This window comes from Delphinus delphis, chromosome 20 (genome assembly GCF_949987515.2).
Source record: "Delphinus delphis chromosome 20, mDelDel1.2, whole genome shotgun sequence".
Taxonomy (NCBI): domain Eukaryota; kingdom Metazoa; phylum Chordata; class Mammalia; order Artiodactyla; family Delphinidae; genus Delphinus; species Delphinus delphis.
The window spans coordinates 16,132,822-16,255,148 of record NC_082702.1 but is presented as its reverse complement, the minus strand read 5'-3'; the positions used below and the strand labels follow the sequence as shown (position 1 = coordinate 16,255,148).

The window sequence follows — 122,327 nt, the reverse complement described above, 5'->3', positions numbered from 1 at the left end:
CTTTCTCAGAACAGGAAGTGCTGGCAGCCACGTTTGCCCCCTGGCTGGATGGCCACAGGAGTATGTGGAAGATGTCTCTAGTATTTCCCAAACTTCAATCATCACGCATGCTCTTCACAAGTTTTGCTGTATTTTCATCCTGCCTGTACTATTATTATTCACTTTTTAAAAAATCAGCTCCCTTTTTAACTTAAATACATTTATTTTAAAAGGCACAATCGTATGTGGAGACCTAGTACTGCTTGATGTAGATAGAAGATAGCCATAGAGATAAATCCAATGAAGACAAGCAAGGAGAAAGACAGACTGCATTCGAGCTGGATACTGAGTTGCTGGCTGAGGGCTCTGAGCTGGAGGCCAGAGTCTGCTCTGTTGGAGGAGAGCATCAGGTGTCAGGGCTGTGATTGTTTCCTTACCGCCCAAAGACACCACAGAGTTTGGGAGGCCCAAAAGCACCCTCACTTCTGATGCCAACTATAAGACTGAGTGTGCCCAAGACCACCCTTGGGTTTGATAATTCACTAAAAGGACTCACAGAACTCACTGAAAGTCATTATTCTCACAGTTATGGTCTATTACAGTGAAATACAGTGTTTTACAGTTCCCTACAGTGAAGGGAACCAGATTAGGATTAACCAAGAAAAGAGACACATAGGGCAGAGTCTAGGAGTGTTCCAGACATGAAACCCCCAGTTGTCCTCTCCTAGTGGAGCTGTGGACAGTGCTATCTTCTGGCAACAATGTGTGACAGTGCACATGGAGTACTGCCAACCAGGGCAGCTCCCACAAGCTTTGGTGTCCAAAGTTTTTATTGGAGCTCAGTCACAAAGACATGACTGACCACCCACGTGGTCACCTTACTTTCCAGCCCCTCTGGGGCTGATACCTGTGACCCAAAGGCCCTACCATAAATCCCATTGTTAAAAACTATCTAGGCTGGCCCAAGTCCTCCAGGTAAAGAAAGACACTCTTTTCAGGCAGGACATTCCAGGGGCTTCGAGATTACCTTCCAGGAGCTGAGCACAAAAGCCAGCCATCTCTTTACTAAACAGAGTCTTCCTCCCTCATATCATTTGATGGATTAAATGATATTCAAAAAGCAATTTACTCTCGTGATGCAATTCAATGTGAGTTAATATTGTTTGGGGCCTAAAACCATTTCGCATGCCACCACTGGAGCAAAGCCTGAACTTGAGGAATCACCAACACACGAGCATGCCTGACAGCCTCCAAGGCAGAACTAGGGCAGTGCTGACCCACTTCATCATAACTGGGGAACTGGTGCTGGGCGTCCACTCCCCCCTCATTCCATCTTCCCATGGGGTAGAGATGAAAAAGCTGATACTGTTTTTCAAAGATGCCCTTGATATGGAGTTCTGGATGCAGATTCAACTCTGCTAATTAGAGGCCCTCGTATGAAATTGGAAAGCCAGAGAGATCATCCTCTGCTCTACTGGCTGCTTTCTGCTGACAAGTAGGGTTGCCGAGGTGATGAGTTTGGGACCGCACGGTTCCAGTGTCCAGTCGCTAGCTTCGTGGGCATTAAGAGGCAGTTATGCGCACACACACACACAAACAATATCTAAATGGCCAATAAACACATGAAAAGATGCTCAACATCACTAGTTATGAGCAAAAAGTAAATGAAAACGAGAATGAGACACCACCACACACAGAATGGCTAGAATTAGAAAGACTACCAATACCAAATGCTGCAGAGGATGTGGAGCAAGTGGAACCTTCATACGTTGCTGTAAATTGGAGTGTAAATCAGTACAGTCACTTTCGAAAGCTATCCGTTCTTTAAAAGGGTAAATGTACACTTAACCTATGATCCAGCAGTTCAGTTCTTAAATATCTATCCAAGAGAAAGGAAACCAGATGTCCAGAAAAGACTTGTACTACACAAGTGTTTATAGCAGCAGTATTTGTAATAGCGAAGGACAGGAAACGATCTAAATATCCATCAGCATAGGTGAGTGGATACAAACTGTGGCATACTTGTGCGATGGAATACTACTCAGCGTTAAAAAGAAGAATGACTGGTACACACGACAGCATGAATGAATCTCAGAAGCATTATCCCGAGTGAAAGGAACCAGGTACAAGAGAGCACACACTGTATAATTCCACTTATATGAAATTCTGGAATAAGCAAAGCTAATTGATGGTGATAGAAGTCAGGATAATAGTTGCCTCTACTACTATCATGTTGCCTTTACTATGAGAGCAAGAGGTTGATGGAGAAGGGACATGAGGGAACTTTCTTGAAGGATTGAAATGTTCTGTGCCCTGACAGTGATGCAGATTAATTGAATGTATATATTGGCCAGAGCTGACTGAACTGTACACTTAAGGTTTGTGTACTTTACTACATGTGAATTATACCTCAACACAAAACACAGCAGACTGGAAACCAAAAGGGCAGTTATGTCCTGGGCTGTGATGACTTCCGGGTCCTGGATCAGAGATAGAGCTACAAGATTCTGAAGATGCCATGTACAATGGGTCCTCTTGATTGGGGTGGAGGGAGAAGCTCCCCAGGTGGGTCAGTTTGGTCATTGTGAAATGAGAAAAAAAAATACATATATATTTATATTTGGTTTTGCTCCCAGTTCCTGGCACACACTTCCTAAAACCCTTGTAATTTCCTAAACGATAGGAAATTACATTAGGAGCATCTTTCATTCTAATACTTGGTCTCTGATCCCAGTTCCTGATGTGGAGCTCCGAAATCCCTTGGAATTTCCTGGCTGATAGGAGTGTCTTTTGTTCTAATGAAGCAATGCCTGGTGGGCTCCTGGATGGGGGCTGGTCACCAGAAAGACCAAGGCACGGTTAGAAGCTTGGAATTTTCAGCCCCACTCCTTACCTTCCGGGAAGGAGAGAGGGGCTGGAAATTGAGTTAATGGTTGACCATGCCTACATGATGAAGTAACCTCTATAAAAATCCCAAAATTATGGGGTTCAGAGAACTTCCACGTTGGTGAGCACATCTACATACCAGGAGGGTGATGCACCCCAACTCCAGGGGGACAGAGGCTCTTATGCTCAGGACCCTTCCAGATCTTGCCTTATGAACTTCTTCATCTGGCTGTTTACCTGTATCCTTTATCACATCCTTTACTATATGATAAACTGGTCAGTGTAGTGTTTCCCTGAGTTCTGTGAGCTATTCTGGGAAACAATCGAATCCAAGGTTTGGGGGGAGTCATGGGAACCTCCAATTGTAACCAAGTTGGACACAAGTTGTGGATGACCTGGGGCCCTGCTAGTGATTGGCATCTGAAGTGGGGGGCAGTCTTGTGGGACTGAGCCCTTAACCTGTGGTGTCTGCACTAATTCTGGTTAGTGTCAGAACTGAATTGAACTGTAGGACATCCAGCTGGTGTCACAGAGAACTGCTTGGTGTGGGAAACCCCCCCCGCCACACATCTGGTATCAGAAGTGTTGTGAGCGTGGCAGTAGTGAGAGGGTAAAGCAGAAATGCACAGGAGGAGGGATGAGTTTCTCCTTACAATCATGTTCTGGGAATCATCTACAAAGTCTTAACCTAGAGCCCATTCCACTAGCCTTTTTTTTTCTTTTCTTTTCTTTCTTTGCCACTAGCCTTAGTCAAAGAGCTTGTCAGTCCCTAATTCCCTGTATCAAGCCAGCCCATTTTTGCTTAAATATGACAGTAATAAACAATAAAATCTAAGTGGCTTACAACAACAAATATTGGTTTCTCACTCACACTGCATGTCCATGGGTTAGCCAAGAGCTATGATGTAACCTAAGATGATGGAGAAGCTATTACGGAAATATTCCTGCTTATTATTGACAGAAAGAAAAGAGAATAAGATGAAACACATATTGACTCTTGTAGCCTCTGCCAGGAAGGGACACTTATTATTTCTGCTGAGATTTCATTGGCCAAAGGAAATCACATGGCTACAGTTGAGTTCAAGAGAGCAGGAAACTACAACCTTCTTATGGGGAGGGAACTGTGATATAGTTCGTGAACAGTAATATAGCTTGCCGCAAAGGAAGTTAATTATCTCACATAGCAAGAATTGCGGAAGCAGAAACCGTATTCAACTGCAAGAGACATAAGCCAGAAACAACAGTGATGTAAGCAAGGTGATTTATTTCTCTCTCACATAACAGAACTCTGAAGCATGTAGTCCAAGGCTGGGGAAGGGGTCCCTTGATGTCATGAGAGACCAGGCTCCTACTGACTTACTGATCTGCCATCCTTAGAATGTGGCTGTAATCCTCAAGGTCACAAAATGGCTGCAGGAGCCTCAGCCATCATGCCACATTCCAGGGGAAAAAGCAAGAGCAAAAGAAAAAGGCAGGGTTAACCACTTGGCAACTACATTTCCCAGAGTCCTCCCCTTCCCCGTGTGCTTCTGGTTAGGGTGGGCCACGAAAGACATTCTAGTGGGAGGGTTGCTGGATGGATATTAGAGCAGCAGCCATTTTCTGGCTCACATTGGTTGTCACTTATTTGCCCACTCACCACTGATGAGTCAGCTCCTTTTAAAGAGACTTTTCAGGATCCCTTCCCAAAGACTTCTACTTACTTCTGATTGGCCACTGCTATCTGCAAAAAGAAACTGGGAAATGTAGTCTTTTGGCTGAGTCTGCAACACTCTGAATACCGCCGGGGAAAGTGATAGCCTGGAGGAATTTGTGGATATGGTGAGGAGGATGCTGAGCTTCTCCCAAGTCAAGGGATGGGAGCTCAAGCAATTTTAATTCAAATACAAGAAGAGAAGGTAATTCTTAAGACTGGAGTCTGCCGAGACCTCCAGGGGACAGCAACACTGGATCTCAGACTTGGAAAAGACACTCAGAAACCTCTCCACTAGTGCCCCAGGGCTCCCCAAAGGCTGTTATCTGCTGCCCAAACCCCTTCTAGCACGACACCTTTTTCTGCTGCGTAGTGTCTGAACTGAAGCCTCTTCCTCCACTCTTACATCAGGGGTGAGATTTCTTGCCAATAGCTAATGCAGTGGTTCTTCCCATGCAGCCAGGCTCCTGAGTACGATACTGACAAGGTTCTTGTTCTGGAAGAATTAAGGCCAAATCACAGTAACTGGAAGAAATCTGCTTTGCTCATATGAGGCTAGATTGTGCTTTTCTCGGGGCGTCGGGAGCGTCCTCCAAATGCTTACTTCAGGCAGGGGTGCTGCTTCTGAAGGGGCTGGTGAGTGAATGAACTCCGGCTCCTGCTGGTGGGAGATTAAACAGGATTTGAAACGCCCTCTGAGTGGCTTTGTGATGTGTCCACTTGGTGAGGTTAACCTACATTTCCCAGAGTCCTCCCCTTCCCCGTGTGCTTCCGGGTAGGGTGGGCCACGAGAGATGTTCTAGTGGGAGGGTTTCTGGGTGGAGATTAGAGCAACAGCCGTTTTGTGGCTCACACCAGTTGTCACTTATCTGCCCACTCGTCTCGTTGGCGTCAGGCAACAACCGGGCCAGCAAATGCTCCAGCTTCCCCTGGATCCATCTTCAGCTTCTCCAACTCCTGGGCCAGGTGCGTGCTTAGCCCTGTGATCGGGACCCTCAACTCCACTGGACACCCGCACCATCAAGGTCAAAGGTGACAAGAATGACGGGGTTCACTTCCTACACTGTTGGTGGGAATGTACATGGGTGCAGCCTCTATGGAAAACAGTATGGAGGTTCCTCAAAAAACTAAAAATAGAGCTGCCGTATGATCCAGCCATCCCACTCCTGGGCATATACCTGAACAATACTATCATTTGAAAAGATACATGCACCCCAATGTTCAGAGCAGCACTATTTACAATAGCCAAGACATGGAAGCAGCCTAAATGCCCATCGACAGATGAATGGATAAACAAGATGTGGTATATATACAATGGAGTGTTACTCAACCATAAAGAAAAATGAAATAATGCCATTTGCAGCAACATGGATGGACCTAGAGATTATCATACTAAGTGAAATAAGTCAGACAGAGAAAGACAGCATGTGATATCACTTATATGTGGAATCTAAAATAGGACTCAAATGAACTTATCTACAAAACAGAAATAGACTCACAGACATAGAGAACAGACTTGTGGTTGCCAAAGGGGAGGGGTTGGGGGAGGGAAGGTCGGGAGTTTGGGATTAGCAGATGCAAACTGTTATATATAGACTGGATAAACAACAAAGTCCTACTGTATAGCACAGGGAACTATAGTCAATATCCTGTGATAAACCATGATGGAAAAGAATATGAAAAAGAATATATATGTATTACCGAGTCACTTTGCTGTACAGCAGAAATTAACGCAACTTTGTAAATCAACTATACTTTAATAAAATAAATTTAAAAAAAATAAAGAATGATGGGGTTCAGTCCACCCTCGTGGCTTCCAGATTGTTCTTGCTCTCCCTGGCTTTACATCCGTCTGCCCTTCCTGACTTCTGGCCTGTGGATTTCAAGTTTCAGCATCAAGTACAGAGACAACAGCCTTACAGAGACAGCTTACCCAGCTCCCACAATGGGGAAAGGGCAAATCCCTGTAACACATCGTGTGTGTGTGTGTATCAGTGGTTCTGCTTTGCTGATATAGAATTGGGTCTAAGAGTGGGCAGACTCTTAGAAGAACAGACTCTTAAGGATGAGTTTTGGTTTTTTCTGGAATTGGTTCTCTGATCTAATCAGATTTGAAGTCATTAATGACCCTGTTTCCAGAGGTAAAGGGGACACTGAAAATCCATAGCATGAAGTGGCAGAACAGTTACTCAGATCGTGACCTGTAGCTTCCTGAATCAGTTCTATAGGAGGGAAGGTTCTGGGTGACCAAGCATTTACTTCCATGAAACATTTCAGTAAAACGAAGGAGCGTGCTGGATCGGTTGATTGTTTCTAACTGTGCTGGAAAACATGGGGGAGAGAAAATGATGAGCTCAGAGCTTCAAATTCCCAGTCAAGACCTGTATAAGAGACTCGAAAGCTTCTGTGACTACACTGAAACTTATTTCTCATGGTCACCGGGCCAAGAGTTCTGAAGACCAAGCTCAAAGTCCGATCCTGTGAGTGGCTGAATTACAACACAAACTGAACTTCCAACCTCATGGGGTCTTTTTTGTTAAAGTTAGGGCATTGATTGGGAAGGACTAGGATCCTGAAAATTGGGATTAGGATGTATGACGAGATTCTAATAAGGCTGGGTACCTCAAACCCCTGAATTTTGCCATCTTCTTTGCCCAAAGCAGCAGTCTGCACCCCTGCTATAGTGGCCTCAGTTTCCCTGCAAGGCACTGCTGATCCTCGTCAGAACCTACTCCCTTTTCTCGCTTCCAACACCTCTAACTAGACTCAAGTCTCAACAGAAACCAAAGGCTGAGGTACAAAACATGACCCATGGGCTTCCCTGGTGGCGCAGGGGTTGAGAGTCTGCCTGCCGATGCAGGGGACACGGGTTCGTGCCCCGGTCCGGGAAGATCCCACATGCCATGGAGCGGTTGGACCCGTGAGTCATGGCCGCTGGACCTGCGCGTCCGGAGCCTGTGCTCCGCAACGGAAGAGGCCACAACAGTTAGAGGCCCGCGTACTGCAAAAAAAAAAAAAAAAAAAAACATGACCCATGAGGAGGTGCGATGTAATACCAAAACAATTGCCAGTTTCTGTTTGCCAATTTATATCAAGAGAAAACTGGGGCATATGTATGGAAATGGGTCTTAAGAGTGATGAATCAAGGTGGAAGAATACAAAGTGGGTCAGGTCAAGTTTATTGACATTGGTCCACTAAACAGAGATTCTGGATTCAGTGGTTGAGGTAGAGGGGCTAAGGGATGGCTCTGACGGTTTACTTGGTTATTTGACTGATGTATGTTCCCAAAGGTGGCCTATCCTGGGTGGAAATGTCAGAAGTTCCTTGGTAACCTGCCGAGCATGAGTCAGCAAACCTTTTCTGTAAAAGGCCAGATAGTACACATTTTAGGTTTCACAGGCCAGTGTCCGTTGTGACTATTCAATTCTCCCGTCATAGCCGGAAGGCAGCCAAAGACCATCTGTAAATGGAGGAGCGTGGCTGTGTTCCAATACAAGTTTATTTACGATCGCTGAAATCCGCAGTTCATATCATTTTTTTAAGTGGCACAGAATATTCTTCTTTTGATTTCAATTTCCATTAAAAATGTACAAACCCTTTTTAGCCTGTGGGTCATACCAAAACAGCCCTGAGGGCTGCTGGGCTGCAGTTTGCTGACCCCTCCTTCACCAGGAGGGTCAGGGGGAGGCAATTTTCACTGTAGCTATCAGAAATAGATTCATGAGGGAGAGCCTGAGCATCCTGGAAGAGCTCTGTGATGGTGCTTCTCTGTAGGTCAGAAATTCTAGCGGAAATGGCTACGATTAATTGGGATCTCTAAATGCAATAGGCATGCAGGAACCCAGAGGCGGCAGGGATCCTGGTGGCACTCATATGCCAGAGATAAGATGGGCATAGTTACCATAGTGGATAGTGAAGCCAAAACAGTAACGAGCATAGTGTGACTCGCAGATCTTTAGCATTCACTAGTTTATCATGGCAGTAGATGGGAAGCCTACTGAAGTCTTGCTTGAACTGAATAAGTGAATGAGCTCTGGGTCTGGCGAATGGAAGCCTGACCAGAATGCTCAAAACAGAGAGTCATGGACCCTCAATCACTTCCCATGCTTGAGCCCTTGATTAAAGGAGAGGCCAGGTTCCTTGAGGAAGGACCCTGTTACACTGCCAAAAAAGTATGCTGTTAATCTTCCTCCCAGACTTCTCCAAAGAGACTTGTGGCCATTCACCCCGTGATTGTGCAAGGGGGAAAGGGAAATAGTCAGACTTTCCAACGATTACTGGACACAGCGTCTGAACTGACTCTAATTCCTGGAATTCCAAAACATCCCTGAGGTTCACTAGTCAGAGTAGGGCTATGGAGGTCAGGTGATCAATGGAGTTTGGGGGAAGTTCTGTCTCACAAAAGGCCTAATCGGTCCCTGAATACACCTTCTGGATATTTCTTTTTTCTTTTTTTTTTTGTGGTACGCGGGCCTCTCACTGCCGCGGCCTCTCCCGTTGCGGAGCACAGGCTCCGGATGCGGAGGCTCAGCGGCCATGGCTCACGGGCCCAGCCGCTCCGCAGCATGTGGGATCCTCCCGGACCGGGGCACGAACCCATGTCCCCTGCATCGGCGGGCGGACTCTCAACCCCTGTGCCACCAGGGAAGCCCCTGGATATTTCTTCAATGCTGAAATGCATCATTGAAATAGACATCTTGAGCAACTAGAAGAATCCCAACATTGGTTCCCTGACCCATGGATGAGGGATTTTATCATAGGAAAAGGCAAGTAGGAGCCACTAGAACTCTCAATACCACATTGTTGGAGGGATTGCAGAGATTGGCGTCACCATCAAGGACTTGAAAGATGCAGGGGTAGTGATTCCTATTGCAACCCCGTTCAAATTGCCTATTTGGCCAGTGAAGAAGATAAATGGATCATTGAAGAATGACAGTGACTCATCATAAACTTAATCAGGTGGTGACTCCAATTGCAGCTGCTGTTCCAAAGGGGGTTTTGTTGCTGGAGCCATTAACACATCTCCTGGGACCTGGTATGTAGTTATCGATCTGGAAAATGCTTTTTAATCTATATCTGTTAGTAAAGGACATCAGAAGAAGTTTCTTTTCAGCTGGCAAAGCCAGCAATACACCTTCCCTGTCCCCCCTCAGAGGTATATCAGTGCTTCAGCCCTGTGTCATCATATGGTCTGGATTAACCTTACCTTCCTTTTCCACAGGACCTCATGCTGCTCCCTTACGTGGATGATATTATGAGGATTGGATCTGATGAGGGAGAAGTAGCAACCCCGTTAGCCACATTTGTAAGACACTCGCATGCCAGAGGATGGGAAGCCAATCCCACCCACAAAAATTCAGGGGCCTGTCACCTCACTGAAAGTTCTTGGGGTCCAGTGATTTGAGGCATGTTGATGGGGAAGGAAGAGTCGCTGCACCCAGCCCCTCCTAACATTCAGAGAGAGGCACAGACCTGCGGAGCCCCTTTGGATTTTGGAAACAACACATACCTCGTGCGCTGTGATTCATTCACTGAGCGACCTGAAAAGCTGCCAGTTTTGAGCGGGATCCAGAACAAGAGAAAGTTCTGCCACAGATTCAGGCTGATACGGTGGTGCTTGATGTGTCAGTGGTAGATAGGGATGCCGTTGGAGACTACGGCAGCTCCCAGCTGGGGAATCACTGTGTAGACCTCCAGGATTTGGAAGAAAGTTATGTCATTCTTTGAAAATAATTACTCTGCTTTTGAGAAACAGTGTTTGGCTTTCTACTGGGCTTTGGTAGAGACTGAACACTTGACCACGGGCACCAAGATACCATGCAATCTGAGCTACCCATCATTAACTGTGTGTTGTCTGACCCAACAAGCCATAACATTGGGCACCCACAGCAGAACTCCGTGGAAGTGGTTTATGCAAGACTGGGCTCTAGCAGGTCCTGAAGCACACGTATGTGGAAGTTGCTCGGATGTCCAGATCCCTTATTCGTGATTCATTGTCTTCTGTCTCTCAGACAAGACCGATGGCTCATGGGGAGTTCCCTGTGACCAGCTGATTGAGGAAGAAAAAGCTCAGACCTGGTTTACATATAGTTCTGCAGGACACGCAGGTACCACCCACAACTGGACAGCCATATCACTATAGCCCCATTCTGGGACATCCCCGAAGGACTGGGGTAAAGGGAAATTTTCCCAGTGGACAGAAATTTGAGCAGTGCATCTGGTTGTCCATTTTGATTGGAAGGAGAGACGTCCAGAAACATGGCTGTACATCAATTCACATGTTGGGACTAACGGTTCTCGGCTAGATGGTCAGAGACTGCTACAGAGTCTGGTGAAGAGGTATGTGGATAGATCTCTACAGAGTGGGAAGATATTTGTGTCCCGTGTGAATGCTCAACGAAGAGTGACCTCAGAAAATAAAATTTTAGGAATAACCCACACTGTGGGTTACTTTAGGGTAACCCACTCTGTGGACACCAGTCAGCCACTTTCTCCAGTGACTCCTGTATTTGCCCAATAAGTTCATAAACAGTGTGGCCAAGGTGGCAGCGATGGAGGTTGTACACAGGCTCAGCAACAAGAACTTCCACTCGCCAAGGCTGATCTGGCTCCTGCCACTGATACGTGCCCCATCTGCCAGCAGCAGAGACCATCACTGAATCCCTGCTACGGCACCATTCATTCCTCAAGAGAATCAACCAGGTGGACCATGGCTGATTGATTACATTGAACTCCTTCCTTCATGGAAAGAGCAACATTTTTCTGTTTTTTTTTTTTTTTTTTGGTAACAGGTTTATTGTAATATAATTCACTTGTCATACAATTCACATCTTTAAAGTATATAAGTCAAGAATTTTTAGTATAACACTACTATATATAAAATAGATAACCACCAAGGACCTACTGGATAGCACAGGGAACTATACTCAATATTTAATAATAACCTATAAGGGAAAAGAATCTGAAAAGAATATGTGTATATATATATATATATATGTGTGTGTGTGTATATATATATGTACATAAATAAATAAATACATATATATATATCTGAATCACTGTGTTGTACACCTGAAACTAACATGACATTGGAAATCAACTATACTTCAATAAAATTTTTAAAAAAACCACAAAATAATAATTTTTAGTGTATTCACAGGTATGTACAACCACCACCACACTCAATTTTAGAGCATTTTCATCACCCCAAAAAGAAACTTCAGGAGCATTCTTGGAAGATGATGGAGTACGAAACAGCAGGAATGTCTGTCTCCCCGTCTAGACAACATTGTACTGGCAGGATCTGTCTGATGGAACTAATTTGGAACTCTGGCTCACAACTACCAGGGGAAGTCTTGGATGGTAAATTGCGGTTAATTTTAGGTAAAAGCATGACTTTGTTGCTCTATTTGGAGATCAAGTATGGTTTAAGGAGATGTGTATGTGCAAGTTGACAAGGGGAGTACTGTGGTGGCTTTGTAATGGTGGCTTTGTACTCACTTAGATTGAACTACATTTCCCCAAATTCCCTTTTTGGGATGCTTCCAATTATGTTGAGCTACAGGAGAGATTCTTCTTTTTCTTTCTAAAATTAATTTATTTTATTTATTTATTTTTGGCTGTGTTGGGTCTTCGTTGTTGCATGTGGGCTTTCTCTAGTTGCGGCGAGCGGGGGCTACTCTTTGTTGTGGTGCGCGGGCTTCTCATTGCGGTAGCTTCTCTTGTTGCGGAGCACGGTTCAGTAGTTGTGGCGCACGGGCTTAGTTGCTCCGCGGCATGTGGGATCTTCCCAGACCGGGGCTCCAACCCGTGTGCCCTGCATTGGCAGGCGGATTCTTAACCAAGAGAGATTCAGGGATGGGGGAAGTAGCAGCCATTTAGTAGCTCATAATGCTTTCTCTTTTCTGCTGGCTCACTTCATTAGTCCTGCCATTGCTCCACCTCCGCCCCCTCCCCCCACCAATCCTTCTTCAGCTTCTCCACTTCCTGGACCAGGTGTGTTTAGCCCCATGGTGAAGCGCCCTGGCTCCTGCAGGACACCCACGCCACCAAGGTCGTCAGAGGCAACAAGAACTGACAGTCCAACCTCATGGAGTCCAGCTTGGGCTCTGTGTTCCAGCTTATTATTAACTCTCATCGATCTTACATCCATCTTCCCTTCCTGACTGCCTGCCCTGTGGACTTCAAGTTAGAACATCAGACTCAGAGACAGCACCCTGACAGAGACTGTTTCACCAGCTCCCCAGATTACATAAGATCAAATCCAGGGACAAGTCCCTTCATAGCTATTTACCTATCTATAGATATAGCCTAGTGGTTCTGCTTCTCTGGTTGAATCCTGATATACTCACCAAATTCTTATTATTTCAGAACCAGAACCTGGAACTTGGGCATGACCCATTGGGAGTAGGAGAGCTGGCCAGAGGAGAGCTTCTATTAGCATCTGACGGAAGCCTTGATCCAAAAGGAAAAAAAAAAAAAAAGGAGGTTGAAGTCTCAGAAGTCTCACAGGGAAGAGAGGAGGAACACCAGATTCAAAGTCTGGAAAGAGGGGACTGTAGGAGGAAGATTGAGAAAAGAGGGAGCAAAAAAGAGAATCTTTCACTCCCGACACCTTCCTTTCCAAGAGGCAAGCCTGGGTGGCTCACTTTCCTTATATGGTTCAAGGAAGCAAGAAAGGTGGATAAATTCACACCCTGAGCCCTCCAAGCAGATATCTATTTGACTGTAGGGGATATCTTTTGCTTCCCCCTGCCCAGTAACCATTCTCTCCTCTTTGGGTAAGAGAACCCATATTTTCCTTTGGGGAACACTGGCCCACATGTTCAGCTCCTAGAGTTTGGGGTGTGACCCCCTTTCCTAGATCCAGGAATGGGCATATGCACCGTGCCTAATAAATTGTACCCCTGGCCACTGTCATTGTTTCTGCGATGGGTGCATTGTTAAGCTGGGCCAATGAGACAACTCTGGAACCTTTGCTGTTATTTTGTCTTGGTTCCTCAGCTGATAGGATCTGATCCTGGAGTTGCTGGGGGCCTTTGTTTCCCTCAGCAGGGAGGAATCAGCCTGAGAATGAGGTCAGCATAGAGGCAGATTGAGCAGGTAAAAGGGACAGAGACACACTTCTAATGTGGTCCTCTGAGCGCCTGGATCCAACTATGCCTGAAGTCAAACACATCTGGACTTTTTAGTGTACCAATAAGTTCCATCTCCCTTGTTGTTGTTTTTCTTTTGTTTAACTCTGTTTGAAAGTAGGGTTCTGATGTTTGTAGTAGAGTCCAAACTAATAAAGTGACCCCTCAGTAAAAGAACTTGTGTGTACCTGCCTCGCATATAAGATGTTTGATTTGAGGGAAAAGTAGGGAGGCTGGAGATACCACCAACAATGGCAGCTAACTTTATTGAGCACTTATTATGTGCCAGGTGCCCTTTAAATACTACGTGTATTATCTCTTATAATCCCAGAACAGCCCTATGAGGCGGCTACCAAGATGGCCTGCATGTTTCAGATGTGGCACAGAGAACTTAGGCAGCCACCTCAAGGTTACACAGTAAGTAAGAAGCAACAGAGGGAAAGGGATGCCAACAACGTCTTGACCACAGTGACTGAGAGGACTCCTCAGGTGTGGAAATAGGGAAAGGTCACATCCCCCGATTCCCCCGGTACAGGTTAGCCAAGAACAACGTCTTGCAAGGCAGAACTGAAGGAGTCCTGCCTCTGGCTGGTCAAGGAAAACCTTTTACATTTTGGGTGAAAAGCTGCCCCCTTATAATTGCCATCTGGCAGTCCTCATTCTGCCCTCTATGGTCACAGGTAAGTTGGCTCCTAGTCTCCCACACCAAGACCGGCTGATGCGGGAAGTAGTTTTCTCTCCATCATCAACCCCTGGTTTCTTCACTGCTATTCTGGCTGCCCTCAATGGATATCGCAGGTGTGGGCTGATGAGCTACGACACTTAACCACCTCCCGACATCACCTCAAAGCTCACCTTAGGCTACAAGAAAAACCATAAAAGCTCCTCACTTCATTACTCTTAAGGAAACTCAGTTTCAGCCTTTCTCCATTGTGCCAGCAAAGTGTTGAGCTCTCCAGGGCTGCTGTTTGCTCATGATGGTCACTTCTGACCTTCCAGAGGTTTATTTTAAAACGCAAGTCTTCCTCATTAACAAAAGGCGCATCAGGAAGACGTGGAAACGTCTCCCCTGCCCTGAAGCAGCGTGCAATCCGCATCATAAATCTAGTTCACGGAATCTGATGGAAGAAGGTATAAAACAGGGCATTTACAAGAACATCTTCCATGCAACATGGGAGTCACCTTGTGTGATTTCCTCTTGGGGTAAATACCAAATGCCCTACCCTGCCACCAGCCCAGCTTGGCCTGGCAGCCCACACCTCCAGACTCATCTCTCCATATCTCTCACTGTCCCACGTGCTCTCTGCTCCAGCCAGATTGCTGAGTCACCATTCTCTCTCTTGACACAGGACTTTCACACATGCTATTCCTGCTCCCTGAAATACTTTTCCTTGCATTCTTTGTCTAGTTAAATCCTGCCATGCTTCAAGCCTCTGATCAAATTTCATGTCTCCAGGGAAGCTTTCTTGGAGCCCCCTTTTATATTATATGCTCTCATGGATTCCTATAGCAACCATAGCATTTATCAAGTTTATTTTATTTTTGTGGTTATTTCCGTAAACTATGCTCCTCACCCCACCCTCTTTAGAACGTAAGCTCTGTCCAGGCAGGGACCAGGTCTTGGTCACTGCTGACCACCAATGTGCTCATGAATGTTTAACAACAGCCTCTGGGGCAAGGTGGGACAAGGTGGGGTGGCGGCGGGGTTGTGAGTGCTGATTGATAGCATTTGCTGATTTCCATGGTGTAAATCTCCCACCATGGACAATTTCAAGCCACCAATGTGATTTCAACCAAAATTCCTGAAAAATTTAACAATAAGCTCTTGCCACCTGGTAGAAGCGGGCTCCAGCACACCGCTGCAGTCGACACCCCAGCACCCAGCACAGATTTTTTGAATGAGTAAATGAATTAATGAAAGCAGTCCCACAGAATTAGCTTCCCCTATCTGTGCCTATCCATGCACGCTCTCCATCGGTGTGATTTTTTAAAAAGCAAACTACAGTGTTTTCATCAAGTACAATGTATTCAGTATAAAATGAACTTATATACAAAATAGAAACAGACCAACAGGCACAGAAAACAAACTTATGGTTACCAAAGGGGAAAGGTGGAGACGGATAAATTAGGAGTTTGGGATTAACATATATACACTACTATATATAAAATAGATAACCAACAAGGACCTACTCTATAGCACAGGGAACTCGACCCAATATTTTGTAATAACCTATAAGAATCTGAAAAAAATAAATATATATGTATGTATAGCTGAATCACTTTGCTGTACACCTGAAACTAACACAACATTGTAAATCAACTATATTTCAATACAAAAATAAAATAAAGTACAAAAAATGTATTCAGTATAACGGAATATGCTTTGGGTCCAACCCTCCCACTTTTTCCTGGTGTTAAATCATCCTTTCTTTCTTTTTTTTTTTTTTTTGTGGTACGCGGGCCATCTCACTGCCGTGGCCTCTCCCGTTGCGGAGCACAGGCTCCGGACGCGCAGGCTCAGCGGCCATGGCTCACGGGCCCAGCTGCTCCGCGGCATGTGGGATCCTCCCAGACCGGGGCACGAACCCATGTCCCCTGAGTCAGCAGGCGGACTCTCAACCACTGTGCCACCAGGGAAGCCCTCATCCTTTCTTGCGTGTAGTTAGAGCTTTGCAAACTACAAAGTGGGTAGTGTCTCAATAGTGGCTCACAAGACCCATTTAGAAGGTCACGACAAGCATTTTTAAAAAATGAAATCAAGGAGAAGAGAAGAGAAATTTTAAAGTATCAGTGTTTGTCTCAGGCTGTCAAGGAAGTGCTGTTTTCGGAAACTTGTTGTAATCCTGTGTTCCTCCTGAGTTATGACGTAATGTGAGTTTCTTAGAGTCAAGAAAGTTTGAAAGTCACTGTGGTTGATAGCAATTTTTTAAATTAATAACTTTGTTTTTTAGAGCAATTTTTAGGTTCACAGCAAAATTGAATAGAAAGTACAGGAAGTTCTCATATACTCCATCTCCCCACACAGGTACAACCTCCCCATTCATTATCAGCATCTCCCACCAGAGGGGTCTTTTTGTTACAATCGATGAATCTACACGGACACATCATAATCACCCAAAGTCCATGGTTTACATTACGGTTCACCCTTGGTGTTGTCCATTTTGTGGGTTTGGGCAAATGTATAATGACGTGTATCCATTATTGTAGTATCATTCAAAATAGTTTCACTGCCCTAAAAATCCTCTGTGCTGTGTCTATTCATCCCTCCCTCACTCCTCACCCCTGACTGATCTTTTTACTGTCTCTGTCATGTACCTTTTCCAAATGTCATAGAGTTGGGATCATACAGTATGTAACCTTTTCAGATTGGCTTCTTTCACTTAGAAATATGCACTTAAGTTTCTTCCTTGCCATTTCATGGCTTGACAGCTCATTTCCTTTTAGTGCTGCATAATATTCCATTGTCTGCCTGTCCCACAGTTTGTTAATCCATTCATCTACTGAAGGTCATCTGCGTTGCTTCCAAGTTTTGGCAGTTATGAATAAAGCTGCTATAAACATCTGCGTACAGGATTTTGTGTGGACATGAGTTTTCAGCTTCTTTGGGTAAATACCAGGGAGTAAAGTTGCTGGATTGTGTGGTAGAGTATGTTTAGTTTTATAAGATATTGACAAGCTGTCTTAAAAAATGGCTGTTCCATTTTGCATTCCCACCAGCAATGAGTGAGAGTTCCTGTGGCTCCACATCCTCACCTGTATTTGGTGATGTCAGTGTTTTGGATTTTGGCCATTCTGAGAGGTGTGTAGTAGTGTCTCACTGTTGCTTTAATTTGCATTTCCTTAATGACATGTGACACGGAGCATCTTTTCATATGCTTATTTGCCGTCTGTATATCTTCTTTGGTGAGGTGTCTGTTCAGGTCTTTTGCCCATTTCAAAATCAGAGAGCAATGCATTTTCGTTTGGTAGTTTTGTTTGTTTTCCATGTCTTTACTTGCAAATGTTTTTCAAAAGTAAGGCCACTATATCAGACTTCACATTTTTGTTGCCTGCGTTAACAGTTTGTGAAAAAACAAACAAACAAACCACCAACGTCTTAAAAAAAAAAAAACTGGCCTTCGCAAGTCCTTGTCTCCCATCCCCCAGGGACCTCAGGGTTAAGACCACTAAGCCCTGAGAGACTGAGAGAGAGAGAGAGAGAACGTCTTGGAAGCCATGGAACTTCCTGTTCCGCTCCCCCACCTCACCCCTACTACCCCTGGCGGTGAGCGAGAGCCTTTTCAATTCAGCGGCCCTCACCTGCCGACAGCATGGGCAGGCCAGGGGCTGATACTTGCTGCCCCCATCCTCCCTACATGCAGGGGACTGCCCCTAGCTGGCCCTTGAAAGCTGAAAGGGGAGGAGGGTTGGAGGTGAAGGCCATTACTGAAGTCACATGTCCCGCCAAGAAACATTTCTCCAGATTATAGGTGGCTGAACAAATTACATTATCCATCACTTCCCATTTACTGCCTGAAACGCTGCACTAACTTTTATCTGCATGAGCTCATTAACCTGCACAGCGATGTGTGCGTGCGTGCGTGCGTGTGTGTACGTGTGTGTGTGTGTGGTGGGGAGTGGAGGAGCGTGGTGATGCTGCAGTGAGCTCTACTTTTACAATGAGAGACATGGTCCCAGTGGGACTTCCCTGGTGGTTCAGCAGTTAGGACTCCGCGCTTCCACTGCAGGGGGTGCGGGTTCGATCCCTGGTCAGGGAACTAAGATCCTGTATGTCGCGTGGTGCAGCCGAAAGGTTAAAAGAAAAAAAAAAAAAGATATGGTCCCAGTGTGAGGAGGTCACTTGAACAGGGTCACACGGCCGGGAAGCTCCAGTCATGGCTGGAATGTGTGCCCGACTCCCTCCCAAAGACTTCAAAACAAGCCTGGGCTGGTAACAATACTATTGCTGAGGCTGACCTTATGGGGCACCTACTATGAGCCAGGCTGCATGTGCTCTGTGCGCCTTAGATAGGTTGTCAGAGGTCGTGTCTATCGCTATGCCCATTTTACAGAGGAGGAAACTGAGGTACAGAGAAGGCACTAGCACACTGGGAAGAACAGGCAGGGAGCACAGGGGTGTTAGTCACCGGCACTGAGGGGCTCTGAGCTGCTGGATCCTGAGCCCTTTGAACACCTACTCTGTGCCAGGGTTTGTGCTGGGCACTGGCGTGACAGCTGGGACTGCAACAGGCTCACAAAAGTTTCCAAGAAAGGAGGTAAAGCAGGGTGGTGTGATTGGGAAGGGGCTGCTGGGGGCGGGGGGGGGAGCGGTGATTCAGTTGGGGTGGTCCAGATGGACGGCTCTTAGGAGGGCACACTGGCTGAGACCTGAGGTCTAAGAAGGAGATAGCCTCCCAAAGCTCTTGGGGAAGGGTGTTCCAGGCAGTGGGACAGCAAGCACAAAGGACTGCAGGTGGGAGCAAACTTGGTCTGTTTGAGGAACAAAAAAGAGGAAGTGAGAATGCTGTGGGAGAGGGAGAGAGGGAGGAGAGGGGAAGCTCTGCACTGGGAGAGGGTTTCAGGGTAGCCCCAGGAGTCTCGGGAGTGGAGACAGGGATGTGGGACGTCATCTCCAAGGTAGAGTCCACTGTCCACCCCTCCTCTTGGCTCCTGGAGTGTCTAAACACCCCTTCACCTCCTCCTCTCAGGCAACGTCTGCACACCCCACTTCCCCTCAAGGTCTATCCCGCTCCAACCCCAGCTCCCTCATTACTACGAGGGCCCATAGGTTCCTTCTGAGCAGGAAGCCGTGCTCTCATATACAGTCCCCATCTGTAGGCATCCATCCATCCATCCACCCATTAATTCATGTACTTATCCACCAAACGTTGATTTGCCTCAGGTCTTTTGCCCTTTTAGGTCTCTTCCCCTGGAACACTGTCTTTTATCCCTCAGGGCTCTGCTTCCAACATCGCCTTTTCCAACATGCCATCCCTGACTACCTCCAGCTAATTTAGCCCCTTATTGGCCTGTTGGCAACTTGACTGCTCTTCATGACAAAATAGGATGGGTCGGTACCCCCAAGGGCTGGCTCTCTCTACATAAGAGATATATTAGCCTCGTGGGCATTAATTTCCCCTCCTCATTTTCTTTTGGGAACCATCCTTTCCTTCTCTTTGTGTGATCTGGATGGGGCCAACCTTGTTCCCCAGCTTCAGAAATGAGTACATCATCCAAGTAAAGCCAATGAGAGACAGCTGCAGGACTTTTGCCAGAAGTGCTCAGAAAACTGAGTTCTTGCTCTGCCATGGTTACTTATCTGGTAGGCTGTAAGGCTGCAGGTGCTGGGGGAGGAAAGGACCTGCTTGAAAATGAAATCAATATTGAAGAAAGCGGAGGTGAGAGAGGGAGAGAGGCACAGTCCTGAGTGTGAGCACCTGGATTCAGCCATACCTGAAACCCAATTCCTCCCGGAGTTCTCCATTCTAAGAATCAATAAGTTCTTTTTGTGCTTAATCTCGTTTGGATTTCAGTCACCTGCAATAGAAAATCTGGTTGATAATAAAGGCTCAAAGATATGCAGACAGTCTAGCTTAGGTGCTTTCCCCTTGAGGGATGTGGGCAGGTGCTTCCTTCACTCTTAAGCCACTCCCTCTTTAGAAGCTCCTATTTTATGAGGCTTGAGTGTTTGAGGTTCGTTCAACCTGAGAGAGAAAAGAAGAATCAAAGTGACAGGCCAGAGGTGGGGTGACTCCAGAAGCGAGCATGAAACCAGCAGGAGGAACTAGGAATCTTCATTATTAATAAGCAAATCCATTGTCCTTCCTTCTTTTTTTAAAAAAAATTATTTATTTTTGGCTGCATTGAGTCTTTGTTGCTGCGCGCGGGCTTTCTCTAGTTGCGGCGAGCGGGGGCTACTCTTCGTTGCAGTGCGTGGGCTTCTCATTGCAGTGGCTTCTCTTGTTGCGGAGCATGGGCTCTAGGCACGCGGGCTTCAGTAGTTGTGACGCACGGGCTCTAGAGCGCAGGCTTCAGTAGTTGTGACGCACGGGCTTAGTTGCTCCGTGGCATGTGGGATCTTCCTGGACCAGTGCTCGACCCCATGTCCCCTGCATTGGCAGGCGGATTCTTAACCACTGTGCCACCAGGGCAGTCCCTTCCTTCTTCTTTGTAGAGAGAGCCCTGATTTTATTTGCTTGTTTATTAGCCCTGTCCATGTGTTCAGAAAAAGTGGTCTAAGCCGGTCACAGCTCTCCAGCCTTTCTGTTAGTGATTAGTTCTGAAACGGGCTGTGACACACTGTTGGCCAAGATAATGTGAGGGGAAGTCAGCTGGGGAGTGGGTGGCGGGAGGTTTCTGGGGTAAACTTTTTTCTTTAAAAAGTAGTGCACGGGAAACAAACTTCCCTCTTCTGCCTCGCACAGAAAGTGGGGCAATGTGAGGAGGCATTAATTGCCTTGGAATTCGATTCTTTCAGACTCTTAGTCTAAAGCAAAATCATAAGAGAGTCTATGTTTCGTTTTCCCCTCCACCCATGTGAGAGAAGAGTGGGTGGTAATAACATTCTTCTGGTTTAACAAAGAAAAAGCTCATAAATATTTCTTTTTCAGAATCTACATGCCGATTTAAGTATTATTCCCAGGACAATAAATTATTAAGTAGGACAAGAAATCAGAATTACAGATTTTGGAAAGTTAAAATTTTCTTTCATGGGATGTTCTAATCACCTCTGAAGCCCCTATAGCCTACAAAGAATATTTGTACGAGGGATTTAATGATGCTGAGGAGTGTCTGATTTTCTGAAGCTGCAAGGAAAGATACTTTTTCCACTTATCTTTCTGTAATTTTTTTTCACTGGCACTTAGAAGAGCCAACAGCCTCAAAGCCAAGGTCAAGAATTCCCGTGGTTGGTACCAAGAGCAAAATCAGAGAGGCTAAATGCTGAAAATATGGGGGGAAAGTGGGTGGGGTAGGATTTTAGCAAAAAGAAGTGTAAAGTTGTAATGTTTTGTATCTTTAGGAAATGAAGGCTGGAACAGTGGCAGCCATATTGCCACCTTGAGGGATGACACTGCCAACATGCCAGGGAATCTTAGTCCATGAGGATACCATTCAACTGAGGCACTGACCTCTGTAGAGCCTCCCTACCTTGGTGGAACTAGTTGTTTTGTCAAATAATAAAGGCTTTTATTTTTAAGGTGTTTGGAATTTGTTCTTCCCTTACTTCAGCCAATAACATCTGATGCAGAACATCCAGGATAAGTGATGCACACGAGATGGCACAGGAACTTTAACAGTATAGCTCATTCAGTGCTCAGACCACCGCCTTCAGCAGAATGGTCCTGGCTGTCAACACTGAAAGACCCTCATCCTCTCCAGTCCCAGGCACTGCTGGCATCATGGTGTTGACTATGGTCCCATATTCTGTAGAAGGGAACAGTGAATTTTTTTCAGCTCTAGCTGCTAACCCACAAAATTGAATTAAGATCACTCCCAGAACATACATGTATCAACCTTGATAATTTAATGGTAAATGTATAAAAATATTAGAACCATGATTGCTTTGGGGGCTGGAAACTTTATGGGAACTTTAAAAGGGAACTTTATGGGATGATGGAAGCGTTCTTTACCTTAATAGGGGTTTGTACTGCACAGTATATAAACTAGTCAAAACTCTGCAAACATGTTTAAAATGTGTGCATGTCACTGTATGCAAATTTTACCTCACTTTTGAACTGTAAACATTGAACTCCAGTTAGTGACATGAATGCTAAAGTGTTTAAGGGTTAAGAGTACTGATGTCCGGGGACTTCCCTGGTGGTTCAGTGTTCCACTGCAGGGGGCACAGTTTCCATCTCTGGTGGGGAAACTAAGATCCCACATGCGTGGTGGGCCAAAAAAAAGAGTACTGGTGTCTGCTTTCAAATGCTTCATTATAACTTATTTAAAAATCCATCAAAGAAACCATATGGATTGATGAATCAATAGAGGGAAAGACAGGTATACGATAAGGCAAATACGGAGAAATGTTAACAATTGTAGAATCTATATGAGCCGTATATGCATGTTATGGTAAAATGCATTTAACTTTTCAAAACTTTTTTTGAAAGTTTTCATAATTAAATGTTGGGGAAAAAGTAAAAGCCTGGGCAATTAGTTCCACTGCTGTGGCAGATACCTAAAGTAACGGCGGCTCAAACCAGGCCGAATTCTGGATCTTTCTTGGCGACAGCCCGGTTGGCCCTTTTGTCCTGCTGCAGTGTCACCCACGGATGCTGTCCTCAACGGCTAATGACGGCCATGCCCACATTCCAGGTCAAGGGGGAGAAAAGTTAAGAAGAAACGGAGATCTTTGTTACTGAGAGTTAGAAAGATAACTAATAGAGAAACCAGAAATGATGAAGATGATTATAACAACAGCCAAGGCCCTGTTCTAAGGATGTCACGTGAATGACTTCATTTGCTCCTCAAGCGAACTTACGAGGTACAGTTATGATTCTCATCTACGGATGTGGAAACTGAAGCCCCGGGAGGTTGAGTGGTATCATTACATCAGAAGAGGGTGGTAGGAATCAAATCCTCATCTTCCAGGGCAGGAAGTCGACAGAGAATGGCATTGTGGGTAACACTGATGAATCAAAAGCCAGAGGCGTAAACATCTTGTTAAGAGACGTGGAAACTATGACAGAGGAGGAACAGCAGAAGCCGAGACTACCGCTCGCTCGCCTCTGGAGGGAGGAAGCGGTGGAGGGGGAAGCCCCGGGGCGGGGGCGGGGTAGCGGGCGGGGACAGGGCACTGCCACAGCGGCCGTCGGGAAATGAGGCCCGGAAGCTATGATTCTCAGAATCTGGCAGCCTCCGCTCATGCGATCCCAAGTGTCTGCACCTCTCGTTCGTGTGAGCGTCCACACGCCACGGACGGTATCTGGGAAGAGGGGGTGAGAAAACGAGAGCTGATGATGGAGTTTTGGAGGTCCGCATTGGAGGCTGGACAGCTTGACAGCCGGGAAGGCCCAGCCTGGAAGCATGTGGCCAGGAGTAGTCCACGTGGGCAAACCCACAGGGCTTCGTCCGGTGTCCTGCCCAAGCTCTCCAAAGCCAGGGTTGAATAACAATGGCGTCAGCTACCACAGCAAACACTGATGAAGTGCGTGTTGGGCCAGGCACTGTTCTAAGCACTGTACACATATCAGTGCATCTGATCCTTCCAACAATAAGGATGGGGGGGGAAACTGAGGCACGGAGCAGCACTTCCCCGCACCCCCCTGAAGAGCAATCACACTGGGGGCCACCAATGATCACTGCAGAGTAAGAATAAACCAAACGTCAGCTTCCTTCAAAGCTGGACGGTTTCTTGATTCATTTCTGGTGCCTCCTTGAGTATCAGCCACGGTGACGGGATCACGGGCTGGGGCAAGTGCTGAGAGCGTCAGCGGCAGGAGGGTGGCAAATCCTAAATGCACCAGGCGACGCAGCCTGGGGGAGCCACTTGGCATTCTAGCTGATGTGGGTGGATTACTCGCCTGATCTGTGAAATGGGGCTACGAATAGCATTTATTAGAGTCCGCTGAGGCTGGTGAGTTTCTGTCTGTGGAGGGCTGAGGGCACACCTGATCTCTCTCTCTAATGCTACCTACTGTATTATGATGATTGCCTTGATAAAAGGACATAAAGAAGAAAGAGGAAAACATTTTAATCTCGAAGAGGAAGGGAGAGTGTGGGGAGGAAGGGGTGGGTGAGGAAAGAAACAAGTGTCAGGTGCTACAGTGTTTCAAAGATTCCCAGGGACAACTGAGGAAAGAGTTTTGTCCTCAGAGGACTTGTTGGCAGGGTCCCGACCAGGCAGCCAAGGCGGTTTTCTGGGTGGGTTGAGTCCTTCTAGATTCCATTTCCAGCCCTGCCACGTCCCACCTATGAAGGATGAGAGAGGCTCGGTTTCCCCAGGACCACAGGTGGTCACGAGAATATGAGAGCCCGCGTGGCCAAGTGCCCTCGCTGTCTTTGCTAAGGGGCGGGTGGCCTCACCTGGATTCTGCTCCTGGGATGTTCCTACACTTACCCGGTTCTCAGTCGGCAAAATCAAAAGGCTATAAATAGTTTCTCATAAATGCATTCAATATGACTTGGCATCTTGGCCAGCCTCCCTGTCAGGGCAGTCGGTGGGCAAGGGTTGTTTTGCAGAGGTCTAACGGGTGTCAAAGTCGTGGGCTCCAGCCCCCAGCTGCCCCGTGACACCAGGTGTTGTCCCTCCCACCCCACGCCCACCTCGGGACTGCCTCACACGGCCTCTCTTGGCCACTGCCTGTTTGTCCGGACTCAGCCCTCTGGCCCAGCCTGCATTAGGTCAGTCTGTTCACACGTGGGTTCTGGGAAGGCTGTGCCAGGCGGCGGGTGGAGGGGAGAGGAGGGAGGGGCAGACCCAGCTGGTGAGCGCTGGGCTGTCCTGGGGCCTCCCTCCATCTCACTACATCAAGTTCTCAGAGGCTGACCTCATCCCTGGCTCAGGAGTGGGACCCTAAAGGCAGCAGATACAGATTCTGGATCCTACTCTCTGGATTCAAGTTTCAGTTGCCCCACACGTGACCTTAGGGTTCTCTATCTTCTTAGTGCCTCAATTTCCCCATCTGTAAAATGGAAATAATAACAGTGCCTACCCCATACGGTTGCTGGAAGGATTACATGGATATTATTATTATTATTATATTCTGATGTTCCAGACAGTGTCGGAGTATCTGCTTGAATAGCGTTTGCTGTTATTACTACTTTCCCACCAGACTAGGTAAGTAGATAAGAGCAAAAACTCTGGAGCCAACCTGGTTGGGTTCAGCTCCCAGCCCCACCACTTATTACCTATGTATCCTTAGACATGGATCTTAACCTCTCTGTGCCTCAGTTCCTTCATCAGTAAAATGGGGATGATGATTATGCCTAATAGGGTGTTGTGAGGAGTGATAAGTTAATACTTGCTAAGTGCTTAGAACAGCACCTGGCACACAGCGAGTGCTCCATTGTTGCTATTGTTACAGGAGGTCTGCTCTCTTTCCATCGAGGTTGCTAAGCTGCTGTGATGTGATTCTGGAGTGGTCCTCATCTATTCTTTGGAAGCATTGCTTGAGGATTAAGGCAGCACAGAAAAAGGTGGAATAGAGAGATGAAGGAAGATAATATTGGAGTATGTCTTTGGAGCACCTGGATCTAACTGTGCCTGAAGCAGGACCTACCTGCTAGACTTCTTATTCCAAGAACCAATAAGTTCCTTCTTAGCTTAAACCACTTTGCTTGGATTTCTGTTACTTGCAGTTAAATGTGTTCTAATACAGAAAGCTATTGAAGGGCTCAAATAACAGATAGGGCAGATATTAGAGGAGGTGGAGGAGCTAAAGAAAGGACAGAAGTGATACACCTTGACAAGGGAAGGCTATGTGGAAGCAGTCATCCTGGGTTAGAATCCCAGCTGTGTTACTTACTGCCCTTGGTAAAGTGATTACATAATGGTCGTAATACTTCACTCCTTTATATATACATACTTACAATGTGACTTTGTCACTCTTCCCATCAGGAGATGTAGTCTATTCCCCCACCCCTTGAATCTGGCCTGACCTTGTAACTTGTTTTGGCCAATAGAACATGGTGAAAGTAATGCTGTGCTAGTTCTAAGGTTAGGCTTCAAAAAGCCTTCCAGCTCCCGCTTGCTCTCTTGGACTCTTGCCATGACCTTATGAACATGTCCGGGCTAACCTGCTGGAAGATAAGAGACTGGAGGTTCCCCAACCAAATGCCATTTATCCCCCCTGAAGCAGAGCCATCTACCAACCAAGAGCTGACCACAGATGCATGAATGAGTCCAGCCAAGACCCGAAGAACTACCCAGCTGAGCCCAGCCTATACTACCAACCTACAGACTGAAGAGAGAAATAAATAATTGTTGTATTAAGCTACTGAGTTTTGGGTGGTTTCTTATGTAGCAGTAGATAACTGATATCTTGCCCAGGGGCCTCCCCCAAACCTGACCTTCAGGTCACATGGCACGCCAAGGCCACCCTGTCCCAGTCCCTGGTCATGTGCTAGTTCTGAGCCTGGACCTCAAGAGGCCCTGTGGCTTCCATTCACTTTCTTGGACCCCTGCCACCACCTTGTAGACAAGCCTGGGTTGGCCTGCTGGAGAATGAGACCACGTGGAGGACAGTCCAGTTTCCCCAGCTAATGGCACCTGGTCCAGCCTACAGACAGCCACCTCCCAAACATGTGAGAAAGCTCAACCAAGATCAGCAGAGCCAACCCCAGCCCACTGATGATCAGAGAAGCACGAACGCTCGATCCCATCTGAGACCAGAAGTACTACCCAGTTGGTGTGTAGACTTGTAAGCAATAATGAATGCTTACTGTTTTCAATCTCTGATTTGGGGTATGTTTTGTTTTGCAGCTGTAACTGATACACGAACTTTGTATCCGTGGGCAAGTGAATTCACCTCTCTGGCCCTTGGTTTCCTCCCGTGAAAAATAGAGCTACCACTACACGCCTATCAAAATGGCCAAAATCCAGAACATTGAACCGTTATGTAAACTATGGATTTTGGGTGATTATGATGTGTCAATGTAGGTTCATCATTTGTAACATGGACCCCTCTGGTGGGAGATGCTGATAATGGGGGAGGCCATGCATGTGTGGGGCAGGGGTATATGGGAAATCTCTGTACTTTCCCCTCAGTTTTGCTGTGAACCTAAAACTGCTCTAAAAATTGTCTTTTCAAAATTATAATATGGAAAGGAAAAGGTAGAAGAAGATGGCTAAAGATGGAATATGGGGCATGTTGTGTCTTACACTGCACTTGGAGGTGTGGGGAAGAGGTGGCATTTCTCCTGCTAGGTGACGAAAGCTTCTCATTGGCCAGTTGGCTACATGGAGAGTGGCTGCTACTCCCTGCTCCAACCTGTGGGCTGCCCCCACCCCTACCTGCAAGGAGCTCTACCTTGTCAGAATTACCTTTTTCAATGAATGTTAGATCATGTCCCTCCACTTCTCAAAAGCCTCCCATGGCTCCCATCTCACTTCAAATAAAGTCCAAAGCCCTCACCTTGGCCCACAGGGCCCTACACGATCTGGCCCCTGGCTACCTCCTTGGTAGTCCTCCATCCACTGCAGACACCCACCTAGAGCCCTTATAAATGCTACCTCTGCCTGGAATTGCTTATGGTAGGCTAAATAGTGGCCCCCCAAAGAGGGTCGCTCCTGATCCCCAGAACCTGTGAATGTGTTGCCTGACATGGTGGGAGGGACTTTGCAGGTGTGACTAAGGTAAGGATCTTGAGATGGGGAGATTAATTTGGATTTTTGGGTGGGCCCAATATAATCACAAGGGTCCTTCCAAGAGGGAAGCAGGAGAGTCAGAGAGAGAGAGACATCTGAAAATACAGTGTTGCTGGCTTTAAGCAAAAGGATTCTCTGCTTCAAGCCTCTGGAGGAATCCAGTTGCTGACACCTTGATTTTAGCCAAATAAGACCCATTTTGGACTACTGACCTTCAGAACTGTAAGATTATAAATGTGTGTTGTTTTAAGCCGTTAAGTCTGTGGTAATTCATTACAGCAGCTATAGGACACTAATACACCCTTCCTCCAGATCCCTACTTGCCCAGTTTTTTGTTATTCGGGCTCATCTGAAATGTCATCTCTTCAGAGAAGCTGTCCTTGGCTACTCCAGCTAGCAAATATTTGTTGAATGAATAATCAAAAATGGAAATATACACTTGACCCCAATCAAGGTTGAAGCAAGCCCTCACAAACTAACAGCCATGGGCTGAATTCAGCCTGCAGATATGTCTCATTTGGCTGGCACTATGTTTGAAAACAGTTTTGAGCCAACATTCATAAATTGGATAGTTTCACTCAAACATCTCGATCTCTAGAATCACACGGAACTTTCAGAAGTACCAGGCCCGTCAATCTGGGGTAAGATCCCTTACATCGCAGCAGCCTCCCAAGGCCTTTTCCCTGACTTACGTTTCCTGCGTGGCTCATGGGGGCCACTGAGTTAGCAACGTTGGTGTCTCAGTTAAGGATTCCCTAAAAGCAAATATGAAAATAGAACATATCAATGAGGAGATAGAAGATCCTATAAAGAACAACCAGATGGAAATGTTAGGACTAAAATATACAATAACCAAAGGAAAAGGCTCGCTGGATGGACTGAACAGCAGAATGGCTATGACAGAGGAAGAAGCCTGTGAACTTGAAGACAGATCAGTAAATATTCTCCAACCTGAAGAGCAGAAAAGATTGGAGGAAAATTAACCAAGTCTCAGGGACCTGTGAGACAACAGCAGCTCTAAATTCATGTCTTTGGAGTCCCAGGAGAGGGGAGGGAACGTGGGGCTGAAAAAATATTTGAAGAATATTTTCTCGGGAAGCAGAGGTAAGAGACAGTGAGGTGGGGCAGGGGATAAGCTGATAAAAGGTGCCCTAATGAGCTGGTTGTCGCTGTGCACACTGGGATCACTGGGGACCCTCCTAGAGAAGGTGTGGAATGTGCCTCTGAGTTGTACCGTCAAGGGCTGGGGAAGCTGGATGCCTACCCTCCCACTCCCACCCTTCATGAATATGCATTTCTCCTGGGAGCACTGTCATGAATATGGATTTCTCCTGGGAGCCTGGCTACCAGCCTGCGCCACCCCTGGCTCAGCAGGCTTCTCAGGGGAGTTAGGAAGTCACTGGCGCCTCCAGGAGCCATCCGTGTGACAGCTGAAGCTTCAGGGGACTTCATGGTGGACTGGGGCGTATGGCTGGGTGTTACCAGTTGCCTATCACTGCATAAAAAATTGTCATACGTTTAGTAGCTTAAACAGCACACATTCACGATCCCCTAGTTTCCGTGGGTCAGGAGTCCGGACGTGGCTTGGCCGAGTCCTCTACCCAGGGTTTACAAGGCTGCAGTCCAGGTGTCGGTCAGCCCGTGTTCTCATCCAGAGGCTCAACTGGAGAAGAATCTGCTTCCAAACTCATTCGAGTTGTCGGCAGAATTCATTCCCTTGCGACTGTGTGACAGAGGCTGTCACCCTCAAAGGGCGAACACTTGCATCTCCCGGAGGCTGCCCACAGCTCCCTGCCAAGCGGGTTTCCTCGACACAGCTGCCTACTTCATCGGGCCAACAAGACTCTCCTGCTCTAGCGGGCTGAGACAGAGTCTTAGGTAACGTAACCCAGTAGGAGGAGCGACACCCAACACCTTCATAATATTCCACTGGTTAGAAGCAAGTCACAGGTACCATCTACATGGAAGGCGTGGGTAGTCACACAGAGGCACGGACACCAGGAGCTGGGAATCACTGGGGTCACCTTAGGGTCTGCCCTGCACAGTAGGGCACTGACAGCCTTGGTGTGGGTTGGGCGGCCTTCAGTGCTGTGCAGACAGGCCTGGGCATTGGATCCACTTCCAGCTGCTACCCGATGGGCTGCTGTGGTTACAGGGCCCTGGGGGTTTCCTGGGAGCAGGGCTGGGGGCCGCCCAGAGGTCTCCTTTCACTCTTCCATTGCTGGCCCTTTCCCAACTTCACTATGTGACCTCGGGCAGCTTGCTTGAGCCCTCTGTACCTTAGTGTTCTCAGCTACAAAAAGAAGTTCATAGTAACCCCAGCCTCGTGGGTGGCTCTGAGGACATAACGTTTGCAAAGGGTGTGGGTTCTGACCAGGCTAGGAGATCCCCAAATGTTTGCTATTATTGTCATTATTCTCTGCTTCTGCTTCCCAATGGACCCCCTTTAGTTCTCCATGAACATTTCCCCTTTCTGCAGGAATCTTTGCATCTCTGGGCACCACATGAAGCCTTAGGTGTTTTGGCAATGGTGTCTGGGATGTGAGGGGTGAGCGCTTCCCTCTCCTCGGGGGCAGAAGTTCTGGAAGTTTCAGATCTGCCTTGTTGTTGCTTCACAATGGAATAGCAGGGCCATGAATTTTACAAGGCATTAATATTTTACGTCTGACACTTGCACCCTGCTAAACCGTGTATAACATTTTTGGGAAGAGCTGGGACTGGTGATACCCACAGGTCAGCTTCCACCTGCATCTCAGGCCACATGCGTCTGTACTGCACCTTCTCTCTTGCAGATAGAGCCAACGGGGCATGGGTTTTTCCAGGGGCTCCTCGATGTAGCAGTACCCCAGGCGTTTGCGCTCACCTGGCTCCCCACAGCGGTTACAGTCCTGCCTGGGATCCCAGTGGGTGAAGATGAGCTCCTTGCCACCCAGACTCAGGGTCTCATTCCGCAGGGGCTTTTGGCCCAGGCCTTTGTGCGTAATGTGTAGGGTAGTGACATCTTGGAAATCAATCTCATACTCTACCACGAGGGCACTGTCATTGTCCTCACAGTGATAGAGGCCTGTCTGGGAGGGCTGAGGGTTGGTCAATTGGAGGCTGCCCCCAGGCAGTTTCTTTATGTTAGGCACTGAGGAGAGCAACAAGAGATCCTCCCCCAGAATGGAAGAGAAGTACCAGCGTGCCTTGAGATGGTCACAGTGCAGGACAACATCATTGCCTGAGAGTAGGGCCTGCTGGCAGAGACTCTTGTAGGCACAGCTGACTGATATCTGGGCCCACGAAGTGGGGAGAGAAAGGCTAAGCAGCCACAAGGTGGCCAACATGGCCACCTACAGACTACAGAAGGAGGCTGGCAACCATTGGGGCATTGTGAAGTCACCCACAGAAGTCGGCATCAGCCCTGGGCAGTGGAATGGACCTTGATCCACTGCACTTCCGGGAGTCCAATTCAGTTCATGTCATCAAATAGCTTGGTGTAGGCTGTAGAGTCAAAGACTCAAATGTCCGCAAGAGATGGGCAGGAAACACAATGAGTGAACCTATGTCAGAACGAGCGAACTAAAAAGTCAAATTATTTGCCCTCCACATACCCAATATACAATGATGGAATGGGTCAAAATGCCCAATTGGAAAGAGGAATAAGGCAAGACACGCAGAAATCACTGGTCTGTATCATTTCTAAAATCTAGTGAAAAGATACTGTAAGGACTTCCTATCTTATGGATGGGGAGGGTTCCTTAATTAGTACCAAATCAACTCCTTAAGGGTGGGGAGCTTCCCAAATCTTTGCTCGCTGTAGCTTATGTCTTCACTCTTCAGGGACTTACCCCCTTTTCCATTATCTTCCTTGGCTACATCTCAGGTGACATTGGAAGATGTGCCCTCCTTGGCACATGAGCAGTTTTCTCAGCCTGCTTTCTGTCTCCTAAAGTGTGGGACCTAAGGATTCTTGTAAGTCTCCAGTTAACTCCATGTACAAACCCCCCACATCCACAGTTCTGTTCAAGATGTTCCTCATTTCTCTCTCCCCCTCGCTCTCCCTCTCTCTCATTGCAGGTACCTTAGAATCTATCAGGCATCCATGGAAAGCCATATTCTAAGCCATTTTGTCTACCTCAGACTATCTTAAGTGTTTCCTGGGAGTACCTTAATTTATTCAGAGATCTTAACAATGGTTAATAATGATTTGATTGGTGCTAATCCTTGATTTTATCCTTGACAAAATCTGAGTTCTAACTGGACTTTGACTCTCAAAGGTCTTCCTGATTTGGGGCCATCTTTGGCCAATATTCACTCCTAGTGTCCTGTGTTCCAACTGCTTCCCCTAAAGCTGCAAGTTCGTTAAGTATGTTATCTGCCTCCCAAAGTATTTCAGGCAATAATCTCCATCCTTCTGGCTTCAAATAATTTTCTTTTTCCCTTTGCTCTGTATCTAAGCCAATGCCATGTGTTGTTGTTTTTTTTTTTATTACAGCAGCACCCCACTCCTGATACTAATTTCTGTATCACTCAAGGTAGGCTATTTGCTATTACAATAAACTTCATCCAAATCTCAATGACTTACAATAACACAAGTTTACTTCCCATTCATGCTCCATGTCCCTTGTGGGTTGGCATTACAATCACTCAGGGATACAGGATGACTGAGCAACTGCCATTCCAAACATTTCCAGTTTTATGCCAAAGGAGGAGGAAAGCTCTGTAGGATTTCATGTCTGTAATTAAATGCTCTGGTCTTAAATGACACATGTCATTTGCTCACAAACCATTGGCCAGAAATGGTTACATGGCACTAGCAGTTCACCAACCCAACAAAGGAAATGGAATTCTAATATGTCCAGGAAACATTTAGAAAATGGCAGTCAGTAATAATTACTGCAGCTAATGTCTCCTACAAGCAGTATTCTTTTATATCATAAAGTTAAAACCATTCCCCAAATCCTCCCATCAGATCTCTCCTAAAGTTCCATTGGCCAGAATTAGGTCCCATGTTCAGATCAAAATCAATCTCTGAAAGTAAGGAAAATTTCCATGATTGGCTTAAGCCAATCAGAATTTGTTCTCCAGGACTGGGGAAGTATAACCTTCTCTGACCATAGAAGTCATTGAAGACTCCAAAAAAAATCAGGGCTTTGTATGCAGGAGAGATGTAGAAGAGAATGCTTATTTGGTATAACCAACCATGTTTGTCACAGCATCCACGGTTAGGAAATATCAGTTGTACCAGGACTGTGGTAAGCACTATGTGAGCTACACGACCTTTAGGCAAGTTGCTGAGACTTGTTAAACCTCACTTCCCCATCTGTAAAATGGGATATTAGAACTTTCCATCACAAACTATGGTGTTATTAAGCTTTCAAGAGATTACTGATGTCAAATTCTTGGAACGGTCCAGGTTTGGATTAACACAGTGGTTAGTTAGTGGGAATGTGGCCAAGTGGCTTCAGTCCCAGGTTCTGGGATCAGTTTCATTTCTAGATCCACCTTTTATTAGAATAATCCATGCCCAGCAACTTCACCTTGTGCCTGGCATATCCAATTATTCCATAAATAAGTATTGTTTACTCATCTTTCAACAGGCACTAAGGATCCAGGCTAAGTCCCTGCCCTCTTGGAGCTTCCACTCTAGTGGGGGATGTATTAACTGGGATAAGTTAGGTTATGCTGTGTAACAAAAGAATTCTGGGATCTCAGTGTCTTAACACATTTTTTTTTCTCATCTTACATGTCTACTGTGGGTTGGTGGAGAGCTCTGCTCTACACAGTCCCTTCAAATACCATGGCCAGTGGAGGCTGCACCACGTGCAGCATCATTAGCTGCTATGGAATAAGGAAGGATAGTCAAATGCTTTGACCTGGGAGGGATCTACATTACTTTTGTTTGCAGGCCATTAACCCTGCCAACACCTTGATCTTGGACTTCCAGCCTCCAGAACTGTGAAGAAACAAATTTCCGTTGTTTAAGTCATCCAGTCATTTGTTATGGCTGCATTTATTATGGCAGCCCTAGCAAACTAATACAGTGACTATTTTAAATGGGATGGAGAGAGAAGGGCTCTCTAAAAAAAGTGACATTTGAGCAGACTACGTAAGATGAGCCAGAGGAAGCAAAGTCTGGACTAAGCACACAGCACATGCAAAGGCCTTGAGATGGGTACACACTTGGCAGGTGCCAGTGCACTTCAGCCAAAGACTAGGAACACACTTGTGGTTCAACAAAGTTGGATTTGTTGACTAACTGCAGTGAGGGAAGGTACACACCATAAGAATGGTACAACATTTCAGTAAGAAAGTGTGAGAACAGATTTACAGAATTTGGGCTTGTCTTATGTGATTTGGGGATGAGTTCAAGGAAGTGGAGATTTTCTCTGAATGGGGTGCTGTCAGGAAGTGAGAGTAATTCTATCTTATCTGGAAGGTGAGAAGAATGGGAGAGGGAGATGTTTAGTCTTTTGTGGCTTGGACAGTGTTTCTGTTTGTCTGTGTTCAGACGTGATTATGGAGTGGTCTTGTTTTTGTCTTGGTTCGTCACAGTCACAGAGAGACTTTGCGTGATGTTGGCGTTCTATGAAATTGTTTATGTTCAGTGACCTAGCTGTGAACTCTAGGCTGGCTCCTAGAAATACCAATACCCCGTTATTTGTGTCAGGTCAGCTCCCAGATACCAAGGGTTGTTTTTCTTTCTCACATATTTTATGGAACTGAAAGCCTCTTCCTGAATTGAAGGTCTGGTCTAATGGCTTTCTCTCTGTGAACCTCAGTTTCCTCATTTTCAAAATAGGGATTTCAATGGTACTGGCTGCACAGCGCTCTTACGAGGATTTGTTGAGATGTTGTATATAAAGCGCTCAGGTGGTGTTATTATTGAGGGATGGGCAATAAGGACCTTGTCCTCCAAATATCAGGGTTCTGTGTTCTGATTGCAGATTACGGCTTCTGATCAGAGATGTACAGACACAGAGGCAGGTCATCATTTTTTCAACACCCACTGGCTAAAGTGGCTTCCCAGAGATTTATAGGGACAGTTGGGTTTTCTCCCCTTTCCCCCCTATTGGGAGCCAGACATTTAGGGATTAGGACTTTCAAAAACAACTGATACACACACAATATGAGGGGATTTAGAAAGTCATTGCACAAACCCAGAGAAAGATGTGAGCTCAGAAAAGATCTGAGATGACCTTAAGCTTTCACCTCAAGCTGATCCCCAGCACAGACATAGTCTACAACAATAACAACCCCCAACACACCCTGGGAAGGGGGAAAATATGATTTCTAGAGTTACCACTTATAAGATTTAAATGTCCATTTTCAACAGAAAATCACAAGACATAAAGAAACAGGAAAGTAACCCATTCAAAGGAGAACAAACAAACATCCCTGAGGAAGCCCACGCGGCCGACACACTAGACAAAGATGTAAACGGTCATAAAATGCTCAAAAAGCTAACAAAGACATGGAAAAATACAGCAAAATGATGTATGAACAAAATAAGAATATCAATAATGAGGTAAAAAATATAAAAAGAAACCAACAAGATATTCTGGAGCTGAAAAATACAATTACTAAAATGAAAAAATTCACTACAGGAGTTCAAAAGCAGATGTGAACAGGCAGAAGACACAATCAATGAACATGAACGCAGGACAATTGAAATTACTGAGTCTGAGGAGCAGAAAGAAAAAAAGGTTGAGAAAAAGTGAGCAGAACCTAAGGGACCTGTGGAACACCATAAAGTGGAACCACATACATATTGTGAGAGTCCCAGAGGGTGATGAGAGAGAGAAAGCCACAGAAAGAACTACATTTGAAGAAATAATGGCTGAAAACCTCCCAAATTTGATGAAAGACACAAATCTACAAATCCAAGAAGCTTACCAAACTCTAATAGGATAAACACAAAAAGATCCACACCAAGACACATTATAATGAAACTGCTGAAAGCCAAAGACAAAAAGACAATCTTGGGGCTTCCCTGGTGGCGCAGTGGTTGAGAGTCCGCCTGCCGATGCAGGGGACACAGGTTCGTGCTCCGGTCCGGGAAGATCCCACATGCTGCAGAGTGGCTAGGCCCGTGAGCCATGGCTGCTGAGCCTGCACGTCCGGAGCCTGTGCTCCACAACGGGAGAAGCCACAACAGTGAGAGGCCCGCGTACCGCAAAAAAAAAAAAAAAAAAAAAAAAAGACAATTTTGAAAGCAGCAAGATAGAGGCGACCTGTCACATAAAGGGATCCTCATTAAGAGTATCAGCTGATTTCTCATCAGAAAACTTGGAAGCCAGAAGGCAATGGGTTGAATTATTCAAAGTGCTAAAAGAAAAAAATTTTCAACCAGGAATTCCATAACTGGCAAAATTGCCCTTCAACAATGAGGGAGAAATGAAAACACATCCAAATAAGCAAAAGCTTAGGGAGTTTGTTACCATTAGACCTACCCTGCAAGAAATGCAAAAGAGAGTCCTTTAGGTTGAAATGAAAGGATGCTGCACAGTAACTTGAAACTGTATGAAGAAATAAAAATCTCCAGTAAAGATAAATACATGGGCAATTATAAAAGCTAGTATTATTGTACTAAAATTCAATTTTAATTTTCTACATGACTTAAAAGAAAACACATAAAAATAATTATTAACCTTTGTTACTGGGAAAACAATGTATAAAGGTGTAATTTCTGACCTCAATAATAAAAAGGAGGTGATGGAGAGGTATAGGAGTAGCGTTTTTACATGCTATTAAAGTTAATCAGGTATAGGGCTTCCCTGGTGGCACAGTGGTTAAGAATCCGCCTGTCAATGCAGGTGACACAGGTTTGAGCCCTGGTCCGGGAAGATCCCACATGCCATGGAGCAACTAAGCCGATGCACCACAACTACTGAGCCTGCATTCTAGAGCCCACAAGCCACAACTACTGAGTCTGTGTGCCACAACTACTGAAGTCCATGTATCTAGAACCTGTGCTCGGCAACAAGAGAAGCCACTGCAATGAGAAGCCTGCGCACCGCAACGAAGAGTGGTCCCCACTCACCGCAACTACAGAAAGCCTGCAGCAGCAACGAAGACCCAACGCAGCCAAAAATAAATAAATAATTTAAAAAATTATGTTAACCAGGTATAAATTCATATTGAAGTGTTATAGCTTCATGTAATCCCCACGGTAACCACAAAGGAAATAGCCATAAAATATACGCAATAGGAAATGAGAAGGGAATCAAAATATTTCACTACAAAAACATTAACTAAACAAAACAAGGGAGTAATGGGGAAAATGAGGGGCAAAAAAGCTATAAGGCATATAGAAAACAAATAGCAAAATGGCAGAAGTCATGACCAAGGGAGATTTATGCATGAATGGTGATTCAGTGTAAGGAAATCAACCAATGTAATACATCATGTTGATAGAATGAAGGGGGAAAATCATGTGATCATCTCAACTGATACAGAAAAGGCATTTGACAAAATCCAACACTCTTTCATGACAAAAACTCCTGGAAACTAAGAATAGAGGGGAAATTCCTCAACATGATAAAGGGTATTATAAAAAAACAAAACAAAACAAACTCCACTTCTAACATCATTCTCAATGGTTAAAGATTGAATGCTCTCCTCCTCCACGAAAAAGACAAAGATGTCTACTTTCACCACTGCTATTCAACTTTGTACTGGAAGTCCTACCCACAGCAATCAAACAAGAAAAAGAAGTAAAAGGCACCCAAATTGGAAAGGAAGGGGTAAAACTATGCCTAATCTCAGATGACATGATCCTACACATAGGAAATCAAAAAGAATCCACTAATAAGCAAACTTAGCAAAGTTGCAGGGTACAAGATTAACACTCAAAAATCCATTGTGTTGCTATACACCAACACTGAACAATACCAAGAGGAAATTAAGAGAACAATTTCATTTTACAATCACATCCAAAAGAATTAAATACTTAGGAAGAAATCTAACCAAGTAGGTGAAAGACTTGTATGCTGAAGCTACAAAAGATTGCTAACAAAAATTAAAGAATAGCTAAATAAATGGAAAGACATTCTGTGTTCATGAATAGAAAGACTTAAAATTGTTATGATGTCAATACCACCCAAGCAATCTGCAGATTCAACACAGTGCCTACCAAACTTCCAACAGCCTTTTTCAAAGAAATGGAAGCAAATCTTTCATATAGAATTGCACTGGGCCCTGCACAGCCAAAACAATCTTGAAAAAGAAGAATAAAGTTGAAGGACTCACACTTCCCAACTTCAAATTTACTACAAAGCTACAGTAATTAAAACAGTATAGTACTGGCATAAGGGTAGACATATAGACCAATGTAATAGAATAGAAAACCCAGAAATAAACCCTTACATATACAGTCAATTGATTTTTGACAAGGGTGTCAAGATCAATTAGTGGGTAAAGGACAGTCTTTTCAACAGATGGTGATGGAAAAACTGGATAACCACATACAAAAGAATTAAGTTGGACCTTACCTTATACCATATACAAAAAATAACTCAAAATTGATCAAAGACCTAACTTAAGAGCTAAAACTATTAAGGTCTTAGAAGAAAGCACTGGAGAAAATCTTTATGACCCTGGATATGGCAACATTTTCATAGATATGACACCAAAAACACAGGCAACAAAAGAAAAAATAGATAAACTGAGCTTCATCAAATTAAGAACTTTTGTGAATCAAAGGACACTATCAAGAAAGTGAAAAAACAATCGACAGGACAGGAAAAAATATTTGCAAATTATATATCTGACAAGGGATTAATATTCAGTATTAGGGATGAATATTCAATATTCATTGGGATGAATATTCAAGGGATGAATATTCAATATTCAATTTATAATTGTATAAAAAGAACTACAATTCAACAGCAGAGAACAAAACAACGCAATTCAAAAATGGGCAAACGTTTGAATAGACATTTCTCCAAAGAAGATACACAAATGGCCAAGAAGTAGATGAAAAGATGCTCAATATCATTAGTCATTAGGGAAATGCAAATCAAAACCCTGATGAGATGCCACTTCACACCAACTAGGATGGCTATAATCAAGAAAACAGAAAAAAACAAGTGTTGGTGAGGTGTGAACCCTTGTGCATTGCTGGTGGGAATACAAAAGGTGCATCGATATGGAAAACAATTTGGCAATTCCTCAAGTTTAAAACTAGAACTACAATATGACCTAGTAATTCCTCTCCTAGGTATATATCCAAAAGGATTGAAAACAAGTATCTGTACACCAATGTTCACAGCAGTGTTATTTACAATAACTAAAAGGTGGAAACAACTCAAGGATCTAACAGATAAATGGATACACATAATGTGGTATATACATAAAATGAAATACTATTTCAGCCATAAAAAGGACAGAAATTTTGATTGCTATATATGCTACAATGTGGATGGACCTTGAAAACATGTGTAGTGAAATAAGCCAGACACAGAAGACAAATGTCATATGATTCCACTTAAATGAGGTACCTAGAATAGGCAATTTGATAGAGAAAGAAAGTAGAAAAGAGGTTACCAGGTGCTGGGGGCAGGTGGGAATGGGGAATTATTGTTTAATAAGTAGAGTCTATACTGGGGATGATGAGAAAGATTAGATAGTGGTGATGAGTACACAACCATGTGAATGTAATTACTGCCGCTGAATTGTATACTTGCAAATGGTTAAAATGATTACTATTATGGTATGTATACTTTACCACAACAAAAAAGTGTGTGTGTGGGGGGGGGGGGAAATGTGACCTGGTTGAAATTTTATAAAAAGTGGTCAGGGAAGGTGTCACTGCAAAGATGACCTTTAAGTAAAGCCCTAAAGGAGGGGAGGATCAGGTGGCCATCTGAGGGACGGGTGTTCCCGCAGACGAAGTAGTGAGGGCAAGAGGCCTGAAGTGAGAGGGTGAGAGGCACATTCCCAAACGCTGAGTTGGCCAGTTGAGTAAGCCAGGGGGAGAGTGGTGACGTCAGAGAGGGCTCAGGCCACTTCCCAGTATTTTGATTTCTGCTGGGAGGGGGAGACACGGGAAGGATTTGAGCAGAGGGGCATGATCCAACTTGGGTTTTAACAGGATGCGGTCGAACAAAACATCCCTGGGTACGTAACCCGCCAGCCAGTAACCAGTTTGCGACCTCCGGGGGGACTCCTCAGAAGCTCCCAGAGTTCCCCAGGATGCACTTCCCCTAGCCGCCATCGGAGGACAGCAGAGCCGCGTAGAGCGCCTCGCGTTCCGGGTGCCTGGCCTCGCCCCACCCCGCCCTCGACGCAGGTGGCCCCGCTCCCTACGAATCCTTAGGCGGAAACCGTCCCTAGTCCTGCGCCTCCGCTCGGCCCCTTTAAGAGCCATAGTTTCCGGAGGCCAGACCTGGGGCGATGAACGCCCGGGGGCCAAACCAAAAGTTAGGAATTGCGGGGGGCGGGGAGGCGGAGAAAACTTCCAAAGTAGAATTACAACTTTTCCTGGGCCCCACTCCCCTCGGGCATCCCTAAGGAGGCACACTTGCTTTCCGAAAACTTCGCTTGGTTCTTTATATCGCCTAAGTGTAAAGCGCGCGAGGACCGCATCGCCTCAGTCCAGCCGAACGCGAGGACCCCGAGGTCTACCGGGAAAATCAGGCGCTAAAAGCAAGCCTCTTCCAGCCCAAGGCACGCTTAGACTCGCCCCTCCCCGCACGGTGTACCTAGGCGGGTCCATCGCCAGGTGGGGAGAGGGGTGTGGGCGGAGAGGGAACAGGTGCGCGGCGGCGCCCGCCTCCCTCAACAGGTGAATCACTCCAGTTGAGTCTCGATTCTCGGTGATTCACACCCCGCGCGGCATGACCTGAGCAGAAGGGGGCCGGACGGGATCCCTAGTCTGCAGGCGCCCTCCCGGCAGGCTGGTCACTTGGTTCCGACCCTCGGGGGCCGGAACGCACCTGGGTCAGCCCACTTCCGGGGAGGGAGGTGGAGGAGCCCCTCCCCGCCGCCCACCCCCTAGCCCTGCCCTGTGTTCTCACCCTGTGTACCTGGGCCGATCCATTCCCCAGAGCCACGGGGGGTGGAGTGGCTCGGAGATCCACAGCGGGTCAAGCAAGTTTCTCCCCGAAAGCTGGAAGCATGCTCTTCGTCCACGATATGTCCTCTAGTTAAAATCCTAGAACAGGGTGGGCTTGGAATAGGAACAAGGAACGGAAGGAGGAAGGGGAGGAGCAGGCACCCCTCCCAGTCTTGGTGCGCGCCGCGCCCCCTACCCTCCGGGTACCTGGGAGGGGACGCTCGGGCCCAACTCGCCCAGACCGGCGAGATGGCGCCTTTGGCCCGCCGGCCCTTCTGGGGGCGGCTGGGCTCCTGCCCGACCACCCCGGGCTGGGGTACTGTCGTCTTCGTGTGGCTCTTTCTCAGCACCTTGTGCACAGGTACGGAGAGCGGGGTCCCTGGTGCCGCGGAACGGCGGGAGGGCACTGTAGAAGGGCGATGGATGGAGTTCTCCACTGCCCAGGAGGCAGGAGAACTGGGGGAGGGGGAGCGCAGAGACTAAGACCTCCTGATCCCCAAGTCTCCGGAGATCCCTTGTGTGCCAGAGAAGAATTCTCTATTCGTGCCTGAGAGCGCTCCCCCGCCCTTGTTCAGAGATAGCAGGAAGTGAAACTCCCGGGACAGCGAATCCGGGAGCGGCAAGGAGAATGGGACCCGTTGTGGGGTAGGGGTGAAGGACCACCGATCACTGGGAAAGGCCGGGATGAGGACTCGGTAGCCCGCCGAGATTTCTAAGTCTTGGGGTAACGGGGAGAAGGCACTTGAGCGTTGGAGTAGAAGATTCCTAGGGGGAGAGATCAAGAAACAGCGCCCAGGCATTGGGTGGGTGCGGTATTGGAAACTCCCCACCCCCCAACCCAACCATGTCCGAAGTATCTGTGCGTAGGAGTCTGGTGGAAGGGACTCAAGGACTTGTTTGGAAACCATCTTCTGCTGGATCTGATGTTTGTTTGGGTGGGGGTATCAGAGGTACTTTACTTTTCAGCAGGCACTTTGGGCGTGTTCATTTGAGATGCTTTTGGGTGGGCTGAGGTGGGAGGCTGGTGGAGACATTACAGGGGGGCTTTAACCATTGTATGCAAAGCAGTCCAAACAACTCCAAAATCCCCCCCTCCAAATTCACAGAACCCGGAGTAACTTGGAACACTTGGTGGTTGTTTTTGAAGGGGGGCCTTGAGCACTGTGGGCTTTGTGGGGGGCCATTTGGGCTTGCCTGCACGGGCCACAGAGAGGCCCTTTCCATGACAGAATGGGCAAGGGAAGAGGGGGCAAGGGCGGTTCCGAGGTCACACTCTGGGAAGAGGGGTGGACAGGATGTTCCAAGAAATCTGGCCAATGTGACCTTGCACCGGCCGCTTCAGCCCCCTGGGTCTGTAAAATGGGCATGATTATCGGAGCTATCTCACCGGTCTTGGGGATTAAGGAACAATGTGTGCCAGGCGCTTTGTAAAACCGTACACTTGTAAATGTCAAGCTGGTGACAAGTAATGTTGCTCCTTCCTGCTGAAGCACCTCCTTGAGCTCACAGCGGTCCCTCTGCTGACTCTCCTTGCCCTCAGCCCCTGCCAGCGCCATCCAGGTGACTGTGACAGACCCCTACCACGTGGTGATCCTATTCCAACCCGTGACCCTGCCCTGCTCCTACCAGTCGACCACGACCCCCACGGCGCCCATCGTGATCTGGAAGTACAAGTCTTTCTGCCGGGACCGCCTTGCTGACGCCTTCTCCCCAGCCAGTGTTGACAACCAGCTTAACGCCCAGCTGGCGGCTGGTAACCCGGGCTACAACCCCTACGTGGAGTGCCAGGACAGCGTGCGCACCGTCAGGGTTGTGGCCACCAAACTGGGCAATGCCGTGACCCTGGGAGACTACTACCAGGGCCGGAGGATCACCATCACAGGAAGTACGTGGGGTCGGGAGGGGGGAGGCAGGGGGTGGGCTGGGGCTGGACTGGGTGGTGGTGCTGGCTTCCTCATGTCCAACCTGGAGTCCCCACCTGGAAGTTCGTCAGTGCCAGTGTCTGAAAGGATTGACAGAGGGAGGGATCCTTTCTTCTACCCATCCGTCCCTTCCTTTATTTAACAGCAAAGGTTTATTGAGCACCTAACATATACCAGGCACATTTGAGGCCTTGGATATACAGCAGTAAACAAAATCATCAAATCCCTTCCCTCCTGGAGCTTGAATTCCAGTGAGGGAGACAAATAAGATAAACACAACACATACTATCAAGTGCTTGAAGATAAAGAAAAGTGGGTAATGGAGGGAGAGGCGGGGTTCTATAATAATACTAGTAGCATCAGCAATAATAAGTAGAATGTATATAAGTAACAACTCTTAAAGAGCCTCCTGTGTGCCGGGCTCTAATCCAGTTTGACATGGATTAACTCATTTAGACCCACAGTAATTGAGTGGGTGGATTCTGTTATTGTCATTTTACAGAGACCCAGAGAGGTCAAGTGACTTGCACAAGGTCACACAGCTGGTGGGAGTCTAAGTCAGACACTTTGGGTCTAGTCTTCAAGCTAGTAACCCCTTTGCTTGCCCAGGGAGTTCAGCAAAGAACTCACTGAGGAGGTAACAGGAGTGAACCGAAGGGGTGAGGGATTTTAATGGAGAAAGCCTACAACTTGCCAGGTGCTTTATGCCCACATTTTACACTCAGGACAGCTGAGGCACAGAGAGATAAAGTAGCTTGTCTTGGTGCACAGCCAGTGAAGGGCTGGCGCTGGGATTTGAATCAGGCAGCACTGAGAACCCTTGTCCTTCACCATAATGCTAGCTGCTGATAGGAGGTGCCTGTTGGAACCGGGTAAAGGGCAGTGGGGAAGCCGTTCATTCATTCATCCATTTATTTGGTATTTATGGGACATCTTCTAAGTGCCAGAAGCTATGGTAACCAGTGCTGGGGCTGCAGGGGTGATCAGGGCAGCCAAGATCCCTGTCCTCAAGGAGGTGATGTTCTCGTGGGATGAGACGGGCAACAAACAAGCAGATAAAGAAGGAGTGAGAGAATTTCAGAGAGTCCTGCAAAGTGCTACAAAGAAAACAGACCTGGGTGATATGTGATAATGACTCGGGGCTCACCCCTTAAAACCGCTGCAAATATGATTTGAAGAGGAACTGGGACTGTGCCCTAAAGAATCTAGCAGTCAGAGAGGAGGGTGATGGGCAGCGGTGGGTGAGGGACGAAGGCTCACCTGCTTCAACAAGGATTAGAGTTTCAATCATGGGCATGGGGGCCGAGGAGGGAAGGGGGCATCCCTTTACCAACTCCAAGAGACCAGGCCTTGGAACACAGTCCTCCCCACCCTCTGTCTAGACCATGGGCAGGGACCCAGCGTGTCAGTCTTGTTTTGGGGAGGGACCGGCCCTGCTGGCTCTGAATTTCCACGGGCAGCGAGCCCAAAGCCTCCTGCTGTTCTCGTGGATAAACGGCTTCTTGCGGGTTCAACCTGTGTAGGCCCCTACCCCATAATCCAGGGACTTCTCCAGCCTGGACCAGGTTATGACCGGACAGCCCTGTCAGGACAGCTTCAGTCCTGAGAGTGCCCTTGAAGACTGGCTGGAACTGTGCCCCATTTGCTGAGTCCAGAACTCAAGTGACCTTCAGGCTGTATCTGGGGCAGATTCTTCCTGCTCCAGAGGCCCCACAGGCCCAGGTCTTTCAAGTTGCCTTGACCTGGGCCCATGTTTGATATAGGCCATGATTTGTAAACATCCATTGTGTGTATGTCCTTTCAGGAAGCCCAGTAGCCATGGGAGCTTCCTCCATTTCAGCTTTGAGGATGGAGAAAAGCAGAGTTCTCTTTGGAATTCCTAGGGTCACCAACGGCCCAGGTTTTAAAAGTGAAAGTCATCCTGGGAAAACCAGAGCAGTGTCCCTCAGCTTGGGTGGGTCCCGCTTCCCCTTCCGTTCTTCCGTCGTTTGGGTGATGTGGGCGCCTGGATTGGGGCCCTGTTTCTACCTCTTCAGGCTGCTTGGGGCCCATGTGCCCCCAACTCAGTAGCGCTGGACCTGAGAGCTCATGGGACCCCCTCCTGAGATCACCAGGGCCGCCTCTGCTGTGTGCAGATGAGGAATTAGAGGCCCAGGGAGGTGGAGGAAAGCCCAGCTCCTGTTCCCAAGTGGAGGCCCGGCATTTTCTCCTTGCACCTAAAACAATTAGAGCAATGCCCAGCCCAGGTGATGTCAGGACCAGACATAGACTGGGAACAGGGTGCGCCTTGCAGGAAGGAGGTGGGCCCAGGCCTTAGAACTGATCAAAAGAAGCCGGAAAGTGGTATTTTTCATGGGTTTTGAAAACATTGTGCAGGCCAAACAAAACGCATTGAGACCCAGATCCGGCCCGCAGGAGCCCAGAGTTTAGCTTCTGGCCTAGGAGCTCTTGCTGCCCTAGGGGCTGCCTTCCCGCCCCCCTCCAGCTTTGGGCGGGGCCCTCCTCTTGGGTTCTGGTTTTGGAGAGGCATTTTGAGAGTCTGATTTAAAGATACAAGTGGAAAAAATGATGGGCCAAGAGGGTGTTATGGAGAATCTGGAGGATTTGGGAGAATGTAGGTTAGAGTTTTAGGATGATTCCATGAAAGAACATATGCAGAGGGACCCAGCACATAGTAAGAGATCAATAACTGGGGGCTGGATACGTGACCACGAAGGAGTGTCTGCGCCCAGGGTCACCCTACCTTTCGGGTCACTTAAACTCTGCACGGTCCCCACCTCTACAACAGAGGCACTTCCTGTCTGCCTTCTATTACTGCTATCACCATCTGATCCTCGATATGTTTAAATTTTTTATTTGTCACTCTTTCCCAGTTAGGATCTGAGCCGTGTAAGGGCAGGGGTTCATACCTGTCCTCTACAGCAGTGGTTCTCAAACGTGTGGGTCTTAGGGCCTCCTTACACTCTTAATTACTGAGGTCCTCAAAGAGCTTCGTTTTTACAGCTAGAAAACTGAGAAGATAAAAAACATTTTTTAATGACGATAATAAACTCTATAGATTAGTAGAAATAACATACTTTTATGAAAAAATAACCGTATTTTCCAAATGAAAAACTCTAATGAAAACGTATGGCATTGATTTTATGTTTTTGCACATCTCAGAGTCTGGCTGAATAGAAGCTGGCTTCTCAAAGCTGCTTCTGCATTCGATGTATTGTGATAACACACGCGTGCAGCCTCTGGAAAGCTCCGCACTACACTCACGAGATTAAGTGAAAAAGGCAACTATCTTACGATTATTATGAAAATAACTTTGACCTCAGGGATCCCCTGCAAAGGCCTGGCGGAACCCTGGGTCCCACGGATCCCACTTTGAGAACTGTTGCTCTTCAGTACACCAGGTGCCTCATTTACTGCCTGGAACATCATCAGATGCATTCAGTAATCGTGTGTCGCATATTGAATGACTGTATCGGGCGCCTATTCGGATATAGCCACATGCCCAGAACACTAAGGAAGGTCAGCATGGGGAGGGAAGGGGTTCGTTCCCAGATCCTGGCCAGGCCCCGGAGGACTCAGCAGCGACCAGGACAGACCAGGCTCTGCTTGCCGGGAGCCCGCTTCCTCCTGGAGATGGGATCGTGGCCAGTCAGCCCCTAAGCTGGCTGATACAATTAGGCAGTCTGGCAGGGGAGCTGTGCCAGCAGGATGGAACCAGCCCCCCGAGGGTCTGTGAACACAGAGCCAGGCAGAGGGAACAGCAGGAGTGCAGGCTGAGGCAGTTGTGAGCCCAGCACGTGGGGGGACAGTGAGGCGGCCAGTGTGTCTGGAGTCTAGTGAGTGAGGGAGAGTTGGGGGGATGAGGCTGGTGTGGTGACCAGTGGCCGTGTGTCACTGCAAGGGCCTTGTGAGCCAGGGTGAGGCGATTGGAATGGTGTAGATAGACATCGAGAGGAGGTTTTTCTATGGATGTGAGGGCTTCCTTCCGAAGAATGAAGGAGGCTCCGGGTCTTTCGTTCCTTTGGCAGTTGACTGATGCCCAGGTGCTGTGGACTGGGGCGCACGCAGTGGCTGCCCTCGGAACTGTCCTGGGGAAGGGCAGGGGTCCGTGGGGCAAGGTGGTAGGCAGGTCTGAGGGAGCCAGAGCAGCTGGGGAGAAAGGCTGTGGGCCTCTGGGGGTGCTGTCTCTGGCCTGTTCCTACCTCCTGTCCTCCGGGGGGCCTAAGGTGGAGTTGCCCCGCAGCCCCATCTCACACCCTGTCCTGCCCTGGTGAATGGCTGGAGGGATTTAACTAATTAGGGCCTGAGGAGCAGAGAGGAAACTGGATGTGCCGAAACACTTTCTTTTCTGGTGTAATTAACAGGCTCCTTGCCCCGGGCTGCTTCACAGAGCGTCCCCAAGCCCTGGGCCTGACCTGGAAGCGGGGTGCCAATGGTGGCCGGAGGACGAGGGAACTAGTCTAAGAGACTAGTCTAAGTCTCTCCCTCACATCCCCGCCTTCTCATGCCTGGGTGACTCCTGATTCCTGGAATCTGGCCTGTTTATCTTTGCTTCCTTATCCAGGCCCCAGGCCCCTGGGTCTGCACTAGGCTCTGTGGTGGGTCGTGTCTTGGGGAGTCGACTTTTGCTTTGGGACATGGGACAGAGGAAGGCGTAAGTCTGAAGTGTTGGCTCTGGAGTCAGACCGTCCCAGCCCCACCACCCCAGTTTTTGCCACAATTGTACAGCTCATCAGTAATTTCACCAGACCTCTTTCTTTTCTCTACAAGACAGGGAAGGTAACAGCGCCATCTGACAACCTTCTTGAAATTCCCCGCATTAAGTGTTTAGAACCGAGCCTAAAAGGTAGAGCACCCTTGGTATGAGTGATTCAATTTTCACTCGTCTGTCTGCAGCCCCCTTCCCCATGTGCTCATGGCAGGGGCTGCGGGCATCAGGCACCCCTCCCCCGAGGTGCCCTCACGCGTCTCCTCCTGACGCAGATGCTGACCTGACCTTTGAACAGACGGCTTGGGGGGACAGCGGTGTGTACTACTGCTCTGTGGTCTCAGCCCAGGACCTCCAGGGGAACAACGAGGCCTACGCAGAGCTCATCGTCCTCGGTGAGTGGGCTGGGCCCTGAGGGACAGGGTCGGGGGCTTCTTCTGCCACTGCTGTATCTGCTCTCTGCCCTCCGGCTCACTCTCTGGGCTCTGTCGCCTGCTCTGTTCTCCCCTCACAGCACCACCAGTCACTTGGGCACATATGTACCCTGCACCCCAGGCAGGGTAGGGACCCCTCGCCCGCCGCAACATTTCAAATAAACCAGAGCCAGAACTAAGAGTGGAGAGAAATGGGGACTCTACCTCTTCCCAGTCTCCGTTTTTAAAAGTACAGAAACGGTTAGAGTTGATGGGCAGTGAGCGAGGAGGGTTGATGGCGTATATAATTGAGAGGAGGCTTCTGCCCCACCCCCAGAGCCACCTCTCACCCCGGAGTCCCTTGCCAGAGCACGGGAAGCCGGCCCTCTGCCCTGCTGGGATGGCACTGTGTGGCTTGTGTAGTTATTGCTCCCCTTAAGCTCGGCTGCCTCTACAAGCTCAGGGGCAGGCTGGGGTACCCGCCAGCAGCCTCCACCTGGCTGTGAGCCCCCACCCCCCCGCCATGTGTGGAAGGGATGCTGCCGTTAGCCAGATGCTCTGTTCTAAGCTGACACATACAGTCTCGCGTGGTGTGTGCTCTATGTGAGATGTTGCCATCATCACATGCATGATGCAAGGTGACGCATGTGTGCACGAGCACAGGATGGGGGAGCACGCCCCAGGGTGCTCAGATCATGCAACAGAGTTCATGTCTGGGTGACAGAATGCATGCACCAGTGACCCAGAGAAATCTGTGTGTTCTTTGGTAAAATGCACAATCTACATCAGCATGTCTCAAGTTTAGTCACAGGACCGACGTAAAAGATTATTGAGGAGCTCAAAGAAATTTTGTTTACGTTTCTGTGGGTTATATTTATAGTTGTTTAACATATTATAAATTGAATCCGGCACACAGTCGATTACCATCAGAGCACATGACATCATCACATGTGATGGAGCCTGTGGAAAGCTCCCCTGCCTGCACCTCTACTGGCGAAGGAGAGTGAGGAGGGCAAACGATGGCTTAGTGTTACCAGGAGAGCGCTGGCGAAGGAGAGTGAGAAGGGCAAACGATGGCTTAGTGTCATCAGGAGAGCGGCTTGGCCTCCCAGACAGGACCACACTTTGAGAACCGCTGGTTTATATGCTAGAACCTTCTCCTGGGGGCATGTGGCATGGGGTGCTGAGCTCTGGATAGAGCTTTGTTGGTGTACAGCCAGGTGTGTCCATGCCTCTGAGATACAGCCCTCGCGGGGCACAGAGTGCCGGGCGGCACCTAGACGAGACACCAGCTGTGCCATGAAGCTTGCGTAGGGGACCCCGGTGGGCAGAGAACCAGGGCCATACTGTGACTTTTATGGGTTGTAGGCACTTTCGCCTTCAAGGGCCTCTTCCTCTGGATTAAAAAAACACATTTTATGATTGTGTTGTTATAAAGACAAGTCATTGTTATATATTCAGTATTGTCGTATTTTTTTCTTCAGATTTTAAAATAAAACATTTCTATGGGCCCTAGCATTACTGTGCCTCTTGTGCCTGGTGGAACAGGGACTGCCCCTCTCACCTGGGATGGAACCCTTTGGGGCAATAGGACCTGTGTGTGTGGAAGAGATGGAGTCCCAAACTAAGGTCGATCCTTCAGAACCCATGGGATACATCCTGGAACCCTTCTGGGCAATAGAATCCCCCATGGCGGGAGAGAGTGAGTGAATTACGTGATGGAAATCTTCTGGAAAACAGCACCCACATAGGATGGGGGGATGGGGGAGGAACCACATGCTCGGACCCTGCTAGTCCACCGACCCCACCTCTTCTGCAGGGCATACCTCCACCCTGATGACCCCGGAGCTGGGCTTCAGGGCAGGGGCAGCATAATCTGTCTCTCTTTTGTCCCTCCAGGCAGGACCTCTGGGGTGGCTGAGCTCTTACCCGGTTTTCAGGCGGGGCCCATGGAAGGTAGGGCGGGTGGAGTCCCCCATGTACCACTTACCGCTTCTGTCCGAGTACTCTCCCCCGCCCTAAACGCCGCTCGCTCAGACCCCACTAAAAACGCCGCCTGACTCCGACTCCGGCGCATCTAGTGACCTGGCTCTGGGCCGTGGGGTGGGCTGGGCTGGCTGACGAGGGGCCTGGGGTGTAGGCAGGGGGCTCCTGTGACTGGTGCCTGCAGTGCCCTTCTGGGGGTCGGGATCTGGGCAGCTGGCTCTCTGTCCTCTCTCAAGGCTACAGCCTATCTTGCTCTGGCCGGGTCGCCTTGTGTTCACTGCCTCGTCCAGATGAGCCTGGGGCGAGCTCCCTAACTTTGGGGCCGGCCCGTGTTGTAGAGGAGCGGGCGTCCCTCTGCAGCTGCGCCCCAGCCCCTGGCGCGGAGACTCCAGCAAGATCTGCAGCTTCCCGGAGAGCTCTGCAGACGGCCCCTGCCCCACCCTCACTCCGCACTGCCCCCGGTGCCCGCATCCCTGTGCCCTCCCCGGCCTCCCAGCTCAGGGCCGGCTCTTGTCTCTCCGCAGACTGGCTGTTCGTGGTCGTGGTCTGCCTGGCTGCCTTCCTTGTTTTCCTCCTGCTGGGCATCTGCTGGTGTCAGTGTTGCCCCCACACCTGCTGCTGTTACGTCAGGTGCCCCTGCTGCCCCGAAAAGTGCTGCTGCCCAGAGGCCCGTAAGTGTCCCTCGCCCCTCGCCTGTCCGCCCCCGCTTGGCCTCCCTCCTGAGTCCAAGGAGAGGAGGTGGCCGTCTGCCTGCCTCCCGGGACGGTGCCACTCACCGGTCTGGAGGTTTTTGGCCCTGAGGCATGTGGGCCCTCAGATCCGCGACCCGCACTCTGTGCATTGGAAGGCAAAGTCTTAACCACTGGACCACCAGGGAAGTCCCGGTCTGGAGGTTTTAAGGGGAGCAATTTGGGAGAAAGTGGGCCAAGGAGGACCTGCTGTTTTAGATTATCATTTACATACTTCAGCTCTTCACTTATTTTTCACCTTTCATTTATTTTGAGTCTTTGCTTTTGAAAGTATAATTTATGCACGTGGTAAAAAAAAAAAAAAATTCAAATAGTACAAAACATTATTCACCGGAAAGTAAAACTCCCTTTAAAAACAGATTCTTGGGGGCTTCCCTGGTGGTCCAGTGGTTAAGACTCCACGCTTCCACTGCCGGGGGCACATGTTTGATCCCTGGTTGGGGAACTAACATCCCACATGACACGCGGGGTGGCCAAAAAAAAATAAAAAAATAAAAACAAAATGTAAGTGAAAAAGGTGAGAAACCAAACAAGGTTGACAGCCCCAGCAAACTCAAGCATCTTTTAACAACCCACATCCACACAAGCACTCCGGATTTCTCACGGATGCCGTTTAAGGACACACCCAGTGCCTCAGAGTGGGCACCTGCAGGCCTGGGATTAGATGTGGGACCAGAGATGGAGGGAGAAGCAGCAAACAAAACAGGGGTGGAAAGGAAGAGAGAGTCTCCCTCCTCCAGCTGCCCCATTCCCCTTCCTCAGGGACCTCAGCACTGCCGGTTCCCTTCCAGAGAGCATCTGGGTGAACCAGCACCTCTGCACTCAGTTGTTGGGAAGTTCGTATGACTATTTTCATCAACTCTGACATGGAAGTTTACACTGGCTACTTTCTTATATTCAGACATATCTGCTCTCTTGTTCCTTGTATTGAAAGTGGGCCATGAAAGCACACTTCCCTACTAGTTCTTAGTGAGGACACCTCACCTTTTCCTTCATCATTGTCAAGTTCACCGTATCTTTACTTGATGAACAGATGATGTTGGTAGACAGAAATAAATAACTTTACGTGTTAGGAGCACCTAGACTATGGGAGACCAAAAGAGGGACGGACCTGCCCCTCTCCTGGCACCCGCTGATTTCTAGGCCAAGGTGGTGGAAAGAATTACCCGTGTAGCTCAGATGGCTGTGTGTTGGCATCCGTATATTTAAGGCTTCCACGTGCCATAACTGCGGTGTGATATGGTCCAGGTAAAATCATAGGCAGTCGTTGCAAGCTTGGGCAGGTAGAGGTTTGAGTCCTGGCTGGACACCTTACCTGTTGGGAAGCCCAGTGAATGACCTCCCCTCTCAGCCCCAGTTTCCTCCTCTGTAAAATGGGGCCATGGTAGAGCCCGCTGTACAGGGTGATTTGGGATCCGGTGAACTGGTGTGTCCCGCATTAACTGCGGGGCTTGGCCTACAGAGAGTGTTCCCCGCCCACTAGCTGTTGGACATTGCTGCTGTCAGCATTGGTAAATCAGAGCCCTGCCACTCACATCACGTGACCTCAGACGAGCAGCTGGTTTCCTTCTCTGCAAGGTCCTGCCGTCACGGGGCGTCGTGAGCATCAAGGGAGCACTGTGTATGCAGGCCCAGCATGGGGCCGCATCTCAATCCATGCTGGCTAACTTTACAGTCACTGAACTCAGCGGTGGGCAACCTGCTTCATCGCGGCCCTGAAAAAAGAAATCCACTGCTCTCTGGAGGCCCGTGCTGGCCATCCCCTCTCCCTCTCATCATTTTTAGTGAGAGCTTCTTGCTTATTGCTCGGGCAGTGGGTGTTAGTCATTTCACAGGTCGCGTGGAATCCTCAAGGGCTGCAAACAAGTTCGCAGTTACCCCACTAACTAAGGCTGGGACCAGGACTGCAAATGCCAGGCCCAGGGCCCCATTTCCTCCATCCTGAGACCCTGTTACCCCAAAGCGAGGCCCCATTAACTCCCTGCCGGAGGCCCTGTCGTTTCTGTCACAGCCACAGGCCTGCTGAGCTGTCCTGGAGCAGCATCTCCCACAGTTAATTGTAAAAGGGCACATCAGCTGAGCCGCCGAAGGGCTTCTTCAGGGCTGGGTGGGGTGGGGCGGGGCTGAGCACTGAGCCTTCTGCCTCCCAACTGAATCAGAGGTGAAGGGAGCTTTCTGAGCCCATCTCCCCACTCCATCTTCCTGTTGGAGTCCCGGGGAGGAAGTGACTTGCCCAGGCCCATGACTTTTGCCTCAAAGCAGCCACCAGAACCCAACCTCTTGCCTGGGGAGGAAGGTGGCAGGGCGAGGAGGAGGATTTGCCCTTGAGTTGTCAAGCCTAGAACCAGGCGGGGGCGGGGTGGGTGCGGCCCCCAAGTGGGAAACACTAGAGGAGACGCTTTGCTGCTTCGCTGAGGCAAGTGAACGCTGAGGCTCCCAAGATCGTGCCTCAGACTGAGTCCCATCACCTTTGGGTCTGCAAGACCCTGTGGGGAGGACGGAGCAGGCGTGTGAGGGGAGTAGGCATGGGATTCCCCCCGCAAGATGATCCATTTTTCTAGAGCAAGGGCTCAGCTGCCAAAGGGAATACTTGTTTACCGGCTATAGGGCGCCTCTGCCCCTGTTGCTCTGTAGGAATGCAGGTCCAGGGTGGCCGCATCTTGTGATAAGCTGGCAGGAGAGTTTGATGTAAAACCTTGTCAGATGTTGGCAAACCACCAAACCGTCTAAAACATACTGGCCTACCAGATCGGGGCCGCCGGCTGCCAATATGCACCCCCCCATCCTGAAACTTCTGTGAGGCATGGCACAGGAGGTGTGGACTCCATGAAGCTGATGTCCCCTAACCTCAGGGACCCTGCAGAAACCAACCAAGCACCTAGGGAAGCTCCTCAGCCTGGGGTGGCGGGAGGTGGGGTGGCGGGGGGGGTGGCGGGGGGAGGTGGGGTGGGAAGAAGGCATGTGGCCCCTGGGGGCCTTCTCATGCTATGCGTGTCCTCCCCAGTGTATGCTGCAGGCAAAGCTGCCACCTCAGGCGTCCCAAGCATCTACGCCCCCAGCACCTATGCCCACCTCTCCCCTGCCAAGACCCCAGCCATGATTCCCATGGGCCCTCTGTACAACGGGTACTCTGGAGACTTCGACAGGAATAGCTCAGGTGAGGTCGGGGGGAGCCAGGAGCAGCTGGGGCAGGGGGTAGGCTGGGTATTTGGCCATTAAGGGGTCTGGGGCTGGAAGGGGGGCTTGGGGGCTGGGAATGCAGGGTTTTCCTCCTGACAGCCAGTCTCCCCCAGTTGGTGGCCACAGCTCCCAGGTACCCCTGCTTCGTGACACAGACAGCAACGTGACCTCTGGTGAGAACCAATCCTTATGAGGTTGGACATGCCTATAGGGGAGGGGGCTGGGTCAGCATCCAACCTCCCGGAACTGATCACCTCCAACTCCTGTCCCCAGAAATCCGTAGTGGCTATAGGATTCAGGCCAACCAGCAGGACGACTCCATGCGGGTCCTGTACTACATGGAGAAGGAGCTGGCCAACTTTGACTCTTCTCGACCTGGTCCCCCAAATGGCCGTGTAGAGCGAGGTGAGGAGCCTTGGGGTCTGAGGGATTCTTGCGGGGGTTGGGGGAAACATGACTCCCTGATACCTGCTCCAAATCCTGGACACAATCCCTCATTCCCTACCATGGCCACAGTGAAGTGTACGATCATCACTAAATAGATGAAAAGCCTAGGGCCCCCTTGAGAGTATATGAGCCAAGTGGGTGACATTGCTGGACCACAGGGCTCCTGACATTAGGTCCTGACCTCCTCCCACCAGTGACACCTTCCTTCCCACAGCCATGAGTGAAGTCACCTCCCTCCATGAGGACGACTGGAGATCCCGGCCTTCCCGGGGCCCTGCCCTCACCCCGATCCGGGATGAGGAGTGGGGTCACCACTCCCCCCGGAGTTCGAGGAGGTGGGAACAAGAGCCCCCCCTGGACCGGCCAGGGAGTGGCTGGGGGGCCGGGCGGCCCCGAGCCCGTTCTGTGGATGCTCTAGATGACCTCGCCCGGCCGGGCTCCGCTGAATCAGGGAGGTCTCCCCCAAGTGGTGGGAGGAGAGGCCGGGCCTGTGCACCCCCCCGAAGCCGCAGCCGTGATGACCTCTACGACCAAGACCAAGACGACTCAAGGCACTTCCCGCACTCCCGGGATCCCTACTATGATGACTTCAGGTCTAGAGGCCGCCCTCATGCTGACCCTAGGGCCCGCTACCACCCCTCCCGGGACCCTCCAGGTGATGGCTCCAGGTCTGGGGACCCCCAATATGATGGGCAGCTACTAGAAGAGGCCTTGCGGAAAAAGGGGCCAGCGGAGAGAAGGAGACCTTACAGGGAGGAAGAAGAGGAAGCCTACTACCCTCCAGCGCCTCCCCCTTACTCTGAGACTGACTCCCAGGCCTCACGGGAGCGGAGGCTTAAGAAGGTGAGTGAACGGCCCTACCTGGCTCTAAGAGCCTTCCTGGACCCTCTTCTCCAGTCCTCCCCAGCTCACATCCTTCTTTCTTTTTCCCTTGCAGAACTTGGGCCTGAGTCGGGAAAGTTTAGTCGTCTGATCTCAACGTTTTGTATGTAACTTTTGTACTTTTTTTTAAATTTGAGGAATTATTGATATTCTCCTCCTAAGACTAATAAAACTTATGATCACAAGTCCTAAGTCTGGAGGGAAGCGTTTGTTTTGCTGCGCGAGGTGGGGAGCCCGGACAGCTGCTGTGTGTGTCTGCAAAAGGCCGCATGTCCAGTTCTCTCTTGGGACTTGCGTCCCGACCCAGGAGGAAAGGACCAGCTCTGCCTTCTCCGTCTCTCGGCGGCCAGGAATACGTGCCCCACGCTGGCTCCGCCCCGCCCTGCGTGCGCGCCCCCGGACCCGCCCAGACGTGCGCATGCGCCTCGGGCCCCCGCCTTCGCGCACCACAGCGCGGCCGCCGGGGGCGCGCGTGCGCGCTCCTCTCCCCTTCCACCCCATCCACTCTTCCCCCCGCCCCCGACCTACTTTTCTGTCTCCAAACCCCGCCGCCTGCCTCGTTCCCGGCGACCAGAGCCCCTCCTCCGGGTTCCCCGGCGTTCCATCCGGGCCCGCGTTCCACTCGGGCGGCCCGCCGGCGGGTGCCGGGGCGGCGGCCGCGCTGGCGGCGACGGCGACCTCGCGCCCCGCCGACACCCGGGCCCGCGCACCCGCCCTCCATCGGAGACAGACAGCGCGCGCGCTCCCCGGGGGCTGCCCTCCCCCCGCGCGCGTCGGCCCCGGGCTCGCGCCGCCGCCGCCGCCGCGCGCGCGCAGCTCAAGTAAAGGAGGAAAAAAAAGGGGGAAAAAATAGAAAGCGGCGGCGGCGGCTGCAGCAGCGATCCGCCGCCGCACTGGGCCAGGCCGGGCGGCGGACGCGCGAGCCGGCGACCCAGGGGAGAGGCTGCGGCCATCCAGGGCGGGCCGGGTTAAAAAAAGTCGCGGCGGCGGCGGCTACTCAGGGAAGGAGGCCCGAGGGCCGCGAAGAGCGGGCGGGGGGCGGCTGCGCTGCGTCCCGGAGCCTAGAGCCGCCGGGAGCCGGCCGGCGGGCGAGAGGGCGGAGGCGGCTGCAGGAGCAGCGGCGGCGGCGGCGGCGGCGGCGGCGGCATCTCCTCCTCACATGACCCCACTGTTTGTCCCCGTGATCAGCGCGAGCGGCTCCCGTGTCTCCTCCGTCCCCTCCTGCCGCGCGGCGTGAGCGCCGGGCTCGGGGCCCCCCCGGCCGCCCGCCCCCTCCCCTCCCTCCCTCCCCTCCCCTCCCCTCCCCCCCGGGCCCGGCGCCCCCCCCGCCCCCAGCCCCCCCATGGACATGCTGGACCCGGGTCTGGATCCTGCTGCCTCGGCTACCGCTGCTGCTGCCGCCGCCAGGTAAGGGAGCCCGGCCGATCCGCGCCCCCGCGCGCCCTGGCCCCGGCCCTTCGGCCTGGCGGCCGGGCCGCCATGATCCCGAGCGGCCGCCGGGCCCAGCTCAAAATGGAGGCCGCGAGGGAGGGAGGACCCGCGCGAATATCCCTGGCCCCCTGACCTGGCGGTGCCGCAGCCCCAGACTGGGGCGGGCGGGATGGGGGCCCTGCACCTGGGCGAAGGGGCGGGGGCGCGGGCAACCTTGACCCCCTCTTCTTCCCGTCCTCCCCGCAGTCACGACAAGGGACCCGAGGCAGAGGAGGGCGTCGAGCTGCAGGAAGGTGAGTGCTCGCGGGGCCCACCGGGGCCGCGACCTGCGCCCGGGAGGGCACTGGGAGCGCTCTGGCCCGCGCCACCTCTGACCATCCCCCCTACCCTCCTCCGACCGCAGGCGGGGACGGCCCTGGGGCGGAGGAGCAGACGGCGGTGGCCATCGCCAGCGTCCAGCAGGCGGCGTTCGGCGACCACAACATCCAGTACCAATTCCGCACAGAGAATAATGGAGGACAGGTGAGCCTGCGGGCCCGGAGACCGGCGGGCAAGTGGAGGGTTGAGCCCCGGGTAGAGTGGGCGGGCTGGGAGGGGCTCGGACCTGGCCCCTACCCGGGCCCCAGCGCGGGTCTTCCTTCTCTGCCGCCCCCTGCAGGTGACATACCGCGTAGTCCAGGTGACTGATGGTCAGCTGGACGGCCAGGGCGACACAGCAGGCGCCGTCAGCGTCGTGTCTACGGCTGCCTTCGCGGGGGGGCAGCAGGCTGTGACCCAGGTGGGTGTGGATGGGGCCACCCAGCGCCCCGGCCCCGCTGCTGCCTCTGTGCCCCCAGGTCCCGCAGCGCCCTTCCCACTGGTAGGTGCCCAGCAACCCCCTGGGGGGATGGAGAAGGGACACTGCCTCTGTTCTTGGGGGAGCCCCAGGGGGTGGGGCACGTGGGACCAAGATGCTGCCTTCAGGCCCTCAGGTGAAATTTCTGTTCTGCACAGTGCAACCTGGGGCAAGATCTTTGGAACATTTTTTTTTTGTGAAAGGGGCATCACGATAACAGGAAAGTCTCTTAGGAGTTAAAAGTGGGTCACTTCACTAAGTGATTGCTGAGTATCTGTCGAGTTCCAGGGCTGTGAGGCACAGGGCAGAGTGGCACACACAGAGGGGTTTCCCACTCTCCCTAGAGAATGCAGTAAACATCAAATATGGCAACTAGGGGATGGATTGGGGAACAAAGATGGCTAAGGGTGGCCTCTGTCCTCCTACTCCCTAGGCTGTAATCCAAAATCCCTTCAGCAATGGTGGCAGCCCGGCAGCTGAGGCTGTCAGTGGGGAGGCACGATTTGCCTATTTCCCAGCGTCCAGTGTGGGAGATACCACGGCTGTGTCCGTACAGACCACAGACCAGAGCTTGCAGGCTGGAGGTAAAGGAAGGAAGGGGCCAGGGCGGAAGGCAGGGGAGGCAACAGGCCTAGCAGGGAGGGAAGCTCCCCCGGCCAGGTCTGACTCTGTCCCCAGTTTTAGCACTAACCCCTGCTTTCTCTGCAGGCCAGTTCTATGTCATGATGACGCCCCAGGACGTGCTTCAGACAGGAACGCAGAGGACAATTGCACCCCGGACACACCCCTACTCCCCGTATGTGCAGGAGACCTGGTCCCAGGAGTAGGGGACACTGGGAGGGCCTGGTGTGGGGGCCCAAGGAAGGGAATGTGTTTCTGAAATCAGAGCCAGGCAGTTGAGTACACGGCAGGCAGTTGGTGTATTTTTTGGTCGGTTTTTGTTTCTTTAGTTTAAGTAAAGAAAATGCCATATTCTCTCCTCTCTCTCGTTTTTTCTCTTTCTCTCTCTGCATATGGATACGTGTTGCAAAGATCATTTTTAAGTTTGACTCCTTAATAAACGTTTGGACCAATGGGCTGGAGGTAACATGCACCTATTTTTTTTTTCTTTTCTAGGAAAATCGACGGAACCAGGACACCACGGGATGAGAGAAGGAGAGCTCAACATAATGAAGGTAAGGTCAGGGTGGAGCTGCTGGGCCTCACGGGCACAGCCTGGCCCGGTGCTTGGAGTCACAGATCAGCAGGCATGCGACAAGTACGTGAGAGGTGCTTGTCGAATGCTGGAAAAGCAGAAATGTGGAGGTTCGCTGTCGTGAGCAAATAGGCAGGAGGTGTGAGCTGCAGTGTGTTTAACATCCTGGCTAGTGACTTTGAATTAATTACTAATATTTTAAATGGCAAGTTTCACATTCATGTATGGATTTCCTGCTCCTTTTGGAAAGTTGGGTTGGTCTGGCTCACCTGGACCTGCCTTCCCACGAAGCAGCTGTTTTGCTCAAGCCCTCCCACGCCTCTGCCAGCCTAGCTTCCAGGAGTAGCTCTGGTCTGAGAGAGAGTACATCTGAAGATGAAACTGCGAGAAGTCCATGTCTCTGGCTGAGGCCAGAGCATGTCCAGGGGACACTTCCACCCAAATAGCCATCATTCAGCGGATATTTCCTGAAGGTGGATATTAGGCTGGGCAGTACATGCCCCGTGCCACTAGTCTGGAGTGTCCAGGAAGCTCAGAGTAGTTCAGGCTGTTTGATTGAACACTGACTGGGGGATCAGGTGACGTTTCCCCCAGGGAAGTGGCCTTTGGGAGTGCCTGTCCAGCAGAGGGAAGCACAGGAAGGCAGGGTAGAGTGAGGTTGCTTCGTGGGTGCTGGTTTGGTTAAAGCAGAGGTTCTATGTGGAGTACTTGGGAGGAGAGAGTTGGGAGGGTCAAGGAAGGCCTTGAACGTCAGGGTGAGGACCTGAGAGTCCTGAAGGTGTTTGATTGGGAGGTGGGCTTATGCGGCTGGGATCTAAGCTGCTCAGTGAGTTCAGGCGTTCATTCAGCACATACGTACTGTGTGCCAGCCCCTGTTCTAGGCCTCAGATACAGCAGCAGATAATGGAACAGACACCTTGGCTCTTGCAGGGTGTTCATTCTGGTGGGAGAGACAGAAACTACAGAAAGCTACAATAAGACGTCAGGGAACATAAGTCATGTGTCACGTGAAGGAAGATAAGCCCGGGTAAGGAGATGGAGGGTTATGGCGGCAGTGTGCTCTGTAGGCCTCTCTAGGAGTGACGGCTGAGCAGGGGCCTGAATGGGAAGAGTCCCAGGCAGCGAGGGACAAGCAAGTGCAAACACCCAGGCCTGGGCTGGAACAGACTTGGTGTGTCTGAAGAAGAGCAGGTTTCAGGAAAGATAAGAGGAAGTTGGTGGGGTCGTGGGTGGCCTGGCCAGGGCCAGATCACGTGGGGCCTTGTCAGAGGCCTTCCTGGGGTCCCCATTCCTAGGTTTTTATTCTGCTTCGAGGGGAAGTAAGCAGAGGGATTGTGTGTGGAGGCTGGATGGTGAGGGTGGTGGGGCACCAGAGGTTAGGGAAACGAGAGTTGACTGCAGCTGTGGGCCTCAGACAGGGTGGGGCCTGAACGGGGCTTGTGGGGGCCCGAGCTGTGGGGCGGAGGAGCACAAGGCTGCAGAATCAGGATTTCGTGAATCAGGCTTTCATGACGGGGTCAGGTTCATTTAAAGGGGAGGGTTGAGTGTGAGCTTGGTTTTGGGTGTGATGGGTTTCAGGGGTCTCCAGTTGTCTACCTGGGCAGTCCTGGCTCTACTGCGTACTGGTCGTATGACCTTAGGCTGGTTCTTAACCTCCGCGCCTGTTCAGTCCTCTTAAGAACGCGTTAACGCGACTGACTACCCCAGAGGCTCGTAGTGAGGGTGCAGCGCGCTGAGTCGTGAGCCCCCAGCAGGGTGGTGTGCCGCCTGGTAAGACCACAGCTAACGATCGGGAGACCAGCCAGCCACCCTCCACCCTCCTCGCACTCTGCCTCTCACTGGATTAATCCAGCTCCAAAGTCGTGACTTCTCCTCATCCTGTAAAAATCAGTCTCGCTGCGACCTTGCCCTTGCCCTCCAGCTGTGGCCTGCCCACTCTCTCCTAACCTGCAGTGTTTGACCCACCCTCTGCCTGGCCTCCCCGTACCCTTGGCAGTCTGGCTCATTTCTCTATCAAAACGGCTCTATTTAAGGTCACTCGTGATGACCTCATTGCCAAATCCACTGGCTTCCTTTCCTGTCTGCGCTCCAAGCATCTGACCCTGCCCGTTCCCCTCCTTTCGGGAATGTTCCTTTCTGCTCTACCTGCTCTGATTCTCCTTTCCAGCCTGCTCCTGAGGGCAGGGCTTCACAGTCACGGCTGTCCTCACGAGGTGCTGAATGGGTAGGTCGGAGGGGGAGCTTGGGAGTCCGTGTTTCCACAAGTTCCCCAGGTGACTCTTCACGATGGGCGAGGTTTGGAAAGTGCTTTGGCTGTTAGCGTTTCTGGAGGTCCAGCCCCTTCTTCTAGCGGTCTCAGGAGAGTGAAACATCAGGCCCAGGGATGGTCAGTATCCCCGAGACCCTATCCCCGGTTGTCGGTGTTTGTCATTTCTCCCGGGAGTGCGTCTGCGAGCTTTATCCAGAAAAGTATGTGATTCCAAAAAGGAGAGACTGCCCCCTGATGCCCTCCCAGGGCTTCCCCTGCCCCCCGCACTGCACAAAGCTGTCTTTCTGCTCCATCTCTCTGGATCTCCTTTGCACCCATATTTTGAAGTGCCCGTTCAGAATCTCCATTTTTGGTTGTCCTTGAAACACCTCACACTCAACTTGTCCAAGACAGAACCTTCTGTCCCTCCTTCCCAAAGCCTCCCTTTTCCAGAGTAGCAAAAGGCACCCCTGTCCTGATTACCGCAGCCGGACTTGAGAGCCAGGCCATTTCGGCTCTGCCCTGTTCCCTCCCATCCACAAGCCCTGAGACGCTGTGCCGAAGTGGACTTCAAATCAGCCCTGTCTCCTTTTTCCCTCTTTCCCACATTTCTTGGTACCACAGGGGCCCATCTCTGGGCCGCAGATGCTTCAGGGGCCTGAGGGAGTCAGGATACTTAGTGTGGCAGAAAGGGGAGTGGTGATCCCTGTGGAGAACTGGGGTCTGTGTGTCTGTCCTGCCTGAAGGGTGACTGCATGGTGCCAGCCATCGCTGCCGTGTCAGAATTTGGGCCCACTACTGCCAGAACCTCTGAGGAGCCAGAAATCTAGGTCTTTATATGAAGTCTGATTTTTGAGTTGCTTTTTCTATGCATCGGTTTCCACTCGTACTGTTACTAATTTATTTCTTCTGCTTAATTTGCTGGGGGTTTTCCCCTGTCTCGCAAGATGATTTTAAGCCTGCCTTTTTTCTCAATTTAAGCCTTTACAGTTGCGAATTCCAGTCCAATGCTGCTTTAGCTCCATCCCATTTGGATAGGTTGTGCTCTCTTGTCATTCAGTTAAAGATATTTCCAGTTTTCCTTATGATTTCTTTGAGCCATGGCTTATTTGGAAGCGTGTTGTTTAACTACGAATGTTTATGGATTTTTTGGCTATCTTTTTGTTATTGCTTTTTAAGTGAGTTTTGTTGTGGTCAGAGAACATACTCTATGTATATAATTTCAGTTATTTGAAATTCGTTGAGACTTAGTTTTACGGCCCCAAATACGGTCTATTTTGGTGAAAGTTTCTGTGTGTGTTTGAAAAGACAGTGTATCTGCTGCTGTGTGTGGAGTGTTCCGTCGGGGGTATAGGTCAGGTTGACTGACAGTGTTCAGGTTTTCTATCCTCATTTTTTTATCTACTTGTCCTGTCAATTGCTGAGGAGTGTTGATGTCTTACATTTGTGGATTTGCCCATTTCTCCCATTAGTCCTGGCAGATTTTGCTTCTAAATTGTGTTTTAAATGTTGTATGGGTGTGACTTAAGACTTCTGAGAAACGGACATGGCCTTGGCTTTAACTGGTCTTCCTCCATTTCGGTTGTGCCGAAGTGGTCTTCCCAAGCCACAGGCCTGACCGCATTGCCAAGAAAGGCCCTAGACTCGAGGGCCTAGACCCCTAGGGGAAGAGAAGACAAGGTCCAGACCTGCTAGCAGGGCATTCAGGGGTTCTCAACCTGTTTCTGCAATCTATTCCTGCCACCCTGCGCCACCCCCTGCACCCTCCAAGGTGTTTCCATATCACCGTTTCTGGGTTTCTTGATGCCTGTCGGCCTGATGTCCTTCCTCTCAGAAACCAGCCCAAATGTTTCCTTTCTAAATCCTTCTCTGAAGATATGCCCCACCTCACTCCATGCAGAATGCATCATTCCCCAGGCACTCGGTACAGTCTTCAGTTATAACACACAGTCCTGTGGCGTCGGTGTCTCCTGTTCACGTGCATGTCACGCTGGTGCTGTGAGTGCCAGCAGGACAGAGGTTGAGTCCACCATGGACTTCAGCCTCGCGGAGTGCCCTGCACACAGTAGGGCAGGCAGTAAATTTTGAAGAAGCAAATGCGAACTGCTGTCCCCCGCCCCCGCATCCCTGCCCCCGGTGGCTTGAAGTGAGGAGTGTGTGGGGGATGCAGCTGCAGCACGGAGCCCAGGCTCAGGAATGTCGGGCTGCGGGAGGGTAGAGGAAGGAACTGGGCAGCCATCTGCTCTAGAGCTCCTCAGCTGAACCCCTAGAGTAGAGCGCGCTGCTGAGGGACATGGTGGCCAGTGCTGCCAGACCTGGGCAGACCCTTAGCTCCGCTGCTGTTTTGGACCACAGAGTCCCCAAAGACCGTAAGACAGGGTCGTCCTCGCTGGGAAAGTTCACTCACCACGGTAGTGCTGGGGCCCAGGTCTGCACTCGCTGACCCCAGGGCCAGGGTCAGGTGAAGCTCAATACTGGGCATCATCTTACCGTGGTAGGGGGAGGTTTTGGCGGAAAGAGAGGAGAGGGAGGGAGGAAGCGAGTCCACGTGGGAGGATGTTGTCACCGAGGCCAAAGTGGGGGGCTCTTGGAAGGACCGGTCAGCAGCGAGTGGGCAAAAGCAAGTACCCGGAGAAGACAGCTGGATGTGCCTGTTAGTGGCCAGGCCCACCCTTTGAGGGAGAGTCGGGTCGGGGGGTGGGGCTGGCCTCAGCGGAGGAGAGGAGTCAGGGGCAAGCTTCTGGCCCACCCCATCTTTCTCACGCTCACCCGACCCCTCTCCCAGTCTCCCAACCCTGAGAAAATACCCCTTGGCCCTCCTTGCCAGGTCCCACCTACGGTCCCCGCTCCTCTATAGACACCACCTGCATTTGTCCATGGGCTGCCCTGGCAGGGGGATGAGAGTGTGTGGGTGAGAGTCACAGGGGCAGCTGGGCTTTCTTGTGTGTCCCCAGCAATTGCCTAGTACGAAGGGCTGGGATAGCTTTGTTCAGTGAGCCCCAAACCAGGGGTCTCAGGCTGCCATGCAGGCAGACCCCAGGCCGCCGTCATAGGTCACGACGGGCCAGATGAGAAGACAGGGCAAAGACACATACGAGTCCTGCCTGAAGGGGGCAGCTTCCCCGCAACTCAGCAGACAGAGTGAGGTTGTGGTGTTTTATGAAATAAATCACAAATCTGGACTTTTCAAGTGAAATATGCCAGTAGTTTGTCAAACCTGGCCTTCAAGAGAGGGTTCGTAGCGCTTCTTCCTGGGTGACCCAGTGCCCTGATGGGCCAGGCCCCTGAGAGCCGCAGTGCCAGCCAGGGAAGCTGAGACTTGCTGCGGGGGCCCTGGAAAAGGACTTCCAGTGGAGGTGAGACGTGGTCAGACCGTGATTTTAAAGATGAAAAGAGAAATAGGATCACGGGGCCCAGAGCTGTGGGGAGACCTGAGCACCATGGAGAATCAAATGCAGGGGCTGTGGGGACTGGAGAAGGGTGCCCGGGTCCTGTGTAAAGGGCTCTGGCCCATTCTTGCCTGCCAAGAACACGTGCCCACTGTGGCCACAACTCCAGTTTTCAAAAGAGGCCAATTGTTAGGTGAAGTTTCCTGATTTTTAAATGTTGAATCAGATTTTTGAAAACACGCTGGACGGGTAAAGCGAACCCTGCAGCCCCCCAGCTGTCGATTCTGCCTTGAGGTACGTGTGGCACTTGAGGGTTCCTCTTGAGGAGCGATGTGGAGTGGGCTGGAGCCAGCTGCCTGGGTTCAGATCGGAGCCCCGCACTTGTTGGCGGTGTGACCTTGGGTGGCCTCGGCTCTCATGGCACCTGCCTTAGGAGGTGAATCGCCCGGGCACAGAGGGAGTGCTGTGAACGTAGCCTCGTTCTTGCTGTTCTTGCTGCAGTGGAGCGGAGGCGGAGGGACAAGATCAACAACTGGATCGTCCAGCTTTCAAAAATCATTCCAGATTGTAATGCAGATAATAGCAAGACAGGAGCGGTGAGTGCCCTCCGGCCCTCAGTGCTGTTGCGGCCTGTCCCCGACCCCTTGCGGAGAGTCTGCCTGGCCGCCAGAGGCGGGAGCCGCCCGGGGCCGAGCCGGTGGGCGGCGGGCGGCGGCCAGCGGGCGGTGCTGACGCTCATGCCCACCCCCCAGAGTAAAGGAGGGATCCTGTCGAAGGCCTGCGACTACATCCGGGAGCTGCGCCAGACCAACCAGCGCATGCAGGAGGCCTTCAAGGAGGCCGAGCGGCTGCAGATGGACAGTGAGCTCCTGAGGCAGCAGGTGAGCGGCAGGCCTGGGCGGGTGGCGAGGCGCGCCCAGGAACCCCAGGACGCGGGGAGCCAGCCCCGGCTGCCTGTGCCCCGTCGTGTCTGGCAGATCGAGGAGCTGAAGAACGAGAACGCCGTGCTCCGCGCCCAGCTGCAGCAGCACAACCTGGAGATGGTGGGCGAGAGCGCCCGGCAGTGACGCCGTCCGCAGCGTGCGGCGCGGGCCGCCTCCGGGCCCCTGCCGTCCCTTTCCCCAGCCCTTAGCACAGAGAGGGACAGACGCCCCTCCCCCAGCTGCGTTTTTTATAGTAGATTTTTAACAAAAAACGGGGAGAAATAATGAATTTCTGTGGATAAGCACCCACTGCTCTCCTCAACTTGGAAACAATATCCTCCCTGCCCGTCTGTCTGTCTCCCTTCTCCCGGCCCCTACTCAGCCCTGGCACTTCTAGTGGCCTCACCTGGAGGCAAGAGGAAGGAGGACAGAGCCCCTGCCATACCCCACTGCCTCCTTGGACTCTAGAGGTACTGAGACAGGGTGCTTATGGGAAGGAGGGGAGCCTTTGGGGGGCCAGCCCTGGGGCCTGGACCTAAGCAGGGAGGCCATGTCCCACCCCACCTCTTGTTTCTGGAACCCTGCTCCCCTTTGGGTGTGTGAGTGTGTTCTAATTTTCTTTATGGAAAAAAATGGACAAAAAAAAATAGAGAGAGAGAGAGGTATTTAACTGCAATAAACTGGCCCCATGTGGCCCCGCCTTGTCTGTCTGTGTATCTGTCCATCTCAGGTGTGGGGAGGGAGTCCGGGGTCTGTGCAGGGCTCCTGAGGGCAGGGCTTCCCTCTTGTGTTGGTGGCTGTGTGCTGGTCCCTGCCATCCAGTACCGCCTGGTACCCAGTCTGTTGGTTGTGTGGATGAAGGAATTAAGGAATGAATGGCCTCGTGGAGGCCCCAGGTGTTGCATATGTGGTGTGGGGGACAGGGGGAGCCAGGGTCAAGGACATGTCCCATGTGTTTGGAGGAGAGGCTGGGGTCTTCGTGTCACCAGTTCCTAAGCAGGACTGGCTCCTGGCCCTGCTCTTCTGGGCTGACGCCCTCCCCTCTGCATCAGCCAATGGTGGGGCCTGGCCTTGAGCACCCCCACCCCCAGGGAGGGCAGATGGCCAGGAAGCCAGGCTTGGCCCGTCAGCCTGTCGCCTTGCGCTGCAACTCTGGCGCCTGTGCTGTGACCCCTGCCCCTGGTTGATGATGAAACCTGGCCTGAGTTGAGATGCAGTGATGCCTGGCAGTGCCGGGCGATGCTGCTGTGTCTCCCCGTGCAACCCCAGCCACTCCCAGCATCTAGGCCTGGTCACCTGACTGAGCTCGCCACGCTGCGCCCATCCCAGATGCCCCCAGCTGGCTTCTTCCTTCCAAGGGCCCCGTCTCCTCTCCTCCTCTGTCTGAGAGTGAGGTTGTGTGCAGCTGGAGGGGCCTAACAGAATGAGTGGGGAGGCAAATGGCAGGGAACAGCATTACTTCCCAGGGGCCCCCCACTTTTGTGCTCTTTGAGTGGGCCCTGGCAGCAGTTTGGGGCCAGGAAGAAGAGTTCATTCCTTGACAGCACCATCCCCAGGTTCGTAGGGTTAACACTGGATGGCCCTAGAGTGAGTCGGAGAGGGAAAATGGCCAAGGGGCCATCTCTGGAGTCAAGGTTTGCTGTTCTCCTGGGCCGTGTGCGCTCTAAGATGGTTCAGGTCATGGGTAGCAATGAAGTTGCCGCAGTCGGGCAGCCTCCGCTCAGCTCCCCTTCGCATGGTGGGCAGGGAGCCGGCCCTCTGAAGGAAAGCCTGGGTTGTCAGTGTTTGCCGACGTCTGTGGCGTAAGGACTCCCACATCAGTGGTTTCAAGGTGCCAACACGATGCCCCTAACTTTGGAGTTGGGATGGGACGCGCACAAGCTGCTCGTTGAGCCATATGGGCCAGGTCCGGCAGACCCACCGTGCCCTCCTGTGTTTTCTGGGAGGCAGGAAAGCCTGGGGATGAGGGCACAGGCCCCAGTCAGGCTGCCCGGGCTGAAGTCCCGACTGCCTCTGGCTGGCCGAGCTTGGGCAGCGCCCTCACCTTTGCCTGCAGCTCCTCTCCTGAAAAGTGAAGAAAGTAAGTCTCAGGTGGGCATGGTGGACTCCTCTCTCAGGAGCAGGATCTAGGAAGCCTGGCCCCTGGGGTCAGTGGCTGAGAAGGCAGCTAGCACCCTGAATACAGAGCAGAGCCCAGGATGGGTCAGGTAGGAGCTGCCCAGAGGATAGGTGGCACAGGCCGAGTTAACCCAAAAGTGAGGCAATACACCTGCCGGCTCATGAGGTGCAGTCAGATGTTAGCTATTACCGTCACCACTGTCTTTTTTGGCCAAAAGTTCGCAGGAACATTTCCCAGATACCAGGGCCACATCTTAAGTTTCTGACACTTGAAAAACCCTACAGGTGGGGCTTCCCTGGAGGTCCAGTGGTTAAGACTTTGCCTTCCAATGCAGTGGGTGCGGGTTCCATCTCTGGTCGGGGAGCTAAGATCCCACAGGCCTCATGGCCAAAAACCAAAACAAAACAGAAGCAATATTGTAACAAATTCAATAAAGACTTTAAAAGTGGTCCACATCAAAGAAAAAAAAAAAGACCCCATACGTGTTCTGGGGGCTCCTGTCGACACAGACTCCTGCACGTGGCCGTCACGGTGTTCCCTGCCCGGCAAGTGACAGCCATATGGCATGTGAATGAGGAGGCCGGGGAAGGGTGGGGAAGGAGGGCGCCTCACTCCTGCTCATCGACCAGTTCAGCTGCTGGGGCAAAAGGTGGAATTTTTTCTGAAATCAACAGGGTGATGTCATGTTGGGGAAAGTGTTTCCCAGGTGGCTGGCAAGAGGCGTGTGTCTGTGGTCGCGTCTGTCCCACCTCCTGGACACACCTCTGCTGGCTGAGGGTGACACAACCCTGTTCCCTGTCACTCTGTTCCCGCTTATCTCTCCCGCCTTTTCGGCGCCACCACCTTCTTGGAAATGAGTTGGGCCAAAGGGGAGGGGGCTTAGCATCCCCGCCCCCCCTCCCCCAGGAGGCCCCATAAAAGCAACTGTAACTGGGCTCCCAGACACCAGAGCAAGTCCTAGACGTAACAGGACAGCCAGACGGACGGCACAATGGCACTGAACGCGCAGATCCGGGCCACCTGCCTCTTGCTTCTCCTGGTCAGCCTGACCAGTGGCTTCGTTCTCCCACCCCAGGTGAGAGCCCACAGGGTCTGGGCCCAGGAGGGCAGCCAGAATCGCAACGGAGAGCCAGGCCCCTGGGAGGGGACAGCGGAGGGCAGCAGGAGGCCCCAGCACGGGCCAGAGCTCAGGGCAAGCAAAGGGGGACAGACAGCTGCTCGAAGTGCAGAGATGGGGTACTGAGTAGCAGGGACTGGGGGCCCTGATCTAATTCCACAGTTATTTATTGAGGGCCTACTCTGTGTTAAGTCCTCTTCTAGACAGTGGTGACCAAGCAGTGAACAAGGTAGATGAGAGAAGAATCTCGTGGCGCTTGCATCCTGGTCAGGGAAATTAGTCAGTGAACTTAAAACAAGTGAACACTTGTGTTCAGTAAATGCTATTCGTGAATAACATAAAAGATGGTGGAAGAGTGGTGATGTGGGTTGGCTTCTTTACCTGGCATCAAGGGCTGGCTCTTTTGTGAGAAAATGTTATTTGACCTATGACAGGGAGGAGAAGAGAAGGGGGCAGCCAGCCAAGACCAAGGTGGGGCAAGCATGGTGTGCCTGAGGACTAGAGGGCTTGGTAAGGGAAGGAGATGGTGCTTCGAGAGGAGACCGAGGGGTGGCCATGCCACGTCTTGTGGGCAACTGTGCAAACGCTGATCTTCCTCCAAGCACAGGGGAAGCCCTGTAGGCTTTTAAGCCGAGATCTGACGGATAACCCATGCGGAACGGGTTGTAAGGGACAAGATACAGGCAGGGACTGGCCTCCAGGCCACGGAGAGTGCTACGGAAGAGTGAGCAGCTGTGGAGAGAGAAGACAGATCTGGGATGTTTGTAGGCAGGAGAACCACCCGTGGGAAGGTGCGGAAAGGCCACAACGTAAGGCCACTCCTAGGATTCCAGCTGAACCAGCGGACCCAACCCCTGGGGAGGAGCTGGTCGGTGGGAGCGAGACTGAGAGCTCTGCCGGGGCCCTGCCGTCCTCAATTCCCCTTTTGCTTTCACAGACAAGCCAGCTTGCAGACCTCCAGACCCAGGACACAGCAGGAGCTGCAGCTGGCTTGACGGTGAGGTCCCCTGGCACTCCCTTCAGAGCCTCCCACGCCTTCCCATGCCTACGCCCCGCTCACTGCCCTTCTTTCCCACAGCCCGTGCTCCAGAGGCTGAGACGAGACACCCACATCCCCATCTGCACGTTCTGCTGCGGCTGCTGTTTTAAAGCAACATGTGGGTTATGCTGCAGAACATAGAGCAGCCCCTGCTGCCCTGCCCCCGGTCCCTTATTTATTCCTGCTACCCTCCAACCCTCAGTGAACGGTCTTGGAATAAAATGTCCGGTTCTAGCTCTTATTTTCCAAACCAGAGTCTATTGTCTTTTCTCCCTGCCAAAGGCCTATGCCAGAGGCTCGTTGTGGCCCCTGTCTTGGGAGGGCCAGTGCTCGGTGGGGTGTGCGGGGTTGGTGTGTACTGGGGCTTGCAAGGAAGCTTGTTGAGGGATATTTGGTTTCTGTTCTTCCCATCTTTCCCCACTTCAGAAAACGTCGAATTTATGTTGCAACAGCAGGGAATGAAAGTTAAAGTTTCCTCCTTACAATCTTCTGCAATTTACAGGGGTAAATTCACATGCCTAGCAAGGGTTCTCAGAGTAAGGTCTGGGGACTACTCCAGGGCTCCACAAGGTGGAAACTACTAAGATGTTTCCCGTCTTTCTCACTCTCATTCCCTCGTGAGTGGACAGCGAGGCCCCATGACGTGTGAGGACGTCATCCTTCTGACGTCTGGTAGATTGTGTGCTTGTGTATCTTGTGCTTTAAAAATTTCTGTTTCAATTTCTAATAGGTTAAGCATCTATAGATATAACTCACTAGAACACAAGGTTTTTGAAGTTCTCAATAAGCTTTCAGAGTATAAAGGGGTCCTGAGACCAAAACACTTGAGAACCACTGGCCTTCAGGGACCACTAGGTGACGCAAATGAGTGAGATGTGATGGATTTGTTTCACAGGAGCATCTTCACTTATATTCTCTCAATAACAACATACTTTGCATAGGAGATACGTAGGGCAATACTGTTCATCTCCACAAGCGGTTGAATTCCCTCCCTTGCTTCTTGAAAACTGTATCCCTCTCCATTTATCTGATTTCCCCACTTTTGATAGAAGAAATGCAAGATGCATTTCACTATCATCTTAGCCCATGAGAACACCTCAGCACTAGCGTGACGATAAAGGGCCTCGGCCATTTGGCCTCAATGTTGCATAAAGATAGGGAGTGGGGAGGCCTGGGGCCCCATCTAAAGAGGGCTAAAGAGGGCTGCCAGGCATAGCTGCCGTGCCCACAGGCAGGCGACACATGGCCAGAGCACCTTTTCAAGAGAAGGTGGCGGGCTTCCCTGGTGGCGCAGTGGTTGAGAGTCCGCCTGCCGATGCAGGGAACACGGGTTCGTGCCCCGGTCCGGGAGGATCCCACATGCTGCGGAGTGGCTGGGCCCGTGAGCCATGGCCGCTGAGCCTGCGCGTCCGGAGCCTGTGCTCTGCAATGGGAGAGGCCACAACAGTGAGAAGCCCGCGTACCGGCAAAAAAAAAAAAAAAGAGAAGGTGGCAATCCTTATTTTATGTGAAATTTCCTGATCTTTAAAATATTGACAACTGATGAAAGGAATCTGATTTTTTAAAAATCAACACCCTAGGAGCCAAACCAAACCCAGCTGGGAGCCAGATCAGGCCCGTACACTACCGACTCCTGCCTCGGAAGCCACGAGAGGTTGGTCCTCTGGGAGAGGTTTTCCTGAACAGAGGCCGAAGGATGGGGAGAGGAAGACTTGGGGAGCTTGGCGTCCTTTTAGCTGCGGGATCTCACAGGCATCCTCCTCTTGCTCTGAAACCCCACTTCCCCATCTGTAAAAGGACAGAAGCCTCCACAGTACTCAGATCGTTGGGCTGTTGAGATGCTCAGAGAGGGAGGAGTGTGAGTGGAAACTGTCAAATACCTCATCAATGCAAAGGATTCGTATTGACAGAGGAGGTGGAGGCCTCTCAGACCCTCCTGATGAATAAACACCGGGAGGTGGGAAACCCAAAATTGCTAATTGCACTTGATGATACCAGTGCTCTTCTCTCACCTTAGCCGGTCCTTCAGGTGGTCCTAGTGATGTGAGGCGGAGGCACTCAAACATTAGCGTGCACCCGACTCTCCTGGAGGGCCTGGTAAAATGCAGATTTGGCAGGTCTGGGGTGGGGCCTTAGAGTGTGCATTTCTAACGAGCTCCCAGCTGATACTGCTGCTGCTGGCCTGGGGGCCACAGTTTGAAGACTCCTGCTGTTGAAGCTGCCAACTCTGGCTGAGGGCAGAGAGCACCTCTGGGTTGGACCAACCACCCACTACCCCTCAAGAGCACGTGCAACGAGTGGGCCTGGGAAGGCTTGATTCTGCCCTGAGATCAATTTTGCTTGGTTTGCACAATGTTTTAGACAAAAATTGGGCTAATATCTAAAGATAGAGGTATTTCACATAAAAATCTGAACTCCTGCTGTTATGGGCTGAACTATGTCCCTCTAAAATTTATACGTTGGGAATTCCCTGGTGGTCCAGTGTTTAGGACTAGGTGCTTTCACTGTGGTGGCCTGAGTTCAATTCCTGGTCGGGGAACTAAGATCCCACAAGCCGCATGGCAAAATAGAATAGAATAGAATAGAATCAAATAGAATAGAATAGAATAGAATAGAATAGAATAGAATAGAATAGAAAGAATAGAATAGAAAGAATAGAATAGAATAGAAAGAATAGAATAGAATAGAAAGAATAGAATAGAATAGAATAGAAAGAATAGAATAGAATAGAATCAAATAGAATAGAATAGAATAGAATAGAATGATGTATATGCTGAAGTCTTAATCCGCAGTGCGATTGTGTGGCATTTGGTGCTAGGGTCTTTACAGAGATAATCACATTAAAAGGAGGTCATTACGTTGGGTCCTAATACAATAGGACCGGTATGATTATAAAAAGTGGAAATTTGGACACAGAGACCCGCATATAGGGAAAATACCACGTGGACATGGAGACTTCTATCCTCCAGCACTGTGAGACAATAAACTCTGTTTCTTCAGCCACCCAGTTCGTAAGACTTTGTCACAGTAGTCCTAGCAAACTAACACACCTGCCTCGCCTGGAAGGGCCCGGTGATCAGGCAGCACTGGTAGCGGGATCTGAGTAGCACCTCTCCTTTCTCCTGGCACATGCTCTCCGGTCCCCCAGTCCTCCCTTGGGCTGGAGACCCGAGTGCAGATCCCAGCGATAGAGCCCTCTGTGGGACTCACTCATGTGTACATCCCGCCCCCAGGGACAGCCGTCATTCAGTTCACACCCGGAGAGACGATAGACCCGCCCCCCTAAAATGCTCGGGCACAAGACCCCAAGGCGGCTGGCGTTGATGCTGAAGACTGTGACATGAGTCCCCTAGGATCTCCGTGTCCTCTCCCAGAGCCCAAGCACCACGCCACGCTCTGGTCTGGAACCCTGGCGTTCAAGCCCCAGCCCACTCTCAGTGGGCCTTTGTCCCTGACTGGGAAAGGCACGGGCAGAGTCTGACATCATGAAGCCCGAGGTGGGGGTGGGACTCCCCATCCCCCTCCATCCCCAGTCTGAGGGATTTCCCCACCCATCACCCTCTGCATCTCCCCCACCCCACCCCCGGGGCCGGGCTCTCCCTTGGGAGAAGGGACCCTCCCCGCCTCCCTCCCTACTGCCCTGGCCTGAAGGAGGACAGAAGATGCCCCAGTGTGACTAAACAGCTCATGATCAAACCACTACTCCACTTCATCACACCACCATCACCATGCAAAGGTCATGACCAATGGGAGGGGCTGGGGTGGCAGGAGGATCACCGTGGACTCTGCACACAGAGGGTCCCTACCCAGCTCAGAGAGTCAGCACAGCCCTGGCTGAGCACCCTCTGTGCACCAGGCACTGTTCTAGGGGATACAGTGGTGAACAAGACAGACAGACAGGCAGGTGGAGACCTGAGCTCAGATGCCAGTGGGGAAGCAGCTCACTGAGGGTGCAGGTTGGCAAATGGCGTGCTGAGGGCCATAGAGGGACCGGGCAGCATTTAAACAGAGGAACTTGGCTTGGTGAGAGGGGCCGGGCAGGCTTCCAGAGGAAGCAGCGTCCAAGCTGGGAGCCAACAGGCCACACAGGCTACGGCCAGCAGCGGAGCGGGGAGTGGGACGGGGCAGGGGAGCTTTCTAGGAGGAAGGAAGAGGCGTCAAGGCCTCCGCTCAGGGCATTTGAGGATCACACCCGTGCACCCACTCTGCGTTGACGAATCTTAACTCTGCCAGGAGCCAGCCTCCCGGCAGGCTAGGTTGGGCATAAAGCAGCCCATGGCCTGTCCTCCTGGAGGTCATGTTATCACGGGAGGAGAGAGTCAACACATAAGGTTGTTTCCGATGGCAAGAAGTGGCTGGAAGACAATAGACCAGGATGTGGGTACCAAACGCGACACCCTCTAGAGAGGGTGGACGTGACTGGAGCCGAGGGTGAGATGTCCTGCCTCCTCCTCCTGGCCACACTGGCCTCTGTGGCCTCTCAGGCCCGGGGTTATCCCTAACACTGCCACCAAGATCCCCTAGACGCTGAGGACAATGCCTTCTGCTTCTCAGCCTGAGACTCCAGAGATCTTAGAGCATCCTCCCAGGGACCCAGAACCAGGGTACGCAGTGATGGAGGGGGGAATGAGTGAGGCAGCCGCCCCCAGCCCCTCCAGGAAGGAGCTCGTAGAACCCAGGCATCAGGCTGCCCAGTTCAAGCAGCGGTGACAAGGGCCCTTTGTGCCCCCCTCCCCCGGGGGCAGGGAGGAGCTGGGCCTTGGAGGCAGGCGGCCCCTGGCACCCAGGGGGAGGGGAGGGGCTGGTCAGTGGGGGCCTAGACCCTGGGAGGCCAGGGGACTGCGAGCGGGGCCTGCGGAGCAGAGGGTGCAGAAGCAAGAGCATCAGGTGAGTACTGCAGCCGAGAGGGCTGTGGGACGGGGAGGAGAACAGAGGACTGGGGCTGAGAGCACGGGGCAGGGCCGCCCGGGGCATGTGCAGTGCGAAGCGGTCTGGGCCGTGGATGGTGGCTGGGAGCTGCCACTAATTTAGGGTGGGGGAGGGTGCTGCTTAGGATTGCTCTGGGCGTGGGCTGGGACCGTGGCAGGGACAGTGACGGGGCCTTGGGAAGAAACCACAGAGAGAAAGAATGAAGAGCCCTCCTCAGCACCCCTCTGGTGGACGTTCTGCCCTGGGGCTCCTAAGTTTGTGGCAGATGGGGTGGAAGTCATCCAGGGACAGGTGAAGAGTGGAAGGATGCCCGGGTGATCAGACGTCTGCCTCCTGCCATCTGGGAGGGTGCGGGCACAGGGGGCTGTGAGTGAGCAAGTTCCAGCACCTGAGCACCTGACGGGGGCGCGTGTGCACATGCACGTGCACGTCTCTTAGTGAGTCGTAATCCACATCCGTGTTTCTCCACCTTTATTTACACCCCACTAAGGAAAGCTTTTAGACCTGTTTTTCCTAATCCAGCTCCCCCCGTGAGATCTTAATATTACGGATAGACTGTATATGTTTATATACCGTGGTCCTTTAGAGAGCCACAAACCACTGTAATAACTAAGATTTTTCTGGACCCCACCCCAAGAACCAATTTTCACCCCCATTCAGATTGCGTGGTCTACACACTTGTTTCACACGTCTGCCCAGGCCCCGTGGCCCTCACCTGTGTCTACCTCCTGTACCTTCCCGTCGCAGGTGCAAAGGTGGCATCTGCCGCGTGTCCATCCGCATGTGTCTGAGTGGGTCTGTCCATAGCCGGTCCGAGTGTCTTTGCGAGCATGGCACGCAGGCAGGTCCGTGTGTATGCCCGATTGCCATGCCTATGCCCGTCCCGGTGTGTGGTGGGCAGGAGGACGCAGGTGTGTGTGTGTCTGCCGCACGGGGGTCTCGGTGCCTGTCGGCGTGTGCAGAGCCCTGACGGGTGTTACGGTGCGAGGCTGCTTCTTCTGGCTGCGTCCAGATCCGTCACATTTCATGGCGGCATTTGCATGTGTCTGACCGCATGCGTCTGTCCGTGGGAAGAGAGTGTCAAAGGCCAGGAAGAGCAGCCACTTGGAAACACTGGGTCCAGCCCTGAGGCGACCCACAGAGGAGCTGGGTGCCAGGGAGTCACTAACCCCAATCCCTGGTCCTTCCTGGCTCCACTCAGAGCCCAGCCAGGCTCGCCCAGCTCTTCCCTCACCCCCATCTACCCCAGAAGCCCCCCAGGACGAGGCACCCTCACCCTGAGGGAACAGGGCTCTTTTGTACCGGGCTCTCGCCTCTGGAGGGTGGGGACGCCAGGGGCCATCTGTAGGGTGGGAGAGGGCGGCAGGAATTCACGTGGCATGTTGGGAATGCTGATGATGTGAAACCCAGTCATTGATGGGGCTGGGTCCCTGCCTCCCACCCCCAGGCCTCAGCCGTGGGACATGTGCTCCCTCACCGCGTTCACTGCCCCTGCCTCCCCCCACCCCCAGAGCTCTGCTGCTTCCCTTTCCTTCCCGAGAGTTCTCCTCCATCGCAGTTTGCCTCGGGAGGTGACCACAGAGTAGCTTTCAGGCTGTGTGGGAGGGTCCCAAGCGTCCATGGGCCACAGAGACCGTGTGGGCAGCCTGCAGGATCTACTCACAGTAGATCCGGAAAGTGGACGGGGAGGGGCAGGGGACCCTCAGGCCCCCACCTCCTTGCGCCTGTCTGACTCTTGTTCCAGGTTGGCCGGCTGACAGCTTCAAGTGGGACCAGAAGACATTCCCAACTCAGGGAGACGGAGGTGAGGGGGAGGGTTCCAAATTCCCCTTCCTCCTGGCTTGCCCTGCTTCCTGATGCTGGTCCAGACTTGGCTCTATCCTTACTCTTTGGAGATCCCCAAGGGCAGGATGGTGATGAAGACAATTATTAGCACGTCACTACCACATAGAGTCAGGACAGTTTGGTGGTGAAATCTGCAGACCTGGACAGGCAGACAGGGCTTGAATCCTAGCTCTGCCACTTACGTGCTGTGTGGCCTCGGGCAAGTTACTCAACCTCTCTGGACCGCAGCTACAAAATGAGGATAATAATTGCACCTACCTCAAAGAGATCAAATGAATCTGTGTCGTAAAGTACTGGGGGTGGTTCATGGTTGATGCCCATAGATGTGTTTGTGATTATACATAATAATAGCAGCAGTGGCTAACATCTGAACAGGCTGCTTCCTAAAGCCTTACTAGAAGCACCCTTTTCACTTCCCCTGGCCTTTAATCCTCTCCTCTCTTCTCCCCCATCCAGCTGTTGCTCACTTGCTGTACAAAATGATATTCCTCACGGCACTGCCTCTGTTTTGGATCATGATTTCAGGTAATGCCTGGGGGTCTGGGGCTCCTGGGGTCTTGGCCCCTGAGCAGGCTGGGGTTGATTTTGTGGGTCCCTGGACCCCGCCCCCGCCCCGCAGGGCAGTGGAAGCTGATGGGAGCGGGGGGATTGGGGGCATCCGGGCAGGACATGTCCCTCAGCCTCAGCGGTCCTGCTTGCCCACAGCCTCTCGCGGGGGTCACTGGGGGGCCTGGATGCCCTCGTCCATCTCGGCCTTCGAGGGCACGTGTGTCTCCATCCCCTGCCGCTTCGACTTCCCCGACGAGCTGCGGCCGGCCGTTGTGCACGGCGTCTGGTACTTCAATAGCCCCTACCCGAAAAACTACCCGCCGGTGGTCTTCAAGTCACGCACCCAAGTCGTCCACGAGAGCTTCCAGGGCCGCAGCCGCCTCCTGGGGGCCCTGGGCCTGCGCAACTGCACCCTCTTGCTCAGCAACCTCAGCCCCGAGCTGGGTGGCAAGTACTACTTCCGCGGGGACCTGGGGGGCTACAACCAGTACACCTTCTCCGAGCACAGCGTCCTGGACATCATCAGTGAGTTCCCGGGGGCTGTGCAGATGCCGTGGGGCTGGGGCCATGCAGGGGGCGCAGGGGGAGCAGGAAGTCCTCCTGGCACCTTTCCAGGGAGGTCTAGCTGGCAGGACCAGGGACTTGTTGGTTTGGCTGGGGGGAGGGGTGCAACCCCCCCCTGCCCACACGGCCCAGGCAGATGACTGAAACAGGCAAAGCAGGGCTCTCAGAGGAAAGCAGTGGTCTTACTCTTCCAGAAACACCTGAGGTAAAGGCAGCGGGCCCAGGGGTTGGAGCCAGGCCTCTGGATTCCTATGTTAGCTGGGCTACTGAGGGCAAGTTACTTAACTTCTCTGGGCCTTGTTTTCCTCTTCTGTAAAATAGGGTTAAGAACAGCACTCAAAGTTCAATGAGGGAACAGTTGTCAAGTGGGCAAAGCAGTGCCTGGTACATGACGCCCAGCTCCGTCTAAGTGGTGCTGGGTGAGAAGGCAGGGTCATTGCTGTCAAGCATTCTGAGTTTTCCATTTGTTTGTTTGTTTGTTTTGTTTTGGTTTTGGCTGTGCTACACGGCATGCGGGATCCTAGGGACTGAACCCGTGCCCCCTGCAGTGGAAGCACAGAGTCCCAACCACTGAAACGCCAGGGAATTCCCGAATTTTCAAAGGGAACTGTATTTTTCTATGTTTTTTCAGCATCAGCTGCTGATTCAGATATTTTTTTTAAAAAATACCCTAAATTTAGGTCAAATAAAATGCAGCTCCGGGCCAGTTTGGGCAATTAGAGTAGGGTCTACTGCCTCATTTCTGAGAGGCCCCGAGAGGCATGGAACCCTTAGACTCAGGTTTGCCATCAGCTCTGAGTCTACATGAGGGGCCAGATTACAGCCCTGATGCACAGAGAGGCCCCGCTTCCGCTGCTAGGCACAGCCAGACAGCTCCAGGACACACCACACACACACACACACACACACACACACACGCACGCACGCACGCACGCACGCACGCACGTGGAAGCTAAACCAAAGCAAACGTGGGAAGGAGAGAGGTTTCTTGAGGAATATAACGTAGTGTCCAGAGCACAGACGATGAAGCCAGAGCGACAGGAATTGAAGCTCAGTTTTACCCCATGCGCGCTGTGGCCTCAGTTTCCTCATCCGCAAAATGGGCAAAATAACATTACCCACTTTCTACTTTCGGCATGGCTGGAAGGACGGGCAAGTTACACACAGTAAAGTACTCAGACCACTATATTGTTGTTTCCGTTATTATTACATCTGCGGTTGGATCTGCGGAGGGCTTCTGGGTGAAGGGTACCCAGGAGGAGAGAAGGTTGTAGGGAATTCTGCATCCAAGGATGGGGAGGGGAGCGGGTACCAGGACTGGAGTCGGACAACGTGGGGGTCCGATGCTGCTTCCTTCACCCTCCATCTCCCCGTCTCACTTAGACACCCCCAACATCATGGTCCCCCCAGAGGTTGTGGCAGGCACAGAAGTGGAGGTCAGCTGCATGGTGCCTGACAACTGCCCCGAGATGCACCCAGAGCTGAGCTGGCTGGGCCACGAGGGGCTCGGGGAGCCGGCTGTGCTGGGGCGGCTCCGCGAGGACGAGGGCACCTGGGTGCAGGTGTCGCTGCTGCACTTCGTGCCCACCAGGGAGGCCAACGGCTACCGGCTGGGCTGCCAGGCCTCCTTCCCCAACACCACCCTGCAGTTCGAAGGCTACGCCAGCCTGGACGTCAAGTGTGAGCTTGGGTGCGGGCCGGGGTGCGGGCCGGGGGCGGGGTCTGCGGCACGTGCCCGCTGACGTCCTGTGTCTCCGGTGCCGCAGACCCCCCGGTGATTGTGGAGATGAACTCCTCGGTGGAGGCCATCGAGGGTTCGCACGTCAGCCTGCTCTGTGGGGCCGACAGCAACCCGCCGCCGCTGCTGACCTGGATGCGGGACGGCACGGTGCTCCGGGAGGCGGTGACGGAGAGCCTGTCCCTGGAACTGGACGAGGTGGCGCCCGCGGAGGACGGCGTCTACGCCTGCCTGGCCGAGAACGCTTATGGCCAGGACAACCGCACCGTGGGGCTCAGCGTCATGTGTGAGTCGCCGCCCCTGCCCGGGGCGGAGCTGGGGGCCCAGTGGGGGCGCGGTCGGGACCATGCCCGTGGTTGAGGTGGAGATGGAGAGGAAGTTGCAGGTTAAGGAGTTCCTTCATTTTCCCCACGAGTATCTGGTGAACACCTACTCTGCACCACTCTCCTCGCTAGGACGAGATGGGAAGAGGCAGAGGCAATCCCTGCCACCCAGGAAAGCCTGTTAAATTCAGTTTCCTGCGGGTAGAGCTGGGCCTGGCTCCGGGAATCTGCATTTTAAAATAAGCCCCATTGCAGTTCTGATGGGAGGGCTGAGGAGAACCCAGGGCTCTCCCAGCCCCCGAACATTATGGGGCCCCAGGGAGAGGGGGCCCGTCAGACAGGATTCTTAACTAGGAGCCAAGGAGAGGTCATTCATTCATTCATTCATTCACAAATATTTATTGAGGCAAAGTGCCCAGGGCTGGGGATAATAAAAATGACAGCACCGGCCAACATTTACTCAGCAGTTTCTGAGTGCCTTCCAGAAATACTCTTCCCCTGGGGCCTCCCCACGGCTGGCTCCTACTCACCTCCTTCTAGGCTCACTGCAGCCCTCCCTCACCATCCTAGTGAAAACCGTCAACTACCCCGATTTCCCATCCCACCTTTATTTTTCTGCAAAGCACTTATCCCCGTCTTGCCAACTATATGTTTGATTTCCTTATACAGCATCTGTCCACACGGGCAGGGATCTTCATCTAACCTTGTTCAGGCTAAAACAGTGCTTGTCACAGTTGGTTCTCAGTGACCCCTATGAGGTTGGGAATATTATTAAGCCCATTTTCCAGATAAGAAAAATGGGGCCCAGAGGGGTTTCGACATGGGTCCACACACAGCTGGGAAGGGGTAGAGCCGGGATTCAAACACAAGCGCTGTCGCTGCAGAATCCCTGTCTTTGTAAACGAGACGCCCAGGCCTGGGGTTACCTGAGCCATCCTGAGCTGGTGTGCCCTGATTAGGGCGTCGGGGGTCACATTTGGGGGTGGGAGCTTCTGACCATCGGCCCCCTGTCCTGCCCCCCAGATGCACCCTGGAAGCCGACGGTGAACGGGACAGTGGTGGCCGTGGAGGGGGAGACAGTCTCCATCTTGTGCTCCACACAGAGCAACCCGGATCCCATTCTTACCATCTTCAAGGAGAAGCAGATTCTGGCCACGGTCATCTATGAGAGCGAGCTGCAGCTGGAGCTGCCCGCCGTCGTGCCCGAGGATGATGGAGAATATTGGTGTGTGGCCGAGAACCAGTACGGTCAGAGGGCCACCGCCTTCAACCTATCCGTGGAGTGTGAGTACTCCCCTGCATCCGCTGCCCCTGCGGAGGGCGGCCGGGCTTGACTCCTGCCCACCCACCCCTGTGGTAGACGGCTCAATGGGGGACACCCAGGTGACCGGGAGGTACCCACGCATCCCAGCCAGGGGTCAGATAAGGATGAGGAAGGGAGGAAAGCGGAACCCACAGCAAGAAAATCAAAGCCCCACGTGAGAATACGGTATCCCCACATCCTGGTGTGGGCTTGTGACCAAGGAGATTTCTGAATCCTGTGGCCACAGCCCCTTTGCATTAACTAAAAGAATAACCACGACCTCCGACCCTTATGGAACGTCGCTAGGCACCAAGAAATGTTGGAAGCTCTGTACAGGGACTCACTCTTTCGTTTTTGTTACATCCGATGAGGGAGGTTCTCTTACTCTCTCCAGTTTCCAGAGAAGGAAACTGAGGTCCTGAGAGGTTATGTCACTTGCCCAAAGTCACACAGCCAGAAAACGGCAGAACTGAGATTCAAATACAGTGGTCTGGTTCCACTCTTCTGTGCTGCCCATTGACTTCATCCTATGTTATGACATCAGAATACATTGATCAAGCCGTTGTTACATGCACGGCCGTGTGGCTCAGTGGGAGGTGGGGGGTAGGACCGAGAGGACACCAAGCGTATTAACAGATAATGGTACAGCCGGAGAGATGAGACGGATGCATATAAAAAGCCAACTGTCTTGGGAATGAAGCCCATTGTTCCACTGCCAACCAGAGCCCTTCCCAACCTGCTGTGGACATCACCGCCAACACCCCACCCCCACCCCGCCGTCACTCGGGTCATAGCTCCCAAGTCGCAGTTTCCACTCCCCCTCGTCCAGCAACTCCCTCTGGAATGTCACCTTTGTAGTTCCATTCCCCCTGCTTCCTCCCCAGCTCCAGCCTGGCCTCTGGCACTTGTCTCCAAATGATTCCACCTACAATGGTCCCTACCACACAAGCTTGCCAGAAGGTTTTGGGCACAGTCCGTATATTCAATATGGCGTGTGGCCGTAGTCAGCAGAGACAGATTATTCCTGGAGTACCATCTTCCAGGGCAAGGTGATGGCCACCACTGCCCTGCTAACCCTTCCTCTTTGGGCACCTTCCTTCCCAGTCTCTGCTCGCTCGCGGCATCCAACGTGATCATGCATATGGGTGTGCGGGTACCCCGCCTACATGCCCACCCTTCTGCCTCACGCCCACCCTTCTGCCTCACGCTTTTCTCCATTAAACCTATATCCCAAGCCAGGAGTTCTTAGGTGTAGAGTCAGAGAACCCCCTGAGGATCCGGTGGAAACGTCTGATCATACACGCATCTCCAGCTCACGAATGTTTTCAGTCACAGACCCTCCTGTATAATAAGAGTGGTGGCAGCAAACGATCATTAAGGGCCTACTCTGGGCCAGGATTGCATCCCCTGCACGTGTTATTTTGCTGAGCCCTTGTGGTCGCCCCTTGAAGCAGCTACGTGTTATCGTCATCCCCTTTGAGGAGAAACTGAAGGTCAGAATTCCCCAAGGCCATGCAGCTGGAAGGCTGGCCAGTGCCAGGATTCTTCTGGACTCCTGTCGATCCAGTTCTTAAACCTCTGGCTGCTTCATCTCCCCTGCAGTCCTTGGTACCCAAGGTACTCAAGGCCTTCAGTCAGCCGGAGGGGAGGAGCAGCTGTGCCTCCCACCCCACCCCTGCTGAGCCGGTCACCGGGCTCCAAGGCCTGTGTCGCTGTGCTTACCCTCTGGGCGTCGGGCTTCAGGTCCCTCTCTGTCCCCAAAGTCTGCGTCCCCTAGCAACGGGGCTTCCATGCTCGCTGACGATGGTGGGTGCTCCTGAGCGGGGAGGGGGCGGGGGGGGGCTGTTGGGTCCCAGCACAGCGTGGGACCTGCAGGGCACTCTCCTCACTGAGACCCTGTGATGACTAGAAGACTGGTTTCAGCCCTTTGTGCATATTGACCTATTTCATTCTCACAACAACGTGATTGGGGGCAGGGACTGCCCTTCACCCATTTAATAGGAGGAAACGGAAATGTTACTGGTGCCCAGTACCCGACAGAGCTGAATCGACCTGGGTCCGAATCCCAGCTCTATCTCCATCTTGTGATGGAGATGTGCTGTGTGATCCCAGACAAGTGAGTTCACCTTTGCTGAGCCCCGATTCTCTTCTCTGAAAAACGGATATGACAGTATAAGGAAATTATGGTGAGCGCCCATAGTGCCCGACATGTCCCATGTGCCCCGTAAGTCTTAGACATCCTCTTAGCTTCCCACTCATCTCTCCTTTGAACTCCTGGCTGGGTATCCGCCTGCCTTCCTGCTGCCAAGGCTTTGCTCACTTGCTTCCTCTGCTGGAATGGTTCGATCCCTGCATGGGATGTTAAGCTTTCTTTTTCTTTTCTTTTCTTTTTTTTTTTTTTTCCGCTGCATGGGGTCTTTGTTGCTGCGCGCGGGCTTTCTCTAGTTGTGGCGAGCGGGGGCTATTCTTCGTTGCTGTGTGCAGGCTTCTCATTGCGGTGGCTTCTCTTGTTGCAGAGCACGGGCTCTAGGCGCACAGACTTCAGTAGTTGTGGCTCTTGGGCTCTAGAGCGCGGGCTCAATAGTTGTGGCGCACGGGCTTAGTTGCTCCGTGGCACGTGGGATCTTCCCAGACCAGGGATCGATCCCATGTCCCCTGCATTGGAAGGCAGATTCTTAACCACTGCACCACCAGAGAAGTCCCTAAGCTTTCTTTTCAACAAGCTCATGTGCCCACTTCAGAACAGAGTCCCGTAGCCCCTGGCAAGTCAAGGACCATTACGCCTCTTTGCACACATGAGAAGTTCATCTCGGAGGCCCAGGAAGCTGAGTGGCCTGATCGGGGCGACCGGCCAGTAGATGGCAGAGCTGAGATTCAAGCCAAAGCTGTCTCACTCCAAACTCCCCATCCTTTGTGGGACCTGGGGCTTATCTAGTGTCAATCAGGGTTTCATAGGTCGCGAGGCTGCCGGCAATGCTGCAAAGATGCTGAGCACATGCAACAGGGTGTCAGCGTTCCCGCAACACTGTCACAACAGTACCAGTGGCGCAGTATTGAATGAAAGGATTTTTAAAAAATTAATCACTGTCCGTTCATGTTTGTCATTACTAATTTACTCTGTGGTGTGTTAATTTGTCAATACTACAGCAAGCATAGTGCACGTCTGCCTCAACAGAATTTGGAATATTTAACTGTTCATTTACTAGACGTAGAGATATGTACACATTGAGGTTCCAAATGGGATGATCCCTACTGCCACTACACGGCTCATGTGACTCCCTGCTCCGTCGCTGTTACCTGCATATTCTTTTTTACTGGAAATTGAAAATAAGTGGGGTAGGTGGGCCAAAGATCTTTTGCCCATGTGGAAGTGGGTTTTGCTCAGGGCTGAGAACCAGAGGTCAGTCTAGAGCAAGCAGAGGGGAATGCCAGACTCTCCATGAGGGAAAGAGAACATAGTTTAAAAAGCAACATTCAATGTTCTATTATAATTTCATATTTTGGAAAATGAAAGGAAAAAAAATACCAGTATCGTTTTTGTAATTTAAATGGCAGCAAAGCAAAGCTCAACAAAATGATATTGGGTGGAGGGTGGTACCTGGTACCACGGGGAATCCTGCGAGGGAGGGAGGGTCAGGACGCAGGGGGCTCCAGGGAGTGAGTAGGGGCATCTGTAGGATGGCCTGGAAGGGGAGCTGGCTGAACGCAGTAGTTCATCCAGTAAGTCTTCCCAGAGCTCCTGCCGGGTGAAAGGGATGTTCTAGGGACTTCCCTGGAGGTCCAGTGGTTAAGAATCTGCGCTTCCACTGCAGGGGATTTGGGTTTGATCCCTGGTCAGGGAACTAAGATCCTGCATGTCGTGTGGTATGGCAAAAAAAGAAAGTCATGTTCTAAGTGTGGGGGACAGAGTGGAGACTGAGTAAGAGCCTGTCTCGATGCAAATACAAGACCAGCCACATCAGTGTATAACCCGGGTAGGGATAAGTGCTGGGGAGAAAACTCGAGTGAACAGTTATTGAAGCGAGGTGCAACTTACATGGGGTGGTCAGAGAAATAGACATGGTCTGCGCAGAAGCTGCCTGGAGTGAGGGCGGGAGTTTGGCAGGTGTCAGGGAAGTGTTCCTAGCGGAGGGAGAAACGCAAGGCCCCCCCACCCCCGCCCCGGCTGTTGGAAAAAGCTCCACAAGTATGAGAAACAAGCAAGGAGGCTCGTGTGGCTGGAAGGGAATGAGCCAGGGTGACAGCAGGAGATTAGAGCGTGGCTAAGTCCTGCAGGGCCTTGCAGGCGAAGGCAAAGAATTGGGGTTTTATTCTAAGTGACACGGGGAGCAATTGGAGGGGGGGGGCTTTGAGCAGGCAGCACCGTGATCTATGTTTCACAAGGTGAGCAGAGTTAGAGAGGACGTAAAAGAGAGTGCAGAGGGGAACAGGCAGCTCATCTCTGCGACGGCCAAGGAGCCCCCGAGGCCCTGTCTCTAGCCCGCGGGGTCTTGGTCTTGCCCCTGCAGTTGCCCCCGTGATCCTCCTGGAGTCCCACTGTGCGGCGGCCCGTGACACGGTGCAGTGCCTGTGCGTGGTGAAAGCCAACCCAGAGCCGTCCGTGGCCTTCGAGCTGCCCTCGCGTAACGTGACCGTGAACGAGACGGAGCGCGAGTTCGTGTACTCGGAGCGCAGCGGCCTCCTGCTCACCAGCATCCTCACGCTGCGGGGCCAGGCCCAGGCCCCGCCCCGGGTCATCTGCTCCTCCCACAACCTCTATGGCACCAAGAGCCTGGAGCTGCCCTTCCAGGGAGCCCGTGAGTGGTGTGGCCTGGGGCTGGGCGTCAAGGGACAGACAGGACCCCTCTTGGATCCAAGCTCCCCTCCCCAAGGCTGATCACCAGCGGCTGCGCATGGGTCAGGCTGCGCAGCGGATCGGGTGGTAGAGATGCCCTTTCCAGCCAGTTAGGAGAGGCTGCCCCGAGCTTGCCTGTACTTTACTGGCCCCTCCAGCAGCAAAGGCCTTCAGGCTAGCCAGTCAGTGCAAGGATATGCCAGTGGTGTAAATATTTTCCCTCTCACCCCTGCCCCAGCCTGTCTCCTAAGAACCCAGGTGTCCTCACTCCCACCGGCAGCCCTGAGGGCGCCTGGGTCTTCTCTTTCCTCAGATCGCCTGATGTGGGCCAAGATCGGGCCCGTGGGAGCGGTGGTTGCTTTTGCCATCTTAATTGCCGTCGTCTGCTACATCACCCAGACGCGCAGAAAGTGAGTAGCCTTCCGGGCTGAGCTGGGGCGGGGCGGGGTGGCCTCCAAGGGCAGGGCAGGGGCAGAGCAGTTGGAGGTGGGGGGTGGGCAAGGGAGGGAGGATTCTGCTCTGAGAATGTTCAGCTGGATGGAGGAGAGAGGGCCCCGGCTAACGTGGGCCGCCGTGGTCAGGTCACGCATGCCAGTGCCTGGGCCGAGCACTTCTCACCAGTCGATACCTGTGCCCCGCATCCTGTGCTGTGGCCTCCTGCCGCTCCGGTGTGATGGGGAGAGCCGGTACCCCTGGCTTGCACCCAGAACATCCGTCACAGTTGGTTCCGGAAGCCCCAATGATTACACATATCTGTGGTATCAAAAACACTCCTCAGGGACTTCCCTGGTGGTCCAGTGGTTGGGACTTCACCTTCCAGGGCAGGGGGTGCAGGTTCGATCCCCGGTCGGGGAGCTGGATCCCACATGCCTCGTGGCCAAAAAACCAAGACGTAGAACAGAAGCAATATTATAACAAATTCAATGAAAAGACTTTAAAAATGGTCCACATCAAAGAAATCTTAAAAAAACAGAACAAAACAAGACAAAACAAAACGCTCCGCAGTCCCAAGCCACAGCCACCTGCCACAGGTGCGCCGCTGTTAATTTTCTGCCTTGTGGTGCGCACATCAGCTCTCCTGACAAGGAGTTAACCCCCCGCTCCGCATCGTGGCGGCAAGGGGGTGTGGATAGCCCCAGAGCGAATGAGGAGAGCCCGGAGCAGCCAGGCTGGGGTCCTGAAAGTGGCAGAGACCAGGGCCCAGGTGGCTCATCCTCAGCTGTGAAGCAGAGGAGGGATGGGCAGTGGTGGACAGGAAGAGGCTGCTCACCAAAGGGCCTGCTGCCCATCTTAGAGAGGCGGGTGGGAGCAGCTCTGGGGTCCCTTGGGCCATACTCTTAGGTAGATGGGGTTGCAGATAGAGAGGGGAGTGGGGGGACCTGGGGGTCCCACTAGAGCTGACACGTCTTGCCCTGCAGAAAGAACGTGACAGAGAGCCCCAGCTTCCCGGCGGGGGACGACCCCCCCGTCCTGTTCAGCAGTGACTTCCGCATCTCTGGGGCGCCGGAGAAATATGAGGTGAGGCCAGAGCCCTGTGGTGCGGGGCTAGCTGGAGATCCTGTGCGCCAGGGGCCCCGAGGGCCTGGCGGGGGGCCTGGAGACCCAGGGGCAGAGGGGGCGCCGGCCCCGCAGAAGGGAAGCAGGGGTCGTGCGGAGGGCTGGCTTGGCCCTGGGCTGGGAAGGGGCGCTCAGGCCGAGGCCTGGCGGGGGGCTGTGGAGCTCGGGGCCCAAGGGAAGCCCTCATCCACCCCGCCTGCGTCTATGACTGCATTTCCTTCTCCAATAGTCCAGAGAGCTCTCTACCCTGGAATGAGCACCCCAGGAGGTAGGTTCCGGGGGCCTCAGTGTGCCCACCTCTGGGCCCGTGTTGGGCCCTGGGGTTGGCGTGCATGTGTGTGCGTCCCCGTCAGGCGTCCAGGTTGGTCCCCACTTCAGTCTGGCTCTGCCCAGCACTCCTGGCCTTGTCTAGTCTGTCCCATTGCTGCTCCCCTCTGTATGTCTGTGGCCACTGTCCTGTGTGTGTGTGTGTGTGTGTGTGTGTCCAAAGGTGGGGGGTAGGGATGGAAAGCGTGACAGGGAAGCCGAAGTTGCACCTGCAGGATCTCCCAGGTGGAGGAGGGGGACCACACCAGACCCAAACGTACTGAGTCGGGCATTTACAAAACTTGGGGAAGGTGGGCACCCGGCCAGGTGGCTTTAATCTAAGGGCATGTTATGGACTGAATTGAGTGCCCCCCCCAAATTCCGATGTTGAAGAAGGCTTCCTGGAGACGTTGCATTTGTGGGCGACTTTCAGGCTTGGCAGCGAGGAGGTGGTTTTGCGTAGCGGGGATCGGCACAGGCAAGAGCTCCAGAGGGGGACTGGGGACCGTGGGGCTGGCTGGGCTGGTGGTCCTCACACAGGACTCAGCTCTGGGAGGCGCAAGCGACTCCAGCCTTTGCATCTGTCAAGGGTGGAACAGGACCTTCTAATGGGTTGGTTCCCTTCATAGAGTGAGAGGCGCCTGGGATCTGAGAGGAGGCTGCTGGGCCTTCGGGGGGAGCCCCCAGAGCTGGACCTGAGCTATTCTCACGCGGACCTGGGAAAACGGCCCACCAAGGACAGCTACACCCTGACGGAGGAGCTGGCCGAGTATGCTGAAATCCGCGTCAAGTGAGGGAGCCGGGGGCAGCCCGGATGGCCACCACCCCTTCAGGACCCTCACTGGCCCCCACTGGCTGTGGGCTTCCTTCCTCCCCAAAGTAGTGGGGGCTGGGGCAGGAAAGGGACGGGGCAGGTGACAGTGAGGTCCTGGGGGCCTGGCCTCCCCCTCCCTCCCAGCTGTCCCCGCCCTGCCAGCGCCCCAGCTCCGCATTGTGGCTCCCCTGTAACCTCCTTTAACCTCATCTGTCTGGAGGGGAGCCCGTCTGTCCATGTTATTTATTGCTACCCCTGCCTGGTCTCTTGTCCCCATACCTGGCCCCAGGGCCTGTGCGGAGGAACACGAAATAAATGCCCTGAAGTCAAACACCCGTCTAGACCCTGATGATTTCAGACCCGTCCTTGGGGACCCTGCCCCCCGCCTCCTTGCCCTTCCCTGGGTCCTCAGGGATCCTAGCCCTGAGCCCAGGCCAGCCGCCCTTAAGTTGCTTCCACTCCGAGCTGGCAGCTGGTCCACAGCAGGTCATGTTTGACTGCTGGGTGGCTTCACATCACAACCCTCACCCCTGCTCCTGCCACAGGTGGAGCGACTGACAGCCCTGGGCTTGCGCTTACACGCTGCCACATCTCACTGAAAGAGATGGTGGCTGCTTCCTCTGAAGGGGCCTGGCTCCTGACTTGCCACACTGCTCACCATTTCCTGTTGTCCCACACCTGGCTGGCTTCACTCACTGACATCCCCCCCTGTGCCCTGCGGGTCGCGGCGGGGGCCTCAGATCTCAGTGTTTCATGAGCCTGTGTCAGTTTGACCGCCGTGCCTCACGTTCATGCTGTACTCTGCAGCTTCAATCTTTTTTCCTTTCCTTTTTTTTTTTAAAAAAAATTAATTAATTAATTAATTTTGACCATGCTGTGCGGCATGTGGGATCTTAGTTCCCTGACCAGGGATCGAACCCGTGCCTCCTGCAAGTGGAAGCGCAGAGTCCTAACCACTGGACCACCAGGGAATTCCCAATCTTTCAAACTTCACTTGGTTCAAGAAATATCCATCAGGCATCAGCTGTGTATTGAAGCCCTTTAGGAAGCTCAGGCTATCCTGGGAAGAGACCTCCAGGACAGTCCTGTGAAGATGAGGACGCTGGGGCTCAGGGAAGCCAGGTGATTTTCCCAGGGTCCCAGGTCCAGGAAACAGTGTGGCCAGACCCTGGACTCAGGTCTCCTTGAATTTAAAGAAGGCCGGACTCACTGGCATGAACTGGTATCAACAGCTAACGTGTTTGTTGAGCGCTTACTACGTGCCATGTTGTTCTACCCGGTTTATATGAATTCATCTCCATCTGCTTTCCCTAACGACTACGACAGTGCTTCTCCAAGTGGGGTCCCTGCACCAGCGGTAGCAGCCTCGCCTGGGCACTTGTCAGAAAGGCAGATTCTCAGGCCCCACCCAGACTGCAGGAATCAAAAGCTCTGGGCTGGGGCCCAGCAGTCTGTGTTTTGACGAATCCTCCTGGGGACTCTGATGCACTGACGTTGAGAATCTGGAGGAGGCGAGGCATAGAGGCTGCATCACTTCCTCGAGGTCCCCCAGCTGCAGCCCCGACTTAAGCCCTCGGGGCCTGGCTCTGCAGCCCACGTGCTGACCACTGTACGTCACTGCCGTTTCAGTGAGAAGCAGAGGAAGCTCATGGGTCTGAAGATGCCGAGGGGGTGGTAAGAATAGAGCCGCAGGGCTGAGGGCGATGCCAGCGAGGTTCCTGAGGAAGGTGGTCCTGCCCTGGTTTTTGAAGAGGGCGGAGGATACAACAGAGGCCAAAGTCAAGGTGTAGAGGCAGAAATAACCGAACTGTGTTGGAAAGGAAGGTGACGAGGCCGCTTCGGCTGGAGTGGGTTGTCCACGTGCATGAGAAAGGAAGGGAGGTGTGTGGTAACAGGGCTGTGGGCAGCGGGGCGGAACCCCACCCTGAGGCCTGCCCTTTCCTCACCGAGCTGGCAGTCATGCAGGGAGAAGGATATTAAATAAATGACCTTAGGCAGAACGGCTGGCTGCAAAGTGGGACCCCTGCTCCCAAGGAGAAGCACAGGGAAGGTTGGTAGAGCCTAGAACGGAAGTGTGACTTAGGGTCTCGGGGTCGGGGAGGCGTCCCTATGGAAGGAAAGCCACTCGGGGACGCCCTGTGCGAAGGCCCCAAGTGGGAATGTGTTTGGCAAAGTTCCAGGAGCTGAAACAAGGCTGGAGTGGTCAGAGCCGGTGGCAGAGAACAGCAGGGACTTCACAGCAGCCACACTAGACATTTCCACCAGAGCTCCTGCACACGTGCAGGGGCCCCGCCCTGACACACCTGTCCCCCAACAACAGGCACCTGGCTCCAGCAGGTCTGGCCTGGGAGGAATGACCCGAAGGACTTCACCCTGAGAGGCAGAGGAGTGTCAATAACCAGGGACGTACAGTCAGAGTAACCCTGTGCTGCCCGCGGTGCAGCCCGAGCGCCGCCCGGGTGAGCTGGGTGTCCCCAGGAGGGTTGTGGAGTGACTTTTACATGAATAGTCATGCTTTATTTAGTCTGTATCAGAGCAAAAGGAAAGCAGCACGCCAAACATGATTTTTTGTTTTTTGACGAAAGCTTAGGATGAGACTGAGTTAAAACACCAATCAAATGTATTGATTTAAAGAAATGTATGAAATAAAAGTGTTTCAGGTGGTTCACAGACAGGATAAAAGTCCTGAAGGTCCCAGGCAAACCTTTAACGTTTGGAAAGCAGTGATGTGATCTGACACAAAGACCATCTCTTAGGAGGGACTAACGTTCAGTGATGACCCACAATTCAGCTACCACACTCCGCCCAGCGCCTGGACTCCCCAGAATTCTGTCCACAGCGCCTGGACTCCCCAGAATTCTGTCCACACGTGGTTACTGAGCACCTACTCTGTGCCAAGCCAGTGCTGGGCTCTAGGGATGCCGCACGGGCCAAAAGAACCACACTCTGACCCGGTGGAGCTGACATCCTGTGGAAGAGATAGACAGAGACCAGATAAACACATGGTCAGATAGCGAGTGTGCTAAGAGAGATAGAAGGACACAGTGTGCTTGCAAGGCGGCCGACTTAGAAAGCGGTCATCTGAGTAGAGACCAGAAGGAAGAGAGGGAGGGAGCTCTGTCGATTTCTGAGGCACGTGGGTCCAGGGAAAGCCAAGATCAGGTGCAAATGCCTGGAGTGGGAACGTACTTGTTATGTTCATGGAATGAGAAGGAAACCAGTGTGCGTGGAGTGGGACGTAGGAGCCAGAGCGGTTGCCCAAGGGAGCCCGATCACAGAGGGGCTTTAGGTCACAGTCAGGACTCAGGGTTTTACTCTGAGTGACCTGGGGAGCTGCTGGAGAGTTATAGGCAGAGGAACGTTATGGAGGGGCCGGAGGTTTCAGAGACCCTGCTGGCAGCTGTGTGGACAGTGAATGCAGGGGATCAGCAGATGCAGGCAAGGGGCTCAGGAGGCCACGGCTCTTGTACAAGAGAGAGGAGAAGTGGACATGTGAGAGGAAAGAGCATCAGGACCTCCTCTAGAGGGGGAACTTATGGGACTGGCTGGTATGGAGGGGAAGGAAGAGAGGAGTCCGAGACACTTAGATGCTTAGATCTAAGGCCACTTCCTTGGATGCTGGAGAGGCCGAAGGGAACTAGTTTGGTGGGGAACACAGCATGCTCTGCTCAGCACGTTCAAGGACAGGCAAGGCTGACGGGACCCCTCCCTGGGGATATTTCAAGCTGAGGACGAGTCAGAGTGACTCAGAGGGATGGGGACACGTGCAGGAGAAGAGGTCTGGCTGCGCTGGAATAGAGGCGAGCAGGTCTCACAGTTGTAGCTGTCGGGAGGGATGGGCCACCCGATGCAGGAGGGAGGATGGCCAGGCACCAGGCATGACAACATGGACCACTTTGTCCCTCGCCTCCCGCCAACATCCTGGGTCGCTCCTGGCTGAGAAGAGCCATCCCTGGTCGCCCCCCACGCTGTCCTGAGGACCGGTGCCTGGGGTGGGCAGCTCCATTATCACCATCAATGAAAGGGCTCCAGGCCATGCTGGCTACTCCAAGTCTCCTCCTCTGGGGAGGGGTCTGGGGGGACTCACAACTCTGCCCAGGAGGATCCAAGCCTCCTCCTTTCCCCACCTTCTTCACTCTCAGTTCCCGTCTGCTCCCTGGAGGGGAGGTGACAACCTCAGCTCATGGGCAGGGCAGGAGCCGAAGAGAAGACCCCTTCCCCCACCCCTCCCATCCCCAGAGCTCGGTCTGCCCAGAACATCTTCGCTGGAGAGCAGGAGGGGAACCACTGTTTTGTCTCAAAGGGCCTCTCTGTCAAACTCAGCCTGGAATCGAGCAGCCAAAGGTATGTGACGTCATGTCACCATGGAGTATTGGTCAAACAGAGCAAGGGACTGTTGGTAATAACGACAGCTCACTTTTACAGAGTGCTCATTTCGCGACGGCCACGCTGCAAAGCGTTTCACATGCCCGCGGTTGCACACGGCCCACTCAGGGAGTCAGAACCGCCAGTGTCTGCATCATCCTTAGACGGGAAACTGAGGGAGGTCACAGCTGACAGATGGCAGGACAGGGATTTGAGCCCAGGTGTGTTTACCAGGTGCTTGTCATTCATATGCGGCTGAGTGCAGCACGTGTGTGACCTCACTAACCCTGTGAGAAAGGCACTGTCATCCCCATCTTTCAGCCTGGACAGTGGGCTCAGAGGGGGCACACAGCTAGGTGCGGGAGGCAGCCCAGGCCTCACGGTGGTGCTCCACTGCTTCCAGGGCAGGGTGGGGACAGCCCAGCCAAGTGACCCAAAACAGAGACCATCTACCTCTCTGGAGGGAAAGATGTGAAGGCACCAGAGCTACATTCTCAGGAGTCCTGCTTCCCCACCCTTTCCTCCTCCGTGCAGCCCTTGGCCTCCAGAAATCACGGCACGTCCATGAACCCCCTGCCCAGTTTCCTCCTGTAGCGGAACCATCAGCAATGCCTGGAGCTGTACCAGCAGAGGCCTCAGACGCTCCTTCTAGGTGATGAGCAGGACTGTGGGTCCCCAGTGGGTCCCAGAAGACTTTTGGGATCTTGTCCCTTGGCCTGGGAGTCCCCCATTGAGATCGCTGGGGTTTGGGTTTTTTTTTAACTTTTTCTTTTGAGATAACTATAGACTTACAGGAAGTGACAAAGATAGAAGAGAGGAGTCTGGCGTGTGCTGTGTTGAGCTTCCTCCCATGGTTACTTGTTACATAATTATGTTTAGTACAACCTGTGCATAGTTCTAAGTCCTTTTATCTCTCGTCTAGATGTATGTAACCCTGCAGTGAAGATACAGAATTATTCCATTACCCCAAAGATCACCCTTGTAGTCACATCCACTTCCCTTTCCTCTATTGTCTCTAACCCCTGGCAACCAGTAATCTGTTCTCCATCTCTACCATTTTGTCATTTCAAGAATATTACATAAAAGGAATCCTATGGTACATGACTCTTTAGCACTGGGTTTTTTTTAACTCAGTAAAATGCCCTTCAGAATTTTCCAAGTTGCTGCCTGTTCAATATCTCATTCCATTGCTACACAGTACTCCACGGAATGGATGTATCACAATTGTTGAAACATTTAACTACTGAGGCACGTGTAGGTTGTTTCCAGTTTGGGGCTATTACAAAGAAAGCTGCTATGAACGACCGTGTACAGGCTTTGGTGTGGACGTAAATGTTCATTTCTTGGGCATCAATGCCTGGAAGTGCGATTGCTGAGTCATTCGGTAGGAATATTTCATTAGTCTTTCAAGAAAATGACAAACTGTTTTCCAGAGGGGCTGTACCATTTTACATCCCCGCCAGCCATGCGCGAATGATCCAGTTTCACTGCATCCTCACCAGCATTTGATGTTGCTATTATTTTTTATTGTAGCTGTTTCGTTGGTCTGCAGTGATTTGCATGGTCTTGATTTGCATTTTCACTAATGGCTAATGGTGCTGAGCACCTGTTCACAGGCTTATTCGCCATCTGTGTATACTCTTCGGTGGAATGTCTTTTCTTGTCTTTGGCCCATTTTCGAATTGGCCATGCAATCCACCTACTTAAACTGTACCCTTTGATGGTTTTAAGTATATTCACAGCGTTGCACCACCGTCACCACAGTCAGTTTTAGAACATCTCATCACCCCAAAGAGAAACCCGAGTCCATTAGCGGTCACTCCTGGTTTCCTCTCGACACCGCTACCCCAGCCCTAGGCAACAATTAAATCTACTTTCTGTCTCTACAGATTTTCTTTTCCTGGACATTTCATAGAACTGGAATCATACAATTTGTGACTTTTCGTGATTGGCTTCTTTCACTTAATGTTTTCAAGTTCATCATTTTGCAGGATCTCTACAGTACTTCATTTCTTTTTATTGCCAAATAATATTTCATTGTATGGATACGCCATATCTTCTTTATTCGTTCATCACTTGATAGACATCTCGGTTGTTCCCATTTTTTTGGCTTTTATAAATAATGTGCTATGAACATTTGTGTTCAGATTTCTGGGTGGGTGTGTTTTCATTTCTCTTGGGTATATACCCTAGGAGTGGAATCACAGAGGTAGATGGGAATTCTATGTTTAACCTTTTGAGAAACTGTCTTGAGACTGTTTTTCAAAGTGGCTGGAAAATATTACATTCCCACTAGCAATGTATAAAAGATTCCATTACTACACATCCTTTCCAGCATTTGCTATTGCCACTATTTTTTAATTTTAGCTGTCTAATAGGTGTGTAGGAATGATAGCTCATTGTGATCTTAACTGGCATTTCTCTAAAGGTTAATGACATTGAACATCTTTTTATTGGATTACTTTTTAAATTGTATTTATTTATTTTATTATTATTTATTTTGGCTGTGCCAGGTCTTAGTTGCGGCACTCGGGATCTTTGTTGAGGCATGCAGATTTCTTACTTGCGGCATGCATGTGGCATCTACTTCACAGACCAGGGATCAAACCCGGGCCCCCTGCATTGGGAGCACAGTGTCTTACCCACTGGACCACCAGGGAAGTCCCTATGTGATTATTTTCTATCCGTATAGCGTCTCCAGTGAAATGTCTCTTCATGCTTTTTGCCCACCTCTTTTTTATTTTGCCCATCTTTTTTTTTTTTTTTTTTTTTTTTGCGGTACGCGGCCTCTCACTGTTGTGGCCTCTCCCGTTGCGGAGCACAGGCTCCGGACGCGCAGGCTCCGCGGCCATGGCTCACGGGCCCAGCCGCTCTGCGGCATGTAGGATCCTCCCGGACCGGGGCACGAACCCGCGTCCCCGGCATCGGCAGGCGGACTCTCAACCACTGCGCCACCAGGGAAGCCCTCTAGAGTATTTTTAATTTCATTTATTGTGTTGTTCATCGTTGCTTGTTTCATCTTTAGTTCTTCTAGGTCCTTGTTAAATGTTTCTTGCATTTTCTCTATTCTATTTCCAAGATTTTGGATCATCTTTACTATCATTATTCTGAATTCTTTTTCAGGTAGACTGCCTATTTCCTCTTCATTTGTTAGCTCTCGTGGGTTTTTATCTTGCTCCTTCATCCGCTGTGTGTTTCTCTGTCTTCTCATTTTGCTTAACTTACTGTGTTTGGGGTCTCCTTTTTGCAGGCTGCAGGTTCGTAGTTCCTGTTGTTTTTGGTGTCTGTCCCCAGTGGCTAAGGTTGGTTCAGTGGGTTGTGTAGGCTTCCTGGTGGAGGGGACTAGTGCCTGTGTTCTGGTGGATGAGGCTGGATCTTGTCTTTCTGGTGGGCAGGTCCACGTCTGGTGGTGTGTTTTGGGGTGTCTGTGGACTTATTATGATTTTGGGCAGCCTCTCTGCTGATGGGTGGGGTTGTGTTCCTGTGTTGCTAGTTGTTTGGCATAGGGTGTCCAGCACTGTAGCTTGCTGGTCGTTGAGTGAAACTGGGTGCTGGTGTTGAGCTGGAGAGCTCTGGGAGATTTTCGCTGCTTGATATTATTTGGAGCTGGGAGGTCTCTTGTGGACCAGTGTCCTGAAGTTGGCTCTCCCACCTCAGAGGCACAGCACTGACTCCTGGCTGCAGCACCAAGAGCCTTTCATCCACACGGCTCAGAATAAAAGGGAGAAAAAGTAGAAAGAAAGAAAGAAAGAAAGAAAGAAAGAAAGAAAGAAAGAAAGAAAGAAAGGGGATAAAAGAAAATAAAATAAAGTAAGGTAAAATAAAATAAGTTACTAAAATAAAAAAATAATTATTAAAAAAATTTTTTAAGTAAAAAAAAAAAAAACCCGACAGATAGAACCCTAGGACAAATGGTGAAAGCAAAGCTATACAGACAAAATCTCACACAGAAGCATACACATACACACTCACAAAAAAGAGGAAAAGGGGAAAAAATCATAAATCTTGCTCTCAAAGTCCACCTCCTCAATTTGGGATGATTCGTTGTCTATTCAGGTATTCCACAGATGCAGGGTACATCAAGTTGATTGTGCAGATTTACTCTGCTGCTCCTGAGGCTGCTGGGACAGATTTCCCTTTCTCTTCTTTGTTCGCACAGCTCCCGGGGTTCAGCTTTGGGTTTGGCCCCACCTCTGCGTGTAGGTCGCCGGAGGGCGTCTGTTCTTCGCTCAGACAGGACAGGGTTAAAGGAGCTGCTGATTCGGGTGCTCCGGCTCACTCAGGCCAGGGGGAGGGAGAGGTACGGAGTGCGGGGCGAGCCTGCGGCGGCAGAGGCCAGCGTCACGTTGCACCAGCCTGAGGCGCGCCATGTGTTCTCCCGGGGAAGTTGTCCCTAGATTCCGGGACCCTGGCAGTGGCGGGCTGCACAGGCTCCCCGGAAGGGAGGTGTGGAGAATGACCTGTGCTCGCACACAGGCTTCTTGGTGGCGGCAGCAGCAGCCTTAGCGTCTCATGCCCGTCTCTGGGGGCCGCGCTGTTAGCTGAGGCTCGCACCCGTCTCTGGAGCTCCTTTAAGCAGCACTCTTAATCCCCTCTCCTTTTGGGAGGTCTGAGATCTTCTGCCAGCGTTCAGTAGGTGTTCTGTAGGAGTAGTTCCACATGTAGATGTATTTTTGATGTATCTGTGTGGAGGAAGGTGATCTCCACATCTTACTCTTCCACCATCTTCCCCTTCTCCCCACATATCACTTTGATGAAAATAGAAATGTAAACAGTTCATCCTCAAGGTGGCGTCAGCGGCGTCCGAGGTCCGGTGGTACCAGAGCCCCTGCCTACCATACTGTCTTGATTACTGTAGCTTTGTAGTATAGTCTGAAGTCAGGGAGCCTGATTCCTCCAGCTCCGTTTTTCGTTCTCAAGATTGCTTTGGCTATTCGGGGTCTTTTGTGTTTCCATACAAATTGTGAAATTTTTTGTTCTAGTTCTGTGAAAAATGCCAGTGGTAGTTTGATAGGGATTGCATTGAATCTGTAGATTGCTTTGGGTAGTAGAGTCATTTTCACAATGTTGATTCTTCCAATCCAAGAACATGGTATATCTCTCCATCTGTTGGTATCATCTTTAATTTCTTTCATCAGTGTCTTATAGTTTTCTGCATACAGGTCTTTTGTTTCCTTAGGTATGTTTATTCCTAGGTATTTTATTCTTTTTGTTGCAATGGTAAATGGGAGTGATTCCTTAATTTCTCTTTCAGATTTTTCATCATTAGTATATAGGAATGCAAGAGATTTCTGTGCATTAATTTTGTATCCTGCTACTTTACCAAATTCATTGATTAGCTCTAATAGTTTTCTGGTAGCATCTTTAGGATTCTTTATGTATAGTATCATGTCATCTGCAAACAGTGACAGATTTACTTCTTCCTTTCTGATTTGGATTCCTTTTATTTCTTTTTCTTCTCTGATTGCTGCGGCTAAAACTTCCAAAACAATGTTGAATAATAGTGGTGAGAGTGGGCAACCTTGACTTGTTCCTGATCTTGGTGGAAATGGTTTCAGTTTTTCAGCATTGAGGACAATGTTGGCTGTGGGTTTGTCATATGTGGCCTTTATTATGTTGAGATAAGTTCCCTCTATGCCTACTTTCTGGAGGGTTTTTCTCATAAATGGGTGTTGAATTTTGTCAAAAGCTTTTCTGCATCTATTGAGATGATCATATGGTTTTTATTCTTCAGTTTGTTAATACGGTGTATCTCATTGATTGATTTGCATATATTGAAGAATCCTTGCATTCCTGGGATAAACCCCACTTGATCATGGTGCATGATCCTTTTAATGTGCTGTTGGATTCTGTTGCTAGTATTTTGTTGAGGATTTTTGCATCTATGTTCATCAGTGATATTGGCCTGTAGTTTTCTTTCTTTGTGACATCCTTGCCTGGTTTTGGTATAAGGGTGATGGTGGCTTTGTAGAATGAGTTTGGGAGTGTTCCTCCCTCTGCTATATTTTGGAAGAGTTTGAGAAGGATAGGTGTTAGCTCTTCTCTAAATGTTTGATGGAATTTGCCTGTGAAGCCATCTGGTCCTGGGCTTTTGTTTGTTGGAAGATTTTTAATCACAGTTTCAATTTCAGTGCTGGTGATTGATCTGTTCATATTTTCTATTTCTCCCTGGTTCAGTCATGGAAGGTTGTGCTTTTCTAAGAATTTGTCCGTTTCTTCCAGGTTGTCCATTTTATTGGCATATAGTTGCTTGTAGTAATCTCTCATGATCCTTTGTATTTCTACAGTGTCAGTTGTCACTTCTCCTTTCTAATTCTGTTGATTTGAGTCTTCTCCCTTTTTTTCTTGATGAGTCTGGCTAATGGTTTATCAATTTTGTTTATCAATTTTGTTTATCTTCTCAAAGAACCAGCTTTTAGTTTTATTGATCTTTGCTATTGTTTCCTTCTTTTCTTTTTCATTTATTTCTGACCTGATCTTTATGATTTCTTTCCTTCTGCTAACTTTGGGGTTTTGTGTTCTTCTTTCTCTAATTGCTTTAGGTGTAAGGTTAGGTTGTTTATTTGAGATGTTTCTTGTTTCTTAAGGTAGGGTTGTATTGCTATAAACTTCCCTCTTAGAACTGCTTTTTCTGTATCCCATAGGTTTTGGGTCATCGTGTTTTCATTGTCATTTGTTTCTAGGTATTTTTTGATTTCCTCTTTGATTTCTTCAGTGATCTCTTGGTTAATAAGTAATATTCTTTTGTATACATTTTCTTTATCCAGTCATCCATCAGTGAACACTTAGGTTGCTTGTATGTTTGCAGGGAACATTGGGGTGCAGATATCTTTTCCAGTTAGCGTTTTATTTCCTTCAGATAAATACCCAGAAGTGGCTTTGCTGCCAAAGAGAGATGGGGGGTGTGGCCAAGAAGAGTGAAAATCAGTCACTGGCGACTTTGCTGTGCTTCCCCTTTCACTCTTAGATGCTGCCAGGGTCCCTGAAGACAGAAGACACATGAGGAAACAGGTAAAAACTATTTCGTTCTCTTTTGCATTCGACAAGCAAGTAGGGAGCTGCAGCCATGTGCCAGGCACAATTCTAGGGGCTGGGAGCACAGTGGGACTCCCCTCCCTTTCTCTTGCCTGTGTGACAACAGGTAGTAATCCCCAGTCTTTGAGCATCTCCCTTGCCAGGCCTGGCAATTCTTCTGAGAGCAGGGGGCATCACTGGGTGCCCAGGAGGGAAGAATGGACTCAAGGAGGCAGGCTCTGAGGTCCTGCAAGGTTCTAAACAGGCTCGTGTTGAGCAGACCACGGGTCCAGAGCCTTTGTGCCCAATGCCGACTGTTCCCAGCGTTCCATGCCCCATCCTGCCTCAGCTGCCTTCCAAGCGCAGGCCTGGGGCCCACTTCTTGTGCTCCAGAGACTACCTGGAGCTCCGTGGGGTAAGCATGCAGCCCTGCTCTGAGAAGCACCCCTCTTCCACTGGTCTTGGCATTCTCCAGCTGGTCCCCAATGAGGATGTGACTGGTGGCTGCTGGCAGAGGGGGTACCCTGGCCCAGCTACTGGAGGCTAGTCTTTGCCACGGGGAATGGAATCTGGCCCTGGCCATAGCCCTTGTGGAGACCCAGAGGGAGCCCAAAGTGCATCCCTCAGAACACTGACCCTGCAGCCCTCATGGAAAACGTAGAATTGTTCCCATGGCTAAAGAAGTATGTGTCGTGTACTCTACTCCAGCCCCCATGCTGGGAGATGCGTGATGCCCATACAGCTGGTTAAAGGGTTCGAAAAGGCCTGCACTAAAGAGTCCTATTTCACTTTCTAAAATCCAGCTTCTCTCAAACAGATGTGACCTCGAGGACTTTTTTCTCTGTAACACTATTCGCACCTGCAGGGCTCTGTGAGCTCTGTGTGGAGAGTCTGCCCTGATCTATGCCCAGGCCAGTCCAGCACGGCCGCCATGCCTGGGGACAGACCCCCTTCCTACTTTCAGCCAGCGGCCTAGCTTTCCCCACACCGGTCCTGGACACCCAACGGTCCTGTAGCATAAGCCGCGCAGCCAGAGGAGATGCACAGCCAGCCGGAGGGGCTTGGGGAGGGGACGCCGATGTGTGGGAACTGTTGGCTGGGCAGGCGGGACAGACGCAGGTCTGTGCTGAGACAGGAGACACACTCTGTTGGCACGTCCTGCTGACTCCCCAGGGACATGCATTCAGGGCACGACCATGTAAATTGGGACTTAAATTTAACTCTATGTAAATGTAACTCTATGTAAAAGTCCAGTGAGGTGGCGGTCCAGCTCACCGCACGTGCACCCACACGTAGAGATGGACAGTGGGTGCACATCGGCAGCCCTTGGACTACCTCTAGCCCACCCTTCACTAGTTGACCCAAGGTAAGCTCCAGGTCACCTAGGGCCTGGCATTCGAGGTGCTCAGTAGTTTGGTGCCACTCAAAGCCTGAGAGCTGGGCAGCAAGTTTATACAATTTTGGATGGATGGATGGAAGAAAGGGAGGAGTGCTGGGAAGAGAGAGGCTAGCCTTACATGGTTCTCAGGCTGATGGGAGAGGCACAGCATATCCAGAAAAAGACCCTGTGAGCTTCCAGAATTCCATATCCTGCCATGCAACCAGACACGGTCTTCTCAGAATCAGGGAGAAGGGATTGGAGCTCAGTGAGTGAGCAAGAAAAGCTGTCTGGAAGATGTAAGTGACCAGATGGCTTAAAGACAAACTCTTCCTGGCCCAGGCTCCCGCCTAGACACAGCGCCATGCATCTCCTCGGTCCCTTGCTTCTGCTTCTCGGTAAGGATGGTGGCCCGGGCAGATACTTGGGTCTGGGACGACTGTGGGAGCTGGAGGAGGAGGAGGCAAGATGGGGGCAGAGAAGAGTAAATGTGGGGCAGGGTGGGGACAGTCAGTGTATATGTGTGTGCGTGTGTATACGTCTCTCTTTGTGTATCTGCCTCCCCCCCCCCCCCCCCCCCGCCGCCTCTTCAGAGGAAATTCTTTAGAATGCGCGCATCGTCCTTCAGTAATGCTTTCTGTTCGCTCTGGTGGGTTCCAGAATACTTGGCTTTCTCTGACTCAGCCCAGTGGACGTTTGAACATCCCAAGATCCTCTACGCCTGGGATGGAGCCTGCGTCTGGATTCCCTGCCGCTACCATATCCTAAACAAGCAGTCGCTAGATAACCTGACCGTGTACCACAATTATGAGTACGACAGCTCCACCAAGAGCTACAATGGGACCGTCCTCTATAAGAACCTAAAAATCAGGGAGTTTCCTGCTCGTCAGGGAAGGGTACAATTCCTGGGAAACGGCAGATCCAACTGCACCCTCCTCATCAATCCCGTGAAAGTCAATGACAGCGGTCAGCTGGGGCTGAGGATGATGTCTGGGGAGAACAAATGGATGGAGGCCATCGGCCTCAACGTCTCTGGTAAGGCCCTGAGGATGGGTTCCTTCGTCTCGGCAATGAGGAAGGTGGGAAGCACCCGACTCCTGGGACAGCTCACAAACCAGGTCGCCTGCAGAGGCCAGACGGGGATGCCAGTGAGCGACCGGGGTGCCACAGGACAGTGGCGCCCGTGGCAGACTGGAGCGTATGGGCACTCATCCCTCCTTGAGCATCTCCCCTGGCTTTTCCAGAGATGGAAATCTGAATTTTCAAGGGAAATCTCCCAATGTATTAATGTGGGGGGATCCATTCTAATTAGGCCTTCGTGGCTACATGACACACAGATAGGGTGTGAACCAAACACAGGTCTGGGGCCTCCCGCCGAGGGAGTGTGCTCGCTCCCTTCCACGGCCTGTTCATTCGGTGGGTGGTTCTAAGCAGGCCTGTGTTTGGGGTGAGAGATGCAGCTTCAGACGCTGCAATCTGAGGGCGGCCCAGCCTCGGGGAGAGCAGGGACTGGCTGCACACAGGCCTCTGCGCTAAAGGAATCCCCTCCAGGAGTGCCGTGTGGGAGGTCTCCGATACCGAGGCCTTTGAGCCAGGTTTGTCCTCCAAGCTAAGCATGTTGAACTAAACGCGTCAAATCCGCTGAGGAGTGCCGGGGGAGTGGTCTGGAAAACATTTAGAAAGCAGACACCAGGGGGTGCGAACGAAGTAACTATAAAACATAAAACACCGTTTCTAAGGAGGATCAACTTTCACAAGACCTTTCAGAGGGTGTTTGGGCCGAGCAGAGACAGGCAGGCCCGGAGAGAGGCGGACAGGACCGGCCGGGGCTTCCTGATGGGTTCTCTGCGGCAGGGCATCTAAAGCTGGTCCAGGTTCCCAGGCCTCCAGCGTGGCCCCTGCTCTCTTGCAGAGACGGCTCCTCCACCCCACATTGAGCTCCCTCCAGACATCCGGGAGCTCCACGACGTCACTGTCACCTGCTCGCTGAATTTCGCCTGCTTTGAGTACCAGGTTCATCTGCAGTGGTCCCTGGAGGAGCGTGCGGTCACCTCCACCTCCCTGTCCATCAAGACCGTCTCCACCCAGAGCACTCTCACGTTCCAGCCGCAGTGGACTCACCACGGCAAGAACCTGACCTGCCAGCTCTGGGACCCCACGGAACAGCAGTTACTCTCTGAGGAAACGGTGTGGCTGGACGTGAAGCGTGAGTCTCCCCAGTGCTTCTGTGGGAGGGCCGAGGGTCCTGTCACCCCTTCACCCCCGCAGAGGGTAACAGGAGCCCACACAGAGGGGAGCGTGATGGGTCTGTGGGCACCCGCTGTTGGGAATGGTCCAGGCAGAGCCGCGGCCCCTCCTCCACCATTCCCATCATCAGCTCTGGTGTTTCAGGGACACCTGATTCAGAATAAAAGAATCTATCCTCAAACCATGACCTGATTTGGGGATCACTTGGTTAAGGTTTTTTGGTTCCCCTGGGGGGCGGGATGAGAATTTTTTCACATCATTGTTTTGTGCCTCATTCATTCAATAAATATTTGTTGTGAACCTACTAGGCTGCTGGGGATAGAGCAGTGAGCAAAGTTCTTGCCCACGTGGAACTAGCATTGAAGTCAGGGAGACGAAGAGTAGATAGGTGAAAAGGGAACTAGAGAACATATGTGTAGGTGGTGCTAAGGGTATCACACAAAGATAAAGCAGGGCTAGGACAGAGGGAGTGAGGGATGGAGGCTGAACTTGAGCTGAGACTTGGGTGAAGGGAGGGCCTGAGGCAGGCCTATCTCCGTGAGAAGAGCGTTCCAGGGAGAAGAAAGAGCAAGTCCGAGGCCTTGAGGTAGGAACTTGGTGTGTCTGCCTCAGAGCAAGGAGCCGGCAAGCTTGGCACTACATCCAAGGGGCCCAGTGGTAGGAAAGGAAGGCCGAGAGGAACCGGGACGCTAGATCTCGTGGGCTGCAGCGAGCGTTTCTGGATTGTTCTCTAAGTGTGGAATCCACTGAACGGTTTCAAACAGGAGAGTCGTGAGGTCTGATGGACAGTCCTGGGAATGCTGCTGGCTGCTGGTGGAGACCAGACCTTTGGGGTCTGGGGTGTGGGGAGCAGAGAACCGAGTTGGGAGGCTGTGATGGTCAGTCACCTGTTGACAAGGGTGACAGTGAGTGGCCACGCACCCTTGCCCGCTCTGTCTAGGCCGCTGCTTTATCAGAATAAAAGGCCTGCAACTTGTCAGCCCGTCACACCCTCTGAGAATCCCCATCCCCTCCCTCACTGTTCCCTCCACTTCTCCAGACGCGCCGAAGTTGAAGATCCAGGTCAGTCCCAGAGAAGCCACTGTGACAGAGGGAGAGTCTGTGACCATGACATGCCAGGTTGTCAGCAGCAACCCACGGCACCAGAAGGTGGCCTGGCTCAGGGACGGGGTCCTGCTGGTGGGGGAGGAGACGCCCACGCTCACTCTGCCCGAGGTGACCAGGAGGATGAGTGGGCAGTACCAGTGCAAGGCCCACAACGATGTGGGCTCCGAAGAGTCGGAAGCAGTGGACCTCCAAGTGCACTGTGAGCCTCCTGGGAGCTGGGGAAGGGCCGGGCCGGGGGTCAGCAGGGGCACCTTCCAGGCCCATGGGAGGGGAGCCCCGGAGGCCTCTGCTCACCACCACCCCCAGCCTCCCAGCCTCGGCCTCTTCTTCCAGATGCTCCGGAACCTTCCAGGGTTCAGATCGTCTCCTCGCCAACGAAGGAAGGAAATGAAGTAGAGCTGACGTGTATATCACTGGCCAATCCTCCTCCAACGAATTACACCTGGTACTACAATGGGCTAGCAATGCCTGGAAAGACGGGCAGGACCTTCCAGATCCCAGAGGTCCTCCTCAGGCACGCTGGGGAGTACTCCTGCTTGGCGGAAAACGATCTTGGTCCTGGACAAGTTGGCCAGGAAGCTGACTTGGAAGTCCAGTGTGAGTAGCCGCAGAGCTGCTGGAGGGAGGAGATGGCTCTGGGGGCAGGAGGAGGGTAGACGTGCCCGCGAAGGGACAGCAAGCGGAAACCAGGGGCTCCCGGCAGATAAGCTTCTTGGGGCAGTTGTTGTGTTCACAGTTGTGTCCTTAGCACCAGACAGGGCCTGGCTCGTGGGAGGTGCTCAGTAGATGCTTGTTGACTTGAATGAATGGCAAGATGCCAGGGTCCCACGAGGGACGCGGAGACTTGGCGTCACTCAGCAGTGGCTGAGTCCCTGAAGGGGTCTTGGAATTTTCGAGGAGGACTGGGGCAAAATGCTTCTTTACCTCTTGGTTGTCAGACCCTGTTTAACACAGTGAGTCTTGGCACTGAGGGGAGCCCAGGACAAAGAGAATCCCTAGGTTTGATCCTTGGACACTGGGATGTCATAGTCGGGGCCAGATACTGTGATGTGGACGCCCAAATCCTGAAATCTAGACACCGGATATGTGGTGACAGCAGCAGCAGAAGCAGCACGTGTTGCGTGTTTACCACACGCCACAGGGCTCTAACAGCATCCTCTTACTCCGTCCTGCAGTGATTCCACGAGGTTAGCTACTCACAGGACCCCATTTGACAGATGAGTCAACTGAGGCCTGCAGCCCACGGTCACACAACGCCAAGGGGCAGGATCCGGCACTCTGGATCCAGAGCTCTGCTTTTCTTCTTCTTTTTTAAGTTAACGCCCTTACTGTAGTCACCCGGCTCCGCGCCCCAGACCCGTGCAGAGACCCACAGAGAGTGGCCCCTCCCTTGCACCGCACCACACATACTCCACCCAGAGCTGTGCTCTTAACCACTGCACCATCCTGTCTCAAACCACAGCCAGGCCAAATGGCCAGGGCAGGGTTTCTGTTCTCAGAGGCAAGAGGGAAGCACAAGCCCTCCCTCCGCTAATAGAGAAACTGCGTGAATGCAGGGCACAGGAAGGGGGAAGAGGGAGCAGGAAGGAACAGGTCTTATGGGCTTCTGACTTTTCTTGACCCACCTCTCTGGTTTTCTTCCAGATCCCCCCAAGGAGGTAATCACAGTGATTCAAAGCCCCACACCGATTCGAGAAGGAGACAGTGTGATCCTGTCCTGTACCTACAATTCCAGTAATCCCAGAGTTACCCGATATGAATGGGATCACCTAGGCTTCCAGGACCAGCTGTCACCCGCTGGGCTGACGATTCGAAAAGTTGCCTGGGACACAGGGCCAGTCAAGTGCGCAGCCTGTAACCAGTGGTGTTTGTGGTCTCCCCCTGTCGACCTGGATGTCCAGTGTGAGTGCCCTGGGCCGGGGGAGCTAGGGGGTGGCCCAGCTGGGGTGCGGGGCTCTAAGGGTGAGGAGACCCAAGCCTGAACCACAGTCCTCACAGAGAATTGAGGGATGAGAGTCAGGCCTCAGGGCCAAGGGGAGAGGAATTCTTGGGAACAGGAAGAGGGGAAGAGACCCAAGAGATCAGCCTGAGGTCCTTGCTCTCCAGATGCCCCCAAAGATGTCAGTGTCCAGGTCACTTCCCACAGTGAGATTCACTCTGGGCGCCGGGTCCTCCTCCAATGTGACTTCTTAAGCAGCCGCCCCACGGATGTCCGCTTCTTCTGGAAGAAAAATGGAATCTTTCTGGAGGAAGGAAAGGAACTGAGCTTTGACGCCATCTCTCCAGAAGATGCTGGAACTTACCACTGCTTGGTCAACAATTCCATAGGACAGACCTCGTCTAAGGCCTGGGCTCTCCAAGTGCTGTGTGAGTGGCTGGAGCCAGAGGCTGGGCGCAGAGACGGGCAGGTGACTGGCTACCCGGATCCTGACTTTGCTTCTACTTACAGATGCACCCAGGAGCCTGCATGTGTCCATCAGCCCGAAAGACGGAGTGGTGGAGGGGAAGAAAGCGGTCCTGACGTGCGAGAGCGACGCCAACCCTCCCACCTCCCGCTACGCATGGTTTGACTGGAATAACCAAGACCTCCGCCATTACGATCAGACGCTGAGATTGGACCCTGTGACGCTGCAGCACTCAGGCGCCTATTGGTGCCAGGGGAGCAACAGGCTGGGCCAGGGCCAGTCGCCGCCCACCACCCTCACCGTCTACTGTAAGGGCCCTTCTCCGGCCCTGGCCACTCCTGCGGCGTGCGTTCCAGACCTCCTCCCCGCTCCTGCACGGAGGGTGGGGAGTGGGCAGCCTGTGCGCTCAGAGGCGCCCCTTCTCCACACACAGCTCCCCTGTCTTCCCTCCTCCCCGATCAGTCTCTCGCCACCCCGGGAGGATTCAGGCTGCCCCTACCTTCCAGACATCCTGAGCTCCTCCTGGCTCCCTCTCTCTGCCTCTCTCTCTCTGCCTCGCCCTTGATAGGCTGCTTGTTTCTACCTTTTGAGATTGTAGTGGTTTTGGTTTTTCTTTAAAAGACAATACAAGTACATGGTAAAAACAGCATGAAAGGGTAAATAGTGGAAGGACAGATACGTCTCCTTTCTTGCTCCCCGAGAACTCTACCCCCTCCCTCCCTTGAGGCTTTCACCGTTGGCAGCTGGATATGGCCCCTCACAGAGATTTTTCTATACGTGCACCACAGGCCTATAGAGATTTATGTCCATACACCCTTCTTTGTTACTCAGACGGCGGGAGAGCTCACACGTTGCCCTGAACTTCCCTTTCTTCCATGTAATAACAGCACTTGGAGATGGTTCTCTATCTGTGCATATACAGGGTGTCTGAAGGGTCTGGAAAAACACAGGGGAAAATATTTAATTTATTTACTGTGCTTTTTTCAGGTTAATGATTGGAGCCATGGCTTTCAACTTAGAGGATTGGCACTGGCAAAGCTGGTGCTAAAGGGAGCCAGCCTGAGGGTGTCATTTGGAAAAGTTACACATTGTATAAAAACATATACAATGTGTATATTGTATATACAATATACACATTGTATATGTATATTGTATATACAATATACACATTGTATATGTATATTGTATATACAATATACACATTGTATATCTCCCCAGGGAGTCCCCTGGGTCTCCCCTCTGCAGGGACCCTGGAGACCTGACTCTTGCTGAGGGTGCACTGTGGTCCCGGGTACGGATGTCGAATAACCATGTGCCCACTGCCCTCCTCAAGGCTGGTGCAGTCCCTGCGAAGAGAATTGTAGGCTAGGTTCCTACGTGAACTGGCTGGCTCAAAGGACGAGTGATTTTAAGCACGGCCAAGCTGCCCTCTGGAGAGGCGGCACCATTTATGAGGGTTACGTGCTCTGTGTGTGCCCGAGGCTGTCACACAGCAGGAGCTCCTCTTGAAAAAGAGCTGCCCTTCCCTCCTAATGAGACGTTCAGAGGGCAGGGCTGGCTTCTCCCTCTTTCTCTGCACCACAGCCCCTGGGCAAGGAGGAGATGTCGCACAGGCCGGAAGGACCGTGGCTGTGCAGAGAGAAGCCCAGGATACCTCCCAGGCAAAGGTCACAGGGCAGAGCTGGCCTGCTACCCGACTGAGGCAGTGTCGTCAACTGACGTACCTCCTTTCTCTATCAGATAGCTCAGCCTCCATCATCAGGCGAGTGGCCTTGGGAGTGGGGTTCTGTCTGGCCATCTTCCTCCTGGCAATCTGGGGAGTCAAGCTTCAGCGGAGGTGAGTTCCTCCCACTGCCCACCACCTTTGCTCCCCCTCCGCCCAACCCAGGGAACGACCCCGGTTACTCAGTCCTGCAGCCCCCGGCATGCCGAGTCCACAGGGTCCTCTTCCCAGGCCCTTCGTCCTCCCTGAGCAGGTCTTTATTTCTCAGCTGGAAGAGGATTCAGAGACAGCAGGGGCTTCAGGAAAGTTCCAGTGGACAGAACTTCTTTGTGAGGAATGTAAAGGTAGGATGGCAGAAAGATGAAATGCAGGGCAGAGCTTCGAGTCAAGAGAGAAACAAAGTGGAAAATCAACTATGTGTCAAATAAAAAAAAAGAAAAGAAACAAAGTGGAGAGGGGTGATAAAGAGTAGAGAGGCAGGGGAGCTAGGGCGGGGAGAGGAGTGGTAAGGGCCGAAACCTTGTCCTCCTCTCAGGCTCGAAGGATCCCCCAAGCTGAAGGCCCCCACTCCCTGGGGTGCTACCATCCGGTGATGGAAGACGCCGTCAGCTACGCTGCCTTGCGCTTTCCTCTTGGCGAGACGGATGCACCGAGACCTGGGTACTGAGGGCACCAGGGGGGTGACACCTGCACCCTGGGAGGGATGCGGGGGGCAGAGCTCGTGTCTCGCCTGCCCTGTGTGTGCCAGGCCCGTGCTTCTTCTCCTCATTCCTGCTCTGTAACAACCCCCCTGGTAACGGTCTCGGGAATTGGATCTGTTCCTACAAACCAGGAGCAGGCACGGCCAGAGTCGGTCTCTATAACCAAGGTTGGGACTTTGCGATACATACACACATACGTTCGCTCATCTGACACATCAGCCCCTGCTGTGTGCACTAGGCATGATACAAGGGGCTGAGAGGCTGGGGGTGCTCTTAGGGTCTAGGGGAGTTGGAAGAAGGAGCAGATTTCATGCAAAAGCCTTCATTTGTGGTCATCTCTCTGCCTTCCCTCTCAGAGATGCAGGGACCTCAGAGACGCGGGGACTTTCCTCAGACAGGGACGACACGGTCACTTACTCTGTGGTGCAGAAGCGTCACGTGGTAAGAGGGCAGGGCTATGGAAGGTGGGGAAGTGACGGGACCTGGCCTCGGCTGTGAGTCCCAGAGCCTGGGTGGGCTTGGTGCTGGCAGAAGCTGGAAAGTGGGGAGGGCTGCCCAGACCCTGGTGAGGTCAGACCCAGGGCAGGCACCTCCCAGTCTGAGGCCGGCTGCAGCCAGTTTCCAGACAAGAGGACTCCTGCTCGCGCTCTTGGACCCCCAGGCGGAGCGGAGGAGAGAAGGGACAGGGAAAGCGGGCTGCGGGAGGCTGGTGAGCATGAGGCCACGCTCACCACCATGTGGCTTTCTCAGGGCGACTATGAGAACGTGACTCCAGAGGTCCTAGAAGACGAGGGGATACATTACTCGGAGATGGTCCATTTTGGGTTTGGGGAGCGGCCGCTGGCCCAGGAAGGAGTGGAATACGTGACCCTCAAGCAATGATGGGCCAAACCAGCTGAGGTGGAGGGGCCAGGGGCCGGAGGGGCCAGGGTGGTCCTGGAACTTTCTCAGCCTCTGCTGTTCAGCTGCGAAATCACACACACACACACACACACACACACACACGCACACGCACGCACACGCACGCATTCACACACATGCATGCACGCACACACGCACACACACGAGCACGCACACACGGTCACAGTTACTGCAACCCCAGTTGGTGCAGAGAACTTTGTACATGGTCCAGAGACAGTCTTCCTTCTTAGCACTGGTAACCCCGACCCTCCAAAGGGTCTGTCCCTGGTCCTTTCCCACTCCCCTTCTCACCCAGAAATTCATCTAAATACCTATCCTGAGCTGTACAAATCCCCCTGCCCCTTCCCAGCCGTCTGCCACCACCTACCCACTCCCAAACCCCACTCCGCAGCTGGCTGTGTCCCTGCGGGGATCAGCTGGTCATTATTTTTATTGTTCTCTCTCCCCATCCCTTTGACACCTCACCCCTGCTCTGATAACTCCACTCACTAATCTTATGCGTAATTTTTGACCCCAGGGCAAAGCCCAGGGAAAGAGGAACAAAAATGAGGTAGAGGCCCTGCCCTGGGCTGGTTTCTTCTCTCAGAGGCCTTCCACGGGGAGGATTACGCTGCTGCGGCTCCTGTCCTCGAGGGTCTCATGGTCTGAGACATACACTGATGTGGACAAACGTGTAACAGACACAGAGCTACACAATAAACATGGCTCAGATGCCACGTCAAAGAGCCAGTGAATGATTTCCAGTCTGCAGAGTCTGAGCGGGGACGGGGAGCTGAGGCAGGCATCCTGGGGCTTGGGGAGAGGGGAAAGGTGACGTCACGCGCAAATCACCAGATCGGAGGGTCCATCGTCTTGTTGCCAAGAGTCCGCGGGCGTCACAGACAGAGCCTGAGTCCCGATTCTTCTGCTTAACCAGCCGAATGATCTGGGGCAAAGTTCCCCGGCTTCTCTGAGCCTCCGTCTCTCCGTCTGTAACATGAAGATGCAGGCGGTTCGAGATAGGAAGTGAGGTATAACCTTATGTCATGTTATAAGATTAACGCAACAGCCAAAAGCCCCTAGAAACCACATTCCCATCTGATTTGCATCTCTTGAAGACCATAAAAAGGGGAAGCCGAAGCATTACTCACAGCAATTCTCAAAAGTGACCCTGCCGCGTCGTTTCACAACCCACAGCTGCCTGCCTTCTCGAAGGCCAGCTACCTTGAGGAACCTCTCAGCTTCTCTACCTCTCCCCGTGACCCCCACTAGCTCTCTAGTATGTTCCCTGGCCGACTTGCCAGGGAGGCCCTTCCGGCTTCTCCTCCGCTTCTCCGTCTGTTCTCTCTCCACCTGGTCTCCTGCTTCTCCCAAGGGGCCAAGGCCCATTCCCCTTCAGGGCAGGAACCTGTGGTTAATCATTCATCAAGATGACAGTCAGGGCTTCCCTGGTGGCGCAGCGGTTGAGAGTCCGCCTGCCGGTGCAGGGGACACGGATTCGTGCCCCGGTCCGGAAGGATCCCACATGCCGCGGAGCGGCTGGGCCCGTGAGCCATGGCCGCTGCGCCTGCGCGTCCGGAGCCTGTGCTCCGCAACGGGAGAGGCCGCAGCCGTGAGAGGCCCGCGTACCGCAAAAAAAAAAAAAAAAAAAAAAAAGATGACAGTCAAATTCCTGGCCTGTGGTGGGCGCTCTGAAGGCACCGCCTTCCTTGGCTGCCCTACTTTCCCGTCTGCTCGATCCAGATGCTCTCTGAGAGGTTGTCCTTGGGATGCCCAAGGAGTGGGGCACTGATTTCCCCATGAACCTACTTTGTCCCTGGTTTGACGTCTTTTTTTTTTTTTTTTTTTTCTGGCCGCGCCACGTGACTTGCAGGATCTTAGTGCCCTGACCAGGGATTCCCCCCAGGCCCCGACAGTGGAAGTCCTAACCACTGGACCGCCAGGGAACTCCCTGGTTTGAACTGTCGTGAGCACCTTCCACGTTTGTGGAGAAAGGGAAGGCTTCGAGAACTGTCGAAATGAGAGGGCAAGGGTCTGGGGACCAGTATCATTCAACCATTTATCCAGCAAACACCTACTGAACACCTCCCACTGCATCCACCACAGAGCCAGTTGTGGGGGTACAAAAAAGATACAACATGGTCCTAATCTCGGGGGTCTCTAGTCTAGGTGTCCAGAGGGTTTTAGGAGCTGAAGGACCTAAAGGCAGCCGCCAGCCTGATGAGGCCTGGCGCGGGCTCCCCGGCAACCAGCGGAGGACTTCCCATCCTGGACCTGAGCCTGACTGCTGACATCAACCTACTTCATGACCAATTGCCCGAGGGATGTGGCTGTCATCAGGCCCTGCTGAGGTGTGCACAGCAGGTGACTGGGCAGCACTGGGGCTAGAACACAGGCAGCCCCCGACCCAGCCCCAGACCTCACCGTCCTCTTGGAGCCTAGACAATTGACCATTCGTCTGACTCGCTGAGTCCCTGCTAGGTATGCAACAAGCAGCGGACAAAGCACACAGAAAGCGTTGCCTTCACTGATCAACATTCTAGCGGAGGAGCTGGCAAATCTGACGTGGCAGAGTCGTGGGTGCTTGGAAGAAACCACAACGCAAGATGAAAGCAGAGGGGCTGGAGCAGGGGAGGGGCCCGTTTGGATGCAGGGATCAAGGGAGGTCCTCTGAGGAGGGGACACCTGAATTGCCAGGTGGGAGGGCCAAACAGAGAAGAGCTTGAAGACGCGCTGTCTCCCTTTATAAATTTATTTATTTATTTTTGGCTGCGTTGGGTCTTTGTTGCTGCATGCAGGCTTTCTCTAGTTGGGGCTACTCTTCATTGCGGTGCATGGGCTTCTCATTGCGGTGGCTTCTCTAGTTGTGGAGCACGGGCTTTAGGCGCGCAGGCTTCAGTAGTTGTGGCTCGCGGGCTTAGTTGCTCTGCGGCATGTGGGATCTTCCAAGACCAGGGCTCGAACCCATGTCCCCTGCACTGGCAGGCGGAGTCTTAACCACTGCACCACCAGGGATGCCCCCTGCTGTCTCCCTTTGCACCCAGCTTTGCTCATCTACAAATGCTTGTCACGAGAGGTGAAATGGCACTCCTGTTGACTTTTCCTCAGTTCTGTCAGTTTCTCAGTGCTTCCCAAAGACAAAATACTAAACAACAGGTTGCAAGTTCTTCTACAATTCCCAGGGAGGTGCTGGACGACACATGTAGGACTTAGAAGGGGGGTGACCAAGAATCAGTTTGGTTTGTGAGGTTTGAAAAGGAAATGAGATCATTTCTTTGGAGGGAGCCGTGGATATGCTGAGACTCTCAGGCTGCCCGCTCTGGAAGCCTGGTGGGAAGCACTTCCAGGGAACCACTCAGAGAAGCTTATTCTGGGTGACTTGGATTTCGGGGAGGACATAGGGGCCTGGTGACTGACACACACACCCAAGAAAGCTGAAGTCCAGAGAGACCATACTGTCAGCCTGAGGCAGGAGAGAGACAGACAGATAGAGAGACACGTGCACAGTCAGAGACAGAAAGAGAATCACAGAGACAGCTTAGGGCCGCTTTAAATCTCAGGAGGTCTCCTTAGAAGGGCAGGATGACCCCAACAGGGAGGTGAACGACCAAGTTCTCAGGGCCTGAGAGAATGTTAAGCGGCCAGCTGGAGGCACGCACCACCCAACGTCCCTACGGGTGCCCCAGGGAGGAGTCCCTCTTGACATCCGTGCAGCCCAGAGAGAGGCAGGGTGGAGACCACAGCCCGGGTACTTCAGTGCCACCGAACTCGACTTTGCTTGTTCCAGGTCTCTCCTTCTCTCCCTCCTGCCGACACAGGGAGGGTCATAAACCACCGTCATCAGGTCGGAGGGGAAAGGAGAGGGAGGATGGAGGAGCCCAAGGCCTGTGCAGGTGGGGGGAGAGTAGAAGCTCTAACTGGGAATGATGATCTCATTGTCCCACATAGTAAATGCCAAGTGGAGATGGTATGGGTGACTAGAGGGACTTATTATCTGGGAGTGAGCCTGGGCCTGCCCACAAGCTCGTCCAGGAGTAGAGAAGACTAAACCCCCAGAGCCGGTTTGAACGGGCTGGCGGGGGTGGGGATGGAATAAAGTTGTGTTCTGGTTGTACCACCAACCCTGCTTTTTAGAGGTGCTGATAATTCCAAAAGATACACGCACCCCAATGTTCATTGCAGCTCTATTTACAATAGCCAGGACATGGAAGCAACCTAAATGTCCATCAACAGAGGAATGAATAAAGAAGATGTGGTACATATATACACTATGGAATATTACTCAGCCATAAGAAGGAACGAAATTGTTCCATTTGCAGAGACGTGGATGGACCTAGAGACTGTCATACAGAGTGAAGTAAGGCAGACAGAGAAAAACAAATATCGTATATTAACACATATATGTGGAATCTAGAAAAATGGTACAGTTGAACCTATTTGCAAAGCAGAAATAGAGACACAGACGTAGAGAACACATGTATGGACACCAAGGGGAGAAAGGGGCAGCGGGATGAACTGGGAGATTGGGATTGACGTATATACACTGCTATGTATAAAATAGATAACTAATGAGAACCTACTGCATAGCACAGGGAACGCTACTCAGTGCTCTGTGGTGACCTAAATGGGAAGGAAATCCAAAAAGGAGGGGATATATGTATATGTATAGCTGATTCACTTTGCCGTACAGCAGAAACTAACGCAACATTGTAAAGCAACTATATTCAATAAAAATTAAAAAAAAAAAAAAGGTGCTGGCTACGCACTCTTCACTCCCCCCAGGAAAAGCCCACATTTCTAACCTCTGCCCTTCCTGTGTTTGCATCATCTTGGACCCTCACCTCCTTCTGAGATGCCCCATTAGCTGCTTATCCAGGCTGTGAGTGCCTCAGGCTAATGGCCCTGCCTCCCCGCCCTTCTCTCCCTTCCGGCTCACTGCCCATCCTGGCCACCCTCCCTCAGGGGACTCCTGAGCCTCAGAGACACCTGGCAGCACCAAGAGGTGAGTCCCTCTTTCTGTGGCTTCTCTCCCCACCACAATTTTTCCCCAGATCCCCAGAAGCCTCCGCTTAGGGGGAACCCCTGAAGCTGGCTAAAGTCATTCCCTGTGACACCAGTGGGACCTCGCTTATCCCTGGACTCTCCCCGGGAGACCGCCTTCTCCTGCCCTTTGCTACAACCTACAACCCCGACTTCCCCTCGGCTAGGCGTTGCCACCAGCCCCGCACTGCCTGCTGTAGGGGAACAGCTCCTTCTCTTTCCAGGGAACTGGGGAAGGGGTGTGAACACAGGAATCTAGCTTCCTTTCCTGAGAAAAATACATACTGTCGGGATCAACTCTGTTCATTTTCTTCTTCTTTTTTTTAAAGATGTTTTTGATGTGGACCATTTTTAAAGTCTTTATTGAATTTGTTACAATATTGCTTCAGTTTTATGTTTTGGCTTTTTGGCCACGAGGCATGTGGGATCTTAGCTGCCCCACCGGGGATCGAACCCTCAGCCCCTGCATTGGAAGGCGAAGTCTTAACCACTGGGCCGCCGGGGAAGTCCCTCAACTCTGCTCTGAATTCTCTCCACCGCTTGTCTCCCCAGAGTCTCAGAAAGCAAGAGGCCTTCCCTCTTCTGGGACCTGCGCGCCTGTGCTCCGTCTCCTCCCGTTACACCACGATCGCTCGCTTCAATTAAGGGGGCACATGGTGGAGAGAAAACAGAGGACTGACGGCTAGTGGTCCTCGCTTCTAATCCAGGCCACCTCCCCCTACCGGCGTCTGTCTCCCCAGCTATCCCACTAGATGGCTTCTCGCACCCTGAGCAAGTGCTGAAACCAGTCTGTGACTCTGGGAGCCCCCTTTCCGGGCCCTGAGATCTGGGGGCAGGGCGCCAGTGGTGCGCACGAGGGGCCCCATGCACCTGCCCCCGCAGCTCTCCTTCGCCCTCTATATGGCCGCCTTCGCGCTGGGCTTCCCGCTCAACGCCCTGGCCATCGCAGGCGCCGTGTCCCACGCCCGGCTGCGCCTCACCCCCAGCCTGGTCTATGCCCTCCACCTGGGCTGCTCCGACCTCCTGCTGGCGACGTCTCTGCCCCTGAAGGCGGCGGAGGCCCTGGCTGGGGGAGCCTGGCCCCTGCCGGCCTCACTCTGTCCTGCCTTCGCCCTGGTCCACTTCGCTCCGCTCTACGCGGGCGCGGGCTTCCTGGCCGCCCTGAGCGTCGGCCGCTACCTGGGAGCCGCCTTCCCCTTGGGCTACCAAGCCGCCCGGAGGCCGCGCTATTCCTGGGGCGTGTGTGTGGCCATATGGGCCCTTGTCCTCTGTCACCTGGGGCTGGTCTTTGGGTTGGAGGCTCCGGGAGGCTGGCTGGACAATACCACCAGCTCCCTGGGCATCAGCACGCCAGTGAACGGCTCTCCAGTCTGCCTGGAGGCCTGGGACCCGGCCTTGGCGGGCCCCGCACGCTTCAGCCTCTCTCTGCTGCTCTTCTTTCTGCCCCTGGTCATCACGGCCTTCTGCTACGTGGGCTGCCTCCGGGCACTGGCCCGCTCAGGCCTGAGCCACAGACGGAAGCTCAAGGCGGCCTGGGTGGCCGGTGGGGCTCTGCTCACACTGCTGCTCTGCTTGGGACCCTACAATGCCTCCAACGTGGCTGGCTTCCTGCACCCCAGCCTCGGAGGCTGCTGGCGGAAGCTGGGGCTCATTACAGGTGCGTGGAGCGCGGTGCTCAACCCACTGGTGACCGGCTACTTGGGAGGGGTCGCTGGCCGGGGGACAACACGTGGGGCAAAAACAAACGGGGGGCCGTCCCAGAAGTAGTCAGCACTGCATGGGGGAGGGGCAGGGAGCAGGAGAGCCAGACTGCTTCTCCAGGCGCCTGGCGAGGGCTGCTCCAAAGGAACTGCAGGGCGGTTTTGCCTGGGGGGGCATCCCCGGAGCCACTTATGGGAAGAACTGAGCCTGGCGGAAGATGGCATCCCAGGTGGAGAAAGAATGGAGGCCTGGAGCTGGGTCACAGGAGGAAGGTAAGCTGCCTCGGCACACGTCTGCGCGATTTCCCACCTCTGTCCGTTCCTTTTCTGCGTCCTGACTGGCCTGACTGCCAGTGTGCCCTGTGGGGAAGGAGGGAGGGAGGTCTGCTTCTAAGCCAGAGGAACTGCCGCCACTCTGATGGTCTACTTTGGGAGCTGTTACTCCAAAATCATTTCCTAGGAAAGACCATTTTGAATTTCTGAATAAGAGGCCGGAGGCAAGGTAATGACACTGTTATACCATGTGACACCCACAAGGGGGCAGCATTAGAACTGTGAACAGGACGCTGGTAGGAAAAGATGCCGGGGGAAGGGAAAACACCAGCAATACCAGAAATATACGTGACAGTCACCGTGCCAAGTGCGTTACAAGTGTTGTCTCGTTTCATCCTCCCACGTTCCTTTGATTTAGCCATGCGGCTGCTGTACCGATGAGCAGACTGCTCACTGCAAGAGGGTGTCAGGCAGAGGCGCAAACACCGACTAGATTCTACCCTGTGCTTTGCTCACCAAGCCGTGGGCCTGGCCTGGGGCTGCTTCCAGCCAGGGGAAGCAGCAACTTATTCTAATTTGAACAAAGGCACTCCTCAAGCAGTGCACCCTGGTGCTGGGCTGTGCTCACCTGCAGGGTGTACCTTTTCCTAATTTGCACTAAGGTGCTGCATGAGTTAGCTGTGGTCATCTTCATTTTACGGGGGTTTAGAAATTTACCCGACACCCTACAGCAAAGAAGTGGGGGGACATAGGATGTGATCCTTCCAGGAGGATCAGGGGACATTTAGAAAACTTGGGGTATCAGGGTTAATGCCTGTCCTTGTGGTCCCTTTGGCGAAGGTGAATGGTAGCACCCTGAACCCGAGAGAGAGTGGGCAGGGGACAGTGGCCGCGAGAGCCAAAAGTCTGGGCGTCTGCTCTGAGGCGAGGAGTAGGAAACAGACGTTCCTCTCATGACGATAAAGACATGAACACAGAGAAGCAAAAAAGTGGCAGCTACGTGCCTGACAAGCACGAACTGGTTTACACAAGTTATCTCTTTTCGTGCCTAAATGTCTACAAGGGGGGACTCCCCTGGAGGGCCAGCGGTTAAGACCCTGCACTTCCACTATAGGGGGCACTGGTTCGATCCCTGGTCGGGGAACTAAGATCCTGCGTGCCGCGTGGTACAGCCAAAAAGAAAAAACAAAACAAAAAAAACTGTCTACAAGGGCAAGGATTTTTGTTTCATTTGCTGATATATCCCCAGCAACTAGCAGAGAGCCGAGCACACGGTAGGCTTGTGGTTAATATTTGCTGAGTGAGCGAATGCTCATAACAGCCCTCCAAAGAAGTCTTATTGTCCCTGTTTAAAAATATGGAAACGGGCCAGAGAAGTTCAGTCACTTGTCTGAGGCTCTGCCGAAGCCAGAAACAAGTCTGTTCTCTGCGCAGTGGTGACATCAGAGGATTTCAGCCGAAGGCCGAACTCCAGCCCAGGCAGCTCCTCCTGTAACACGAGAACCACTCTCCCTTCCACAGCACCGGAGCACCTGCTGGTGCCGGGCCACGTCTTCCAGTGACTTGTGCCTCCTTCACTTAGGGGAGATTTCAGTTCCTCCCTGGGGCTCCGCATGACCCACCCCCAGCATCCTCTGGTGACCCTCGCCCCTTGGGCCCTGAACCTTCTACCAGTGCCCCAGCAAGTCAAGCCTGTGCACCGCCCCCCGTTCCCTCTGCTTGCGCTGTTTGCTCCAGGGGCTCTCAGCCTCTGTGTTATTGACGTCTTTATTATCCTCCCACCACTGAAACCCCCCCCCCCGCCCCGAGACTGCTGTACTTCTTGTTTTGTTCACTGCTGTACTTCTAACAACTTATTTGCGATAAAATTTACGTATCATAAAATTCACCCACTTTAAATGTACAATTCCGTGATCTTTAGTAAATTTACCAAGGTGTGGATTATATTATGTCACGATAATCCAATTTAGGACATTTTTATCACCCCAGGAAGATCCCTCATATTCACTTACCGTTAATCCCATTTCCACCCTCAGTCCCCAGGCCCCCAGGAATCTACCTCTGTCTCTACACATTCGCCTATTCCGGACATTTCGTAAAAATGGAAACATACACGGTCTTCTATGTCTGGCTTGTTTCACCTAGCACAATGCTTCTAGGTTTATCTGTGTTACGGTATACATGGGTATTTCATTCCTTTTCATTGCCAAATAGTATTCCATTGTACGGCTATGCCACATGGTTTATCCATTCATTGGCCGATAGACCACCAGGTGATGTTTCCACTTTTTGGTTATTATGACTAATGCTATTATGAACATTTATGAGCCAGTCTCTGCGTGGACATATGTTTTCATTTCTCTTAAGTAGATACCTATAGCAGAATCGGGTTACGTGGTATGAGGATTCCCATTTCTCCACATCCTCACCAACACTTGGTATTATCTGATTTTTTTTTTTTTTTTTTTTTGCTTATAGCCACTCTAGTGGGTGTATGAAATGGTATCTCATTGCACTCCATAAATATTTGAATGAATAAGTAAATACTCTCTGAAGCTGGACAGACGTTTGAATCCTGGTGGTGATACTTAACAAGCTGTATTACCTGGAGTGAATCACTTCCCCACTGTGAGGATTTCAAGACATAAGGTGATGCCCTGAGAAGCAGTGGGTCTGCCATGGAGTATGTGCCCACTGAAAGGTAGCCGTCATCATCATTGCCACCAACGTTAATATTATTACTATCAGCCCAGAGACAAGCCCACTCGAGTGGCTGGCAGACGGCATCTGTCAAGGGCTCACCATACTTACCACTTAACTTAGCCTTTGACACATATTAACGCTTTAATGTACACAAGCCTATGAGATTGGTTATGACTATCCCTGTTTTATAGATGAGAAAGCAGAGATACAGAGGGCTTAAGTCACTTGCCCCAAATCACAGAGTTAGTAAGTGATAGGACCAGCATTGGACCCAAGCCCCGGCTCCAGAGCCCAAGCTCTACCTCACTGTATCACACTTCCTACCCTTACAACAAGGCAAACTGGTTGAGTGCCATTCTAGAGGAGCAGATACAATTCAAGTAGGGGATCAGAGGGAAGAAGACGATGTCTGCTCGTCCCATCTGAGGCTGCTGGGGAGCGAGGCGCGCAGGCGGTCGTGGCATTTGCCCCTCATTTTGTGTACTGGGCCGGCACTGCTCACAGAGCTAACGGCATTGTTTGTGCCATTGCTCGGCAGTGAGTGACATCACGGGCACTGCCAGGTTTTTATCAGTTCTGCCAGATAATAGCTCACCGGACTTGTTCTAGAGGAGCCGGCGAGTTGCTGAGCGGCAGAGAACTTGGGTTCTCAAAGCAGCAGGTAAGCACGGGACCCTGAGGGGCTCTGTGGACTGCACCTTGGTGCTTAGAGAAAGGAAACAGCAGAGAGGGTGTGACCAGGAAGAGAGGGACAGGAAAGGGATAGGAGCCAGGCTATGACCAGGAAGACAGGCAGGCTGACCCCGCTGGGGAAAGCACTGGGGGCATGAGGGAGTGAGGCTGGCAATGACGTTCCCTTATGATAGCTGAGAAGCGGATGGTGCAAGACGCCCACCCAGATTGTCATCTCTGTCCTTCTCTTGCTAGTGGCCATGACCACAAACACCAGCTCAGACCGGTCCTTCTTCCTCGGCAATCACGGGCTCCACTGCTCCATGTACCTCTTCACCTTCCTCACGGGGCTTCCCCTGAAGCTGGAGCCCCTGGTGATCCTCGTGGACCAGCTGCAGCGCTGTCCGGCGGCCGTGCGCGTGCTCTTGCTGAACCTGACCCCATCGGCCCCGTACCCTGGTGCTCTTCCTGCCATTCCACGTGGTGAAGGCATGCGCTGGCCCCTGCCCTTCATCTTCTGCCCCTTCTCCAGATTCCTCTTCTTCACCACCATCTATCTCCCGTCCCTCTGCCTGGCAGCTGTGAGCGATGAGTGCTTCCTGAGCGTGGCCTACCCCGTTTGGTACCAGACCCAGCCAAGGCCGGGACAGGCTGGCCTGGTCAGCAGGGCCTGCTGGCTCCTGGCCGCCGCTCACTGCAGTGTGGTCTATGTCACTGAATTCTCGGGGCGCTCCTCCCCCACCCAGGGTATCAACGGGACCTGCTACCTGGAATTCTGGAAGGATCAGCTGGCGGGACCTGCTACCTGGAATTCTGGAAGGATCAGCTGGTGGGACCTGCTACCTGGAATTCCGGAAGGATCAGCTGGCCTTTCTCCTGCCTGTCCAGCTGGAGATGGCTGCGGTCCCTTTTGGGGTGCCCCTGCTCATCACCAGCTACTGCTATAGCCGCCCGGTGTGCATACCCGCTAAGGGAGCCAGCCAGCGCCGGCGGAAGAGGGTGGTAGGCTCGCAGCAGCCATGTTGCTCAACTTTCTCGTCTGCTTTGGGCCCTACAACGTGTCCCATGCTGTGGGCTACACCCAGGGTGAAAGCCCGAAGTGGAGAAGTTCCGTGCTGCCCCTCAACACCCTGAACTCCTGTGTCGACACCCTTTACTATTTCTCATCGTCTGGGTTCCAAGCTGACTTCCAGGGGCTGCTGGGGAGGCTGACTGGAGCCTGTGGCCCTTGGTGGCAGGAAGGCAGCGTGACACTGAAGAGTGAAGGAGAGGGGCCGCCACAGGAGCTGTCTAACATATAGGGGGGCTCTGGAGCGGGTGGCCAGGTGGACTGGCCTGCAAAACAGATCATCCCTGGGGCAGTTCCAAGCTCAAGTCAGGCAGCACCTGGGAGAGGCAGGCTGGGGACGGGCACTGTTTGGGTCAGAGCAGGTACCCAGCCTTAGCCCAGCTCTTGATCTCGCCACGCTACCCTCCCTTCCCGTGCCCCAACACGCTCAGGGGGCGGTCACAGTGAGAGAGAACTCTGGAGAATAAGGAGCTCCCCGGGGCAGCAGGCGAGCTCCTGGGCTTTGCTGAAGGTGAAGGAGGAGCTGACAGCAGCGTCCAGGGTCTGAGGGAGCTGCCCAGTGACTTGGGACAGGAGAGAGGAAGAATCTGTCCTTCAGAACTACCGACTCAGCTGGGCAGGAATGGGGACACAGGACTCCAGGAATGAGGGAGCACCCTGCTGTGA

The 122,327-nt window shown here is 52.1% G+C and overlaps 8 protein-coding genes across 14 annotated transcripts; 7 read left to right on the top strand and 1 right to left on the bottom strand.

Moving 5' to 3' along the window:
• Positions 1–23,383: 23,383 nt before the first annotated feature.
• Positions 23,384–31,306, bottom strand: FAM187B (family with sequence similarity 187 member B). Its single transcript, XM_059999278.1, has 2 exons — positions 30,759–31,306; positions 23,384–23,597 (listed from the first exon to the last, which is right to left on the bottom strand). Exons 1-2 carry the CDS (start codon positions 31,304–31,306, stop codon positions 23,384–23,386), a joined length of 762 nt encoding a protein of 253 aa, XP_059855261.1.
• A 9,738-nt stretch (positions 31,307–41,044) lies between these two features.
• On the top strand, positions 41,045–55,636 carry LSR (lipolysis stimulated lipoprotein receptor). 2 transcript variants are annotated; one of them, XM_059999436.2, is made up of 10 exons: positions 41,045–41,380; positions 42,560–42,904; positions 47,925–48,044; positions 49,962–50,018; positions 50,573–50,719; positions 53,802–53,954; positions 54,091–54,150; positions 54,251–54,382; positions 54,639–55,267; positions 55,362–55,636. In XM_059999436.2, the coding sequence occupies exons 1-10, from the start codon at positions 41,269–41,271 to the stop codon at positions 55,395–55,397; spliced, it is 1,791 nt and encodes a 596-aa protein (XP_059855419.1). In that variant the 5' UTR covers positions 41,045–41,268; the 3' UTR covers positions 55,398–55,636. The 2 variants fall into 2 exon arrangements, with proteins under 2 accessions (XP_059855419.1, XP_059855420.1); XM_059999437.2 differs by lacking the exon at positions 49,962–50,018 and having other exon boundaries at positions 55,362–55,632.
• Positions 55,637–56,516: 880 nt separating this feature from the next.
• Positions 56,517–66,033, top strand: USF2 (upstream transcription factor 2, c-fos interacting). 2 transcript variants are annotated; one of them, XM_059999453.2, is made up of 10 exons: positions 56,517–56,713; positions 56,984–57,030; positions 57,141–57,259; positions 57,396–57,515; positions 58,006–58,156; positions 58,281–58,368; positions 58,689–58,747; positions 64,906–65,000; positions 65,157–65,285; positions 65,382–66,033. In XM_059999453.2, exons 1-10 carry the CDS (start codon positions 56,649–56,651, stop codon positions 65,469–65,471), a joined length of 963 nt encoding a protein of 320 aa, XP_059855436.1. In that variant the 5' UTR covers positions 56,517–56,648; the 3' UTR covers positions 65,472–66,033. The 2 variants fall into 2 exon arrangements, with proteins under 2 accessions (XP_059855436.1, XP_059855435.1); XM_059999452.2 differs by having other exon boundaries at positions 57,396–57,596.
• A 2,341-nt stretch (positions 66,034–68,374) lies between these two features.
• On the top strand, positions 68,375–69,864 carry HAMP (hepcidin antimicrobial peptide). Its single transcript, XM_059999517.1, has 3 exons — positions 68,375–68,521; positions 69,501–69,560; positions 69,642–69,864. Exons 1-3 carry the CDS (start codon positions 68,438–68,440, stop codon positions 69,741–69,743), a joined length of 246 nt encoding a protein of 81 aa, XP_059855500.1. The 5' UTR covers positions 68,375–68,437; the 3' UTR covers positions 69,744–69,864.
• A 4,587-nt stretch (positions 69,865–74,451) lies between these two features.
• MAG (myelin associated glycoprotein) lies at positions 74,452–88,684 on the top strand. 2 transcript variants are annotated; one of them, XM_059999371.1, is made up of 11 exons: positions 74,452–74,489; positions 76,276–76,335; positions 76,833–76,901; positions 77,082–77,450; positions 78,873–79,169; positions 79,256–79,513; positions 80,574–80,834; positions 85,362–85,649; positions 86,001–86,097; positions 87,106–87,205; positions 88,180–88,684. In XM_059999371.1, exons 3-11 carry the CDS (start codon positions 76,856–76,858, stop codon positions 88,342–88,344), a joined length of 1,881 nt encoding a protein of 626 aa, XP_059855354.1. In that variant the 5' UTR covers positions 74,452–74,489; positions 76,276–76,335; positions 76,833–76,855; the 3' UTR covers positions 88,345–88,684. The 2 variants fall into 2 exon arrangements, with proteins under 2 accessions (XP_059855354.1, XP_059855353.1); XM_059999370.1 differs by lacking the exon at positions 74,452–74,489 and adding an exon at positions 75,286–75,376.
• Positions 88,685–101,485: 12,801 nt separating this feature from the next.
• CD22 (CD22 molecule) lies at positions 101,486–110,327 on the top strand. Of its 4 annotated transcripts, XM_059999353.1 has the most exons (13): positions 101,486–101,519; positions 101,782–102,156; positions 103,034–103,327; positions 104,408–104,674; positions 104,809–105,072; positions 106,120–106,377; positions 106,582–106,842; positions 106,925–107,188; positions 108,621–108,717; positions 108,872–108,947; positions 109,139–109,263; positions 109,661–109,745; positions 110,055–110,327. In XM_059999353.1, exons 1-13 carry the CDS (start codon positions 101,486–101,488, stop codon positions 110,184–110,186), a joined length of 2,532 nt encoding a protein of 843 aa, XP_059855336.1. In that variant the 3' UTR covers positions 110,187–110,327. The 4 variants fall into 4 exon arrangements, with proteins under 4 accessions (XP_059855336.1, XP_059855338.1, XP_059855339.1 ...); XM_059999355.1 differs by lacking the exon at positions 104,809–105,072; XM_059999356.1 differs by lacking the exons at positions 104,408–104,674; positions 104,809–105,072.
• Positions 110,328–116,108: 5,781 nt separating this feature from the next.
• On the top strand, positions 116,109–117,011 carry FFAR1 (free fatty acid receptor 1). The gene has a single exon (XM_059999460.1). It carries the CDS (start codon positions 116,109–116,111, stop codon positions 117,009–117,011), a length of 903 nt encoding a protein of 300 aa, XP_059855443.1.
• Positions 117,012–120,852: 3,841 nt separating this feature from the next.
• Positions 120,853–121,893, top strand: LOC132416031 (free fatty acid receptor 3). The gene is given in 3 exon segments (XM_059999277.1): positions 120,853–121,339; positions 121,413–121,598; positions 121,601–121,893. Coding segments are annotated over 3 exon segments (966 nt in total).
• The last annotated feature ends 434 nt before the right edge of the window (positions 121,894–122,327 follow it).

What these genes read in the sequence shown, in the direction of transcription:
- FAM187B (XM_059999278.1), bottom strand. Translation starts at nt 31,306, where the DNA reads ATGTTGGCCACCTTGTGGCTGCTTAGCCTTTCTCTCCCCACTTCGTGG. An exon ending in CTCTATCTGCAAGAGAGAAG is followed by an intron (nt 23,598 to 30,758) that starts GTGCAGTACAGA and finishes CCCTCTTCCCAG; the next exon opens with ATACCGTCCGTGGCGTGTGG.
- LSR (XM_059999436.2), top strand. Translation starts at nt 41,269, where the DNA reads ATGGCGCCTTTGGCCCGCCGGCCCTTCTGGGGGCGGCTGGGCTCCTGC. An exon ending in AGACAGCAACGTGACCTCTG is followed by an intron (nt 54,151 to 54,250) that starts GTGAGAACCAAT and finishes TCCTGTCCCCAG; the next exon opens with AAATCCGTAGTGGCTATAGG. An exon ending in AAATGGCCGTGTAGAGCGAG is followed by an intron (nt 54,383 to 54,638) that starts GTGAGGAGCCTT and finishes TCCTTCCCACAG; the next exon opens with CCATGAGTGAAGTCACCTCC.
- USF2 (XM_059999452.2), top strand. Translation starts at nt 56,649, where the DNA reads ATGGACATGCTGGACCCGGGTCTGGATCCTGCTGCCTCGGCTACCGCT. An exon ending in CCAGAGCTTGCAGGCTGGAG is followed by an intron (nt 58,157 to 58,280) that starts GTAAAGGAAGGA and finishes CTTTCTCTGCAG; the next exon opens with GCCAGTTCTATGTCATGATG. An exon ending in ATAATAGCAAGACAGGAGCG is followed by an intron (nt 65,001 to 65,156) that starts GTGAGTGCCCTC and finishes CCCACCCCCCAG; the next exon opens with AGTAAAGGAGGGATCCTGTC.
- HAMP (XM_059999517.1), top strand. Translation starts at nt 68,438, where the DNA reads ATGGCACTGAACGCGCAGATCCGGGCCACCTGCCTCTTGCTTCTCCTG. An exon ending in GCTTCGTTCTCCCACCCCAG is followed by an intron (nt 68,522 to 69,500) that starts GTGAGAGCCCAC and finishes TTGCTTTCACAG; the next exon opens with ACAAGCCAGCTTGCAGACCT. An exon ending in GAGCTGCAGCTGGCTTGACG is followed by an intron (nt 69,561 to 69,641) that starts GTGAGGTCCCCT and finishes TCTTTCCCACAG; the next exon opens with CCCGTGCTCCAGAGGCTGAG.
- MAG (XM_059999370.1), top strand. Translation starts at nt 75,313, where the DNA reads ATGTGTCTGAGTGGGTCTGTCCATAGCCGGTCCGAGTGTCTTTGCGAG. An exon ending in CCCAACTCAGGGAGACGGAG is followed by an intron (nt 76,336 to 76,832) that starts GTGAGGGGGAGG and finishes TCCCCCATCCAG; the next exon opens with CTGTTGCTCACTTGCTGTAC. An exon ending in CGCCAGCCTGGACGTCAAGT is followed by an intron (nt 79,170 to 79,255) that starts GTGAGCTTGGGT and finishes CCGGTGCCGCAG; the next exon opens with ACCCCCCGGTGATTGTGGAG.
- CD22 (XM_059999353.1), top strand. Translation starts at nt 101,486, where the DNA reads ATGCATCTCCTCGGTCCCTTGCTTCTGCTTCTCG. An exon ending in TCCCTTGCTTCTGCTTCTCG is followed by an intron (nt 101,520 to 101,781) that starts GTAAGGATGGTG and finishes GGTGGGTTCCAG; the next exon opens with AATACTTGGCTTTCTCTGAC. An exon ending in TGTCGACCTGGATGTCCAGT is followed by an intron (nt 106,378 to 106,581) that starts GTGAGTGCCCTG and finishes CTTGCTCTCCAG; the next exon opens with ATGCCCCCAAAGATGTCAGT.
- FFAR1 (XM_059999460.1), top strand. Translation starts at nt 116,109, where the DNA reads ATGCACCTGCCCCCGCAGCTCTCCTTCGCCCTCTATATGGCCGCCTTC.